Raw genomic sequence first — 108,293 nt, forward strand, 5'->3', positions numbered from 1 at the left:
GCAGACACGCGCGGGAACCGCATCGAGAGCAGTGGCGCGCAGATATGCGCGGGGACCGCATCGCAGCAGTCTCGCAGACGCATCGTACATTGCGAGCAGAGGGTGTGCAGACGCACACCAAGATGCGCAGGAATGCGTCGCACATCGCGAGCTGAGGGCGTGCAGAGGCACACCAAGACGCCCAGGTAAGCGTCGCGCATCGCGAGCTGAGCGCGTGCAGAGGCACACCAAGACGCGCAGGAAAGCGTCGCGCATCGCGAGCTGAGGGCGTGCAGAGGCACACCAAGACGCCCCGGTAAGCGTCGCGCATCGCGAGCTGAGCGCATGCAGAGGCACACCAAGACGCTCAGGTAAGCGTCGCGCATCGCGAGCTGAGGGCGTGCAGAGGCACACCAAGACGCTCAGGTAAGCGTCGCGCATCGCGAGCGAACGGCGTACAGAGGTACACCAAGACGCCCAGGTAAGCGTTGCACATCGCCAGCAGAGGTGCACAGAGACGCGCGGGGACGCGTCACTTGTCGTGGGAGCAGAAGCACCTCATAGCGGCACGGCGGCGGCATGAATGTCCTGCAACAGCACCAAGAAAGCACCAGCACGAGCGCTTGAGACACCCTTAGCGCTCGAGTCCCATATCATGGCTTTCAAATGACCTATCTCGCTAACCGCGACCACGTGTCGTGTCCGGTCGACGTGATTTGTTTTGTTATTTACTTCCAGCATCACCCATATCTAACACTGTATTGTATATAGGCAATAAATCATTTAAGAAAAGAGAAATGATGAAACTGGTGTTTTATTTGCTTTCACAAAAATAACAAAATTATAAGGTACAAGGATCTGGCCTGATGGGCTTAGATAGGTATCCCACTTCTGAAATTAGGTTTCAGAAGTGAAATATCAAAAGAAAACTATACAACACTATTGTTACAAATACAATCTTATTTATTAAAAATCAAAATAACTATAAACTGAAGTTTAAATAACTAGAAACCTATATAAAACACCAACAACATTCGAAAACACATATAGGTATTTACTCAGTGTTAATTATAGCAGCTCTTTTAACCAATTCACAATATTTATTAATTAAAACATTTAAATTACTTTATAACTTGCTAATAATTATCTATTAACAACCTAGTAACAAATCACATCGACTACAACACGTGTAACCTCAAGTATATGAGGGCCAAATATGTCTTCCCGCTTAAATTAGTAACTTAATAACAAAATGAAAAGAGCGGGAGCGGAAGACATTGACAGTGACATTGACACATTGCAGTACTATATTTGACAGTTGACATTTGTAGCACAGAAGTCTCCCAACTATATCTATTCGAAGGAAGTAAAAGAAAATATCGAGGAAGTTGATGTTTTGTTTCAATTATTACCGTTCATTTAGTTATGATTTTAACATTATATTTTATTCTAAAAAAAATAAATGAAAAAACATAAATTAAGATAATTGATAATTTTATTTTTGTTCTCTCTCTATTTGACTTTCGAACTAATTTTGCTTAACTTTGACAATTATGAACTGTCAAATGTTAAAAGTTGTGTAAAACGGGATTTAGTCATTGTTTGTGTATTTTTACAATTTTATAATTGGGCGTATCTTTTAGTGAATCGATTTTCATAATTTTTTCTGCTAAAATGTCTACACCACCTCGGGAAACCATACAAAAACAGATTCAGCAAGATTGGGCAAACAGAGAATACATCGAAGTTATTACAGGAAGCATTAAAAAAATAACAGATTTCCTCAATTCTTTCGGTAAGCGACCAACTTGTAGTGAAAGTTTAGTTTCTAATCATGCATATTACGTTTTTTCATAAGTGATGTCTAATGCATAAATTGCTGTCAATGATATTTTCGTAGTTATAAATATCAAAGTGATTTGATGAATCCTATAAACAACTTATCAAATGATTATATTACTAAATAAACCATATTTGAGGCTAGTCGTGGCGTGTGACTGTATGTGTAAACGCTACAGATTGTGGATTCGATTCCTACTCGAGAAAATTAAATATTTTGATTTCTTTGCTCTGGTGTCGAGGTAAAGTGCGGCGATGAGTTCCGCCCCTCAATTCTCAATTCTTCCAGAATTCAATGGAAACTGAGGAAGTATTTTAAGGAGAATAGATTGTCTTAACACTAAGTTCCCAAGTTTTCTCTGCCTACCCTGCTAAATGCCATATACAGTATGAAGCTCAAAAAAGTGTAGCTTCTATTCAAGAACAATAACCAACTATGAACTAGTTATGTATTTTGTACTATTCTTTATATCTTTTTAGGTAGTCATTTGTTAAATTATATTGATTGTTTCAGATATGTCATGCAGATCTCGACTTGCTACTCTAAACGAAAAGTTAACATCATTAGAAAGAAAAATTGACTATCTGGAGGCTTGTGTATGGTTTTTTTTTATAATACCAATTTAAACAGTCAATAATAAAACTTATATAAATCTTATATAAATCTTATACATTAGTAAAGCACATGAAAATGTGATTAAAAATTAAGCTCCACTATATTATAATACTGAAATTTCTTTTTAAAAATATTTGAAAAACCTTCTGTAAAATTTTAACTGATAGCAATGGTTATAAAGTGCTTCATTATATTTCCAGGTCACCAAAGGCGAAACATTAACATAATAAATGAAAATCAACAAACATTCACAACAAATCTTCAAGAAGCATTTAGACTTTCAATTTCAAGTAGAATTTTATCAATACATTTATTAATATAGTGTCATTACTATAAACATACTCTAGATAACTATTGTTTATATTTATTGCATATTTAACATATTCTATATAAATATTACATTTTTTTTGATACAGTATGATAGTTTGTGGGATACAGTATGAATGTAAAAAAATATAATGACTGGATGTAAATCTCATTCAAGGGATGTGCTTAGTAATTATTATTTCTTAATATCTTACATAAATAATATCTTACTACTAATAAAATTCTACTATCCATTTTCAATGTCACAATATAATATAACTTAGGGAAGGCAAATATTTAGAAACTCTTGGAAACCATTCAAGCGCTCTAGGTAAATTAAGCAATACATGTTTATATAAGATGATTAAGAAAAAGTGTGAGTTTGAGACCTGCTATGTACTTTTTTTGTTTCTGAATATTCTTCTTTGTTTTAGTGTGTGAATAAAATTAAAATAAAACATACTATCAATCCACCTTTCCTTAGATTTTAAGAACTTAATGTGTTTAAGTTTTTCTATAATTTTATTTACCTTTTAAATACATTTTACGTATTTAAGATTAAAACTTGCTTTTATTTAAATACTCTTTCCTTTTATCTTAATGTGTTTTAGACAAATTGCAATTTGTTCTAATACTGTTAAAAATTATATACTTATTATGAAGCTAAAGAGTTTGATTGAATTCTTCACTCACATGTGAACACATAGCCAGTACCAACGTTGCCAGACATCCCAAAATTTAAATGTCATCAACTGGACATAGTTCTGCTTTTCATAGATTATTCCATGTTCTTTTAGAAATATTTTTTAATATGTTCCTAACAAGTTCAGACGTAAAAATTCAATTTTTCCCCGAGACCAAAATCTAGCAACACTGTTAGCCACAAATGCAATCATGAGTCAACTTCATAATAATTTAATAGTTTTATTATTATTTTTTCCACTGCTGTATTCAACTCTCCCTGACCTTCGTTTCTGCTCCCAGCGCCGTGTCGTGTAAACGCACTCTGCTCAAAGGTCGATTATAAAATGGAAGAATAATCAAACATAAGATGACATTAAATACATTTGAAAAAAAAACATATATTTTCTGATTAATAGGTACAACTTCAACATAGTAGAAGCAGAGATTTAATGTTATTTGTAATTACAAATTTGAAAAATCAAATGGATTCAAACATAACAGCTATTCCTTGACCTCCTCCACAGCTCGACGCAGCGATTGCTCGTTTAGCATTTCCAAGACTAAAAAAAAGTCAATCAACGACTATATATTTTATAAACAATTGAAAAAGCCAAAAAATAAATAGAGGACGTCGTGGCGCATGGGTGTGACTTTAACGCGACGATCCCCACATATGGGAATTAATTATTATTTATTAATATGTTCATTTTGCCGCTCTGGCATCGAGGTAAAAAGCCCAACGTTGATTTCCACCACTCAACACGCTTGGAAAGTGGGGAACGAAGTTTATCTTAACGCTTGGTTCCCTCTGCCTATCCTGCTGTGTGCGGGGTAGCGTGAAGCTGAACAATAATGATGTGGGGGAAAAAGACAATTGAGAGAGTTTTTAAGTAATAAAAAAGAGAAACAATAGGTTTCTCTGAATAAATAAAAAAAACATCTTACTTAATCTCATGTACAACATGTACGGCCATCCTCGCGCCAGTAGCTGCTACAGGATTTCCCAGTGCTAGAGCACCGCCATGAGTGTTTACTTTACTCTCATCTATCCTTAATTCCTTTATTATAGCTAAAGCTTGAGTTGCGAAAGTTTCGTTTATCTGTAATTATCACTTACTAATAATTGAAATTAACTAAAACTATAATAGTTATTTTTTCCACTCATTTAGGGTATTTATAAATCGCTCTCAAGTTTAAGATCGATCTCAAGATCCATCTTAGACTTGAAAACGGTTTATAAATACGGATCTTAGAGTTCATCATGTTCATCGAATGACGGTATCCACTACTACGCTTTGTATAATCAAGACAAAGACGATTTTATATAAGCTATAAACAATCATTCATAAATGAGATTTGACAAACTTTTTTAAGTTCAAAGTTTTCCTGTATTTTATAAAATATAGAGGATTTATTTTAACATTATTTCTTTATTTATTTTCTTACAAATGTCAAGAGTAACAGAAAGAACGACGTAAGTATCTTATAATAATAAGTAAGGATTTTCGATAGGGATACATGGCTAGTTCTACAAAAGTCAAGTCAAGTTTCATATACTAGATATTATTTAAATACAAAATATAAGCTTACCTCAAAAACATCAACATCATTAATATTGATTTCTAATCGATCTAAAAGTTTTCTAATCGCCGGCACAGCAGCTACGCCTGTCTCTAAAGGATCGACCCCCACACACGCCCAACCTGCAATCCTCGCTAGAGGTTGTAGATTATTATTTTTTATAATTTCTTCACTAGCTATTACTATAGCAGCTGCACCGTCTGCTGGAGCCTAAAATATATTGATCTTAGTAAGCTTATTTTTCTATTATATAAATAGTTGGTGAATGTAATTTTAATATTTAAGCTTTGATAGTGTATCTTTCAGGTACTTAACCTGTTGGGTACTAGTACCGTAGTACCGTTTGTTTTCTTAACAATTTATAAATTTTCTTATTCTATATAGTCTCATTTGTGAGACTGTCTCCACTAACCACCTCCTCGTCCCCATATAATGGCAGACACGTTACGTCATTTTGCACATTTTACGTTTAGTAAAGGTCTGGGTTTTTACATTAATATATTTCTAATTTATCAATTGAATTTTAAAAATGCACAGCACTAGTAGAATCATTTTGAATTTGGTGTCGATAGGGAGAAGAGCTCGTACAGGTGAGATCCCCTTAATTCTACCCTTGTTTCGTAAGTCCTAGGCACTGTTCTAAGTTCCTCACCCTACAACGTGGTGGGTACCCTCAAGGCCATGGAATACTAAATAGTTTTTTTCTTTTATCTATATTAAAGAAGTACCTATGAACTTACAGCTGAATTAAGAGAAGTCACTATACGTCCATCAGAGAGGAGGACTGGCTCTGTATTAAATCTGTCTATATTCGGTACTTCTTCCAATTCGTCATTCTCTACTATAACTTCTTTCTTACCTAATGTTACTGCTAAATTTGTTACTTCACTTTTTAATAGTTTTTGTTCTTGCGCTGAAATGTTACAATTGCTTTAGAATAAGTGCATGTTTTATCTACTGGGATGTTGGTCTCTTGTCTTATATTTCGGATTTTTATTTAATAATATAATTAATCAATTAGGATTTTTATTTAGATTTGATTGATTAGATTATTTTTGACTTATAAACCATGTGTAGGTATATATTTTTGTCATAAGATAATATGGCCTGGCCTCATTTGTTAAAAGAATATAGATATACTTACTAGGTATACTTAGTAATATAAATCGGAAAAGTTTGTTTGGTTGAACGCGCTAATACCACAAACTGCTACTTCGAATTGAATTTCTTTTTGTATTAGATTTTCGAGGAAGGTAGAATGTACCAATAACGTAACAAATATTATATAAAAGAGAGAGATAGAGTGTTTTCGAGAGCATTATGCATAACTGTTAATTATTTTGGTTGGGTCAAGCAAGCGAAGCCGCCTGTCAAAATAATTATATTTTTTTAGATACATATCAAGAGATTAATTTATGTTGCTGTAATATAAGCAAGCCAAATGCTAATGGTGACATAATGTAACTCTAATTTCTAATTTAATATTAGAAATTCTATATTACAAGAAGATAAATATTTACCCGCTTTTCTTTTTAAATGGCTTTTGTAAGCAAACGCATCAGACATATCTCTGTTTATTTTGTATCTGTCGCCAATGTCTTCGGCCATTTTTTGTACAGTCAGTCCTGTATAACTGTCGGGATAGTGATGTTTTATATGATCTTCGAATTGATAAGGTTTTCCAAGAATAGTACCAAATCTTACATTTCTCACCAAAAATGGTAGTGATGACATGACTTCAGTTCCTCCAGTAAGACATGCTTGAGCTGAACCAGCTATTATTTCCTAATAATAAAAATATTATAAATAGTTATAAGATATTTTTCAAAGTCAAGTCAAGACAAGCTTCAACGTAAGTTCAGTAAAAATTATTTTAATCTACCTACCTTTTTCTAGACTATGCGTATCTTTATCATAGCTATTATTTATTTGATAAACTACTAAAAATTTTTTACTTTACCATGCCCCCTGTAATTACAGCTTGAAGGCCAGATCCACACGCCTTATTTACTCCTAATGCAGATTTTTCTATGGGAACCCCGGAATAAGTACCACAGTACCTTGGTGTTTTACCTCCATCGCATTGACTAAGCTGAAATATATAAAAAAAGTAATTCAGCTAAGCATATCGCGGCATATTCAATATATTTGATGACATGATTATTAGAAATTATCTAAATGAAATTAAAACTCACTTTCCAAACAAAAAAATAGTTGGCCATATGTGTATACTTCGGGAGTCTCCTTCGCGTGACTGATGATTCGGTGAGCATAAAAACGGTAGCTCAAAAGGCGTCACAATTTGTACGCGTACACAATGTTTACATAGTTTTGAGATAAGTACCTATGGGGGGAACTTGTTTATATTTATCACATCAATTACCACAAATGACTTACAAAATTAATATTTCCAACGATTGTAGCATCTATTAATGAACTGTCGAAATTGGCTGTTTTCAATGCATCCTTTGCCGCAGCCGCAAACGCGTAAGATGCTGGCAAATCTCTGAGAGAACCACCATATTTGCAAAATGGCGTCCTTTTCGCGCCAACCACGAAAATACCTAATAATAATAATAAAATAAATATTTTTTTTTATATTTTTAAATGTATCTTTTTTATAATAATTTATATTTAAAAATGTAAAATTGATTAACTAATTTAATAAAAGTATATTCTATAAAATACAATATTTCTTCAAATATTTACAAGTAAGTTAGGATACTTATTTTAATTAAAAAAATAACACAATATATAAAATAAATATTTGAACCACTTAAACATGAAAATAACAATATGTATTACAAACAAAAAACAAAACAATCAATTAATATTACATAATTACATTAATAAAAGAAAGGAAAATAAGATAACTTATCAAATATTACCTCTAGAAACGAGTGCCATGACGATACCCAGCGGACTGATAATTTGATAACTCGCTAAGAATTAAGATTGCAAATAACCTAAAAGAGATACATACGGCTATTGTTTTTTTTGTTATTTTAAATGTTGAACAAAACAATTTTTATCATATACTATCTTTATTTTATGGTTTTAGATTTTTTAAAGGGAAATGGAAGTTGGTATGTATATTCATATACGCATATAATATTTTTATATAATGAAAGTATATAGTATCTATTTATATTATAATGACTGATTTGCTTCTTATAATAGTAATTTTAATAACATATTATCGCAATTGACGTCATCATGCTGTGATTGAGTGTTGATTTAGTGACAATGGTCGTGGGTTCAGTACGTGAAGTAATTTGCACTATATTACAAAGTTTAAGAGTTTGTTTGTCTGAACTTGCTTATCTCAGAAGCTACTACGGCTTAAGTTGAGAAAATCTTTCTATGTTGGATAGTTTATTTATAGAAAAATTCGATAAAAGAATATTTTCGATTACCACACGGACGAAGCCGTAGGTCAAAGCTGTCGTGTATAATTTGATTATATCAAATAAGAAATCGAACTTCAATATCTTACAAATAGAAATAGGTAAATAAAAACACATTATTTATAACAAAAATACTTATTTAAATATAAAATTCATTACAAAAAATTAAGAAAAATATATACATATTTTATTGATAATAAATAATACATAAAGAAAATCAGACTTTTTCAATGAGTATTGCAATGCCTTGTCCTCCTCCGATACAAGCTGAACCAATGCCTCGTTTAAGGTTACGTCGTCTGAAATGAAAGTAATTTATTATAATTATTATTATTTATAAGATATAGTAATATCTTCGACCTCATCTGGGTAGGAAAATAAATTAATATGTATTTTTTGTTAATGAATCGGTTAAAATAAAACAACTTGTAAGGGAAGTTTAATAAAATAATAAAATAAATAATACAGCAAAAAAATAAATAAATAAAATACAGCAATAAAAAAGTTTTATTTGTTTATTTTTTATAGTTATATATTATTTTAAGCATTATTGTAAGTGCTATAGTAAAAAAATGACATTCTTGTCCTTCACAGAGTGTTATTTTTTTATTACAATGAACAAAGCTATTGGGGGAAAAGTCTAATATAATTATACTAAATCCTATTTCATATTTTTAAGCTATAGTATCGATACATTCTTTATTATAATAAATATTTCTTAATATCTTCGACCTTATCTCCGTTGGGAAGCACTATCGCAGGAAATTTTACTTCATACCAAATTAGATAAAAATGATTCAAGTCAACATAATTTATGTAATTCTTTTCAAATCGATAAAAATGAAACGTAATTTTCATTCGTATTTTCATCATAAGTAGCTAAGCCAATTTTTATTGTTATTGTAGTTAAATCTATGTTTCTTTACAGAATTGAAACAAAAAAGCTTGAATTGAACAAGATCACATTTCTTTGTTGTATATTACTTCACAATCTTCTCTTGCATATAGCTAGACAGACTAAACTTAGTGTCAAGACACTTCTTTCTTCCTTTAACCTACCTCAATTCATGGGTGAGATGCGCCATAATCCTAGCTCCAGATGCTCCAAGTGGATGTCCTACCGCTACAGCTCCCCCATTCACGTTTAATTTACTCTGGTCAAGGTCCAAAGCTTTTACACAAGATAGTGTTTGAGCTGCAAAGGCTTCGTTGATCTAGAGACAAAAAAATGGACATAAGAAACAAAATAAATAAGTATTTAAATCTAAACTTTAATGAAGTTTGAGCTTACCTCAACCAAATCTATATCATTAAGCGACATGTTAGCAGCGCTAAGTAGGCCCTGTATAGCTGGGACAGGTCCAATTCCCATGATCCTGGGCTCCACCCCCACGAATGACCAACCTAGCAATCTGGCTAAAGGTTGTAAGTTGTTCTGTTTTAGTCCTTCTTCACTTGCTAGTATTAGGGCACCTGCTCCGTCGTTCACACCCTATGTAAGGTAAAGGTCGAATTATTTCTTTATTTTAAAATATTGTAGTTCAGTTAGCCGATTTGGGATATAAATAAAAAAAATCGAAAATTTTAACAAGCAAAACTAAACATATCCTTTTATCAGACAAAAATTGATTCACATGAGGACAATATTCGTCAGTGAAACTTAATGATATATTTCTGAAAATATTTTATTAGTATATATTAATAAGAGTAAGTAGTTTTTAAAGTTATCAATCAGTAATAGGACAAATGGCCATATCGTATGTGTGTTTAAAATGTTTTAATAAAATTATAGTGGAACAAAAAAAATAAAGTCTTACCGAAGAGTTCCCAGCGGTAACTACTCCGCCCTTTCTAAAAAGTACTGGCAATTTATGTAGCGCTTCAAGTGTAGTTTCTGGGCGAGGATGTTCATCTTTGTCCATGATAATATCCTTTTTCTTTATTTTAATAGAAACTGGTGTTAATTCCGCTTTGAAGACACCACTGTCATGAGCTGAGCAAGAGAAAAATATGAAGATATACTTACTATAAACAAAAATTACACACAAATGGCGTCAATTCTCGTCTGGGAAAACGTAGTAAGATTTTTAAATATTGAAATTTTTATTTCAATCATTTTCAATTAAGTTCCTTGCTTCATATAGAGCTTAATAAAGAGCCCTATCACTATTTCTGCCTACATTAGAATGCCCATAAAGATACTTTAGGTAGTTTTAGATGAATTTCATACCAGCTTTCCACTTCTGCTGAGAATTATACGCAAATTCATCGACTTCCCCTCTTTTCAAGTTATATTGGTCAGCTAAATTCTCCGCCGTTTGTGGCATTGTGAAGTTACAGTACGTGTCCAAAGAACTCTTCAATAATAAATCTTCAAACTCCGTAGTAACTCCCAAAGGAACACCAAATCGTACGTTTCGTACTACAAAAGGTACAGCAGACATATTTTCTGTACCACCTGCTAAGGATATTTGGGCACCACCCGTCAGAATATCCTGGAAAATGTTCATATTGTTTTCTTTACGCATTTGCTTCATTAATTTATTTCATTAAAATAAAAAAAAGGTCTAGAATAGTCAGGGGAGGACCTAATAATATCAAAAACAACTATGAATATTTTAACTTTAATTTTATCTTATTCGATTTTTGTATGTATTGATATTTATTAATGAAAAATATTACAAATGCATTTTGCAGTTAAAAATAGCGAAAAAAAATGAAGTTTTGATACACAATGTTATACTATGTTTGTTATTTAAAGATTTTATGAAACTATTGTGAAGAAATTATATGGGATTAGGTATAATTAAGAACGATCGCGTGCGGTTAAATACTTAAGTCTTAATTAATACAAATAGAAACGTTTTGTTATGTTTTTATTGAAACTTATTGATAACTGTATATTCTCATATTTTTTTAACGTTTTAATTAATTTTCTTCAAATATAAAGTAAATAATAATCTTACTTGAGCACTATTAATGACAGCTTGGAAACCAGATCCACACAGTCTATTAACCCCAAGAGCTGGTTTCTCATGAGGAATACCTGACTTCAAGGCCGCATGTCGAGGAGATAAGCCTCCATCAGAACTTGCACTTAGCTAAAAATATAAAGAGTAGTTTATTATATTTTATTTCTTTATATCTTATTAATTAATTATGCAAGCTGTAGTAGTAATTGGCAGGCCATATTGTCAGGAGGACCGACAACCAATGGGGAAGAAAGGTCCTCGAATGGCGATAGGGGAGGCCTATGTGCAGCAGTGTACTTTATTATTATATCAGATTTTTTATTTTTATGTATTTGTCGCACTATGGATAGGATCTTGATCACAACCAATTTTACCGGACTTGTTAAAGTGATAGGTACGCTTTTTATTTTTTATTTATTTGTATTATTTACAGCTTACATAACAAGACAATAAGACAGTACAAGACTTTCTAAATACATTTGTATATTCTAATACGCCTTTTTCTCACCTATACAGTAAAAACTGCCTTTTTAAAGTGTTCACTTCTCTCTCTCTCTTTCTAGTAAAATAGTAGTGTTTGATCGACAAAACTAATTTATCATTGCACACAGCAGATACAAGGTCCGTGCTGTGACACATACGATAATTATTTTCTTCTTTTGATATTTTTATGGGTGAAAGGTGAGATTGTAATGCAGCGGTTGTAGTACTATTCCCATTCAGAGGAAATAATTATTTATTAATATTTTCGCTCTTGCACCAAGGCCCAGTGTTCAGTTCCGCAACCCAACACGAAATGCTTGATAAAAAGAATGTTAAGACACTCTATTGACTTTCCTCCGAATTTTTTGAGGCTTTTCGTTGGCAATTGATTGTCTCAACACTATAAGGTTATGGGTTCCCTCTGCCTGTGCCTCTGCCTACCCTGCTAGGTATACGCGTGAGATACAGCGTAAGGATATTTTTCGTTTATAATACCTACAGTATTGACGATTCCTACGTTGACGGTGTCTATCGCACTTGGAGCGACATTACCAGATTTCAAAGCATCTTTCGCGGTTACGGCCAACAGGTCGGCCGGATGGATGTCTTTCAACATTCCACCCATTTTGCCGAATGGCGTTCTTTTTGCTGCCACTATGTATATTCCTAGAAAAAATGTGTAATTGTGAGGCCATTGGTGGTAAATGCAACGGGTTGTGGGTTCGATACCTACGCGGCGAGATGAAATATTTTTATTTCCTGGCTCTGGGAACGCGGCAAAGAGCTTCATTGAATTCCGCTTCAAGAATTCGGCGGAAAGTGGGGAACGGACATGTCTTAATGATAATAAGTGTCATAAGGTTCCCAGGTTCCGCTCCCAATCTTGCTGAGGCTGAAGCAGAGAAGTGGCGGAAATCGATATCGTGCTTACCAAATATTAATTATTTCATTTCGTCGCATGGGAATCGAACCCACAATCTGTTGCCTTTATAATGGCACGACTGACCTCAAAAGTCGACTGGTGTATACAGTACGAATTTAAATTTATATTCTTAGTGATTTATATTATAACTAGCGGCCCTCTTGCGGCTTCGCCGGATTTTACTACTGGATTATTCATATAATGTATATTTGCAAAGCACTTAAGATAATATGAAAATTAATTAAACCCTAATGCAACCCGCATTTTCGTAGTTTCAATAAGGATTTTCCAATTGTTTTACACAGCAAGGATTTTTTAGTAGGTACCGTAATTTTAAATCTGTGCTACTAATCTTTTCAAGTACTTATTAAAATATATTTAAATGACTATTTTTAGATAGTTAAATGACTATTTTTAAATGCATCGGCCGGGAATTGAACCCGGGCTGCCCGCGTGGCAGGCGAGCATTCTACCACTGAACCACCGATGCGTGTAAGGCAGGCGGGCGCGGCGGACTCGCTTGTATAAGCATAACGTCGCGAGGCGCGTTTCGCAGCAAGGATTTTTTGATATTGTAACAACTTCTAAAGTACTTATTAAAATGAAAAACAGTGAACGACAGTTTTGATCTACATTAAATGGCCAACTTAACTAATATACTTATTTATATGCTGAGAGTAAGGGATAAGTGAAACTTGACTCGATACAGTTGATCTGTGAACGGCGTGATGTGTCAATAATTAAATGCGTTTTTCTCTAAAACTATTCGCAATTTCGAAATAGTTTAAAAAGCAAATTTTATCTTCGTTTAACGTAGAAATTTAATAAAGTATTTTAAAGGATAAGGATTAATACCATTATGGAAAAATATCCCTCACAATAAAAAATATATTGTAATTACAATTTTAAACAGAAATATGATCACTACACGTTATTCTTAAAAGATATGAATATGCCATCGCTGACTTTTTTGTAGATCTCATTAAGAGGAACAATACTCCAGTACATTATTTTCATGTAGTACTAACCATTAAAGCAGCGCATGCGCGAAAGTGTCTCAACGGGTAGGACTTTATACACATTTATCGTATTTATGTTAATTTACATAAGAATGTACAAATAATAAACTATATATAAACCTTCTACGAAAAACACTCGACTTAATGGTGAAGACTGCATCAAAATCCGTTGGGTGGTTTAGAAGAAGAAGAGTTAGAAACAACAGACAGACACGAAAAGCGACTTTGTTTTATAAGATATAGGATAGGATAGGATAGGATAAATAAAGTTTATTTACATATGTTGTTTTTATAAATCCAGTTTACAAGGTAAATATAAAATAATAAATTATTCGATAAATTAAAATAAAAAACAATAAAGAGGACGCAACATACAGTCGTAATCATAATCCTTCATTTGGACGTTGACCTCTCATTGAAATACATAAACATACAACATACATATACAATTGTTTACCAATATGAAAATATATAATATATTAATTTTTATATATAAAATTAAATAAAATACTTCGAAACAAGTAATATTATAGAAATGACGGTTCATTCTTTAAGGTTATATTTGCAAATAAGTATAAAATATAAAGTTAAATATTAATGGAATTTCAAAATAATGTTTCTTCGAATATTGATTTAAAAAAACAACTTATTAAGCAAGATAATAAAAAATATAAAACCTTTTTTAACTGCTACAGCCATTTTTCTTATAAAATCACTTAACACAACAAAACAAACTGAACGACCGCTCTCAACACCGGTCTGTTTATGTATGTAAGTAGATACTTGTTCTTGTGCAAACTGCAGAGATATAATAAAATTTCTTTATATCAACGCGGAATTCTATTATACTGCTTGTATAAGAAGTGAATTTAGAAAAATATTTAAAATTTTTAAATATCGCATCCCTATATAGAAGCACTGTCTTTAATACAGTGTTATAAAAAAATATAACGTAGTCAGTTATGAGTTTTTTTTATTATTATATTTAAAAAATCGAAATGAGAGGGTTGGCGAGCGAAGCGAACAAGACATACTCTCCTAATCGCTAGACTTTAATTTTATAGTTTGAAATTATTTATATGACGTAATGACATCAATAGGTATTATAAAAATATTTTATTTTTAAATTGAGTAATAAACTCAAGTCAGTATTTTAAACGTTAATGAATTTACCCATTAAAGTTAATGTAGGTAATTTCATATATTCTTTTATCTTTGTCCAAATTAAAATTATTATTAGTATGTAGTAAGTACTTATTTTAAATTGTAAATTATCCGAAAAATTAAAAACATTGTATCGTACCTACCGGTCATTATCATTGTAATCTTTATAATATAATAGATATATAAAGATAATTCATTGTTTTTCTGTTTTTGTTCACAATAAAAGTTTATGTAAATTCCCAAAATAGCCACGTCTAGAAGGAAATACTACAGTGCCCAGTTGAACGTAACTTTTTTAAGCTTCACTTTCTATTCCTAGAGGAATAGCCAGAAAAGATAGAGCGCCAAAAGCTACGGCCTCTACAATCTGCATACCTCTCTCACCTCGTCCACTATCGCCAATCCACACATGCATGACCTCCTAGTGGCGGGGGGTCCTCGAGAGCTAAATTAAGTTTTCTGAGCTAACACTAAGAGCGCGATGGTCAATCTCTACTCAGGGGAATAACAGTACTCAAGAAGTTCTTTACTGTTTCTTCTAGTTTCTCTACTTTATCATAATGGCGTGTCCTATCACTAGGTTAGGTGTTTTTGATGTTAAATATGAAATGTACTTACAATTTTATTGTAAGAAATAAAATCGAATGGAAATTTATACTACGTGTTATTAGATGTTATGTAATAAATAATAAATGAAACACAATATCTTTGAAAAAAAAACGGTTTATTAAAAAATATAATTTTATATTGTATAATATCAAAATACATAATACTCTACAAAGTCTTTTGATTGAATATTTCTTCCAACATTCTATAATGCAAACTACGTTTGTAAAAATCTTTCTTTAATAGGAGTATAATTTAATTAATAATACGTTAATATTCTTAAAAATAAAATATCTTTTAACAATAGTGACCCATTTTATCAGTAAAATTAATAAAAAAAAAATCTATGAACATTTTTCATTGTGAAAAAATACAATGTATGAAATGTTTATACAAAAAAAGAATTTAAAGCACTTACTTACTTACTTTCTTTAGAAAAAATATATGTGTAACAATTTTAAATATTACTTTTTAATCTCTAATATGTAACAAGAACTTTAAATATTTAATATAAAATAGCAGTAATATTGTAAAAACAAGGCAGTAAGATGACAAAGACAAAATGGCCTATCCCACATTTTTAAAAAATACAAAAAAAAAACACTTTTTAAACGACTTCGAAAAGGATATAAACTAGATATGTTGTTTTTTCTTACTATTAATCAATATCATATTTCATTTACATAAATATAAAATATTATAGAGATATAAAATTAATAATTTTAAAGTGATTTAATTTAGTATTTTTGTTTATTTATTTAATTTAAAGAGCTTCAACCATTAATGCGATGCCTTGTCCTCCTCCGATACACGCTGAACCAATTGCACGTTTGAGGCCGCGACGTCTATAAATGTAATATAAATAAATAAACACGGATAGAAAAGCTCGGCGTTAAGATATGTTATTAAATACGTTATGTTCTTTACCCAAATACAATAAAAAGATTTAAAAAATATTGATATTCATAGACCAGTAGGAATATGAATACATACGGTGGTTGTGGATTTTACTATATAAATATATTTTAATAGACAAATAGTAGCTTAGATAGTACAAAAAAAATCATTACGATAAAGTATAAATTTAACAGAAGAATGGTAAACGCAGCGGTCGTGGGTTCGATGTTTACTCCCTAAAAATGATTATACTTAAATTATTTGCATTTGCCAAAATTTTGAGGTGCATGGGGAATGGTGTGTCTTTAACTAGGTTTCCTCTAGCAACCCAGCTATAGGGAAAAAATAAATTTGCTTTTTTTACATAAAACTATAAACAGCTAAGCTATAATTATATAACTATCTTAACTAGGTATCGTAAGTACTAATAACTTTAAGCTCAAACTCCATTCACATATAAATAAATAGTGAAGAATGTAACATATATTGATAACACATACAGTATAAATGAAAAATATTAGAAAAACAACACAAAAACGACAACATTACCTCAATTCATGGACCAAATGGGCTGTAATTCTAGATCCAGACGCAGCGAGGGGATGTCCTAGGGCCGTAGCTCCACCGTTTACGTTCAATTTCTCCATATCTAGCTTCAAAGCTTTCGCACAGGATAACGTTTGTGCGACGAACGCTTCGTTTATCTGTTGAATTGAAGGGAATTGAACCTGTGACCCTTTTTGTTTTGATACAATGAAATGGTGTGTGTTTCACCTTTATAGAAATTGTGTCAATATTTAATAGAAAGGGGAGAACTTAAGGTACCAAAATTTTTATTTATGTTTAATTTGGCTTCCTTTATCTGAGGAATTAGTTGGAAATGAATCTGTGACTCTGTGTGAATCTGTGTGTAAAAGGATCTAAAAGTCAAAATATTAAAAAAAACATATCATTATTTTTAGTTTCGATTAACAAAATAAATGCGGCGTTAAGTTACGCTTAGTTTACGGATTGTGACTTCAAAGAGTGTGAACAAACAATAAAAACGATTCTTATATTAAATTAATATTTAATTTCTCCATATTTTTTTTATACTAGTTGGAACGCTGCGTTTATCTGTGAGATTTGTGGGAATTGAACTTGTGATCTTTTCGACGTAGATCATAACATATTTTCTTTGAAACGACAAAATACGGGTATATGGTTTGTCACCTAAAAGTGGGCAGAATAAGGAAAATTACAAAATGAGGTAGAAAAAGTTATGTGTTATGAATATAATTCACACCTTAAATTATATGTTCGCGTTGAGTTCTGCCATTGAATACAGATTCGAGATTACTCATTACATAAAACAATGTAAACAAAGTACAAATGTTAGTGTTTTCAATATTGTAATATGCATATTAGTAATGATTAAATGTTATTTAGAGTTTATCTCACGGGAAGCAAACCTAGGACTTCCGGTAAATAAGCTGAGATAATTTCATTACATTGTAACATATTATCATAACATATTATATCGTCGCTTTGGTGGTAAAGAGAGGTAACCCACATTAAATAAATTTTGTGATTTTCTCTTCGCTTCCCATTTCTTCCCTCTGGTATCGAGGCAAAGCGCGGTTTTGAGTTCCGCCACTCAACACACAACGCCTCCAGGAATCAGCGGAATGTGGGGAATGGAGTGTCTTAACACACTAGGTTTTCTCTGTTTACCCTGCTGTGTGCGGGATACAGTGTGAAGCTGATTTAATTAAATTTTTGAACTGTACAGGCCAAGCATTTACTGTAACTTTAAATTATAAACAAAAAAATATATAAAAATCTACCTCAATCAAATCTATATCGTTGAGGGTCATCTTGGTTACTTTGAGTAAATTCTCAATAGCGGGCACGGGACCAATGCCCATAATGCTGGGGTCAACCCCTACGTAGGACCAACCCACTAGCCTGGCTAGGGGTTTGAGATTCTTCGCAACTTCTTCATTTGCTAGTACTAAAGCACCAGCACCGTCGCTTATTCCCTAGATTTATATATAAATATATAGACAAATAGTGGTTAAACAATAAAACAATCTGATATTATATATTATTATGAAACTAGCACTCGGGGCACGCACGCTTGTGCGACTGTAAATTTGAGGATACGATTCCCACTCGAGGGAATGAAATATTTAATATTTTCATTTCCTTGCTGTGGTAACTACGCAAAGCGCGGCTCTTTGGAACAAATTGTCGGTTTCCCTTTCAGAAAACTTAAAACTTTAGCATAATCGCAGTCGATATGGACTTAGAACGATTCCATTAGTCTTATGTGATGTTTCTTCTCTTTTTGATTGGTTTTTTCCTATATCTTTATTATTAAAAACCCCTAAATAATAAGACTCTCTTAAGAATTACATATATGCCTACAAATATTTAGGTCTAAACCTAATTATTTAATAACATTGATAATAAGTTACATATAAAAAGAAAATAAATTGAAAAAAATTGAAAAAAGCTAACTAGATAATAATGACTTGAAATAATAATAAAAAACTAAAAGTTTACCGAAGCCGATCCAGCAGTGACTAAACCTTCCTTCTTAAATACAGGAGGCAACTTCTTCAAACTTTCAATAGTAGTTTGAGGACGAGGGTGTTCGTCTACTTCAATTTTAAGCTCCTTTTTCTTTACTAATAGGGTCACCGGTTCGATTTCCGCTTTAAACACACCTGCGTCGTTTGCTACGGGACAAAGAAAGTATAAGATTCACTATTATACTGTATAAGAGGAATATAAAAGCCAAGGCGCTTTATAAAATACCGAAACAGGGTCAACTGTCATCGTAAATCAATTAATTTCTACCAAAATCAAATATTGGTCCCTTCATAGGAGTAGGATGTGTCCTATTTCAATAAAAGTAAGTTTGAAAAATAATATCGAATTAAGAGCCCAATTTCTCCGCAATCATTCCTATAGGTAGCCACAGTAGGAATTCGAGAGATCCGGCTATAAGGTATCATCTAAAGAACTACCCAAAATTAAGACAAAAATTCCAAAACCCTACCTGTTTTCCATTTCTGCTGAGATTTCAAAGCAAAATTGTCCACTTCTTCCCTTGTAATACCAAATTGAGATCCCAATTTCTCTGCCGTCATGCCCATAGGGAGGCCACAGTAGGAATCAGTGAGTCCTGCCCATAAAGTATCCTCAAAGGCATAAGAACTACCCAAAGTTGCACCAAATCGAACCCCACGTACCGCGAAGGGCGCTTGCGACATGTTCTCTACTCCGCCAGCAAGGGAAATTTTAGCTGAGCCTGATAGAATGTCCTAAGGAATGATAATTTTTATATAATTTATTGAAAGCATTTTTATAGTAACTTGATAAAACTAACATAAAGTGGAAAAATAAGAAAGTGATTGAAATGATTGAATATCTTTCTTATATATTTAGCCTCACACAGTATCCTCCACATAGCAGAATTAGCAAAACAAACTTGGGGACCTAATGTTAAGACACTTTCATACTTTTAAATTATTGATTGCTCCATTGTTTTGCTCTCACATCAGAGCAGGGAAATGAAAATATTAAATATTTAATTATTTATTTAAATTTATGTTTCCATTTCTTTGCTCTGGTGTTGAGAGTAAGTTATTGGGAAAAAGATATTAATTAATAAAATAAATATTTATAATATAACTACCATTAAACTAAAAGGTTAACAGTTTCTACTATACATATTTATAGTGTTTATGTAGTATCACTATTATAAATAAAATCAAATCAAATCAGATTCACGCTGTATCGCACACTCAGCAGGGTAGGCAGAGGGAACCTTGTATTAAGACACTCCGTTCCCCACTTTCCTTCGAATTCAGGAAACATTGCCTGTTGAGTGGAGGATCTCAATGCCGCTCTTTGTCTCGTCACCAGAGCGAAGAAATGAAAACATAAATGTAAATAAATATTTCATTTCCTTGAGTTGAGATCGAACCAACAACTGTTGTGTTATAGTCACATCCTCGTGCCGCTGCGCCACAACAGCGTCTACATCTCCACTATTATAATAATTATGTTTTCATAATTTGTGTGCATATAAAAATTATAAATTATCCAGTACTGCATAATTTTAATAATTAAATAAATATTATCCTGTCTGAGTATCTTCATTACATTTAATGAATTTTTATGACCACCAACTGAAACTGACGTCAGTATAATTCTTAATTATACTGTATTATAATATTACGTAACTTATTTATGTAAATAGAGAGATTTACATTATGTTATTGCAAATTTTCTTTAATATCTATATATTTATCTTTCTTATAAAGCTAGATGAGGGCTGCGGGTTCCTGCTAAAACTAATGATCAAATTATGGTGACTATCAATATTTTCTATATAAGAAGATAAAAATTTAAATACTTCAGTTTATATATTAAATAATTCAGAATAGCTAAAAATATTTCTTATTCTGTCTAAGCTATATTAAGATTCTTATAAGGTTTTATATTCTGTATATATATATTTGAACCTTACTAATATAAATAAATATCTAACCTGAGCACTATTAACAACAGATTGGAATCCAGAACCACATAATCTGTTGACTCCCAGGACTGGTTTGTCTTGAGGAATACCAGCTTTTAGCGCAGCATGTCGAGGAGTGTATATACCGTCTGTTTGACTTGCCTGTTTGATATAGAAATATGTAGTATTGTTATTATTGTTTTTAATGTGTTATCTATATATATAAAACGACTTGTCCTCACTGACTGAGGTAAGATGCACGCACAGCCTTAACCGCTGATGGTAGAAATGTTAAATTTGGACAAAAGTTTACTTCGTAATCTGGACATCCACTAAGAAGGGATTTTGAAAAATTTTAACCCTAAAGGGGTGAAATAGGGGTTTAAAGTTTGTATGGAAAAAAAATTAAATTGGCACCGATTTTTATAAAATTTGAAATTTAGATTCTTAAACATATATAATTAAACACATGTTTCATGGTTTTCTAGAATTCACCACCTAAGGGTGCAAATAAGGGGTTGAAAGTTTGTATGGAAAAATCTTTAAATCGCCACCGATTTTTATAAAATTTAAAATTTAGACTTAAAAATATTTCATTGAACACATGTTTCATGGGTTATTAGAATTCACTCTTAAATAGGCAAGCGAACCTGCGCGCGTCCGCTAGTTATTTAATATTTTTTTAAAGCAAACGCAACTTACCGACATAACCTGTCCGACTACAACAGAGTCAACCTGCTCCGGAGCTACCCCAGCTTCCTTAAGAGCAGCTGAGACGGCAATTGTTTGTAACTCTGTAGCTGAAGTGTTACGGAACACACCTCCGAATGTACCGAACGGTGTACGTTTCGCACCCACGATGAAAATACCTAAATATTGTGAGAAATTAGTATTTTGTTGTTGTTTAAGGTGTTTTAAATGTGGAAATTAAAATTATTGAAACAATGATTTACCCTATATGTTCGTATCGAATCGGAACGGAATCCATTGCCGTTGTCTGTCCAATTCCAATCAGACATTGTTACACTAATATTAACTCAATATTCTATTTTAAATATATGGTTGATGTTTTTCAAAGATTATCAGTGTATTACAAAGTCCAGTTTTGCAAAATCTCTATATCAAGGTACACTTTTAAAACATTCAATCATTAGATAAACTAGTAGATATCTCGGTATAAATTATAAAATAATAATCGTTTGCCATGAGTTAAGATATCAGCATATAAATAATCTGAACTGAGTAGAAATTAGACCCCAAAACTATTATGATTACTATAAGTATTTAATATTAACACGCTTCATTTACATCTTTCTAAGTGTACTTATACTATAATTTATAGTAACTACATAATTATAAAATATAAATAATTAAAGTTATTATAAAACAAAAACGTCAAAGTCAATGGCCTTAAGCAATCTTGACCTTGACTTTTGTACCTTCTTTTTAAAAGAAAATATAATATATGTTTCGTTTCCGAATTTTATTCATTTTTATGTAAAAATAATAATAATAGTTATGTTTAAAATATATGCTCAACTTTTAATAAATACATTTTAATTTAAAACTTTTAAAAATTAATTAATTCTTAATAATATTACATAAATAAGAAACAATTATTATTTAAAAAAATACAAATTACAATCTTTATAAGAAAACTGGAATTTGACCCCAATATAAAATAATCAACATTGAATCACGCAATTGATTTTAATTAAAATATATACAATAAAATAAAGAATAACAAACCTTTAACAGCTACCGACATGATTATTAAATATAATTAATAATTATACTATATAAAAATTAAATTTAAAAAAGTAAATAAAGTTTAGGTAACGTCAACACTCTGTATAGACTAAAGTTGCCGAATGCTGATAACTGAATGAAATTGGTTTGGTCAGTGTTATATGAGAACAGATTAAGCGACATTCAAATGAAGTTGAAAAAAAAATTTCAAATATTTTAAAGCTAAAATTGTCAGTTTGTGCTCAATTTTATGTTGTGTATTATATTTATAATTCAAAATAAGATGTGTATATACACTACATTTATTAAGAATTAATTACGGCGTAATACTTTTTATAAAACCATTTTTTGCTTAATATATTATTATGATATTATTATCGTTTGAATCGTTAACACGATTTGTTTCTGGTGAAATTAGGTTCAATATAAGAATAAAACCAAATATTTTAAAGAAAAGCATTAATTTAAACAAAAAATATACCACTTTTACAAAGTGATCTTGTATGTCTTTGATCCGATGATCTTGTCTTATTGTGAAATAAAAATTAATTTAATTTGTTTTTTAAGTAAAATACTTAACTAATAAAACCATTTAGGGTTGTCTCGTTATGCTTCATAAATCCACACTTTTAATTAACTTAAAAATAAATGTTAAATATTTTTGGTGACGTAATCGTAATATCAACTTTATTAAAAAACACATTTATTGATTTCTTAGATACGATTTAGATTAACTATGGACATTAATTATTTTTGTGCCAACTCGAATTACGGAATTACTTAAGGCCGTCTTAATGTAAGAGCACAAGTGTGTGAATTTAAATGCTACCAAATTAGATTCCCACTCGGGGCAATGAAATATTTAATATTGTCATCTGTTATCGTTCTGATAACGAAGCAAGCGCGGCGTTGAGTTCCGCCACTCAACACGCAATACATCGAGAAATCGGTGGAAAGTGGCGAACGGAAGTGTCTTAATGGGTATAGTGTCTTAAACCTCAGTTCCTTGATTCGCCTTTTCTACTTTGCTGTGTGGGAAGAAAACATTGTGAAAGTAAAAAAAAATATGACGAATTTTGTCGTCGTTCTGCCCGCTTTGTTTATTTTGTTACAGTAAATTGGGTTTATAATGCCTGAAGTCGATTTGCGTTCCAAACTTTTTTTCAATTTTGTCGCTTAATTCGTTCTTTCATAAAGCAGTCTAATTAATTTGATCTACAACTTCAATTAGACTGAGTGAAGTTGGAGCGATAGAATGAATGGTAAAATATTAAAAAGAGCGTGATAAGAAAGGATAAATGTAGTTGCAATTTTTTTTTAATTTATTCTTTAATGTTTTATGTCAACGCTATTAAATATATTAATATTATTATGTTAACCATAATGGTTATTTGTAAATATTTAAAAAATATTTTGCTATAATAAAAAATATTGTTTTTTGTTCTGTAATCTGTAGTCATGATTTGTATATCTGTGCATCTGTCATTGACAAAAATTTGGTGATTCTGACTTCAGAATTTCGGTGATAAAAACTAATAAAATGCTTATGCAATGACCGATGGTCGCCCTGTTGGTGGTCAATTGAAGAAGTTTGTGTTCCGCGGGAAATCTACAAACAACGGCGATAATAGAGGTGAATACTTAGAGATCGTTATACCAGAGCTACTGTCGGCGGGGTATTCGTTCTACACGTGGCCCTCCGCTCCGCTCTTAGCTTGGTATTTGTGGACACAGAGAAGGAATTTACATGGTCTCCGCGTGCTGGAGTTAGGTTGTGGTACAGGTCTACCAGGTATATTGGCGGCCAAGTGCGGCGCGCGAGTCACATTAACTGATAGTGTCGCACTTCCACGGTCTTTAAGACATTTGTCAGCGTGTTGTGAGGCTAACAGCCTGGTCCCAGGTCGAGACGTTCAAGTACTAGGACTCGCTTGGGGATTATTCTTAGCCGACGTACATAATTTACGTCCTGTAGATCTATTACTTGCGTCCGACTGCTTTTACGAACCCTCTCAGTTTGAAGAAGTAATTTCCACTGTAGCTTATTTTTTGGACGGTACTGACGCACGATTTTTGTGTGCTTACCAGGAGCGGAGCGCGGACTGGTCCATTGAAGCTCTTCTGAAGAAGTGGGGGTTGAAAGGTGCTCTTCTGGACCTGGACTCGCTGAGTGAGAGCTCGGGTGTGGACTACAGGGCCCTCATAGGCGAGAGATCTTTGCATTTACTTGAAATAATATCTGTATAGGGTATGGCCAGCGCAGCTAGAGCAGCACGCCTCTATGTTGGCAACTTGGCATGGACAGTCGGCCATCGTCAGCTTAGAGAATATTTCGCACAATTTGGTCCAGTTCAAAGTGCTAGAGTAATTTTTGATAGATCAACTGGCCTTAGTAAAGGCTATGGTTTTGTAGAATTTGCCAGTCCTTCTGGTGCCGCTGATGCGACTAACAAGCAGTTACACACCCTCGAGGGATTAAATTTGAATGTTCAAATACAAAACAATTAAATTATCTTGTAGTTTGTAGTTTTTATAATGGCAGAGGCATTACCAGAGAATACAAGTTCAGATTTTTCTGATGATGAGCTAAGTCCATTGGAAGAGGCTTTCAACAAAGCATCTGATCATGTCAGAAAGATTACTTCAAAGTTAGACAATAATCAGCTCTTAGAATTATATGGACTATACAAACAGAGTACTGAAGGTCAGTGCGGTACACCAAAACCTAGCTGGTTTGATGGAAAAGGCAGGAAGAAATGGGAAGCATGGACAGTACTCGAAAACATGCCAAGCGATGAAGCTAAACAAAAATATGTCGATCTAGTACAAAAATATGACCCTGAATGTTCACTTGTAACAGAAATTGGTACAAAAGAAGCTTGGGTAACAGTTTCATCACTCCGTTTTTCACCTGAACCAGAACTGAGCCACAACAACTTATCATTGCTAGATGCAGCAAGAGAAAACCTAGGAGATTTAGTGACAGAACTTCTATCTAAGAATCCCGATGTAAAAAATGAAAAGGATGAAGATGGCTTAACGGCTTTACATTGGGCTGCTGATCGAGATGCAATATCTGCATTATCCGCTTTAATAAAAGGTGGATGTGATATAAATACAGTTGATAGTTGTGAACAAACAGCATTACATTATGCAGCTAGTTGTGGCCATGTTGAATCAACACAAATTCTGATAGATGCTGGAGCATTATTCCTTAAGGATAATGAAGGCTGTACTCCATTAGACTTAGCAACTGAAGTGGAAGTGAGAAAAATACTTGAAAATGCTACAAAATAGGTGTATGACAATGCCATTTAAATTAATTAGTATTGATATACTGTATGTAGTTAGTTATTGGGAATAAATATTTCAGTTAATATATCTGTTTTTATATTGCATAGTTATTAAAAATGCATAAAATTCTAAATCAAAAGAGATAAATGTAAATATTCCATTGTTATATATTCAAAACCATAAATGCATTAAGTCAAGGTTACCCTAACTATAAGTATAATGTCAACAGTAAAGGTAAATATATTTAGAATAACAAAATTAAACAAATATTTGTATTACCACTAGTCTATTTACAACAGCTGTCACACTTTTACGTACAAAATCTTTGAACTCTTTCAATGTCTTCTAGTCTTAAATATATAAATTTTTATTTTTGTTATATATAAAATTGTAAAAATAGGATATTTTAACAGTAAGGTACAAAATGAGTGCAAAAATACTTTAAAATTTTAGGTAAACTGCAGTGTTTAAATATTGCAAATCTATATAATCTATTACTTTATTGTAATAAAAAGAAAGTATTAAAATTAAGTTGTTGTGCTCAAGCAATTTTTTTAAAATTCACATTATGTATTACCATAAGGCGAGTTATGGGTAGGGGCACAAGAATGTGACTGAATGAACTGTAACTGGGAGTTAGTACAATCAAGTCATGGAAGCACCCTAATAGGAATGGAGTGCCTTGACACTATGTACCCAGGTTCCCTCTGCCTACCCTGCTATGTGCAGAATACAGTGAGAAGTTAAAATATTATGTATTACAATATTTGATGATCACATTCTTCCTATTCTCTAGGCAAATCTATTCAATCTATTTGAATTAAATATGATAACAAAAGCAATCTTTAAATAGTTCTTTAATCAAACTGATAAATAAATTAAGATTTTACTGTTAAGTCCACAAAAAATTCAAAACATATTTTAACTTAGTGTTCATAGTTCTTATTTTAACTGCGGTCTTATAAAATCTAGTAATAAAAAGTCAGGATAAAAGGACCCACGCCTTTGGATAGCAGTCCAAGCAGTTTGTTCAATTAAGTTTTAAAAACTTACATACATACATAGCTTCACGCGCCAAACGCTACGGTCTCTATATACCTCCAGTATCTTTGATACTGTGTTTTCGAAGGTCAACCAAGGTCTTCCCCTACCTCTTACCGATCACTTTTCCATCATAGATCTTTTTTGCCATTCTTTCATCACTCATTCTGTCGACGTGCCCAAACCAGCTGAACACGTTCTTCTTCATGCTCACCGTGACGTCCTCGATAGTACCTGCCATTCTGTGTATCTCTTCATTGCGGATTCAATCAGCTAAGCTGACTCCGCATATCCTACGAAGAGATCGCATCTCCACGGCATTCATCTTTCTTTCATTCTTCTTCTGTAATACCCACGACAAAAGAAACGTCAGTATTTTTAAAACTTTAAAATGGGAAATAAAATTAACAAATTGTTTAATACTACAAAAAATAACTTTTCGCTATTTTTAGGCATCTTTAGTCTCCTTATGTGTTTCTCCAGAGTCCAGTTGCTTGAGTAGTCTAAATAAAGCCGCCGCTTCCCTAATTCTGCTGAATTCGACACAAAACGCTTCTACTTCTATAAATAGTTCCTACAAAAGAAATATATAAAATTATATTATAATATGAAAAGAAATATTTTGATTTTATCCAAATATTTGAAGATTCTATGGTCTAATTTAAAGTGGATAGTGAATATTTTAAATACAATTTTTACTCCCAGTAGGAATCAAAAATATAATAAAAGATATTTATCCTCGCCGTCGTGGCGCAGAGGCACTAGGATGTGAATGTAATGTGACGGTTCGAGGAAACGAAATATTTACTTGAAATTATATTTCCGTTTTTCGCTCTGGTAGGAGGCAAAAGCGCGGCGTTGAGCTCCGCCACTTAAATGAAAATTAAAAAAATAATAATTCACTCACCTTAACATTAATAATCTTATTTCGTATCAGTGACTGCAGGAACACACAGACGAGGCGGACAAGTCTGTTCTGCATGTACCTGTCGTGGATGGTCTCGCAGGTGGTGATGCAGTTGCTGATGTAGAGGTGCACGAACTCCACAGGGAGGTCCACTGATGTTGTTAGTCTGGATGGGGGAGAGTAAACAGTACACAAGTTAGAAACACTAGTGTTAGTTTACTGGCGTGCGAGTACACAAGTACGAGTGTCGCTACTCTGCGTGTGTTATACTAATTATACTATATATTTGTGATATATAGTATAATTAAATTACCCTATACTTTTTAAACAAAATTAAATTCGTATAATACAAACTAAGACAAATTTACGCAGTGTTGCCAATGCCATGTTATACTTGTTATATTAATGTGATTTCATCTAAATCCTTTCAGCAGTCTTTGCATGAAGGTAGAACAAACATCCACCGTAATAAAGTATATGGCAGATTGTAGGTTCGATGCCCACACAAGAAATTAAATATTGTATGTACCTCAAGAATTCGGCAAAAAACAAAAGTGTCTCAATGAGAATAAAGTGTCTTCACACTAGGTTCCCAAGTTACCTCTGCCCACATTGCTATGTGCAGGATACAGCGTGAATTTGCAAAAAAACTTATCTACAAGAAATTCTTACCTATTTACAACTTCCATTGAATGCAGAGACATCTCCATATTAACTAGAACTGAGAAATAGTCAGTGATGTGTTGCGAGTGTATCAGTTTTAATAACACGGATATCGCTACCATAGGGTTGTTCTCCACAAGATCTGGTAGCTGAACATAGAAAAAAAGTTACTATATAATTTTGAAATTATATGGTTAGTAGGTTTGTGACTGTAAAAAGTAAGTATTGTTGTTTTCCTTTAAATTTTATTTCCATTTAAAGAAATAGACTTTTGTCGAAGCAGGGAAATGAAAATATTCCCAATCCCTCGATTGGATTCGAACTCACAACTATTGTGTTTACAACCAAATGTATTACAACACATTACATACCAAATTAGTATTGATGTTTTACATACCAAAGTATTACTGGTTTTTTTCTATTTCTATTAAAACCTACTTAAATTATTATAATTCATCATACTTGATATGGCGTAATTCCAATTTCATATACAATATTCGGTTCTTGATCCAATAAGGCTAGTAACTTTTGTTGGTGAGGCACACTTAATGCTGATTTCAGTGCTAGTTGAGTCAGTTTTTGTGCTTCGGCTGTTATGTTAGTTATTTTCTCTTCTTTCTTCTCTTCTGGCTTCTCTTTTTTCTCTTCTTGTAACACCTATTCAGGTATAAAAAATAATATTATATAAAAAATAACATTATTAACATTAGTATAAAATTGAGGGTTAAAATATATGCTAAAATATCATTAATAAATTAGCAAAATCTTTTTATGGCATAGTAATTACAAAAATGTATTATTAAATTATTCATCAATCAATTTCAAAAATGAGGAGGTTAAGAATTTCATTGTCAGTTTCATTACTGTTACTTATGAATTTTTAAAATTAGTCACATTGACACTGACTCTTCACTTAAAAAAATTGAAATTGAAAATTTTCAAATTTTAAAAATGTTAAGTTTTCATATAGAAGATGTATTTTTTTGTTTAAGTTTATGCATATAAGGTTATTGGAGTCACCGTTAAAAGCCAGCAGCATAAACCACATTTGCTAAAAGTAAAGAACTGATTGCAAATTCATCTTAAAAAAAAATAGTTTATGCATTTATATAATAGAAGTTATTTTATCAACAAAATTATTTTGTGTGAATTATAGCAAATCAAACCATATCCAATTTTAATCTAGAGGGATTATGTTTAAACATCACTTAAATGGTTTATACATCAATATTTTTTTAAATATTAACTAGGAATAATAATAGCCATACACTTACAACTTTAGGTTTAGTCTCCTTCTGTACAACTTTCTTTTCAATTTTCTCTGCAGGTTTTAAGCCAAGGAGGCCATCAAAGTCGGTGTCATACATAGGCACGTATGTACCACGATTAACTAAGTTTTTCCATACACCCTGCATAAATAAAGTTGTTATATACATAATAGAAGACAAAAATTTAATTTAAAAACTCACATGAAATTTTCAAATGTGTGAGATTTAAATCTCATGTAAGATTTACTAAAAAAAATATTTGTTTAAGTAGTCGGCCTTAAATTTTTATTCAGAATAATACATTATTATGTAATAATACATTTTTTTACAAGAAAGAACCTAGTGTTAAGACACTCCATTCACCACTTTGCAAGACTTTTCATGTAGTTTGACCCAACTCTACTTCATACTTTATCTTAACAAAATGAGAAAATTAATATAATTTATTTTTCCCAGTATGGATAAGACACTGTCTCACTATTTTAAGAAACCCAATTTCAAAGAAAATCAAAGATTAATCATTAAAAATAAATATTACTATAATACAAACTACTTATTAAACAATACCTCATCTGCAAACGATATTTCATTAGTATCCAATAAGAAAGTGGGTGGTGGTATAGGTCCAGACGGTCTCAGCGTGCAATGTAAGGGCATATATTCATTGGACATAAGGGCTTCTATTAGTTCCTTCATTGCTATACGATTTGGGGGGCTTCTGCAAAATATATAGAAATATTGGATTATTAATAATATAATGTATATTAAGGCCGTCATGTCTGTAAGCAGAAAACGGTAGGTTCATATCCCAGTCAGGAGAATTAATTATTCAATTTCAATAACAAAAACAAGACACGGTTTTGAAGCCTTTAGTATTCCACCACTAAATATGCAATGAAAAAGGTGAAAAATGGAATACCTTAACTCTAAGTTTCTTCTGTCTACACTACTATGTGAGAAAATATAGCTTAGTAGGCAGGTCAAGAGGAGTGGGTTCAGGTCCTGCTATATTCAAATATTATAAATTTTCTAAAATATGATTTCACACATATAAATTTCTTACTCTTGGCAGGCAGTGGGAACCTAATGGTATGATACTCTTTTCTTCACTTTCTGCCCCAGTTTCAAGACATAGCATGCTATGTGGCGGTAGTCACTACTGTGCTCTGTTGTGAACAGGTAAATAAAAATAATTCATTTCCTATATAAAAATGCTGTGACACTGCATCTTACCCATCACTAAGTGGCACTAAAGCGGGTGCTGTGGCTTTTGCAACAGAACTGATGTCAGTAGATCTCTCCGCAGTCAATGCTTGGAGGGATGAGTAATCAAACTCCAAGTCCTTAGCTAATACTTCTGTTAGGATCACTTGTTTTGCTGATTTTTTTAGTACCTAGAATGATTTTGTAACATAATATCAATTCAGTATTTTTAAATAGATGTCTATAGGTAATAGGTCTTTAAAAATGGCATTGAGGTTGCTAAAATATTTCATTTTTCAAGTTAATTGTTCCAAACACAGACACTTTCAAAGTGCTAAAATATGTACATATGACAACAGTTCTGGTTTTGATTTCCAATTGGGGGAAAGAAATATTTAATATTTTCATTTCTTCTCTCTGGTAATGAGACAAAGCAGTGTTACCAGAGCAAGAATTTTTTTTTTTAATATTTTATTCCCCTGAAGTTTCAGAGCCACTACCATCGCGTCACACACTTGTGCCCCTGTTCTGCAACATCCAACTACAAATCTGTAGCTGTGTCGCTATTAATACACAAGTACTAAATAAATAAATACTTACATCTCTTATGTTAACTGAAATGAATCCATGTAAATGTCCAATGAATATCCTTTCCTGTGGAGTTAATGGTAGTAACCCTGGTTTTCCTTCTAACAAATGTAGGAAAAGGGAACTAAATGGATTATCTGTTTTATAAATGTCAAAAATTAGAGCTATTGCAACAACTCTCTGTCCAGGCAGTGATAAATCACCACCAGTTATAAGGGAAGATAGGAGAAGGCATACTGAAAAAACATATAATAGTAAGTATTAATACAAATAGTTATTATAAGTGTATATATTAAAATATTACATCAAAAAATATACTAACAATTAAAGTGATCTGATTTAGGAAACCTCTTTTGCACTTGGGCACATATCGACTCCAAACTTTGTGAATCTATTGTTTGCTCAGAAAATAAGCTGAAAAATAATAAAACAAGCTCAATAAATGAGAAATGAACACTTAAAAGTAAATATAGGTTACATGTGAGAATTTATATGTAACTTACTCTAATATATATTTGCTATTTTCGTTAATTAATTGTTGTGACATATTGGATGTAATTGTTTTTTAAGCCTAGTATCCATAAATTTCGCTGATTATTTGGTTAACGAAAACATACAAACAATGCAAAACGTCACAATAACTTCAGATTATAACGTTTGACAGTGACATATTAATTTTATATAAAACGTAGAGGTACGTTTGGTAATTATAAAAGCCTAAAAATTCTGTTTAAAAATACGGTAAGCTATTTTCCTAGTATTTTTTTCTACCAATATAACAATTTCATCTTATTTTGTTTTATTGTAATATTATGTTACTAAAGTTTGAAATTATAAGTTAAAAAAATTGAATAAAGCTATGTAGTGGTATATAGGTAGTAATCAAATAGAAATTTATAATAAAACTAGCGGACGCGCGCAGCTCCGCTTGCGTAATTAGGAGTGAATTCTAATAAACCACGAAACATGTGTTCAATGAAATATTTTTAAGAGTCTAAATTTCAAATTTTATAAAAATCGGTGGTGATTTAAAGATTTTTCCATACAAACTTTCAACACCTTATTTGCACCCTTAGGGGGTGAATTCCAGAAAAGCATGAAACACATGTTCAATTAAATATTTTTAAGAGTCTAAATTAAAAATGTTATAATAATCGGTGGCGTTTTAAAGATTTTTCCATATAAATTTTCAACCCCTTGTTTGCACCCTTAGGGGAAGAATTCTAGAAAACCATGAAACATGTGTTCAATTAAATACTTTTAAGAGTCTGAATTTCAAATTTTATAAAAATTGGTGCCGATTTAAAAAAAAATCTATACAAACTTTCAACCCCTTATTTGCCCCATTAGGGGGAGAATTATATAAAACGATGAAATACGTGTTCAATTAAATACTTTTAAAAATCTAAATTTCAAATTTTATAAAAATCGATGCCGGTTTAATTTTTTTTCCATACTTTGAACCCTTATTTCACCCCTTTAGGGTAAAAATGTTTTCATAATCCCTTCTTAGTGGATGTCCAGATTACGAAAGTAAACTTTTGTCCAAATTTTACATCTCTACGCACAGCGGTTGCGGCTGTGCGTGCGTCTTACCTCAGTCAGTGAGGACAAGTTCTTTTATATATATATAGATAGATAGATAGATGAGAGACCTAAGATGTAATGAATATAATATGTTTGGAATATTCATACATAGCATAAGATTTGCGTTGCTGCCAACTGCGTAAAATTGATTGTATTGACACCGCTATATTAGAAAAGTATCTTTTAAGTATATATTTACGAAAAATTTAACCTTTACTAATTGCTTATTAAACAGTGTAGTCATATCAGCGTCAGGTGATATAGAGTTTAACATAAGATATCTACTCTCGTGTTATTTTAACAAATAAGATTTATTTTAATTTAAATATTCTTTTTATTATTTAAGTATCGAGCAGTTTTTTGTATTCATGTACCTACAAATAAATATAAGCAATAAAACTTTCGAACTGTGTTATGATGGCGTTAAGAAAATTAGCGCTAATATTTAATTGCTGCTTTATTTCATTTGCATTTTGAAAAATTTATGTAGCGTTGCATTTATAATTGTTAATTCAATCTAACATTTCTTTTTAGATCATATAATTACATAAAAATACAACTGTCGGTCTAAAGTTTGTATGTGAGTCTAGTCTCTAGTACCTTTTAGTTACTAAATGATGACAAGTAAAAATGTTTTGGTTCATCATCATGACAACTCTGAAAATTTTTTAAAATTATCTTGTTGATACTTATAATAAAGAAAGATACTAAAAAAAATACTAAAAAGGCAAACAAATTCGTAAATGGGAATATATATCTGATTATATTAATATTAATCATACTTGCCGGAAAATAGTAACTATTATAAAGAATAGCATGAGAGAATTCAAAATTTTATGATTAAAAGACGTTGATGATTGAAGATGATCAATTTTTTTCTTGAAGTTATTCTACTCATCATTTCTTTCATGAAAGTTCTGCCCATCCCCCATTATATAGAATAGTTATAAATGCGCTTCCATTTTAATTGGTGATGAAAAAACACTCTGTATACACGGTATACAGCGTGAAACTAATAAAAACCCCCGACATACATATACTGATGTATACACCGACATACACTGTAAGTATATGTTAGACTTACTGCGCCCTGTGAGTGAGTCAATACCAATAAGTAACTGATTGATTATTATTGCGTATGCGCATAGCATTGACAGTTACGACCTTCGCCTAACGCACTCGAAGCGCACACGGAAGCGCTACTATACGAGGATAAATTTTTAATTTTATGGAAATTACTCCAATACACTAACAATTTGTATATTTCAGTTTATATAACATTCTCTTATGATATGATTCGTTAATTGCGTTTATACCTGAGCTATAAAAAAAAAGTTCATTTTATACCAACGTTTAGAAAAAATGAGGACAAAAGATAAATTATGTAAATAAGGATACTATTTTGCTATATTTTCGTACATAAGTATATAACCAAAAGTGTGCCACCCGTTACTTAGCAATGGGTATTATAAAGAATGTTTCAATGACTGATACCGTTATCTAAGAAAATTATAACGAAACAAAGCATATAAGCTTTCATGACTTCAAAACCCAGTTATCAAAGCAATGCTAATTGCAAGCGGTCGCGTCTTTATCACAGCTCATTTCTTATTCTGATAAGATTACGGCGGTCATATGTCTGCGAGTAAGCGCCATCTTTAATGCGATTCTTAAAAGAATTTTGTAAATATTTTTGATTCGGCCGTAGTTCTTTCCTTTTTTCAAACGAAAGTTATGGTGTTGTGGTGTTTGTGTGCTGTGTTCATGAGAAATGAGAGATATCCGTTCAGTTGCAGTCATGCATAATCCGAGGACATTTGATTTTTCGTCCAGTATTATAGAGCCTCATCGGAGTCGGTCTTCTTCTTGGACTTGGAGAAGAACTAATAACCTTCCACGCCCAGAGCCTAGATTCTCTTTGCAATATCAAGTAAGAACTTTCAGTTTAACAATATTTTATAGCATATTTATTTGGTTTATTGTAATTTAATGTAGGTATCAGCAACGAAGATACGCATTGGGTTCATATTTCATATACCTACCTATAGATAGACTACTATCTCCTATACGTGAATTATAATTAGTAAGGGAGATAAAATAAGTAAAGTTCATTATCGTTTGGTGAAGATTTTTTAACATTTTTACATAATTAAATAAGTGTTAGATAAGGAATATTGCCACAATATCAATTGTAACGTCTTATCATGTTGAAATTGCTTGTGTTAAATTATTCTGTTCCGCATTAACAAGAATTTGTTGTGGTAGGTAGGTAATATCTTTCACAAAAGGGCGTCATGGCATAGCGTCTGTTTTGTAAATTCGATTCCTTCTCAAGAATTATTTTTATTTCTTCGCTCTGGTAAAATGACAAAGTGCGGTGTTTATTCCACTGTTCTACTGCGTGAAGATAAAAATAAAAATCTCATATAATATAGTTCAGAGAATGTATTGTTATATTATTTTCTTGTAAGCACATTATTTAATTCAATATAATTCTTGTTATATAAAAATACCTTTTTAAGGTTCCGTACCTAGAAAATAAAAAAACGGAACCCTTATAGAATCACTTTGTTTTGCGTCCGTCTGTCAAGACCCTTTTTTCAGGAGCGTGGTGAGGTACCAAGCTGAAATTCATGATAAATGTGAAAAACAGAACTTCTGAGCCAACGCAATCAAAAGATATATGTAGCTGTTTGTGGCAAAATTCGCAAAGGAATCAAAACTTAGGGGATACTTCCTGTCAACTCAGAATCTTGAAATTTGTACGAAGCAACGTCTTAGAGCATACATAAAGGAAAAATTGCGTAAAGAAAAAATTAAAAGTATTTAATAGACAAAAATAATTGCCAACCTATAATTGTAGTTCATTTCATACAATATGAATGCATTCGTCCACAACCTTAAGTTTGTTAACTTTCTTGTATTATCCGTTGAATCTAGAAATTAGTATGGAACCCTCGGTATGCAAGTTCGACTCGTATTTGACCGGTTTTTTTTATTTAGCTCGCGATCTATCCGACTCATAGCAATATAAGCAGAGGGAACCTGAGAACCTAATATTAAGACACTTCGTTCCCATAAAGACACTTTTGTTCACTACTTTCCGCCGAATTATGAAGCCATTACGTTATGCGTGTTGCTCGTTACAATTTTTGGTTCTTTAGCATATATGAATACTAACTTCTAAGAACACATCACAGCTCTAAGCGGCACCAAAAACTTTTTAACTAAACTTTATTTAAATATGAAATCAATATATTTTTTTCCCCGCATCTGAACGCTAATTTAACTTTTTTTAGTTTAATTTTTATTCTTATATTTTTGTATATACACCTATCACGAAAAAAATATTCAAAAATTTACAAATTAATAAAATATGTTATATTCAATTGTTATCTAAGTTTGCTATGATTATTAATAATAAACTAAAAATAGTTTTTTCACCTATATTTACTTTTCTTCGTAAAAAGGAGTGTAATGCGTAAAATTGGTGTGACAATATGACAAAGTCTGTCAACCGCTGTCACTCGACTGTCATAGAAGGTGCAGACGATATTTTTCCATGATATTTTAGTTTTTTGTTTGTATTTTTCCTTAACCGTAGTAGTGGTTCTATGTAGTAGTGTTTATTTTAATAGTTTAGCACATATTTAAAGTTTTCTAATGACTCTAAACCCGAGAAAGGTCCCTAAGGAGGTGTTAATGAAAATTGTATAGCAAACGTGTCATTGTTTTAACTTATTTCAACCGATGAGCTTAGAAAAGAAACGCCAATTGTTTTGCATTCCCTTTAAAAATTAGTACATTTTCACATGGGTGATGGCTTGGCAGTCGGATACACGCGTAAGTTGAACCCTTATACTACTTAAAATAGTTAAGAAAACTTAAGTTTTTAACAACGTACTTGTATTGCACATGTCCTTGTCATTGATTTAATATTTAAATGAAGTTTACTTGAGCAGCCAGACGCCGCAATGAACGCCTTCGTTCTATTTGGATGTCAATATATTATAATTGTTTGTATATGTTATTGTTCAGACTGTGTTCACGCCTAGACTAAGCCTGTTAATAGGATTTGGAATGTTTTTCGTGTATTTATATCAGCGCTTATATTCCTTGGTTGCATGTTATGTTCTATTAAAAATGCAATATTATATTAATGTATGAGGGAATAACCAGGCTGGATGGCTTTTTAATCACAAAGGATAAAGTAAAGTGTCAATAGTATTTGCTTTTATTTACAAACCTAAGTAGAGTGTTAACATACAAGTATGTTGTTGTATAAAATGTTTATATACAAAAATTAAGCTAAATATATAGGCCATTTATTTTGATTTACTTGAGGCCTTGAATTAGTCTTGTTTATATGTTTATATTATAATCTTTAAAGACAGCTTTTTAAGTTTAGTCCAAACATCTGATCCCAGAGACTACTTTATAATTTATTTTCTGATATGACTATTTTCTTTGAATGATTACAAGAAATTTTAAAATATTTAGAATTTTTACTGTGTCACCTTTCTAAATATATTTTAAGTGTTATTCAATAAATTAAAACTGGTTTCATCTGGTTCATAAGTATTCTAATAAGATCATCTAGGTGTTGCCACAGACTAAATTAGTATCTTTTAAAAGATATTTATAATATTCATATAAACAATTATATACTAATTTAAAAAAAAGAATTAATTATTATATGCTATTAGTCTTTTTTTTACTTTTGGCTAATTTCTACATAATCATTTGAAAAGTGAATTTTATTTTCTTGAATATATAGGAACTATTCACTACATTTAATGCATGATTCATCAGAAAGTAGAAGGTAACTGTTAATTTTAATTGATGAATCATTATTAGATAACATGTCTTAGTGTCTACACTTTTTATTAACAGAAATGGTTTCTTATATATATATACTTGTATAATATTATATGTAATGTTATTAATATTTTTAATTAAAAAAAAAAAATAAAAAAAATTTTAATGTACCAAGACCAACCAACCACACCTCTTTGATTACTGTTTAAGCACTAGTTCAAGTATTAAATATTTGAAAAACAAAAAAATATTTTATAAGGCCATTGTGGCTCAGTGGATAGCATCTTATAGTAATTATGGTGGACATGGGCTTTATCCTTAATCGAGGGAATAAATTATTTTCACTATGTTGATCTTGTGAGACAGAAATTGATGTTAAGTTCTGCTGCTCAACACAAATGATTTAAAATCGTGGTGAATAGTAAATAACGGAGTATTGAGCTACTAGGTTTTTTTGGATGTGCTGGTATATGTGGGATACAGCTTGAAGCGGAAACAATAATTTTTAAATAATGATGATATATTATTACAATAGATATATTTCCATACATTAAATATATTTTCTTTTGTTTTTTTTTCTGCAATTTTGTAAGTCTGAAATATAAATAGATCACTTAAGTCTCATTGTCTTGTCATTAGTATAGACTTTGTAACATATTAGAATATTATTTTTAAATAGCCTTTATTAGCTTAACTCGACTTGGTTTGAGGTATCTTTGTATTCAATTGTGTAGAAATTTCTTTTGCCTTTTTACTTTTGATTTGACTGTGAGTAGAGTGTTTTTGTTATAAGATTTGATAGATCATCTTTAAAATAAAAGTGATGTTAGTAAAAAAAGACTGTTATTTCAGATTTTACTAAAAACTGAACTAATTTCTATATTATTTTATTAATTCTATAGTGAGCAAATTCTCATCAATTGTACATTTTTGAAATATTTTATTTTATTTTTAGTAGTGTGATATGATTATACTAGATTTGAAAGATGTTAAGCTATAAAGTACATATTCTCTGTTAATTATTCTCATCTCTTATATTTTTTCTTTTTATCATTGAAATACGAAAATTATAATATTGAATACATTTAAAAATTGTACATAATAATGTTATTTTTAAATTATGTGCTATTCCAATGGATATGGAACAGCAAACAAATATTTGCCTCATGTTAAAATTCACACATACTTATAAAGAATGCATAAATGTACAATACAAAGTTATTGATTATACATTTTTCAACATACGCACCATCATAATAAGTAATTTATAAAAATAATTGTATATATTTCTAATATCCTATTCTTCTTTATGAACCAGTCTTAACTCTGAGATTGCTCTCAAGATCGATCTGAAAGTCGAAAGCCTTTTGAGGCCGTAGTAGCACAGATGCACAAGCGTGCGAGTGTAAACACGACGGTTGTAGATTAGATTCCCATTCGGGGAATGAAATATTTATATATCAAGAACAGAAAAGTATTAGAACTGATATATTATTATTTGTTACTAATATTTGTGACGTCTTAGAGACATATTATAATAATAGTTAAAATGTACTTTGACAAATTGAACCAAAGAAATCAAGTTCACACTCACAGTACGGTGCGTGTGCTACTGCAAAACAATGATTTAATTAATTCAATTCAATAATCATTTCACTGATGAAATGATTGAAATGGTGAAATGATATTGAAATGATTTAAAGAGATATATGATATGATATGAATGATAGAAAGAGACTGATGTAAGATAAATGCTCTGGGTTTGTTGCATTGAATTTGAATGTATTACCATCGCTTTCATTAGTATTATATAATAATATATATTGATATTTTAAATTAAAATACGTATTATTATTCTTAGTTTCTATATCAGTGAACGACAAGGGATCAACTGTTTCCACATCATTGCTAATCGTATTAAACTCGTCAAATTTGCTAGATCGTCTTGAACGAACAATAAACTTTTGTATCCAAGCATATTTTACCTATAGCAATCTGGGCAAAAAGAATCCAGTGTTAACACACTCCGACGTTTTCTTTACGCTCAATTTAAGAAACAGAGAGTATTATTTTGATCTTTAAACTATATCCGTCATATAGTAGAGGGGGCTTAATTAACCTTTTGTTAAGAAACTCCGTGTCCCAGCCCCCACTCAATTTTCGAGATATTGCGTATTGGGTGACGAAGCTCAGGCGCTTTTAGTAATTCGACGGGAATTAAAACCTCAATCAACGTTAAAAGTCTAGTTAGACTTGTGCTATGAGGGCATCAAATTATTATATATAGTTATTGTAACAAAATTTAATGTAATATAAGTGAGAAAAGTTGTTTTTTGTTTCAGACTGATGAAAACAGCTTCCTTCTTCGCTTGAAGATAGTCGGGGCTTATTCGTTGGCTAAGAAAGATATCTTCGGTGCTAGGTGAGTCAATGTAGCAATAATTGCGATATTATATTTATATTTGCATTAGACTCAAGTTATTTAAATCTTAAGCAATCAGATAAGGTGTGAAAGTTCTTGTATATACATTGTTACGAAAGTCTATGAAAATATAGAATATGAAAATATAGTCATAATACCTATACCTAATACTAATAATAACGGAACGTTAAGACTTCTATAGCGAGGACTCTAGGACATTAGCGTGTAACTCATGAGGGAATATCCAACTATCTTGGCGCCACCTTTTGAATTATAAATTACGTTTATTAATAATTATGGTTGATTACTGTTTGAAAAATTACTTAAAAAAAGATATGGCCCCTTATATCGCAAAAAGTAAAAAAAAAATTTTAAGTTAAACGGTTTTATATTGCAGATAAATGTACTAAAAGCTAAAAAATAATTTCATAGAAATTATGATTACTAAAATTTAATCGTGGGGCACGTCCAATATCTACAATTGAAAGACATAGCGTGAGACTTCACCCACCTAGTGGTAAGTAGCAAGTGTCCCCACGATTTTATTTTAGTAATCATAATTTCCATGAAATTATTTTTTAGCTTTTAGTACATTTATCTGCAATATAAAACCGTTTAACTTAAAATTTTTTTTTTACTTTTTTATTTTTAAGTTTTTAGTTTTTATTTCTCATGCTATTCAATTCGTTGAAATGAGGCTCGATGTCTCATTATTGCAAGGTTAATGGAGAATGTTACGAACGACCCCCCCAGAGGTCCAATAGAGGGACAAGGCTATGTACAACAAGATGTGCCTGAATCTTGAGGGGAAAACGCTAACGACATATCATTTTTATCCACCTAGTGCCATACAGTTCTCGGCGCGCTTTTACCTTTTACCTTGGGTGGTACCCCTAGCGACGTATCATTTTTAGGCACCCTATAGCCACACAGTCCTCGACAGGATACCAGATCTTGACTTAGGTGGGAGATTCATATTGTAATTGTGTATAGTATACTGTATTATACTTACCAAGCCCTTTATTTTAATACCCATATTGATGGGATTGAAAACGACATTATCCGCCATTTTGTAGTAGTGGCCATCTTTGATTTTGATTTTGTAAAGTGCACTGAATTCTACTTGACAAGCCCTTTCATTTGATACCCATATTGATGGGATCGAAAAAACTAACTTGTCCGCCATCTTGTAGCGGCGGCCATCTTGGATTTTGATTTTGTATAGTCCACTGAATCCTGCTTGACAAGCCCTTTCATTTGATACCCGTATTGATAGGATTGAAAAAACTAACTTGTCCGCCATCTTATAGTGGCGGCCATCTTGGATTTTGATTTTGTATAGTCCACTGAATTCTACTTGACAAGCCCTTTCATTTGATATCCATATTGATGGGATTGAAAAAAACTAAGTTGTCCGCCATCTTGTAGCGGCGGCCATCTTGGATTCACAATAATATTGAATATGGATAATTGTATTGTCACCAGAATCAAAGGCGTATACCAAATTTCAGATCAATCGGTTAACAGGAAGAGGGTTAAATTTCAATTACTAAATTTGACCCAAACAAACAAACAAACGGGGTGAGCTAAATAAAACCGTTTAAAAACCGCGTATTTCGACACTATAAAGTGGATTAAATTTCTAGAGTTATGAATTTTGGCATTTTGGCAGCAACTTTGGTATTAAAGCCGCTAGATTAAGTGAGTATCAGATGAAAAGGCACTAGCTAAGCTAAGATGGTTTTCAGCAAAAGAGCTTCTTTGGGTGAGCTCGACTCGCGCTTTTCCAGTTTTTTTCTCCGCGAAGAGAATCTAGTTGAACTACTATTATTGTTTACTAATCTGAATTGCTTTTGTGTTCTGTATCGTCGTTTTCTAGCGTTAAGACACTCTGTTTATATTGAGAAACCTCCGTTCTTCATTTTCCACTGGATTTTGTAGCCATTGCCATTGAGCATAACCCGCAAATAGGTATAGCTCCCCCCACATTTCCGTATTCGTACGCCAATGGAATTCAAATTGGTTAAACCATGTTTGAAATTATTGCGTACAAGCGCACAGAAGAACAGACAAATTTTAAATCATTTTGGTAGTTTTATGACTGCCCCTAATAATTAATATGTAGATATGTAGATATGCTAGTTTTCTCATGTATCGTTCGTGTACAGACATCGATCAGCCACATTTTTATTATATTTATATAGATTTGTAAACTTATTTCTTATCATGAAAAGTCTGAACTAAAATGAACTCACTACCATCGCGTGATGATAACGTCGCCATCGTTAATGTTATTAAACATAATATTGCATGTCAACCGGTGAAATGTTATTAGCCATAAGTAAAAGTTATTTTCGAGTAAATTTGAAAGCCTATTTTGTTTTAATGAGTACGTTAACCTTTTAATTGTAGTTGGAGAACTTATTTACCATTTATCAATACTTATATAAATATAATTTGATAACGTTATGACAAATAATGAAATCGATATATTTTCAATTTCCAGCGATCCATATGTCCGCGTGGAGTTGCAACAGGTGGATGGCGACGTCACAGTTGAAACGTTGCTCACGAAAACTAAGAAAAAGGTACTTTTATTACTTTTTTACTCTATGATTATATTTTTTTTATAGATGACTTTTGGTGTTCTTATACATTTCTTTAATTCCGTTTCGTCTTTCGTTATCTGTTTGTCATAAAGTGATGTTACTTGAACTATATAAGTTTATTATTGGTCATTATTGATAATAACAGAGGCCAGTCGTGGCGAAGGAGTACAAGTGTGCGACTGTAAACGCGACAGGTCGTGTTTTCGATTCCCGCTCGAGAAAATGATATATTTATATTTTCGGTTCCTCGCTCTAGGAATGAGGCAAAGCGCGATGTTGAGATCTGCCACGAAATCTGAATCTGAAAAACGATCTGACTCGAAAATTTGTCGTGTCTTAACATTAAGTTCCTTCTGCCTATCACGCCATTTATGCGGGATACAGCGTGATTAATTGTATTCGTTTCCCCAACACTCAACAGGCAATGTCTCGGAGAACAATTTTGGAAGCAGATTTATATAAAGTTTGTAGTTATTGTAATTAATAGTAACATAATTATGTTGATCTTTTCATTTTCTTAATATATAATTATATATTCCTTTTTCAGACCTTAAATCCAGTATGGAATCAGGAGTTTGTATTCAGGGTAAGATTTTTTAACTATTATTTTATTAATTGTGGCGTAATGCGGATGGGGTAAGAGCGACGCTTGATTTTCCTCACTTAACACGCAATGTCTCAAATTCCTGCAAAAAGTGGTGGGCGGACAATACTTATACGTATTTTGCTTATTCTGCAATATATGGGATAAAGCGTAAAAAATATATAATTTTAATAAATATTGGTTGACTAGTTTTTACAAGGTTTTTGTTTACATAGTTGTTTTATAGTAGTGGAATGATAACAGTGTATTAGTCATTTTTAATACTTCATGACTGACAGTTATAAAAATCACAAATCTTTTTTGTATGATTTTGTATAGTGTGTTTGGCTATGTTCTATTTTCATATATATTTTTGAAGCTTTACGCTGTGTCCTGCCTATAGTAGGGTAGAGAGAGACTCTCCAGTCCCATTAAAACACTTCCGAATTCTGGATGCATTACCCGTTGAGTGGCGGAATTTAGCTCCGCGCTTTGTCTCGTTTAAATTGTATCTATATTATATACAATAGCTTAAAGCAAAGACAAGCTTTGATTAGAACCTAATACCTAAATTAAAATATCTCATATTTTTTTTTTCAGGTAAAACCCCAAGAACAAAAGCTCCTAATACAAGTGTTCGATGAGAATCGCTTAACCCGAGACGATTTCCTAGGAATGGTGGAGATACCACTCGCGTCCACTCCGTACGAGAGTGCGGCGTCACCTCGGCCCCCCATTAATAAATATCCCCTGCGACCGCGCAGGTCCGTGTAAGTGGTTAAATTTTGCATGTTTTTTGGTTTTTTTTTTTGGGTTTTTTTTTGGCATTTTTTTGGTTTTTGTCTTTAGATAGTTTTGAGGGTATGATAGGGTAGAGATGGCTGGTGCGGAAATGTGTAATGAGTAAAAATTGGTTATTAAATTGTCATTATGGTTGAGGTCAGTCTTGGCGCAGGAGCACAAGCATGCGCCTTTAAACGCAACGGTTTGCATTCGGGGGTATGAAATATTTAATATTTTCATCTCCTTGAGCTAGTAACGAGGCAAAGCGTGGCGTTAACTTTCGCCAATCAACACGAAGTGCCTCAAGAATTCGGCGGAAAGTGGGAAATGGAAGTGTCTTAATGGGGAATGTACCCAGGTACCCTCTGCCTACCCTGCTATGTGCAGAATACAACGACAAGTTAAAAAAAATGGTAGATACAAAACATAGCCATACAAAAACATAACAGGCTAACATAATATTGACTAGGTCACTTAATTAGTTTGGCCAAGGCCATTTTGTCTGTGTAAATATTAGGTCTTGTTTTACCATTACAATTATATTAGATGCATGACATTTGAGGATTTATTTACAACAACAAAAATCTTTAGTATTTATATCCATACTTAAGATTATTAAAATATAAAAAAAAATGTTGTCATAAAACCTTTTATTACGACTAATTACTATTTTTTTTATATATTTGTAGAAATGGTATAAAAGTAATTTATATTTAAATAATAGTAAAAAATAAGCGAAAATTATAATAGTTAAAATAAAGGCAAATATTATGGATAGCACATAGCAGCTTCACAGTGTATTTCACATGTAACGGGTAAGCAGATAGACAAGTCGTGACCGCTGTGAACTTGGCTAGTTCGCAGATTAGATTTTAGGGTTTTTCTTACTTTTAATGACTATTTTCTCGATATAATAATGCACAAAAGTTCATACAATTTAACATTAGAGCGGCCACAACTCGTCGACGGTCCTGTACGTTCAAAGTTAGTTTACATTTTTAAAATCAACATCTACTTAGATATATTTTGAGGGTAGCGTTAATTTTAAGATTTTTTAACGACTTTTGGTACTAATTGTGATATTTTCTAGTAACAACAAACAAGTAATGAATGTGTAAGTAATTTATGTTGTAGATTGATGTTATATAAATGTTTTATAATGTTGTTTTTTTAGGTGCATGAATTTTGTTATTGATGTTTTTCTTTAAATGCCTTCAAACATATTTATAGTAAAATGATTGTTTTTAAACAATTAACACATTTTTAGCTTCAAGCTGCATCAGCATGGCAGGGTAGGCAGATGAATCCCGGAGACCTGGTGTTTAGACAGTCCGTTCCCATTAAGATACTTCTGTTCCCCATTCTGGAGGCATTGCGTGTTAAGTGGCAGAAATCAACGCCACGCTTTGTCTCGTTACGAGAGCGAGGAAATGAAAATAATATCTTTAAGTAAATGGAAAAAGAGAATCTTTAAATAAATTAAAAATTAAAAGTTTTTTCTAAATTTCTCGAAATCGAATTTTATGTATGTAGAATGTACACTGTGGTTGTTGTCACTTTTACCTACAAGTATTATTGTAGCGTTTCGTTTGTAGCTTAATCATATATATTTTTTTCATGATACATTTTTTTTTACTTTTTTTATGTTAAGGTGTTTTTTTCTGCTTAGTGTGCAATAGGTATCCTTAAAATAATATGTCTTTGCCTTCAGTTGAAGCAGCTTCAGTTTTAAATGTTGGTTAATGTTATAAATTTTCACAAAACATAAAAGAGTCATTAATTTTCAAATACCATTCCTGAGATATAGAAACAATTTCAATTAGCAATACTTAAAATAAATGATTAATTTATTACTTCATGATTTATCTTTCTTTCAGGGTCCAGACAAAGTTCTCCTCCATTCGTCTATGATCTGGAGACATTGCTTAATCTATCCTGTGACTGACTATAAAACTGTTATAATAAAAAGCCACAGAGTGATTTTACACTATGTTTCCCACTCGTTGTTAACTTAAACAACAGTGATCCACCATCTTTTATCAATGATAATTTATAACATACCTACTAAAATACTCTCAGACCCGTTTTAAATGATAGGATAACATCATTTTAATTAACTTTACAATTGTTTTAAAATAAGCTAATTAAAAAAAAATTGAAATGCCTTAAGGTTCCCTACAACTTATAAATCTAGTTTTAACGATTAAAAATCTATCTTCAGTGCCAGGTCCCGGGTACGTGGCTACATAGAAGTGTATCACGCGCTGGTCGGCAGAGTTGGTGACCCTGGAACCGAGGAGCCAATCCAGTCACCTGACGATTGGGAGATGGTGGAACCTGCACCGCAAGTGGGGAATGTTCAGCCTGTGAGTGTTATTGTTAATCTACTTATACCGAGTATCTACTCAAACACATTACAATTTTCAGTTTCAAAGTTTCCAGGCATAAATGCCAGTTTTCGGGCATTGCATTTTGAGTAGCGCAACATTCATGGTACTGCATCGCAGTATTCCTTGCATTGATAAGTTTTTTTAGCGTCACGCTGTAGCAGAGGGAACCTAGTACTAACACACTCTGTTCCCCAATTAATTTCATTGCATGTTGTGTAGCGCATCTCAACGTCGCGCTTTGTACCAGTGCGAGGAAATGAGATGATTAAATTTTCTCGACCCGGACTCGAACCCATCCTGAATGGAAACAGTTGTGGGTCTCTATTGGTTATTATGGAGAAATGTAAGAAAAGCTCGCACATAACAGGATAGCCAGAGGGAACCTGGGAACCTAGTGTTAAAAAAGTGATTTTAATGTTATAAACTATGTATTATAGTGTTTTGTTGTATATTCAATATTTTTATTATATGGCATGCCTTTTTTGTAACAGGCAACATCTAGCGTGGATGATGATTCTGTAAGATAATAAGATATCTTATTTTTGTAGTTTTGGCTTGTTTTTATTAAATATAAATATTTTCGGTTAATATCGCTTTGGTTTATTAATTAGTCTTTCTGTTTACTGAATATTTATTTATAAGCTATATATGTTATGTTTTTTTTACATACAATTTTTAACCCTCAAAGTAAACACAGGGGTGTTATTAGTTTGACGTGTCACGTGGCAGCTTCTTTGTGGGACTTTTTTTATTTATCAATTATTAATAAATATATTTCGTTTAAAAGGGTTTTCAACTTATGTTCTTAAAGAAGCACTTTTGAATACTGCAATTAAGTCGTTTAAAAATAAGATTATAATTTTATTTATTTTATTCATACGTTACATTGTATATTAGACACGCAGTGCCAGTGTGGATGGACAGACCGTAAGATCGTACTTTATTTTAAAAGGCTTTAAATTAACCGCTAGTACAGTATCTCAATGCAATATAATAATCAAAATAGCAATTTTCATTGAGTAATAACACAGTGTTGCCATAAATTGCTTCATTCATCTTTCTTCATTCTATATGATAATCAGTTCACTTTGTGTAATAATGAATCACTCTGGTTCTTGAATCTACAATTACAGTCTCTGAGGACATTACGACGGCCACACATAACCATTGTAGTTTCAATCGATTGATGTCTTAGTTTCATTATTTTAATGTATTTTAAAGTTATGTAAAGTTGCTACAAAATTCATACTATGAAATACTATTTAAGAAATATTTTTATAATTTTTCTTTATTTAATTTTTAGTCTGCCATGACTAGCATGGATGAGGAACAAGTAAGATTTGTTTTGTTGTGTGTGATATTTATGTGTGCGCTATTTACACAGTAGTATCATTTATATCAACAGTGCTTAGACAATAAAAAAAATGTATTTGACTTTTTTAAGAATTTGCTATGCTTTTTATCTGTCTTTCATGAATTCAGTTTCTTATTATTTTATAATTATGCGTTCAATCGATATTAACAAGATTTGTAATGAAAGTGGATTTTTTATAAAATTATTAAAAAATATTATTAAATATATTAATTAATAGTATTGTTTTTATTTATTTTTTTATTATAATACTTTATTACACCATAATTGATATTAATTAACTTAAAACAGGAAAAAATAAAAAATAAAATGACATGATTTGCATGTTAAAGAATCAAAATAATTGTAAAAATTCGAATGAATACAGAGGTGTCATCAATCACGTCCTCTCCGACAATAAGAATAAATGTTATAAGAAATACTAATATATAGATTTCATCAATATTTTTATTCGTTACTGTAAATTATTCTGTATAATATATATTTAATATACTGTATATTATTATGTAGTTAAGCTATCTCTAATATCTATTTTTCTTTATTTTCTTTTAAATTCTTTACATTACATTTCTATTCTTTACATTACTTTCGTAAATAAGAAACTGTTTTTTTTTATTTTTTCAATTCAATTATTCACACATGCTTGTAAAGTAGTTGAGTAAAGCATAGTTTTGAATGGCACCAGGTGACGGTTCCGTCTCACGATGGCGAGGATTGGCTCGTGGTGGATGAAATGGACTGCAGAGTAGGTTTTTTTGTTCATTTTGCTTGCTTTTTTCGTATATTTATTTATTTTTACATAACAATACAAACAAACATATAAATACTATGTGGTGATTTTTCACTGTGCAGAGTTTATTTTAAATAAATCTCGCGTCCTTTCTGAGGTATAGGTACTTTTCAATAGAAGAAGAAGTAATCATGAAGTTTCCTTAAATCTAAAGAGAAACCACAATTAGCATAATAATCTAATGTGAGATCTGTCTAACCGAATGCAAATTTAGGCTATAAAACAGCAAAGACAAATTTTTTTTTTTTTTTTTTAAATACGGAATATACGGCGTTTTATAAATATTGATGTATCGAACGGCGGCGGATGTGGTTTATGGCGGATTACAGAGGACTCAGGACTCAGTCTACCTTTGACGACGGAATACTTGCAAAGTGTTTAAGACGTCAATTTTTTTTAATAAGAAAACTATTTTTTAGATAGATTTAGATAGAGGCTAATCGCACATGAGCACAAACGGGCGAAGCTTGTAAGTTCAATTTCCACTCGAGCAAATGCAATATTCAACATTTCCATTTTAGATTATTTGTAGAGGCAAAGCGAGGCGTTGAGTCCCGCCACTCAATACGACATGCCTCCAGAATTTGGCGGAAAGTGGGCGGCGGAGTGTCTTACCACTGGGCTCCTTTTGGCTACCCTGCTACATGCGCGATACTACAGCATGAAGCTTAAAAATATGCTCGATTAATCTAGTTAAAAAAATGTTGAAATGTGTAAAAATCTTTGTGTATGTTATATAATTATGCAATATTTATTTTATATGCTTAGGTATATGTATTATATATGCCATATAAAAATATAAAATAACAAAAACTTTTGGTAAAAGAGCTATTATACTAATATTAATTTTATCTGCAAACTTTATTTCTGGCAACAAAATATTTTTTTTTTATAATAAATATTAACGGATTTAATATAATTATTAAATAAATAAAAAATAAAAAAATATATATATATTAAAGTAAAAACAGAATGTAACATCCATTGAGGCCAGGGGTGGCCCAGAGGCACAAACGCGACAGGTTGATGATGGCGAAGCTTGTGAGTTCGATTCCCACTCGAGGAAATAAAATATTTAATATTTTAATTTCTTCGCTCTGGTGTGGAGGCAAAGCGCGGCGTTGAGTTCTGCCATTCAACAAGCAATGCCTTCAGAATACGGCGGAAATTGGGGAGCGGAGTATGCGGTCTGCCTTTCCCTTCTACATTAGGTATACAGAGTTAAGTTGGAAACAAACAAACTAACATTATAAAATAATAAACCTGATTTCTAGACAAAAGTTAGTATTATTTCGGTCTATATTTTAAATATTGTTTCAGGCCATCGGCGGCGATGTCCTGCCGGCGGGATGGGAGGAGAGACAGGACGCAAACGGAAGGACATATTACGTGAACCACATAGAGAGGTCCACGCAATGGGAGAGGCCCACGTTCACGTAAGTTATAAGTTCTTATAAAGTAACGTGGCCGTCGTGGCGTAAAGCGACGGTCGGTGGGTTCGATCCCAATCGAGGCAATGGGTTATTTAATATTGTTATTTCCATGCTCTGGTCATGTGGCAATGCACGGCGTTGAGTTACGCCACTCAACTTGAATTGTTTATTTCCTAAAACAATTATGTAACGACTATGATGCTAATTAGATTTTCTCTTACCTAAATAGAATGTGAAACTCTAGGAAATATATATTTAATATTTTCATTTCATCATTCTGGTAACGAGGTAAATAGCACTTTACACGTCTTCAGAACTAAATGGAAAGAGAGGAACGGAAGTGTCTTAATGGGAATGGACTGTTTTAGAACTAGGTTTCTAGGTTCCCTTTGCATATCTACTCTGTGTTTTTGTCCTTTCTGTGTGTTCATGTGTGGAATACAGCACGAAGCTAAAAAAATATTTCCTTTCCACAGTCGCAACATGAGTATAGAGTCTCAAGCGGAACGCATGGAAACGGCGGCCACGGAGTTCCACCGTAGATTCCACATTTCTGCTGACGAGGAACACGCTAGTCCTTCTACTCAACATCAGGTAAGTTTTTAAAGCTTAGAAACTGTAAAATTTAGGGATTTTTAGGGATTTTTTTGAAATTGGTTTAATTGGGGTAGATTTTTTTATTGTAATGTCAATGTGTATTGGGAATAAAATTAGTTTTTTTATTAAGTATATTAATAATTTATATTTATTAGTAAATAATAGATACATATTTCTCTAATATTATTAAATAACAATTATATAATTATGTAGCTTGGTTAGGAAAAGTTGATGATTTAATTACGTACTCCTATATAAAGTATTGTATATTTAAATTACATTAATACTTATAGGTTTTAAATACTAAAACAAAATATATGCATGTATTAAAGTAAATGTCATTCGGAAGCTTTTAAAAGCTTTGCAGGCGTCTAACTAAATAGACTTTATATATTGCATGAATAAAACGCATGTGTTATTTAGCGATTATTTATAATAAGTTGATTTATTATCTGTACGCTTAGAATTATTTGCATATATATAATCTACTATTGTTGTTATACTCTTTGCTTATTTTTTAGTTATTTTTATAGAGCCTTTAGGGGATTTTTATTTAATTGATATTAAAATGTCAAATTTAAATCGAATATTATTAGGGTTTTTAATAGGTATTGCATGAAACATGTCAAAATTAGACAAAAAAGTTTTATCAGAAATGGACTAAATTTATTCTACAGAAAAATTAAACAAAATTAATTACAATTTTATAAATATTACCATAATGTATTGAATTCAAAAATCAAGCGGAGTAAAGAGTGTTTTGACACTAGGTTCTCTCTGCCTATCCTGTTATGCAGGATAAAGCTTGAAGCTTGTGTTTAAGATATTTCCGCTTATATTACAGATTACTAATATTGCTCGGGCAGTTTATTAGAAAGATATGGCGATATACTACAATGGCTGACCAATATGGCTATGCTATTTTTGAATATATTATACGTAGCGTGTATTTAGTTAGGTTTAACGAATATATTTTTTATTTCAATGAATCCTAAGACAATCTAATAAATTCAAAAATTTTACAAAATTTTTTTAGTAAGTTTATTAAAAACAAAAACATGTATGTTCCTATTATCTTGTTTATATTTTTAATGCATAAAGAAAATATTAGTAGGAGTTATCGAACAGTGGTATATATAGAAAATGAAATTAATTGATTTTGGTAGCATATATAGATATGTTAAAGTATATGTTACATTTATTTAAAATATCTCTTATAATGATAGTTTTTTTTAATAAATATGATAATAATATCAAAATTGTATTCTGAAAATTGTTATCTTGGATGCTTATGAAAATTTATATACTATATCATACGTTGATAACATTTTTACTTTATTATCCATTAGAAAACTGCAGCATGGGCTTTTTGCAGGACATGGGACTACTAACTAAAATTAATTACAAAAATGAGTAATAATAAGTGCATTTTCACTATAAATGTACTTAAATAATAAAAAAATAAGAAAGTGGTTATTGTCTATAGTAATAATAGTGTAATAGTAGTGAAGATGCATTTTTTATAAATCTCACAATCATATCGATTAAAAATCGTGATCCATATTCAGTACCGTTTTATATATATCCGTTTAAAGTATATTTCATGAATGGTTATAATTATTCTGTAAACCTCATGTTCTAGATCACACTAATTTCAATAATGAATTGCGAAATATTGCAGAGTTTTTAAAATTGGAGTTTATTGAGATATATATATATTTTGGCAATAATTCGCAGTTTGTCCATTTTTTCTACAATAACCGGGGTACTCAGAATACATCGTGTTGTCCTCACTGGTCATAGACAGTTCGGCACATTTTTTTTAAATAGGGGGGTGAGGTTGTATAATGAATGTTATATTTTTAATCTATTGTCATATAGCCAATATTCTTTATTAATATTTTTTTGAGTGCAGAATTAAGAATTATTGAAATGACAATCTTTATAAATTTAGAGACTATAGCTATAGTGTTGCATTAATTTATTCAATATCTATTTTCACCTGGTTAACTGTTATAATTAATTCCTAATTCATTAAGACTATAAGGGATATTTAAAGTAATTTCGTATACTGAAATTGCTTTTAATTTAACACAGTTAGCTAGTGTCAATTCGCAATATCTAACAGGAGGATGCGAGTGATAGGCGACCCGAAAACTCGACTGAAAACACGCCTTATTCCACACCCATCCTTTCACCGGAGCTCAGAGAGCAAGCTCATACAGAAACTACGACAAATACAAGCAACGACTGTGATACTAATGTAAGGGTTAATCAAAATGGTGAGGACGATGTCGTATGTGGCAACGAAAGTAAAGCCTCGGCGACGGAAGTAGACAATAATGAAACTGAAACTGCTGAAAATGCTCAAGCTACTAATAGTCAATCTAGTCAAGATACTATTGAACAGGACGTCCCAGAAAACGATGAATTACAAACAGGGATAGCCTCAATGACTCTCCAAGATATCAATGACATGGATGATAATAATGATAACGAGTCCACTAATGGTATTATAGATGATGACGCGAGAACAGAAATAGAGGAAATAGAGTTCGGTAGAGAACGAACGTTGACTGACGAGACTGGTGATGGATCTGGTGAATCGTTGACCTTTGATGAGAACCACTTTAGCACGCCCATTGGTGGGGTCACTCCTGAAAGAAGGGCCTCCACGTCAAGAAGACGGAGGGCCACTACGAGCTCAATGGAAGACTCAGAGGTAAGCAGCGAGCGGGATTGAGGGCGTGACGTGTAATGTATAAAAATGATGTGTTCGTCCTTTCCAGTTTTAATTTTTTTTAAATTAAGGCCTATCTATAAATTATGTCAAAGGAATTTTATGATTATGATTTTTTGACCTCTCTCCCGTCCTAGTATAGGATAGTTAAATTTGCGAGACTCCTTTCCCAGTGTTGTATCATATATTTTTTAATTTAAATTAATCGAGCAGTTTCAAAGTTAAATTACATTCCTTGGCATACGATGTCTCATTTCTTCGATCCTCTCCCTTCCCTTGAGGTGATTCATGGATGGCCCTAAAACAAAAAAAGTTTATGCACTGCGTGTCATTGCCCATAAACTCGCTTGTAACGATTGTGCTTTGGGCGATTGTCTATGCGTGATGGACATATAGATATTGAAGGCAACTTGCTAAATTGTCTTATACAATTTTTGTAATGAATTTTATCTGTCTATATGTCCATGAGGATATGTGAAGGACAACAGACTGTGGCGTTGATACCCGTGCTCCACGCTTTAGACTAACACTAAGCTAACACTACTAAAGCTCAAGCGTCTCCACGATATTTTATCTGAGTCTTGTGCTTTACGCATTTCATTATGAACTATTTGTCGAATTTACCCGATTATTCGTGTATTCTTTGTTCCGATTGCTAGGCATTCAGATTTAGGGCTTAGGGCAACAGAGTTATAAAAAAACTGTTTATATTATCTATATCTAATCAAAATTTAATAGAGAAGTAAAATACTTTATTCTTTTCTTTTCATGCTGATTACTTTGATTTCATATTTCTGGCCTTGCTTAGATATTTTATGTAACTTCTTTATAAAAATTTCACATAGTATATTTTTGTCACCCATTTTTCATCTTAGGTCCGTCAGTTTTTACATTTTCTATTTTATTAGTAAGTTTTCTGTGACATTTGCAACGTATACGCTTTAAGGTTTTAGCTTTGATGTAGTGAATTAAAAAAGTGCGCTAAATTTTTAATCTATTGCGGCTTATTGATTCTGTAGTTTCTTTTTATTTTGTTTTGTCTTGCATGCAGTAGTTTTTGTAGTTTCTTCCGTAAATTTTGGGTGTTTTTTTTTGTAAATAAAAATATGGTGGCAGTTTCTTTAGAGAGATACAGATTATTTGGAGTAGCCCTCTAAAGTAAAGAACATATTTTTAATATATGCTAGTGTCATTTCATGTATAATTACAGAGGATCACTATAATTTATTTATAATATTTGGTCACATTTTAGTTTAAACAATAGTAGTATTTATCAATAAATGGGTTTATTTTTCATATTACATTGTAAATACAACCTTATGTAAGTGTAATAAGGTAATTTTTCCACGGCGTGTTTTAGGATGAAACAGATGGTTCCACTGAGAGTACAAGGAGCTCGAGCTCGAGCAGTAGCCAGAGTCAAAATTTACCTAATAGTGATGGTTTGTATGTTTTTGTGATGCTTATAAGTTTGGTTTAGGTTTTTATTGTATTTCGAAACACAAATATATATAAAAAATGCCGAAAGTATTAAGGAGTTTTATTTTACCAGATTATTTCTTCCAAAAAAGATCATATTTTTGAAAATGTAGAAGTGAATTACATATCGTTAGATACTCTCGGCTCAGTCAGCAAAATTCGGAAATTACATGAAGATAAACAAAATCGTATTGTAAAAAATCTAATCTTTTTTTGCTTTTAAGTTCCACATTTTCCACTGAATCCTGCAAACATTGCAGGGTGAGTGGCAGAACTCAACGTCGTAATTTAAATTAATTATTTTATAGGCTTACCCCCTGGCTGGAGCATGCAACGCGCTCCAAACGGACGGGTATTCTTCATAGATCACAACCAGAAAACTACGACGTGGATTGATCCTAGGACAGGTAATGTGTTTATCTTTATACAATAAAATTGAAATGAAAACGGCTATTTTGCATCTATACTTTTTATGTTGTTTTGTATATTTTTTTTTTGCAAAAAATTTTTTAATAAAAAATATATTTATTTATTGATTGATTTTGCGAATATCATTTTATACTTTATGTTAAATATTACTTATAAATAAAAGAAGATTGAATATCGATATATTTCTAATTAGCGTTCATTGAGTTACATTCACTTGTTAAATGGGTTCAGAGTGTCTTGCTGATATCTTGAATCTGTAATCAAAGTTTTTAAAATAAATAATTCAAAATAAATCATCTTCATGTTGCATGTCTCACACAGCAGGGTAGGGAACCTATTGTTAAGACACTTCGTTCCTCACTTTCAGCCGAGTTCTTCCTCCGCGTTTTTCCTCGACACTAGAGCGAAGAAATGAAAATACAAATGTAATTAAATATTTCATATCCTCGAGTGGGGATCGAACCAACAATTAGTCGATTTGATTGATGGCTTTTATTGGTTTCTTCCTCAGGGTATCTAAGTTTTTGTAATATTATTTTAGGCTGTGCATCCAGCTTGCCAAGTGCAGCGGCACCCAATGCTGGTGCTGAGGCGGATGAGCTGGGACCATTGCCGGAAGGTTGGGAAGAAAGGCTACACACAGATGGACGGATCTTCTTTATTGATCATAGTGAGTGTGTAAAACTACATACTGCATGCATGCAACTACAGGCAGTAACTTTAGTGAAAGTTTTTAATAAAGCTTTTAGTAAAGTTATTCGTTTGACGTTGAAATTATTTAATTTTGACTTGTCTAAAAACAAACAGACACACGTACAACCCAATGGGAGGACCCGCGTTTGTCGAACCCTCAAATAGCTGGTCCTGCCGTGCCATATTCAAGAGATTATAAACGCAAATATGAATATTTGAAGAGTCAACTGCGTAAACCTGTAAGTATTTGGTCAATTTGTGTTTTATTTTATTTACACCACTGTTGATGTGTTATGGCTGTGTTAGCTTTACCAAAGCAGGCAAAAGGAATTATGGCAGAAACACTACTCCCAAATTTTCGATACAGTACAATACTCACAACTGTCGTCTTTACAGTGAAACGATGGCCTTTAAAATTTTAGCTTCTTTTAATGTATATTTATTATTTATATTTCTTTATTAAGGCCATTCGTGGCGCAAGGACACAAAATGTGAATGTAAAATCGACTGGTTGTGGATTCTATCTCCATTCGAGGAAATTATTTAAATGGCGAATAAACGTAACGGAAACGGAAACGGTGAATATTTATTTAAATTTATGTTTTTATTTCTTCACTCTGGTGTAGAGGCAAAGCGCGGCGTTGTGTTCTGGCACTCAACACGCAATGCCGTCAAATTTCGGCGGGAGGCCACCCTACTGTGTGCTGGATTCAGCGTGAAGCTGGACTGAATTATTGCTTATATATGTATATATATCTTTTCTTTTCAGTGCAACGTCCCCAATAAATTTGAGATCAAAGTGCGTAGAAATTCCATATTAGAGGATTCTTATCGCATCATAAGTTCTGTTAGTAGATTGGATTTACTCAAAACTAAATTGTGGGTTGAGTTCGAGTCCGAAGTTGGTCTTGGTGAGTAAATGTTACTTAATGATTTTTTTTTAGTTCTGTATATTTTTATATTTAGCGGTCAAATAAATGTATTCTTTTTTTTGGCTTAGATGATATGTTTGCTTGTCATCTATTTTTACACAGTACAGACAATATTAACATTTTAATTAGCAAAAAAAATGATAGAGGTCTATAAAAATTTTAAGAAAAAGAAAAGAAAACAATTGACCTTCGACTTTGATTAACACTATTTTTATAGCTTTTTAAATTGGCCGGATTATAAACAATTATAATTAGTATTGTCTACAATAAATTAAATATAAAAAAATATCACAAAATTCATCAAAACCATTTTTTTTGTCGAGTTGATAAAAAATTGGAAACAATAATTTAGTAAAAAGAATAAATTAACCGAATGAGTTAATTAACAAATTTATCCATATATTTGTTAGATTTATACTTTACCTTGAGCACATATTGCTACATGTTTTAATATTTTTAGATAACATGTAAAAATTTGAACGTAGCAATATTCAAGAGGGTAAAAATAAATGTTACATAATTAATATATAATTTATTAACAATTTTAACAGATTACGGTGGCTTAGCAAGGGAATGGTTTTTCCTACTATCAAAGGAAATGTTCAACCCGTACTACGGTCTATTCGAATATTCAGCCATGGACAATTACACGCTACAAATTAATCCAAATAGCGGTGTCTGTAATGAGGAACATCTAAATTACTTCAAGTTCATAGGCAGAGTCGCCGGCATGGCCGTGTATCATGGGAAATTGCTTGATGGTAAGTCTGTGTTTTTTTTTTCATATTTTCTCTCTCTCTCTCTCTCTGTTCCACGCTATATCTCGTATGTAGCAGGATAGGTTGAGGAGTTTAGTGTTAACATGTTTTGCTTCCCCGCTTTTTGGCGAGTTCCGAGTTCTGAGTAGGCTCGTTACCAGAGCGAGGTAATGAAAATATTTAATATTTTATTTCCTCTAGTAGGAATCGAACCCACAACCTGTCGGGTTTACAATCACGCTTGTGTCGCTGCGCCACGACTGGACTCCAAAATTTTTTTTATCATAGATATGTTTTTTTCGGTGCCTTGTTTTTATTATTCAGATAATGTGAATGAGAAGAATTACTCTAATTCTATATAAAAAAGTTAGGTGTAAGGAATCTATGTTCCCTCTTCTTCCTTTCCATACCTTGTTAATTTTTCCTTATGTTACCATTTTTTATAGAACCCATTTCTTCTCTCTGGTGTCAAGGCAAAGGGCGGCGTTCCGCTACTCTATACGCAATGCCTCCAGAATTCAGCGGAAAGTGGGAAACGGAGTGTCTTAATACTAGGTTCCTTCTGCCTACCCTGCTGTGTGCGGGATACAGCGTGAAGCTGATTTAATTTATTTTTTTATTTATTTTTAGCATTCTTCATCCGTCCATTCTACAAGATGATGCTCGGCAAGCCCATTGAGCTACAAGACATGGAATCAGTAGATTTGGAATATTATAACTCACTTATGTGGATTAAGGTAGAAAATTGTATTATTTTTTAATGGTTTTGCCGGTTCGAATCAGTTTTTCGATCGACAGTTTGTTTAGTGTTCCGTAGCCGAATAAAATATAATAAATAAATGGAATCCTTGTATTTTAGCCATGTCTGTCTCTCTGTTCGTAACCTCCACTTTATTTCATGATTAATATAGAATATTTATTCCACCAAAGATCTTTACTGTTGAAACTTAAGACACCAACGTTTTTTATTGAAATTATACTTTTGGGGGCATTTGTTTTTTTTTATTTTGTTATTTTCTTTATCTTGCCAATTAAATAAATGTGGATTTAAAATCACTAGTGAAGGCTGTCCATAAATTACGCGAAGCGTGTCGAACGAAATGTGTCATTGTTTGAGAAGAGATCCTCCCTTTCTCAATTACAAAATATGTGACGTCATTGGGCGTCTTACTAACAAGACCAGCCGCGACAAGGGGTGGAAAAATTGCGAAATTTCTATTACGTAATTTATGGATAGTCCCTTATTTTTTATTTTTTGTTATATTTTACACAAATTTTAATATATTTTCTATTTCCAGGAAAACGATCCATCAGAACTGTATCTAACATTCTCAGTTGATGAGGAACAATTCGGTAAAACAATTCAAAGGGACTTAAAGACGGGTGGCGCTAATATAGCTGTGGATAATGAAAACAAGGATGAATATATTAAGTGCGTTTTTATGTTTTTTTTTTCACGCTGTATCCCGCATATAGCGGGGTAGAAGAAACATAGTGTTAAGAGATTTCGTTCCCCACGCAATACCTAATTTTTGAAACACTGTGTTGATTGACGGAACTGAACGCCCAGATTTGTTTTGTTAGCAGAAAAAGAATTTATATTTTCATTTCTTCGCTCTTGTGTCGAGGCAAAGTGCTGCGTTGAATTCAGCCACTCATCACGCAATGCCTCCAGAATTCGGCGGAAACTGTGCTACAGCGAAACAGAACAGGATACAGCGTGAAGGATTGGCTGTTTTTTCGATCAACACTCCGGAAAAAATAGTGTCATTTTCCCACTTTGGTAAGATTGGTTGGGGGGTTGAGTTCCACTGAGACATACCTTAGTATTAAGACATTCCATTATAAGTTGCCGGAATACAGTGTCAACAATCATTAAATATAACCAATATGCATAGAACCCAGCACCATCATGTGTATAATGAAAAACTGTTTCACTAAAACAGTATGTTTTACTTATTTTAGGATTTTTTTCTACTTTTGATTATATTCTTCTCGAGTGAACAATGCGCAAAAGTTCATAAACCGAAACTTTAAAGCGGTTACGATTCAACGGCTTATATTAAGACATTTAAATTTCATTTTCAGATTAGTAATACAATGGCGTTTTGTAAGTCGTGTTCAAGAACAAATGTACGCGTTCCTAGAAGGTCTAGGGGGTCTCATACCTTTGCCACTTCTCAAGATATTTGATGAGAATGAACTGGAACTGCTTCTCTGTGGCATCCAGCACATAGACGTGAGAGACTGGCGCGCGAACACGCTGTATAAGGGAGACTATCACGCGAATCATTTGGTTGTACAGTGGTTTTGGAGGGTAAGTTTAAATGTGTTAGTGTTTTTCTCATACACAAGTGCGGGGAAACATAGTTTTAAAATAGATGAATATTATTATTTTTTTAACTTCATGCTGTATACCGTACACACCAGAGTGTATGTAGAAGTAACCTAGTGTTAAAATATTCCGTACCCCATTCTTCTCCGAATTTTGGAGGCACAAGCGTAACGGTTGTGAGTTGGATTGCTACTCGGGGGAAGGAAATATTTTTATTTCTTCGGTAACAAAGACATGCTATGTCTCGATAACGACGGCAGTACGAGGGTACTGCCGACGGAGCGAAGTATTTTGTTACTGTGTTCCCTCTGTGTATATGTTATATGTGGTATTCAGTGTAAAGTTAAAAATTCAATTTAAAAAATAAAATAAGTTAAAACATATATTATATTATTCTTTTTATTTGCCTTTGTCCAAAGGTTTAAAGATTTCTGGTCCTTTTGGAAAATTTACACCATAACCAATAATACTTTTTAAAATTAATTTACAAACTTTCTTTTTGACAGGTAGTACTATCGTTCTCCAACGAAATGCGTTCCCGTTTACTTCAATTCGTTACAGGAACTTCACGTGTACCCATGAATGGGTTCAAGGAGTTGTACGGGTCCAACGGACCCCAGTTATTCACTATAGAGAAATGGGGTTCGCCCGATAATTATCCGCGTGCCCATACTTGGTGAGTTATATAGTTTAAATTTAATACAGTATCTGTATGTAATTAAAGTAGAGAATGGAGTGTCTCCACACTAGATTCCCTCTGCCTACCCTGCTGTGCGCTGGATACAGCGTGAAGCTGATTTTAGTTTTTAATTTGTTACTGTATCCCGAAATTATCAGAGTAGATAGAGGCAACCTAGTGTTAAAACACCTCGTAACGCACAGTTTTTTAAAAATTGCGTGTGAAGCATGGCGGAACTAACTCGTCGCGCTTTGACTTACTATCAAAGGACGAAAAAAAATACGTTACCCGAGTAGAAATCGAAGCCAAAACCTTCGTCTTTATAGCCAAGCTTTGTCTCACTGCGCCACGACTGCCTTAACACAAGTATTTTTCTAATTGTCTTAAATAAATCATGTTTTTTCAACAGTTTCAACCGCATTGATCTACCGCCATACGAAAGTTATCAACAATTGAGAGAGAAACTCGTGAAAGCCATAGAAGGGTCCCAGGGCTTTGCAGGTGTCGATTAAACATTTAAAAAAATATTAAAAACACATACTAAATGCCTTATTATATTATATATATGTATGTAAAGTCGTTGTCATTTCACGATGTTGATGAAAATTGTATATTGTTCTAGAAATTTCCATTTTGTAGTATTATTTTTTAACACTTTGTAGAGAGGCTAGATATAAACCACTTTATTCTCTGCTTTCTGCCTATTTAGATATGTTGAGTTGTGGAACTCAACGCCGCTGTTTATTTGTATAATAAACATGAGTATTTTGAATTGGAACCCTATCCATCGCTTTCAATATAGATGATTATATAATAAAATTGATAAATTTATATAAATATCTTTCCAAATTAAATACGTTATATTTCATTAAATAATACATACGCTTAATGATAACACTTACGATAAAATTATTAATTACAACAATCAATTCAAAATGCCTTATAATTTATATTATTATAATGAAAAAAAAAGCTTCATTTTAATACTTAATTATCATTTTCACAACTTATTTACTTTTTAAAAATATGTATAATACATGGAAAAAAAAAGATAAATGTTTTTTTTTAAATTGAAACGTTCCTTCAAAAGCAAACATCGATTATTATAATTAAATAACTTTATTAATAGAGAAAACAATTTACAGTGCCATTAGACAAAAAAAAATACGTTAATCAACCTACAAATTACATAATATAATATGATATATTACAAAAACTTTTTTATTTACATGAGAAAGACTTGGATGTTAAGAGTTCTTTTTTTTATTTAAATTTAGTACAGTGTAAAAATAGTAAAAAATAATTTTGTTTTTCAAAATACTTATTAATTATTATATATAAAAGTTATATGTAATGAGATAGACTAAATAAAATTATTGAAAATTATGATAAACTTAAAAAATTATTTAAAAAATCATCCAATTAATTCTCTTGTATAATCAACACTTACTTTACGGGGTTAAATAAGCAATAAACTAAAAAAAAACTTTAAATAAAATAGATAAATACAGTGTGCTATATAAATGATATATAGACTAATAATAAAAAAAAAATTCTTAGAAAACATATAACAAATTTAATACCGTCAATTTATTTGACACCGTCAAAATTTTTATATGTTTCCTATTAATATTTTATTTATCTCTAGTGTCGAACATTACAATAAAAATATAAATATACATATACTGTATTTAATACTTAATTGTATTATTGAAAAGGTTTTAATTACAGTATTGTATAGTTATGGGAATGGAGTGTTTTAACACTAGGTTCCCTCTGCCTACCTTGCTTTGTGAAACAGCGTAAAGCTGAAGCTGTATAATTATAAAATTGTATTACTATAGAGGTGTTTGACTTCTTTTTATATTAATATGTGTTAGAAAAATATGGTATAATAATATTTGTGATTAGAATATGTCATTTCGTGTCATGTTTATTAAATTGCACTGTTTCTTCATTTTGCTTATTTACTTTCATTAGAAAAATATTATTGTTTGTCTTTAGAAACGCTTCTTTTTTATAATATTTCGGCAAACGATCTCTATGGTTAAATACTTATTTAGAAAACATATAAAAATTTGAACCGGCGCCTTTTTAATACCGTTCAAATATATGGTAATCAAGTTTTCTGAATAAGTATTTTTCTTTTGTAAGTGTGGTTTTTTCTTTTACTTTTGTTCCATATATTAAATTACTATATTTTTTCTTTCTCAGTTTATAAAATGATTTTTTTTAAATCCTGATTATTAAGAAGTCAAATGCCCAATCAATTCTAACATGTCAATACGTGAGTGATAATTAAGTAGCCTTTACACAATATAAAGACAATTGAAAATAATATACGGTTTAAAGTTTTGTTTAGGAGTTTGTGACGTCACAGCTTTGTATTTTATTCCAATATTTTTATAAATGGTACAAATTAGGAAAATTTCTACTTTTTGTATGGAAAATTGTCTCATTTTATATTTTCAAGCGTGCCTTGAAGTACTTAAGCTGTTTCTTTTTTTTATATATAATGAGTGACTAATATCTCTCCTTCTTTAATTAATTTCTTTGCTTTTTCAATCTTCTCCTTTTTTTTATATAATATTTATTAAAATAAATCGACTTAATTCAACAAAAAATGATGTCAGATAATAAAGGAAACTTAATTATAATTATATAATTTGGAGGATGAATGCTGTACTTTTTTATTTATAACAATAATATATAAAAAGTGGAAATTTTCTCAATTTATTAATTTGATTTGAGATTATAATGATTTGGAGTTTTTGTGTTTTTGACCTTTTATTTCTAGACAAAAAACCATTCCGGTGGAATATTTTATTATCTGTGTTATGGTTCCCTGTATTCTTTTATATATTCAACATTTAAAAAATATCTGCAATATACATAAATGTTTTGATTTGTTATAATAATCTTTTTTATATATTATTATTTATATTAATTTCGTTTATACAATAGTAACGATAAAAGTTAATCAAGTATTCTTATTTGTTACTACTACTGTATATAGTCTAGGGTATGGTGTATAAAAATCACTATGTATAGGAAAAAAAATCACTAACAATTTCATCCATTAAATGGAATGATTTATTAAAAAAAAACAAGCTCTTATGTATTTATTCCATTATTACAACTGTATTTCAATTTTTAAGTTACTATTAAAAAAAACAATGGTTTACTTAAATCGTGTAGTTAGGTTATTATTTTTTTTAAAAGCCTAGTTTTAATTTAGTTTTTATAATAATTATTAATTAAATATACTATTTATCATTATTTTTAATTCGTTCTATTATTTCGACTTTGCTGTCCATATCGATCGATTTTTCGAAAAATCATTTTTTTTAAATACATATATAACGGCGCTTTATATTTACTATTATAGTTTTCGAAAGCATTATATACTTAACTAATAATATTATTATTTTAGATGTTACTGCAAGAGATGTCTAGATTATTTTCTTATTATAGTTGTTTTCCATTAATTTAATTTTTTTAACGAATGAACAACGATCTACGCGTCTTTTGTCCCAATGGTGGATATAATATAAAATTAAAATTATAATTTTTGTAATAGTTTTAATATTTTAAGCGCTTAAAAGATTTAAACGTATTGTTTTATGTAATAGAAAAACATTTTAAAATCATTAAGTGTAAATGATTGATGATCATTTTGTTTGTTCCATCGCAGTTTGCTCTTGGACTATAATGGTGAAAAGTGACTTGAACAAAGTATAATATATTTTATTTCCTGTATTAATATTATAAAAAAATTACGAAATTACGTTTTTTTGTTTTGAGTTTATTAAGATATATTTAATTATGCATTTTTTTGTTTCACGCTGTATCCCGTATATGATAGGGTAGACAAAAGGAACCCACGGTGAAGACGTTCTCCGGGCACCGCCCGAGAAATTTCCCAGACATTGCTGTATGAATGGCGAATTAAACGCCGCGCTTCGCTTATTACCAAATAATCAATTCCTTGAGGGGGAATCAAACCCATATCCGTTACGTTTACGACGGCCCCAAAATCTAAAGTGCAAGTTTACTTTGCTACGTACATACATTAATCATAAAAATAAGGTAGTAAATTACTTCTTTTTTGTGAGTGTCATGTTAAAATATGTTTTAATGTGGAAACATGTGCAATATTATCATATTTTAAAATATATTTTATTATAATAATTGTATGACGCAAAAGATGTATTCTTTTACGTCATGCAATGAGATAAATAACTGAAACGAGCAATTTAAAAATATTAAATAATTTGAAACGATTTTTTTTGTAACATATTTCATTCAACATTTAGGGATCCCTTAGACTGGTGGTTTTATAAGAACATTCTTATAAAGAGTTTATATTTATTTGAAACTCTTTAATTGGACCAATAAACGCGATGAAAAACTTTGAAATTCCAAGGACGATTAATCAGTTTACAAGCAAAAAGGCGGTGTTAAGTTCTGCTACTCATCACCCAATGCCCCGAAAACGGTCCTGAAAACCTGTTCCCTTTGCCAGGTTCCCTTTGCCTACCCTCCTTTATGTGATACAGCGTGAAGCTGGAAAAAAAACCGTTTAAAGAGTTTTCATTTAACATGTGTAAAAATCGCAAAATCAAAATCAAGATCCTTTAAAAATACGTTTAGATCTTTTAAGTAAACAGATGTATAATATTGATTTGGAATTTAGATTCGATGTTGTCTAAACGACTATTTTTATTACAAATGTACTGGAGCATTGTAAATAATTTATTTAATGAGGTATAATGCAATAAACAATCATTATATCGTTTGTTTTATTTTATTTATTTATTTTTCTATTTTCACCCTAAGAAAAAAGGTAAAGAATTTAGTAGAAGTGGTTAGTTGCTTGGAATTTCGTAAAAAGATCTATTTCATAAAAAATGGAATCAAACTTTTAATTTGATTTATTTTTTTGATAAAAACAAAGTCTTTTGACTATATATATTTTAAATATTTTTTCGCAGTATCCCGCATATGGCGGGGTACACAGAGGGCATTTAGACAGAAAAAAAGACAAGACAGAGAGTTATTAGTTTCGATAGTAAAGCGAATAAATGAGAACCCTCAAACATCGTGGTCACAGACCCAAGCTTGTGCCCCTGTTCCGTGTCCTCCTCCAAGAACTACTCTTAATTAAGTGTGCTGCAAAATCGACTAGTGGGTTCGATCCCCACTCGAAAAAATGAAACATTTACTTTTCATATTTTTGCTCTGGTTCGAGGCAAATTGTGGCTTCGAGTTCCGCCACTAAACACGCAATTCGGCGGAAATTGGTGAACGGAGTGTTTTAACACTAAGTTCTCTATGCCTACTCATTTTTAACTTGAACTCATATGTAACACTGACGTAAAAAGATTGGCATAATTTAGTCTCGATTACAAGGTTAAAGGTAAAATCTTATATTATATGAAAGTTGTGTCGAAATTGTTAATTAATAAAAAACCCACGTTTAAAAGTGGTAAAGGCCAATAATGGTGCACAGGCATTATTAATATTTTATACATTTCTTTTTTTAAATCTTTTTTTTTATTTTTTACCATTTTGCTTTTAATCCTTATACTGTTATTAAGTTGACATTGTTATAACAATATTGTATTAAATAAAAAAAAAATGTTTTTAACTTTTATAGGTATTCTTTTTTAAATATGAGCTTTGTGTGAAAACTTTACATATTTTTTATATATATTATTTTTATTTTCATGCAATTATGTTTATCTTTGTTTTTTTTTTTTTTACATTACTTTATTTTTTCATAAAATAATATAAGTGACAAATCTATGAGTTACATGTTAAGTTAGCTTTTAACTTTTCTATACTCAGTTACGAACGAAATATAAAATACACTGTATATTATGTTGGCTTCCTATTAAATAAACTAATAAATGACAGGCTTGTTATTCAACGTAGTCGTATTTTCTGGAATAACACATATTATTTGGGGAAGTATAACAAATATTCTTTTTTGTTTTATAACTTCAATAAGTACAAGCTAAAAAAATAAAATATAATAAAACTAGCGACCCCCTTGCGGCTTCGCCCGCTTTTACTGCTGGATTATTCATATAATGTATGTTTGCAAAGCACTTAAGATAATGTGAAAATTAATTAAACCCTAATGCAACCCGCATTTTCGTAGTTTCAATAAGGATTTTCCAATTGTTTTACACAGCAAGGATTTTTTAGTAGGTACCGTAATTTTAAATCTGTGCTACTAATCTTTTCAAGTACTTATTAAAATATATTTAAATGACTATTTTTTAACGGAATAAATTATAAACAAAAACCTACCTACTAATAACTACTACAAAAAATATGAAACCAATATGCTATAGAGGCAGGCGGGTTTTTTTTTTCTATGTGGTTAATGCTGAAGAGGGTATTCTGTCCCTGATGAAAAGCAAGCACGACGTGGCTGTCTGTGAGGAAAATTAAATAGAATACATCGGCCGTGAATCGAACGCCGGCCGCCCGCGTGGCAGGAGAGCATTCTACTACTGAACCACCGATGCGTGTAAGGCAGGCGGGCGCGGCGGACGCATGGCGAGTGGCGAGCCGTTTCGCTGCAAGGATTTTTTGATATTGTAACAACTTCTAAAGTACTTATTAAAATGAAAAACAGCAAAACACAGTTTTGATCTACATTAAATGACCAACTAATACACTTATTTATATGCTGAGAGTAAGGGATAAGTGAAACTTGAGTAACATACAGCTGATGTGTCAACGGCGTGATGTGTCAACAATTAAATGCGTTTTTCTCTAAAACTATTCGCAATTTCGAAATATTGTAAAAAGCAAATTTTATCTTCGTTTAACGTAGAAAATTAATAAAGTATTTTAAAGAATAAGGATTAATACCATTATGGAAAAATATCCCTTACAATAAAAAATATATTGAAATTACAATTTTTAGACAGAAATATGATCAATACACGTTGATCTTAAAAGATACGAATATGCCCTCGCGGACTTTTTTGTAGATCTTATTAAGAGGAACAATACTCCAGTACATTATTTTCATGTAGTACTTACCATTAAAGCAGCGCATGCGCGGAAGTGTCTCAACGGGTAGGTCTGTATACACATTTATCGTATTTATGTTAATTTACATAGGAATGTACAAATAATAAACTATATATAAACCTTCCCTGAGAAATACTCGACCTAATGGTGAAAACCGCTTCAAAATCCGTTGGGTGGCTTAGAAGAAGAAGAGTTAGAAAGTTCAGACAGACACGAAAAGCGACTTTGTTTTATAAGATATAGGATAGGATAGGATAGGATAGGATACGACAAGTTGAGTTGAATAAAGTGACGGTATTTCATCTACCAAGTCTATCTAAGAAGAGGCCGTCGCGTTGTGGCGCAGCGGTACAAGGGTGTGACTGTAACGCGAAGGTTGTGGGTTCGATCCCCACTCGAGAAAGCGTAATATTCAGTTACGTTTATATTTTCATTTCTTCGCTCTGGTGTCTCCAGAATTCGGCAGAAACTTCGGAGTGTCTTAACACTAGGTGCCTTCTGCCTACCCTGTTGTGTGGGTTACCGCGTGAAGCTAAAGTAATATAAAGTAAGAAAGAAGCGGGCGAAACCGCGCGGGGCCCACTAGTTATATATATTTAAACAAAATTAACGCAGAAGTAATTAACAATATAATGATCGAGATTAACTAACCTAAGCGTAATGCATCCTTATAAAATTTCACGGGGCAAAGTTGATTTTTGTAACTAATAAATAATTCATAGAAGTACTACAAAGTAAGCTATTTAATTTTCGCAAAGAAACAGTAAGGCCAGTCGTAGCACAGGGCCCAAGCGTGCGACTGTAGACTCGACTGGTTGTGAGTTCGATTTTCATTTGAGAATATAAAATATTGAATATTTTCATTTCCTCGTTCTGGTAACGGGACAACCAGTTGAACCCACGACTGACCTTGACTCTCTCTTACACTAATCATTTAATAAATGATTTTAATTTGTAAACTAAACTGCGGAACTCAACTCCGTACACTTAAAATTAAAAAAAAAAAAAAATCTAGTATATATTGAACCAGCAACTAGTTCTCATACACTATATGTTGGTAACTAATATTATAAAACTGAAGAGATTTTTGGTGAAACGCGATAATCTCAGGAACTACACTGGAATTAAAAAATATATTTTTCTACTATAAAATTGTCTATGGCTTATACAGAATTCATAGAATTTTCCAATCAAGTGAAGGTTAGTCCTACTAATATTATAAATTTGAAAGTTAATGAGGATAGATGTTCGTTCCACTTTCACGCAAAAACTAAAACTTTACAGTAATATAGCTCGTACATCAAAATAGCATATAAGCTAAAATTTATATAAAGATTTTGTATAATCTGGCTATAATGTAACATAAGTATAAGCGGGCAAAGCCGCGTTTCTATCGCGAGTATTTCTATATATTTTTTTCAACTATATCAACAGGTTCTTATGGTAATGAAATCATCTAGCAATTAATTTAGTTAACCAATATACAATATTTTGGTGGTCTAACGAAATGTTTTAATGTTTGAAGGACGAGACCCAGAACTTAAGCAACACTTTTGTAATACCAAAAGTCCAGTCGACTACGACTTGCGGGTCTGTTGATACATTTCTTAAATTTAAAATTTAAATTTTAAATAATATATTAATTTAAATTTAAAATATATATATTTATTATTTTTATTTGTTATAGTTTAAATTTATGTTTATTCTATTTTCAATTTGTTGTACTAAACGTTATAAAAATATATTTTTATTAAATAAAAATAATAATATAATAATTATTTATTAATAAAGTGTTTTATTAAATAAAAATGAAGTGTGAGACTGTTTGTTTGTTGTTGGTACTATTCACCGGTTGTACGTGTGGGAGTTTTTTGGAAAATGGTAAATATATTTATAATTTTATATTCATAATTTACGAGGCCAATGGTAGCGCAGGGGCACAAGCGGGCGATTGTAACCGCGACAAATAGTGGGTTCGATTTTCACTCTTAAGTAATGAGAAAAGGAAATATTTGATATTTTCATTTCCTTGCGCTGGCTTTTCTGGTAAACCAAACGCGGCGTTGAGTATCGCCAATCTAGTACAACTAGTGGTAGTGGGTTCTCTCTGTCAACTATGAGAAAAAGAGTATCCATATATAATTTTAAACCGTAAAATTTGTATAAAATTTCTATTGAGCCTGATTTTATTAACTTTCACTTTTATATGATAAATTAATATAATTATGTTTGTTAAAACGCTAATAAAATAGGAAATTTAAATATAGGTAATAAATAAGGTCGTAGAGCGTTGCTTCCCCATTTGGGGCAACGCAGCACTTTGCCTTACTTCTACCCGCCCTGGTAAGAGTAAGGCAAAGAAGTACGTTGGGTTTCGTCATTCAAATTTCTTGAATTTGGGCCGAAAGTGGATAACAGAGTGACAGGGATAAAGCTGGACAAAAACATTTTCTTCTGTATGTTCTACAATTTATGGAAAACTGTATATGGAATTGTCAGTATTTACTCGTATGTGTATTGTGCGTTGATTTTCGCGACTCAACATGGAATCCAGAATTCAACGGAGAATGGAGAGTGTCATAATAAAAAAGTCTTTATAAAATTAAGTAAATTTATAATATTTATAAAATTAGTATAAATTTTCTTGAATTAAACTATAATCCAATCCTGGTAAAATATTACTAGAGACATATTAAACAAACACATAAAATGTGAGGTATGTAGGTAATGTCAGTTCACAATGTCTTACGATCGACGTAAGTAAGAATTTAAAGTATTACACAATACTTAAAACTCGAGGCGGTTAAGAAATAAAAATATTCGGCTTAAAGTTTAAGTGTGCAACAATGATCAAACAGGCAGAACCAGATCGGTAGTGTTATAACATTTTTAGTGATCCGTACTTTTGTTCACTTCTAACAAAGATACGAGTATATGTTTTTTTTTTATTTTGAAGAATGCAAAAAATATATTAAAAAAAATCGAGGGTTTTTGATCTCTTTTTGTGTGATTACGCTTTTGTCTTTTCATTTATTTGTCACCGTGGTCACAGCAAAATTTATTTCGAAGGCTATTATTTAGAAAAAATTTAATATAGATAGTTCTTACTTAAATAAATATTACAGAAAAATCAGTAAAAGATGCCAAACTATGTACGGAACCCTAATCATGCGAGTTTTCCTCGCACTTGTAAATTTTTTAGCTCAGTAAAGTAGGCTATGGGGATCTATTACAATACTTGGAAATTTAGAGATTTGCAATTTGTAACTAAAGCTAAATGGAAAAGACATAATCATGTTATAAAATATATAAATCACGTTTTTGGCAGAATGTGAAGAGAAATCTTTTTCCCGCAAAGTCACAACAACCTCTGTTCTATTCACCTAATCAACATATTAACTATGCAATACGTGACGATTTATCTAAATAGTTCAAGATTATATAAGAAACAAAATGAAATACCAAACTTGGTATATTAAACACTTGTTTATAAGTTATTGTGTATTTTACGATACGTTTTATGAGAGTGTTGAAGTACTTCGTACATGGCAGATGTACAAATATTACATACTATGTCAATTTATAATATCTACGTTTTATACTCGAAAGAAGCTTGTAAGAAAATTTAAGAAAAAACGTTTTAATTGAAATATAGGTTCACGCTATATCCTGCACATAGCCAGGTAGGCAGTGACAACCTGGGAACCTAGTGTTAAGACTCCGTTCCCCTTAAGACACTTGTGAAGACTAAAATTTAAGGACTTGTTAAACTAAACAACATTCTCATTCAGTATTTGATTTAATTTTAAAAAAAACGTAAATAGAAAAGTCATATTATTTATATCACTTTCGTTAAATACATAAATTATAACAGGATTGTCCTCATACATTGTTGTCCCAATTTGGCCTAGAGGTGGAGCATTGTCCGTCCGTAACATAATATATTAATATATTGAATCTATTATTATTTTTTATAGATGAGTGGGTTTAGTCAAACTACGGCCTTAGTTTCATCATTATTTTAAAATAATTCCCGAGATCTTTATTGATGATGGAGTTAGATGAAAATGTTTGACCGAGCGACACACATTAAGATGTGATAATTAATAAATTACTATAAGAAAATCGATTGAAGCAGTTGTTGGTAACTACTAGTATAATTAAGAGAGTACTTTTAAAAAAAAAATCAGGTAATTTCAATACTACCCGTTAAAAATTGTAAATTCCTTTAGTCTTACCCTTTGCTTACTCTGATAAATCCAGGATATAGTGTGACGCTACATAAATTACTAGTGAGTGTTTTAGCAATAGGTTCCCAGGTTCCCTTTGCACATCCTGTTATGTGCAGAATACAGCTTAAAGCTAAAAAATATTTCTATTTTACCTAGAACAATAAATTACAAAGTAGGACATACTGAGTTTTAACCCGTTTTATTGTTTGACGACCTTACGCGTTGAACTCTTTTGTATGAATCAATTAAGTCGACACGTACATATTATGTTATTACTAAGATAACATTCTTAGAAAATTATAATTATTTTAAACGGTGAATTTGCATATTCTAAATTCTATTTAGCTTTTTTATTATCGTTCTAGATAGACCAATATATTTTTGTAGAGAAAATTAACTTACATTTTTCGAATTCTTTCAATTCAAATTTCGTTCCCCACTTGCTGCAGAACTCAACGCTGTGCTATGTTCACTTATCAAAGTGAGGAAATAAAAATAATTCATTCTTCCGAATCGGCATCGAACCCACGAACGTTGCGTTCGTTTACAGACGCTGCCACAACGGCCAATACATAATATACATACATAATACATAATAATATTCAAATTTTTGAAATTTAAAGACGTCTTTAAATATTTGATCTGACTGGCTTGTTCGTTTAATTCTAAGTAAACATCGAGCTAATTATGGAGTGGATAATTATGTATGAGTTCTCCAAGTACTACTAAGGTTTATAATATTTATTTAAGAGATATAATTTCAATAAACGGAATGTAACGCCGCATTTATTAAAAAATACATATAAACATCTGCTGTTTCTAGCCTCGCGCGGTATACCGCATAAAACGTGGTAGGCAGAAGGAACGTGGAAGCCTAGTGTTAAGACACTCCGTTTTCATTAAGGTACTACCGTTCCCTACTTTCCGTTGAATTCTCGGGGCATCACGTGTTAAGTGGCGTAACTCAACATCCACAAAACTATGCAATAAAAAGTATAAATATAGTTACGGCCGTAGAGCTGCATAATTGCGAATACTGTAAGCGTGATGGTCGCGAGTTCGGTCTTGTAAAGAGGTGCAACATCACATATATGACTCAAACACTGTCATGGACGGAATCGACGACGAATTTTTTTCGGCAAAATGTCGTTTTGATAGTAGGACAAAGGGGAGAGGGGCGAGAAAGGGCATATCCAGCATAAATTTATATCTCAGAAGTTTTACAAAAAAAATATATAAATATGTAGTAGACAACGCACGGCGTTAAGTTTCGCGTCTCAACGCGCTATGTTTCGAAAACAAAATGCCTTAATAGTAAGTTCCATTTGAATATACTCCAACTACACTACAATCTTATCTTAATCTAAAGATTACCTCAGATAAAACAATTATAAAAAGAATATATATAAAAATAATAATAAAGTTTTATGTTAATGTATTACAATTTGCATGACTGTAATACATAAATATAAAACTGTAAATTATACCTTAACTAATTAATATGTTTAAATAAAGTAAATATTTAATTCAAGGATAAGATTGTAATAGAACTGCCCAATTATATTGTTTATATAATGTTTTAATTAAAATGTGAAGTTTATTTACTTTTATATGACGGCAATAAGAAAAAAAAGTATAAAATATAATGTCCAGATAAGAAAATGATTGTTAGTCAAATCAAGAAACCGAAATATTGTAAAAACATTCCCACGAAGGCGTTTTTCACAGCTGTAGGAAGTTTCCTAAGTGTTTAAATTATTTTCTTTTTTTAAGTGCAGCGTTGAGCTCCGCTATTTATTACGCAATGTCTCGAAACATTGGGAAGAATATAGGAGTGCCTTAAGGTTCCCAAAGCCTTCCCGAATGTCTACATGATAATGCGTGAATCTGCTGTATGAAAGTTCCACCATCAAAAAGTAAGCACACTACAAATCCTCGTTTATAGCTTTACGCTGTATCCCGCACATAGCTGAGCACGTAAAGGGAACCTGGGAACTTAGTGTTAAGATAGTCCGTTTATTCCCCCGAGTGTGAATTGAACCCACAACTGTTAAGTTTATGGTAAATTCGACTGTGCTTATATGGTTATAATAGGTACTTATATAAGAATATAAGTAAATAAATGGTCAAGTAGGTAAATTATATATACATAGGTAAACGAATGGCCGACGAGATAATAAATATTGTTTGCTATCATTTCGATTATCATACTAGTTTTTTTAACATTGACATAGTTGTGATGTAATTTCTTACACAATATTCTAATGAAATTTATATCTAATAGCAAAAAGAGTTTTACTTATTAAAGTAATTTACTAATTTCTGGGATTCTTATTCGGGGAAATGAATTGTTTTATATTTTTCTTTCACATAACTGAATTTTATAATATTTATATATTTTCGTGTAATTTTCATAAAAAAATGGGTTCAAAGTTAATTTTAAACTTGGTTGCTAGAGGGCTTGGATGGTGTCCAAAAAGCAAGGGGTTTAAATTTCTACATTCAAATTTTAAATGAATTTGTAAGATCGTGTGTTGAGTGCCAGATCAAACTATTATTCATATTTCTTTATTGTATACATTCTTTTAGCTTTACAATGTATCCGTACGTAGTATATACAGGGAAATAAGAAACCTAGTGTTAAGACACTCCGTTTTCCTTTAAGTCACTTCACCAAAGAAATAATAATTATAAATATTTCAATCCTCCGAGTGGATATCGAACCCACAAACGCCGCGTTTATGGAACACCAGAGCCCCGGCGCTACGACGTCCTCTTACCGTAAATTATTAACAATATTCATTTTTTTTATTTGCTTGTCATCAGAAACAGTATCATTTGTTGATCTACCACCACTCTACCACTTAGACGAGTGGTCACAGTGTCAGCGGCCAAATGACGTGTATTGTCTTGTCGACGCAGTGCTGGTGTCGCCAGCACCATCACCACTATTGGACTTTCTAAAGGTATGTCATATTATTTATTATATATTGGAGGCCAATGTGGCGCAGTGCAATAAGCGCGGTGATTGTGGGTTCGATTCACACTCGTGGATGTGGAAATAATTTTGATTTCCTTGCTGTGATTAACATGCAGAGCGCGGTGTTAAATTCTGCCACTCAGCTCGTATGGTTCGTTCATCTCAACTGTGCCTATAACTACCGAAAATTAATTAATAAGTCTCTAAATATAAAAACAATTTATTTAACTTAAAATCCATTTCTGAAGTGTGAGGTATTTGAACTTACTGGGTTAAGGTCGACCGCATGTCGAGTGGTTTTTGATAGCGTTGTTCATTTACGTTTTTATTGCGGCCGCGTTTTAAATTTATTATTCAAGATTGAGGAAAAAATAAATATATATTTTTTTATTTTATTATGCTTTTATCAAAATGTTTTTTTTTTAAATTATTATTTTCTACATTACAGACTCATGGTCTGTACTTTTGGTTACTGTGTTTCTTTAAAGTTGTCAAATTGATATATTGATAAAATAATCTAAAACTAGATATTACAGATTGTTTTATTATGGAGCCCCAACTTTGATAGCCCCTGATGAGATAAACAGGCATTTTCAAGTGTAAAAATAGAAAGGAAACAAAATAAAATTAAAAACTTTTATAATAAACAGAGCGACGCAACGTTTACTTTTTAAATAGTTGTAAATTTTATTACTGATTACAAAGTACGACGGTTATGGGTTCGATTATCACTCGAGGAGGACCTCTTTTCATTTCTTTGCTAATGCAAATTCAAAAGTGCGGGGTAAAAAATAAAATAAACTGAGTTTACTAAACACAAAATGTTTTGAAATTAGACAGTGCGTTAGGAGCGGAAGGTTTGTTCTAATCTACTTGAAATAATAATAAAAAATACTTACATTTTTTACCTTACTCGCATATAGAACCTAGGAACTTCATGCTAGGAAAATCCGAAAGTGACGACACTGCCCCTCTATGTTGCTAATATATATCTAATTTATGTATGTTCATGAGCTTAATATTAAAAGTATTGTTATTAAAACGTAATACGGTATGAAATATGTATTTGTCATATAAAGCAGTGTAGGGATAAACAACTAGTCTAGTGGGTATAATTTTTTTTTTTGCTTAACCTATCTTCTAGGGCATAGCAATTTATGCTGAGGAAAACTGTAAACCTAGTGTTTAGACATTCCATTTTCCATTAAGACTCTCGGTTTCTTACATTCCGCCGAATTCTAGAGGCAATGTGTACTGAGTGGCGGAAATGAACGCCGCGCTTTATCTCGTTTTCAGAGCGAGAAAATGAAAATTCTAAAATATTTCAATCCTCCCAATGGAAATCGAACCCATAACCGTCGCATTTACAGTTACACGCTAGCACCACTAGGCCACGACTGCCTCAGTAGATCTACTTATAATTAAAATTCCAAGACTTACTTTACAAGTAATTTCCGGGTTACGAATCTAATTAATTATTATATCATCTAAACATATAGAGACGACTTCTTTGTTTAAATATGATAAATTACCATATATTTTTATTATAACTTCTTGACGTAAGTTAGAGTTGAAGATGCTTAACTGTACGTGATTAATTATATAAGAATTTTAGAGGCTGTCAAGGTCCTGCAGTGTCTCCCTGCAAGCGCTACGGTTGCGAGTTCAATTCCCACTTGAAGGAATACTTACATTTACTCGCACTGGCAGCAAGACAATGCGTGGCGTTGAACTCTGTTACCCAACACATAATGTCGATGAAACTTGAGTAGAAAGTGTAGAGTGCCTTAGTTATAATGCAACTAAGGCTATAAATAAAAAAAAAATACTAACGACTAGTTATAACTAACGGCGCGGCGAATTCCTAATTTGACATAACTCCATCTCATGCACTGGTGGCAACGTCACGTGTTCATATCTTTATATAATTTAGTAGGCAGAGAGAACCTGGGAACCTGGTGTTAAGGCACTCTCTGCCCATTAAGACACTTCCGTTCCCCGGTTTCCGCCGAGTTCTGGAGGCATTGCGTGTTAAGTGGCAGGACAAAGAATAAAATATTATATTATTTAGTTTTCTCGAATGGAAATCGAACCTACGACTTGTTACGTTTGATGTTTTTATTCATAAATAATAATAATCGTAAGTTTTTTTCCCGCTCTAATTTTGGGGTAACTCGCACAAATGCAAAGTTTACCTCATGTCTCACATATAAATTGTGATACTAAGACGTTTTAATTTATTTAATTAATATTATATGATTAATTATATCTTTATATTTTAATTAGTTTCTGAAAATATCTTTGATCAGCCTTTGTAGTCTTTGTCATTTTATTAAATACACGAGTAAACAAATTTCAATGCCACAAAAATCTAATAAAAAACTATTACACACGTATTTTTATATCCATAACTAAATGTAAATTATAAAATAATAATGATAGAGATGTGTTATCTTAACCTGTAACAGTAGCATACATAAAACTTGCTGAAATAACTTGAATAAATGTTGATATTTGTTATACATGTAAGAGCATCAGAAGGGGCCTCGTAGCGGTCCTGGCTGTCACTATACATTTGTGGGCGTTGTAGCAACACAGATGTTTAAAAAAAGGCAATCTTATATTCTCCAATTGTTAGTTTTGTACTTAAATGATTTTTCAATTAGAACCAGTTCCTGAGATTAGCGCATTCAACCAAACATACTGTTTATATTTATAAATTTAGTATAGATTAATTATTGTAAAGATTTGAATCTCTTTTCAGGTGTATTCATTGCAAAAGCAGAAGCATTACAATCGAACGTTGGTCCATCGAGGAGTGTGTATGACGCGGTGCGGAGCTCAAGGGCCTGATACATACCATGATGCAGCAGAGAAGTGTATTAATAATAACTTGGTGGAATATGGGCTAGAAGTGGGTATAGGTTTATTAAAATACATAATAATATATTTTATTATATGACTATTAAAATAAATGATAATAATAAAAAAGCCTAACTCTATACAACAACTACATACCAAAATATATTTGAAGAATGGAAAAAAATAAGAATTAATCTTCCAGAAATATTTTAATATAAGCTCGTTGAGTTCCACCATTCAACAAATGCTCGAAAAATTCGGCGGAGAGTGGGGAACTGAGTGTCTTAACTCTAAGTTTATTTTTTTAGGCTAACGTCCTATCAGTCCGTTTCTGCAGCTCACCGGAAGGAGAAAAACCAAGTGGTTCAGCGAAAATCTTCGTAATAGTTTATATGAGTTTGTTTGCGCTTACTATCGTGGCCACTGTGTTGCACGTAGTGGGGCCGCGCTGTGGAGGATTGCAAGGTATATATAATTACTAGCGGCCCGCTCGCGGTTGCACCCGCGTGAACTATAATATGATATTATTAATTTCTGTCTCCATGACTATGTCCTAGTGACGTATATGCAAAATTTGAGACTCCTAGCATTTGTAGTAACGAAGTTTCATACAAACTTTTGACTCCAAAAACAACCCCTTAGAAGTCGAATATTGCAAATTCCCGTCTTAGCAAGCACCTACGTCTTATAAATAACTCCTATGCAAAATTTGAGATTCCTAGCACATGTAGTTTCTGAGATTTCGTGATGAGTGAGTGACCTTTTGATTTTATATATATAGATAATTATTTATTATAGATAATATGACACTAATATTGTTAATACTATTGTTATATTTTTAATTTGTGGTGGTAAATGTGGAATTCTATTTTATTCCGTTCCTGTAGGAACTTCAGAGAATTCTTGCTCAGTGGTCGCCTATACTCCTCCGAAAAACCTACATGCCAAATTTCAACTTATCTATACTTATCCATCCATCCAGTATTTTTTTGGTTGAATATATAATGTGCAGGGGTGGATTTTGTCACCTTGGTTCCCTATCCATGTACCACCGTTGATCTGTCGATTTAGTTACACCTGTATATACGCGGTAGTGAGAAGTGATTAAAAAAATAATATATTTCTATATTTTACAGATAATAAATATATACTTTCGTTTTCGTTAAAAAAAAACTGGCAATTGCTGTCACATATAAGATCACATTCAAAGGGGGACCGCTTAAGTGATCTTGGTTGCTTCGAGGGCATTAGGTAAGGCGTATACTTTACTAGTCGTTCATATCCTGTTTATAAAGAAATAGTAGTAATGAATTGATTATTTTTATGTTATTTTTTTAAGAGTATCGAATAATATTTTTTATTTACTTGACTATATTTTTAAATATCTTTTCCAGATTCTTAGGTACTATATGCGTAGTAATGACACATGTGACCATTGTTTATGTTGATTCATATATCGACAATCCCGAGTTCATAGAGCACGTAAGTTTTTTGCAGTTTTTTCGTAAATTGTGATAATAATAATATATAAATTTTTATTGTCATGCATTTCCACACTGTGGGGCGGAACACCTGATATTATAGGATCTAATTAGATAAAAAACAACATTGTTTTGTATTTAATTAGACTGGGGAATAAATTACTAGGGGTGCTCGGTCTAATCGAGTACTGTTCTCATCTCTGAGCTGGTGCTCCCCAGTATCAGCTTGACCCATTTGATCGCATACTACGTACTTAGTGCCGTTCGAAACATTGAGGACCCAATGATGAAAGGCTTGACACTTTGACTTTGCGTAGAGACCTCTCCTCGCTGTGCGTTCTCTCCTGGATCAACAGAATATATACATATATATTGTCATAGCTGTCTGTTATATGAAAAGAAAAAATACATCCATTCCGTTTTAATATAAAATTAATTAATTTAATTAATATAAAAAATAACACATTTGTATATTATTTTCAGATGTTTGACACAATCAGTGGTAAAGCTGGTTTCAACACTCCGCTGTGGATGCAAGTGTTCTTCTCCATCACCGGTTTCCTCACCACCTACTTTACCTTGATATACGCTGAGAAGACATCATTCACTTTTGGAAAATGCTTGCTCGGTATCATTAATCGATTTATTAGGTAATGGTTTTTCTTCTTTATGAGTCTAAATTATTCAGGACTTTAACTTTTTTGTGTTGTAAGCTAAAATCTATTTGAATGAGAATTATTTGGAGTTTGAAGTAGCTTAGATTATAAAGTACGAGTAATCATTTATTTAAATGAAACATCTGTTGATTATTTCAGGATAACCCCAGTAGCAGTATTCGCTCTATGGTTCACAATGACCTGGTACCCTCGTCTCGGCTCCGGTCCTTTATGGATGCTGTTAATACAACGCGAAGCTGAGGACTGCACATATAGATGGTATCATCACGTAGCTTACATACATAATTATTTGCCGCTCGGTAAATTTTGTATGGGTCATACATGGTAAGTAGCTTCGGTACTATGAAAGATTTGATAACTGCTCCTCTAGCCCCCATATGCAAGATTTTTTTCTTCATGTTAAATTCCCACTAGACGGAAATTCATTTTCTTCTTATCCTGCTAAAGGTGGGATACAGCGTGAATTAAATAAGTTATTTTGTATGTCAACTTTATATAATACAAAAAGCAAGCAAGAGATTCATTAAAAGTAGAGTGTAGTTTTAAATGAATGATTCAGACATTGTCACGGTTATCGACTTCCTTCCAAATTAATTGTATATATATTAGCAGTAATCTATATAATATTACCTTGGCAATTGAGTGGTGGAACTCAACACCGTGCTTTGCCACGACACCAGAGCGAAGTAATGAAAATATATTATACATTTAAGTAAATAATGAAACTAAAAAATATTTCATTTCTTCGAGTACATCCTTTCGCGTTTATAGCCGCACGCAAGTGCGCCTATACACTATACTGACTATAATTAATATATATTACATTTCATATAAATAAATACATATTTCAGGTATTTGGCTGTCGATATGCAACTCCACGTCCTCGGCTTGTTACTTCTGATTATTTTCATAAAATGGAGACGCACTGTGAAACCAGTTCTAGCTGTTATACTTTTTGGATCTGTCATATCGACGGGCTTGGTTACTTATATGTTAGACCTAATGCCTATAATTACTGCACAGTCACCTGAGTACGTATTTGTCCCTGTGTTATTTGGAAAATAAAATAAGAATTATGAATCCATTGTGGTGCTGCGTTTGTCTTTTGATTTGATGATTGTGAGTTCAATTCCCACTCAGAAAGAAAACTATTTGCATTCTCCCGCTATAGTAGACAAAACGCAGCTTACCGCTATTCACACGAGCAGTATTTCGTTTGTATTTGTAGTTTTACTATTTGTTACCAATACAACTATTTTCTATTTCCTTGTTATATCCTGTATAATTAAAGGATAGAACAGAGAAATGGAAAATACAAAGATGTATCCTTATCCTTATTTTTATGAAATAACATAATTATTATAAAAAAATAATACATTTTTTCAGAATTGTTAGCAACAACTTTATAAACTCCTCAGTAATAAAACATCTCTATCTTCCCCTTTGGATGAATCTATCGGGGTACTTTATGGGGCTTGCGTCCGCCTTCATTTATTATAATAATCAAACTAAAGGAATAAAACTTAGCGAAGTAAAGGTAATTTATAATATAATCATAATATTAGGCATAATGACTTTCAATCTTAGTTTAGCATTATTTTAGTATAAAGGCATGATTTCAGGTGTTTAACTTTTTTCCAGAGGTGATTATAGTTCATAAAATTATTATTTTATGAAGCCAGTCTTAGGTTGGTTCGTGGTTATATTTTAGGTTCGGTTCTATTATAGGATATTCGATATTTTCATTTTCTTTGCTCTGGTAAAGACGCAAAGTGCGGTGGAGTTTCGCCACCCACCACGAAATGCCTCTGGATTGGTCGGAAAAAGAAGAACGGAAGTGTCTTAATGGTAACAGCATTCTGTTATCATATCTTCTTAGTATTAACTATTAAAAATAGGAATAACCGCTTCTAAAAAATCTTTGAATGACAAAACTTTGCTACTCTACTATTCTCAGTAAACCACGCATACTGCGACATATAAAGCTCACACAAAACGTTTTTATGAACCAAAATTACTGAAGCAATTTCGATGAAGGTTGCAACGGCCCCTAAGTAAGAATTTAGATAAAAAAACTGCCCACTTTTATATAGTTCCCGAGACGTTTTGGACAAACGTACATATTATGGAATATAAACAGGCTTACGAACTGTAGCATAAGTGCTCTAAACCCCAAATAATCATACTCTTATCTTATCATTATGAAATTCTAACAATAACATAAACGTGAATGTTAATCTCATAACTTCCTTTTTTTGAAATCGGTTATAAAGTATTTTTTTTTCAGTGGTTCAACGTTCTATTTCACTTGTCTCTCATTATCGGTGGAATAGTGACGCTCTCTGGTGTATTCTTCCTCGCTGAGACGAAACCGCCTCAGATTTTGACCATTCTGTACACTTCTTTGGACAGATTCCTAGTTGCATTGTCTTTCAATATCTTTTTACTGGGATGTGTTAGTAATTGTAAATGTAAGTATATATTTTTTATTTTAGTATTATAACAATTTTTTAAATGAAAAATCGGTTTTTTCCGTTTCTGTAGTAAATTTGAGGAATATTTTGTGTTTTCTTCTTTTTCAGCAATTTTAAAAGACGCGTTGTTATGGCGAGGATTCCACATGCTAGGACGTCTCTCATACTCGGTGTTTATAGTACATTTCATACTAATGCGTTTGACGGTCGCTAGCAATACTCACATTGGACACGTGTCTGTTTATTCCATGGTAAGAACTAAATTTTGGTTGGCTTTAGTAAATATTATTAATTTACAGAATTATTTCAATTATTTTAAAACAATTTGGCCAAAATAGTGCCTATAATTGTGTTCTATCTTTTTTTACAGATATCCATTCTGATTCTTGGTATAGTAATATCATATTTAATAGCAATACCAATATACCTGATCATAGAAATGCCAGCAGTACAATTATGGAAGGCTATAATAGGTAACGATAGGAAAAATAAGGAAAACGAAGAACCTATAAAGTTACATGCGAACAGACCGACAGATATACCAGCGTGAAAAAATATTATAAAGCTTGAATTATAATATATTTTTTAAATATAAGTTAGGGAATTACTAAAAGATTTGTGTTTTTCTTTATGCATTTCACGTGTCTTGGCCAATGTGATAAAATCAAACTCAAGTCTAATACATATAAACTTTTATTTCCTTTCCAAGTCAAACTTATATGGCTGATACATTTTTTTAGGTTTACGCTGTATTCTGCACATAGCAAGGTAGACAGAGGAAACCTGGTAACCTATTGTTAAGACATTTTCGTGCCCCACTTCCCGCCGTATTCTGGAGGCATAGCGTGTTGAGTGGCAGAACTCAACACCACTCTTTTGCCTCGTTACCAAAGCGAGGATGAATGAATGAAAATATAAAATATTTAATTCCCCTGAGTGGGAATCGAATCCACAATCCGTCGCGCTTACAATCGCACGCTTGTGGCCCAGTGCCGCCACTGGCCTCTTAATAAAAATTACAATCTTTTGAATATTTAAAGGGTTAAGCTTCTGTATGAAAGTGTATGATTATCTTGAAATTGTAAATAGAGCTTTGAATGTAAGGCATTTTTATAGTATAGCAGGGCTTATTTTTAATTTACACGGAAAGTATTTTCAACTACTTAATTAATTTAAAGTTTTTTTTTGAAAATGTTTACGTTCTAGAAAAAATATTGTAAAATAAGTATTTTTAAATGATTACTTGAATATGGTGTTTTTTTAAATAAAAATATGAAATGAATAAATAGTTTTGTATTATTTATTTTAATTTAGTGCACATATATGAGACCGCAGTGGCGCAGTGGTAACCTCTGACTGTAAATGTGACAGTTTCGAGTTCGATTTATTTTTATTTACTCGCACTGGGGGACGGAGCTACTGTATAAAAAGAAACAAATAAAATGAAAACATGATATATTTGAAAAAAAAACATTTTTTAACCTTATTAATACATATACAATTATAACAGTTTATTCATCTAATCTTCTTTCTTTTCGACTTCCATCTTGTCGGTTTCTTTCTTGTCGCTTTCCATTTTTTCTTTCGTGCCTTGCATAAGTATCTTAATGAGCTCATTTGATGGAGCTTCTACAAAGAAGTATAATACTACTGCTAGCACTTGAGACAAAAACAGCACTTTCACGAAAGAATAAAACTGAAATAAGACAAATTATTATAAGTACTTTAAAATCATTCGTTACATAATGGATTCAGTGGCGCATAGTGGCGCTAGGATTAATATTTTTCATAATATAAAAAAACGGAAACCTATTTTTTGCCTTAAGGAATCTTTAGTTATAGATTACGTGATTAGCTCGTTTCTGCAAGAGAGGCTGCATTACTCCAAAGTAAAATGCCATGGAACATAATGCGATACGTTTCAATGTCAGTTAAATTTTTTAACCGCGAAACTTGTTGAGCTAAGTTTATTCGCCGTTCGTATATCATTTATATATATTAAAAATAAAAAAGGACCAAGAATAGACCCCTGTGGGACACCCAAGTATATTAATGACATTTCTTATAGGTTCTTATAGGTTCCCTTCCTAAATAAGGTAGAAATAATAACACTGATTTCCTAAGAGAGGAAAACCTTACCGCGTCCGATATAACAACTCTCGTTAATTCTGATTTCGACGCCAACATGTAGTGTAGAATGTTGTCGTGTATCAAGTACATACAGTACGAGAGCTTGCTCGGCACCACCCATCCTTGCCACTCCCATATAACGTGAGTGTTACCTGAAAGTTGCATTGAAATTTTAGAATTAATTATATGAAGCCATTGCGTGTTGAGTGGCAGAAATTAACGCCGTGCTTTATGGTTTCGTATAATACTTAGAATTTATATAATACTTAGGTTTCGGTGGAAAGCGGGTAACGAAATGTCTTAACATTAGATTCCCAGTTTCTATTAGCCTACCCCTAGTAACACGCATCGTTTCAAATGTCTTAACACTAGTTTTTCTCTGCCTTACCTGCTATATTTGGGAATATAAAAATGTGGAGATGTGAAGTGATGTATATTCCGCCAATGGGGATCAAACGAATTAGTTATGGATTCGAACTGACACACAACCCACGGCAAATTACTGGAGTTAGAGAGTATGAAGTAACATTTTTTACTTCTCAAAGTACACGCAAAACAAAGTCACTAGTTAATGACTAGCTAATGATAAAAATATATAAATTTTCATACCATGAAACTTTAAAGTTAATCCCAAAATCCAAGCACTTGATAGAATGCCAATAGCAAATCTATGTAGGCCAGCATACATGAGACGCCAGGACAGAGGCACCGTCTCAACGTCGTCGTATGTACCGCTGGAGATGTAGTACAGTAGACCTGCCAAAGGCACGAGGAGCCAGCTCAGGACTTTACCGAGCTGGGGAAACAATAATATAAATATTTATCGGTATGATTTCTTTGAGGTTTCTTTTTACCCTTCTCTTTTATACTTTATTAAAATACTTAGACTGTAGTTAAGACACCCTATAATGACATGTTGACTTGTGGAACTTATTACTCTGCGTTTCTTCTTCTTATAAAAATTTAAATAATTCATTGCTACGAGTGGAAATCGAAGCCACGATCATTGTTTATATGTATAGTTAAATAGCGTGTTTGTTTAGAGCGTGTTTATCGTAATTACAGAACAATGGTCCAATCTAAACGAGGGCATTGTAGTTCAGTGGAACACTGTCACCGTAATGGTTGTTGATTCAATCCTCAATTGGTCCCAGGCAAGATCCAGCTTCTACCGCGGAACAGAAATGAGAAATGTTTAGGCGAAACGGACTCCTATTAAATAAATGACATTTACATTTCCATTTATAAAGATTGTTGTATTTTGTAATTACTTTGCTCCACTCCTCCACTCCACTTAAAATAAAAAGAGTTCATTTGAACTCTTTCTGCTCGGTGCTTTCCGTCTGAATATAAAAAAAATATTGGTGAAAATACAAGTATGCGAGTTCGATGTAGTCCTTAATGGGCCATTCCGTTCGCGGTAGAACATGCGTTATTTCGAAAATAGAGAAAAATATAAGGAACATCGGTCCTAACGCTTCTCACTTCCTACTTTGAGAATAAACGAGTAAAAATTTAAGAACATATTCTTTTTCATCCACCCATCCATCTTATTAAGTATGAAAAAATGATACTTACTGTAAAATTGGGGCAATCAATTTTCTTTTGCTTTAAGTAATATATTAAGTATCCATTTGCCATTCCCATGAAGAAACAAGTGAAATTGTTGTAGAAGAATACGTGGTACTTGCGGAATGTTTCATCGTACAAAGTTCTAAATAATCTGTAAAAATAGTTAAAACAGGACTATTAAAAGATTATTCAGATATCGAATAATCGTTGTTTTTGGGGGTTAATGTTGTCCGCGTCCGTAGGCGAAGTCCAATATGGGCTTCATGACTCTAGATACCCTACACGTGACCCCTGGGCAGTGCCAAATGGACAACACTCTTTCCGGTGGTAGGCTTCGGCCGCGGCTGGTTACCACCCTACAAGCTAAATCGTGCCGCCAAGCGGTATCCCCGCGTTCCGGTACGCAGCTAGTAGTAGCCTACTTGGAGGTTGGGTCTGTGCAGTTGCATCTTGACAGTTAGCGGTTTGGAGCAGCTGATTGTTGCGGCACCGGGAGTCTGGCTCTGGAGGCTAGCGGGATCCGAAGCACGGTGCACCGCTGGCCGACCGTAGGCAGTTGGGGGCCCAAGTAGCGGGAAAGCCACCAAAGGCTGCCCCGCCACCTGACGAAAAATCCCGGGATGTTCCACCTTGCCGGTTGGCGACCGGATGGGAGGACCAGGTGAGCATCCCCGGGGGGGTTCGGGCGTCCCCGCGGTCTCCAGGCCAGCCTCTTCTGTGTGTGGTCGCAATCAGTTTGCTCCTCTGGCTAAATGAGTCAAGATGCCTCGCACAACTGCCTTCCTCCTGCCTATTCACTTCTTCCCTCTTTCTCAATTATAAAATATATATAGATGAAGCACAAAAACAGAAAAAAGTTTAAACAGCGGTTGCACGTCCTCCCAATGAAAGTGCACCTCACCAATATTCGAGGCTTGCACTCAAATATCAACGCCGTCCACTACCACCTTGAGACCGAAAGACCGCATCTTCTGTTCTTAACTGAGACTCAGATCAAATGTCCAGCTGACGCGTCGTACCTCAACTACCCTGGCTACTCCTTAGAATATAGGTTCGAACCACGAGCAGGGGTCTGCGTGTACGTTCGCGATGACATCTGCATCAAGCGTCTCAAAAACCTTGAGATACCAGGTTTATCTGTACTTTGGGTACTGGTCGATACTGGAGCTACGCAAAATGTGTATGCTGGTGTCTACCGCTCGCACAGTGGAGATCCGGAGACAACCAGGCTCTTTGATCACCTCAGCGAAGCTGCTGATGAGGCTCAGCAGAAGTACCCAACTGCACAGTTATTCGTTCTGGGGGACTTCAATGCACACCACAAAGAGTGGCTGTTCCCATACCAGACGACTGACCACGCTGGACGAGAGGCGCGCAAATTTTCATTATCGCTAAATCTCTCCCAGCTGGTCAACTGTGCGACGAGGGTCCCCGATGTAGAGTCTCACACAGCTAATTGCTTAGACCTTCTGCTGACTACGGACCCAGACCGATGCTCTGTGGCAGTTACGGCCCCTTTGGGCACCTCTGACCACTGTCTGGTGAAGTTTGTATCCGTGTACTCACCACCCGATCAGGGCCCTTGTGGTATAAGACGGGTGTGGCGATACAAGTCAGCAGACTGGGATGAGATTCGCCACTTCTTTTCGGCTTATCCTTGGAGATCTTGTTTTTCTTCAGGAGAATCGTCGAGCTGCGCAGAAGCCATAACGGAAGTCATACGGCAGGGTATGGAATATTTTATACCATACTCTGATATTCCTTCTGGCAGTAAAGCTCGCCCATGGTTTGACGCTGACTGTAACCGTGCAGAAGCGCGGAAACAAGAGGCGTATAATGCCTGGGCTGATGCTCGCACGCGCAAAGCTCCGAATACTCGAGAACTGAAGAAAAACTTCAACAGGGCCTCCAAGATAGGTAAAAAGGAATTACGCAGAGCTCGTTTTGAGCACGTTCGTAAAATAGGCGCAAAGCTTGCCTCGTACCCAGCGGGTAGTAAAGCATTTTGGTCGCTCGCGAAGGCAGTCGAGGCAAACTTCTGTCGTTCCTCTTTGCCGCCCTTGCAGAGGCCTGATGGTGCGCTTGCTCACACTGCGGTAGAGAAGGCCAACTTGTTCGCTTCTCTTTTTGCGGAAAATTCGCGTCTAGATGACGCAGGTAAATCACCACCATCTTTGCCGTACGCCGACTGCTCTATGGCAGCTGTCCGCATTCGCCAAAAAGAGATACGCGTGGCCCTGCAAAATCTAGACGTGAATAAGGCGAGCGGCCCAGACGGCATTCCTGCAATTGTGCTGCGTAACTGTGCGCCTGAACTGTCTCCGGTTCTGACACGCCTGTTTCGACTTTCACTAGAGACTGGAGTAGTGCCCAAATCGTGGAAGCTTGCAAATGTACAACCTGTGCCCAAAAAAGGCAGTCGGGCAGACCCTGCCAACTACAGGCCGATATCGGTCACCTCTATACTCTGCAAGACTATGGAACGTGTACTGAATAAAAGGCTTGTGGCATATCTGGAGGAAAATGATCTCGTAAGCGATAGCCAGTACGGATTTCGTAAAGGGCGATCGACGGGAGATCTGCTTGTGTATGCCACGCACATATGGAGCGAGGCTATCGAGAAATATGGTGAGGCCCTTGCCGTGTCTCTCGATATCTCCAAAGCCTTTGACAGGGTCTGGCATGCAAGCCTTATAAGTAAACTTCCCGCATACGGACTACCGGCCGACCTTTGCAAATGGATATCAGACTTCTTGAGTGAGCGATCGATACAAGTGGTCCTAGATGGCCGCGTATCTGATCAACAGGCTATAAATGCCGGAGTTCCTCAAGGATCCGTTCTGTCTGCAACCCTATTCCTGCTGCACATCAACGATATGTTAACACCCGGTATCGTTGGGTACGCTGATGACAGCACGGTTGTTGAAAGATATCTATCCAATGCAAAGGCCAGTCGGATCGTAATCCAGTCTTGTCGAGAGTCTATGATCGATCGACTGAACCTGGCACTCCAACGCGTCTCCGAATGGGGCGATGCCAATCTAGTCATGTTTAACGCTACCAAAACTCAGGCGTGTTTATTTTCCGCAAAACGGGGCCCCTTCGATCTTGCTCCGACTTTCCGAGATGTACCCGTGCCGATAGCTGACCATCTCGAGCTTCTTGGCTTGAACCTTACGTCAGATTTGAACTTTGGACGTTACATCGAGTCTTTGGCCACAACTGCAGCTAAAAAACTAGGTGTCCTATCAAAGGTTAGGCAGTATTTCACTCCGGGACAGCTTCTTCAACTCTATAAAGCTCAAGTCCGATCGAGTATGGAGTACTGCTGCCACCTTTGGGACGGATCTGCTAAATATCAGCTGGCGACCCTAGACTCCATTGAAAATCGCGCCAAGAAGCTCATTGGCAATTCAGCGATTGTCGAGGCAAAGCTTCAAAGCCTTGAGCATCGCCGAAAAGTAGCTTGCCTGACGATTTTCTACAGGATCCATTTCGGAGAGTGTGCAGCAGCGCTACATGACTTAATACCCTCTTCTCCTTTCTATCTGCGGGACAGTAGACGTAGGCAGGGATTTCACCCATACGTAGTCGATATACCATCTTTTCGTACGCAGCGCTTCGCCTCCACCTACCTAATGCGAACGGCTAAGGAGTGGAACTCCCTGCCTGCTGAACTGTTCCCCGTCAAGTATAACCTGGCCCTCTTTAAGGAACGAGTGAATAGGTACTACCTAGGCAAGCATGCTCCACCTTCGTCCGCATCGTCACTTACCACCAGGTGAGATAGCGGACAAATGCTTGCCTATCACCAATAAAAAAAAAAAAAAAAAAAAAAAGAACATACTTTTATTAAATTAGTTAATCAATTTTACATTTTTAAATATAAATTATTATAAAAAAGATACATTTAAAAATATAAAAAAAAACCACTCTTCCGAGGGCGGGACAAGGGTCCAAGCCATCGGTGGCTAGGGCTCCAGAGAGAGGAACCTCCGCACTATACGCGCCGTCTCAAGTAATACTGCCTTCTGTATCCGGTTCTTGATCCAACAGCTAAGCGATAGCCTCTTAAGGTGTTGGTCGAGGCTTTTCGCTATTAAACCGTTAACCGAAACCACTATCGGCACAATGATAGTCGCATTGACATCCCACATGGCGGTAATCTCATGGGCTAGGTCCAAATATTTAGATTGTTTTTCTTTTTCGGCCTTCACGAGATTGTCATCATGTGGGATAGTAACGTCAACAATCACTGCGCGGCGCGCCACTCGTTCTACTAGTACTATATCAGGTCTATTGGCAACAATATACCTGTACCCAGTAGAGCAAAGCATAGCTATTTTCAAGAACAGACATGGGATTGTACCTGTAGTAAGGCACCTCCAATTCTACAAGGCCATATTGAAGAGCAAGTTGCTGGTGTATTATCTTGGCTACTTGATTGTGTCTATGCAAATACTCACCATTAGCAAGATGAGAACAACCAGAGACAATATGTCTGAGGGACTCCCCAGGTCGATGACACGCCCGGCAGATGTCGAGAGTGCCATCTTTCATAATATGTCTCTGATAGTTCCGTGTCTTGATAACTTCGTCCATAATTGCACAGACAAAACCTTCAGTTTCTCCGAAAAGATCCCCGAACTGTAACCAAGATAATGATGAAGCAGTATCCACGTCCTGGCCCACTAGGGCTCTATGGAACCATGCAGCTCCTTGCTCTTCCATACAGCCATGCGATCAGAAGTAGTAAGTACTACAGGCCGATGCCAGTTCTCTTTGCCCAAGGAAAGAGGAGTAAGGCCTTTGTCAACTGTTACCACATCCTTGTGCATATCCACGTCAATCTTGAGAAAATATTCTCTAAGACTGCATACCTCGTGGTTATGGAGGTTCTTGACATTCAAAAAGCCACGACCTCCACACTTACGCGGGATATACAGTCTCATTACAGACGAACGCGGATGGTGCATTCGGTATGTCGTCAACAATTTACGTATTTGGCGATCTACGGAGTCTAACTCAGTCTGCGTCCATCTTACAATGCTAAAAGTATAGGCTAAAAGCGGCATAATCCAACCGTTGAAAGCACGCACCTTGTTGCCACCAGATAAAAGGCTGCCAAGCACTTTTTTCAGGCGACTAAAGAAACGCTCCTTCACCAATTGCTTTATGCTCCGCTCATCAATACCCAATGCTTCAGACATTCCAAGATATTTATAAGTCTCACCTTCACCAAGAGTTCTGAAGGAAACAGAATCTGAAATGCAAATATTATCAGATCTTATCACACTCCCCCGCACTACATGCATGCTCGCACATTTATCGACGCCAAATTCCATTCTTATATCACTACTAAAAGTTTGAGTTACCTTTAGTAGCCGCACAAGATCAGAACGTTTTGACGCAAATAATTGCAGATCATCCATGTACAGCAAGTGAGATATGACCTTACCCCCCCGGCGAAGACGAAAGCCTAAACCTGAATCCTCTAACAAAGTGCTAAGAGGATTCAGAGCTAGGCAAAACCATAAAGGACTCAGACTGTCACCCTGAAATATACCCCTCTTTATCCTTATCGGTTCAGACGTTGCAGGAATATCACACTCCCCTAGATGACGAAGGACAGTGACCCATTGTCCCATACAAGCCTTCAAAAATGATCTCAAAGTAATATCAATTTCAGATATCGAACATTATTCTTAAGAACTATCGTCTGGCAAGAGACACTGCTATTTGTAAAATATAAAAAACAATCAGTTTTAAGCTGTATCCTATATATAGTAGAGTAGGCAGATAGGACCCAGAAGGACTTATAGCGGTTGAGGATGTGATACCACTATTTAATATGATCTTATTTATTTTACACTAAATGAGTAAAATTAAAAATCCAAATTTTGTGGAGAAATTGTCCAAATTTATTTAACTCACAGATACGTGAAGAGAAAATAATCACAGAAGGAAATAAAGAAATTTAAATAAATACCAATAGAAAATACAAGCTAAACTAGCACGTAATAGCAAGAAGTTAAGGTTGAGAATTGAATGCAAGCTAAGAGAGCAATGGATACACAAGTGAATGTCGCAAGCGATTCTAGCCGACTCTTTAAACGTGGCGATGCTAGCTAGCAGCCTACGACACGCATAGCAAAAAAACTCGGAACAGGTTTGAATTGTTCCAATGCGCTGCGTGCGGATGATTTTAGTAAATGTAATAATATTAATTTAGAATAAGTAATGTTCCCTACAGTACTCCCCCCCAGAGACCTGGTTAAGGGCGATAGTAGTCTGGAAACTTGACTCTTCTTCCGCTTCTTGTCCGCCTCTCAAGTGTCTGCTCCACGTCAGATTGAGAGATAGCTTTTGGTGCTGTTATTATCCTCTTTGATGCAGGAACGGCCTCTCGCGTAACATATGCGGGCTTGATCCTGTCCACACTAACGTTATTAGGCTTACCACATATGTCTATTTTGAAATATTTAGGAGTCCTCTTGAGAACCTTGTATGGGCCTGCATAAGGTGGTTCCAGTGGTTTGCGGACGTGGTCCTGCCGTAAAAAAACATGTGTTGTCTCTGCAAGGTCAGCTGGCATATAAAAAGGACCTGTCCTATGCCATGACGTGGGCTTCGGTGAGAGTCGTGCCATACCAGCACGAAGACGAGTGACCAGATTTGTGATATCTGCTGTCTTGTAATCTTCCGAGGGTGCAAGAAATTGCCCTGGAAGTCGAAGCACATCTGCGATGGCCACACCCCCTGCATCCTCCATGTTGGAAGAAATGGCCAAGCAGATCCAACTCCTGACCAAGCAGGTATCGGAACTCTCGACCCAGGTACGTCACAACTCGGTCTCATCAAAATTTAAAGAGCGTTCCCGGAGCCATTCCAGACATCGCAGGAAGTCGACTACCCGGCAAAAGTGTTGGTACCATTTTAAATTTGGTTCAAATGCTAAAAAATGTGTGCAGCCATGTAATTACGGAGAGTCGGAAAACTCTCTGGGCAGCCGGAAGTAGCGGCCAACGTCTGCCCTTTACCTACAGGCCGTCTTTTCATTACCGACCGTATTTCAAAAATGCTTTTCCTCATTGATACTGGCTCGGATCTCTGCGTTTTTCCACGGTTGGCTACCAAGGCGCCCTGTACCAAGACAAAGTATGAACTCATGGCGGCAAACGGTACAGTCATTCATACTTACGGTCCTACATTGTTACACTTAGACCTAGGACTAAAGCGTACTTTCACCTGGAAATTTACCATCGCTGATGTTTCAAAGCCCATTATCGGCGTAGATTTTTTGATATTTTACAATCTTCTTGTAGATTGCAGATGTCAGCGACTCGTCGATGGAAATACTACTCTGTCAGTACAAGCAATAAAAGAAAATATCTCCGATGACCTTGCGTCAGTCAAAGCCATTTCGGGAGAATCAAAATACCATCAGCTGCTTCATGAGTTTCCAGAGGTAACGAGACCATCAGGTACGTCTTCCTTACCTAAGCATAATACCGTGCATTACATCAAAACCATTCCCGGACCACCGGTTACCAGTAGACCTCGTCGTTTAGACCCAGTTAGACTGAAAGCAGCCAAAAAAGAATTTGACGATATGCTGTCACAGGGAACTGCCCGCTCCTCTAACAGTTCGTGGTCGTCCGCTCTGCACTTAGTTAAGAAGAAGGACGACGGATGGAGACCATGTGGTGATTACAGAGCACTCAATGCTCGCACAGTACCTGACAGGTATCCGATACGCCATATCCAAGATTTTTCCTACCAACTCTCTGGTTGTTCAGTATTTTCAACTATCGATCTAGTCAAGGCGTACAATCAAATACCAGTACACGTCAATGATATCCACAAAACAGCCATTACAACTCCTTTTGGACTTTTCGAGTTCCCGTACATGACCTTCGAACTGCGCAATGCAGCGCAAACCTTTCAGAGGTTCATGGACGAAGTGCTACGTGATTTTGATGACTTTTGTTTTGGTTACTTAGACGACATTTTGGTATTTTCCAGTTCTGAAGAACAACATCAGCGCCACATCAGACTGGGGGGGAGTACTGTAGGGAACATTACTTATTCTAAATTAATATTATTACATTTACTAAAATCATCCGCACGCAGCGCATTGGAAAAATTCAAACCTGTTCCGAGTTTTTTTGCTATGCGTGTCGTAGGCTGCTAGCTAGCATCGCCACGTTTAAAGAGTCGGCTAGAATCGCTTGCGACATTCACTTGTGTATCCATTGCTCTCTTAGCTTGCATTCAATTCTCAACCTTAACTTCTTGCTATTACGTGCTAGTTTAGCTTGTATTTTCTATTGGTATTTATTTAAATTTCTTTATTTCCTTCTGTGATTATTTTCTCTTCACGTATCTGTGAGTTAAATAAATTTGGACAATTTCTCCACAAAATTTGGATTTTTAATTTTACTCATTTAGTGTAAAATAAATAAGATCATATTAAATAGTGGTATCACATCCTCAACCGCTATATTAGATCACGTCGGGGTCACCAATATAGCGGTTGAGGATGTGATACCACTATTTAATATGATCTTATTTATTTTACACTAAATGAGTAAAATTAAAAATCCAAATTTTGTGGAGAAATTGTCCAAATTTATTTAACTCACAGATACGTGAAGAGAAAATAATCACAGAAGGAAATAAAGAAATTTAAATAAATACCAATAGAAAATACAAGCTAAACTAGCACGTAATAGCAAGAAGTTAAGGTTGAGAATTGAATGCAAGCTAAGAGAGCAATGGATACACAAGTGAATGTCGCAAGCGATTCTAGCCGACTCTTTAAACGTGGCGATGCTAGCTAGCAGCCTACGACACGCATAGCAAAAAAACTCGGAACAGGTTTGAATTGTTCCAATGCGCTGCGTGCGGATGATTTTAGTAAATGTAATAATATTAATTTAGAATAAGTAATGTTCCCTACAGACTCTCTATTCCGTACTTTTTGTAAATTTTTTGAAATATTTGGATACAATTATCACATTTCCCCGAGGATCATATTTACAGTCATACGCTGACTCACTCCGCCGCCAAGACGGCCTCTGACGTGGTTGGGACGATCTACGGGAGATATAACTTGAAGTAAAATAATGGTAGAAGTATATACAAGTATTTTACTCACTCAGGCTTGGCCATGGCAAGTCCGTCCAAGTCCATCGACCACACGTGTAGTATGGGACTAATTATGCCAATCAGTATAATCAAACCTAAGGTAGCTGCTTTAAAAGTATAGCTTTTGTTACGAATGAACAAATAGATGATGATGCCGAGGATAAATAATTGCATGTCTGTAGCTATGTGCCTAAAAACAACAAAATACATTCTTTAAAAGTTAAAAAAAAATAGTTAAAATGTGTAAAATTCGAGTTGATTAAATTGTTTTTATTAAGAAACTTCCGTTCCCCATTTTCCGCTGAATTCTTGAGGCATTACGTGTTAAATGGCGAAACTTAACGACACGTTTTACTACGTTACCATACCGAGGAAATGAAATCATAAAATGTATTGTTCATTTCCTCAAGTCGGAATCGAACCCACAATCGTTGCGCATACAGGTACATGTTTTGGCACGACTGCCTTCTTAACTTATCAAATGAAATAAGAATAATAACTAAAATTAAAAAAAGAAAAAGAGCACGCACCCAAAATCTGAAGATATTGTTTGTTTAAAACAAATAAGAAAAACAAACTTACCAAGTTTCCAGAGAGCAAAAAACGTCTCGCATCATGAAATTATTGAAAAAGAATATATGGGCCCAATAGTACTGTCTGCATTGTGCTGAGACTTGATCTACTGCATGGATGTTCCACAGCGGCCCGGAGCCTATGTGCCGGAACAGAGTGCACATAACTCCTATGACGACTGCCAATGGTGGGGTCAGCCTGAAATATAAAATGCTTACAATTTTTTTATACTGGCAGGATAGGCAGAGCGAGAACCCAGTGTCAAGACTTAAGATTGAATTCGGTTCGGTTCGGTTCTTTATTTATGGCGCTTCGAGCGTGCCAGTTGAGCACTATTCACTTCGCCAATGTCACGTTGTATGGAAAACACACAAAGGAGATTGTACGGTAAAAAAGAGATTATATTACACAATAGAAGAATGCATGTCAAAAAGAGTCCAGTTAAAGTGTTGCCTTCACCTATAAAATAAAAAATCATAAAATAAATATATACATGAACATGAGTTAGTAGTAAATAATATTTTACAAATATATTAACTTATAGTTTAATATTATTATATCTAATATATTTACATAAAAATTTACATAGAGGACTAAACACAAACATTAACAAACATTGAACACTAAGAGGACGGGGAACTTTATAAGGAAGAACTTCATATAAGGGATGAATTAATTTAGGACAGGAAAAAAGTATGTGGGAAGGTGAACCGTCGTCCAGCCCACATTCACACAGTTGGCTATATGTATTTCATTTCCTCGAGTAGGAATCGAAATCACAATTTGTGTGTTAATAAAAATATGATTTTAGACTCTGGCAACATTAAGAATATATGAGAGAGTAGTTGTTATTTGTTGGAAAAAGTTAAGAAATATAGTGTTTTTTTACAGCAGGTAGTTTTCAATATTAGCTACACAAACATTAAATATATAAATAATTTATATTAAACTATCTCACCTCCACCATCTCGCGAACACAATTTTAGGTATATGATTCCAGGCAAGCTTCATTTTCTCTTCTTTTATTTGTATCACATAAGTCATGAGGAAACCGGAGATGAAGAAGAAGTACTGGACAATACTACCGTAACAATACAAGCTTCGAAGCCAACCTATTTCGAATGTCTGAAAATCATAGGAAATATATGTATTTCTTGTAGATTTACGCATCTATTGCTCAAAGCAAGGTAGCAGAGAAATTGGTGTTAAGACACTCCTTTCTCCACTTCAGCAGCAGCATTTGGACGATTGGACATTCTGTGCGTTCTGCACAGTCTTATTTAGCCTAATTTTCAAAACATGCTACTCAAAGTTCACTTAAAGGGCATATTTAAAAAAAAATCCATATGAACCTACCAGAATTGAATAGTGTTAGAAAAGGTACCACAATTTTTTTCGCTGTATTTTGCAGACAATAAAACATTTCGTTCCCCACGTTCCGTTTGGAGACATTACATATTGAGTGACGGAATTCAACGTCACGCTTTGTCTTGTTACAAGATCGAGGAAATGAAAATTACACATTCCCCCGAGTAGAAGTTGAATCCATCGAAGCCATTGCGTTTAAGAGCCGTAATATTAAATACATAACTTTAATCGTATTACATAAAAATATATAGTTCTATACCTTTTCCAATTCGTGAGGATCTTCTATATATGTTCCCCACAGGAACATACAGTGGCCGTATACAACCAGACTCTCTACGACGACGCTGGAAAGTAAATTATTTTGCTGTAAAAAAAATATGAAAAGTAGCACGTAACAAGAATTGAAACATTTATTTAAATTTAGGCCAGTCGTAGCGAGTTTTTTTTTAATTCACGAATTTTTCATTTCCTCGATTGGGAATTAAACCCACAACTTCTCAGGTCAAGTCGCACGCTTGTGCCCCTGCGCCACCACTGGCCCATTTCCCATTTTAATTTAAAATAACATTAAATATATATATATTACCGAATACCGTGAATTCCTTTCAATTCTGTTAATCTCTCGTCACCTTTGTCCACTTGTACTAATTTTTCGTAATTTCGAAATAATGAAAATGATAGCCAGAATTTTTGACCTGCAATTTAATTAAGTAATAATTAAGTCACAACGAACTAATATTATAATGTGATGATAATAATTTTTAACTCACTTTAAAAAAAGAGCCTAGGCAAAAATTGCATCAATTTTGTAAATTTAACTTAAAAATATAATTAAGAAAACAAAAATATAGATAGATATATGTATAAGTATCAATAATTTGGGTTTTGTTTTTTTAAACAATTTTGCTTTTTGCACTTTGTGCTCTTTGTGCATATTTATTGAAAAGTAAGTATTTTTCTTTTATAAATAAAATATTTACTCACTTTTTTGAAGCTTTTCATTACTTTCATTTTTTTTTCTTTGACATAAGTCATAATAGCTTCCCACAATCACTTTTACAACTAAGCCTAATAGTAAAAGAATCATTAAATAATCTGAAATATCAAATGATCTTCCTACTTGCTCTTGTTTTTCACAAAGCACTAATGATAGTTGTGAATTTAAACCATATTGTTGCTTAATTTTTTGGTCGAAGCATCCCTCAAGGATCCCTTCTGGGTTCTCGTTTACATCTAAGCCAGAATTGTGCAAATACTCCCGACATGTTGTCTGTAGGCACACCCCTCTTTCCAATATCGAATAATTGAAGTGTTTGCGAATGTGCTTCGAGTATTCCTGAAAAGATCATTTGTTAAATTTATATATATGGACCGTTTATTTTGAAAGTGGTGTAAGTCCATTTTTGAGAAAAATGAGCTATCACGTAATTCATGCTTAATTTAATGTAATTTTTTTATATATAACTAGTCCGTGTTTAATTTCTCAAAAAAAACCCATGTTTTGAACAACTTAAAATCGGTCGGTAAATGAAATTGCATAATCATCGACATACTAACCTTTAATTTTCTCGAAACAAAAGAAAATGGACTTACACCACTCTCAAAATAAACGGTCCATATGACGGCGCGCCGCTATGTATTAGTTTTAATTATAATTTCGTAATTATAACATTTCGATTTTAATTGATTTATGTAATGGATTATATTAGAAGAATATTTAAAATGGAGCGGGTAACCCCGAATAGGGTAGTAGGTGTAGCCACGAATAATAGCGGATGTCATTGGTTGACAGCTATGGCGTGAGATGTTCGCCAACTAACCTATTGGCTCCTAATCTATTGTAATCTTGTTAATCTTGTGACATTTATTGTAAAACTGTTATGTAAACGAGTAATAAGACATTGTAGAATATAAGTGCGACTTTTATTTAAACATCTCTGTTGCTACAACTCCCACAAATGAATAGTGAGAGCCAAGACCGCTATGAGGTCCCTTCTGATGCTTCTACATATATATATATATATATAGGTGCAAATTACAGAAATAAAATTGTAGTGTCTGTCTGTAATTACAAAATACCAAAAAACCATATTTTTTAGAAAGAATACAAAAATAAAATGATTTATTAATATATTTGTTTACAACATTAAATTTATGTAAATTGAACACTAAATGCAAGTTGTTATTGTGTACGTAATTTATGCTGACCTTCGAATTCAATAGCGTCAGAATATTCACATAATTATATTAAGATTAAATCTGAATTAAAATATTTTTTAATTAAACTATATGTTTTTCCAATTTTTAAGCTTAATATAAAAAAAGAACTGGGATGCTCTCCAGACTCCAATTCCAACTCAGTCGGAGGAATGAACTGTTTTCATTTTCTCGTTCTGGCAAATGGCTAGTCTGAAAACTAGGTTCCCAGGTTCCCTCTGCCTGCTATGTGTGGGATACAGCGCGAAGCTAAAAAATATTGGTTTTACTTACCCGTATAAGAGTATAATTTTCATTTTCGGGTCCTCCATTGAGCTCGAACCTACCAACACAGTATGTGTGGGAATTCTTTAAGCAAGTATCATATTCGTCGAGTCCAAAAAGCTGAGGTAATCGTGCATGCTCTGTGTCTATATATTAATTAAAATGAAATATTAATTAAATTTTTTTCTTGCATGTAATATTCGTGAGATCTTTCATTGTTTTGGGCCAAATTTGTATGGTAATTTAAATATTTTCATTTTGTCCCATTTTTTTTAATTTACTTTTGACATTGAGAAAAAGTATGTAACATGCTACTTACACTGTTATACTAACATTTAAAAAATGCTTAAATCTCGTTAGTTACAATTTTTAGAATTATATAAAATTATATTTATTTTGGACCTTGACTTATTTAATAAATAAGTTTTATAAATTTGTAGATAAAAATATCTTTAGATTCTAATATTATATAGCTGAAGAGAAATATTGGTCCCAATTGAAAAGAACCTTCCTTGTTTAACAGTCCACTTATCTAGGAAGTCTTTTTTTAATTACTATAAAGTTAATTATTGCTTATATTCAATATTTTCATTTCTTCGCTCTGGTAACGGGGCGTCTTTACACTAGGTTCCCAGGTATATCCGGGATATAGCGTGAAGCTAATCGCTTCAATATAACCCACTGTGCAAACGCGTAAAAAATATGAAGTAAGGGTGCTTATATATACTTGTCATATTGGTCGAATCAGATAATATTTCAGTATTATGAGCTATTTAAGTTTCCAAGCAAGATCGTAAATATTATTTGTTTACAAATTTTTCGTAAAGGGAAGTAGATTATCGTTATGGAACTTGTGGAACAATCCAAGTCTCATCAAAATCGGTTCATTAGTTTTTAAGAAATGGATACTCACACATTTAAATTAAAAGTTGTTATATTTAAAAAAATGTTATAAAGCTAAAGGGTTTCCTCTCAAGTTTTATTATTTTCAAAAAATAGTTATTTATCTATTTTAGAGTACTAACTAGAACCAGGAAACATTGATTTTTTTCAGCTTCTACGCTGTATCTTGCACATAGCAGACGATACTTGGGAACGTAATGTCAAGACACTTTGCTCCCATTAAGCCTTTTCCGTTTCTCGATTTCCCAAGAATTTTGGAGGCATTGCCCGTTAAGTGGAGAAATACAATGCCGCGCTTTGCCTCGTTTCCAGAGCGAGTAAATGAATATATTGAATATTCCCTAGAGTGGGCATCGAACCTACAACCTGTCGCGTTTACATTCACATTTGTGCCCCTGCGCCAGGACTGCCCTTGCATCGATTTCATTTACAAAATAATTTCGTTTAATATGTATTGTTCTTAGACTAAGCACGGCGTTATATTCCGCCACTAAACACGCAATGCTTCGAGGATAAGAGAGAAAGCGCGGAATAGTTTTAAAACGATGTTAGTATTGTTTTTACATTTATTTAATTTTTTTATACTGGCAAACTTAGAATATACAATGCAGAATTTTATTATAGACACGTGTCCAGAAATAGGTTGCTTGCAAACTGTATGCAATGCAAGAGCGTATGCAGTTTTTATGAATGTTAAAATCCATATTTTTGTTGAAATTTGTAAAAAAAGACACAATTCTTAATGTACTTACCATTTAATTGAAAAATAATCCCAAAACCATTATGTAGCACATTGAAGAACACTAACAAATATACAAGTAACATCTCTGCCTCTACGGTCACCTGCTTGCGCTGAACCTCTTTACGAGGAACGTAACCTTTATATAGACGTAACGACCGATTGTTAAAATTTCATAATTAAAAAAAATAATATTTAAATTTTATTTCCCAAGCACATGGTTTTTTTTTATGATTTTAACAACGATGGACGATGGTGAAAAAATTATACATAAGTAATTATTTTGGACGTGACATTTTGATTATATAAAAGCAGTTAAGCAGTTTCACGTTTTCCCGCACAGTAGTTTCACGGCGGGCAGCGGGACTCTAGTGTTAAAACACTCCCGCCCAATATTCGAGACATTATTCGTAGAGTGGCGGAACTCAACAGTGCGCTTTCTCTATTAAAACGGGGAAATTAAAAAACTATAAATATAAACATGAAAACATTGTATTTAAAACGCGCGGAGCGCGTGGCCAAGTTTTTTTACGAACAGAACTGGCGAGCAGCACCGTGTGTTATTTTACACGAACCATTTGAAGCCACTTTTTACCTATTCGTAACTCAAAAACTATTCCACTTAAACCTGTCATATTTGGCTCAAATATTTAGACCCCCTACCTGTATACGTGCATTAAATTTCATAAACACAGCTCAAACAGTTATTTAGATAATGACGTCCAAAAATCGTAAATTTTTAGGGGGGTGACTGACCTATAGACCTTAATGTTAACCAAGTTCCAGATGACCTGGAATGGTGAAATTTAGCATCCGATTAAGTAATTGGGTGTATGTAAAGGAAAAAATCCGAAACTAGTATTTTTTTAACATTTTCTTATAATTTTTCAATAAATAGATTCAATTAGGCACATTTACTTATAGTGTAGCGCCTGGCATAATATAAGAGCAATGCATTATTTATATATTGTTGCTTTTATTTATGTCACACGTTAGTAAATATTTTATTTGTTTTGTAGACTAACTTCACTATTACTTATGTAAGCCATCTACAACAACATGATGATTTCAAGTATATTTTAAGATAAGATATGTCTCCATTTGTAGCTGAAAATGACTCTAATTTATGTCCTGAGAAAGCCTGTCATCATGTGGACTTCAAGGGCTTCACGTAAAAATATAAAAATATAATAAATGGATTAACATCCTTCATTATTATTTATTCCTAGCGGACGCGCGCAGCTTCGCTTGCGTATTTAGGGGTGAATTCTAATAACCCATGAAACATGTGTTCAGTGAAATATTTTTAAGAGTCTAAACTTAAAAAGTTTATTAAAATCGGTGGCGGTTTAAAGATTTTTCCATACAAACTTTCAACCCCTTATTTGCACCCTTAGCGGGAGAATTCTAGAAAACTATGAAACACGTATTCAATTAAATACTTTTAAAAATCTAAATTTCAAATTTTATAAAAATCGGTGCCGATTTAAAAAAAAATCCATACAAACTTTCAACCCCTATTTCACCCCTTTAGAGTAAAAATTTTTCAAAATCCCTTCTTAGTGGATGTCCAGATTATGAAGGTAAACGTCTGTCCAAACTTTACGTTTCTACCATCAGCGGTTACGGCTGTGAGTGCGTCTTACCTCAGTCAGCGAGGACAAGTCCTTTTATATATGTAAATAATAAATGGATTAACATCCTTCATTATTATTTATTATAATTTAAACATATGTTTTAGTACTTATTATATTAAGAGTATTTGCATAGTCGATTAACGTATTTGATATTAAATTATTATTACAATATTTAAGTACTAAGTCCTATATAAGATCCTATAAGGGTTCTGTTTTATTGCTTTCGAGGTACAGAACCCTAAGACAGAAAAAAAATACACTAAAAAATAAATATAAAATATATATATATATATATATATATATATATATATATATATTGATAGAAATATATATAAAATTTAATAATAATATACGATAGTATATTATCTGTAAGGACAGTCGTGGCACCGGGGCACAAAGTGTGTCTGTAAAACGGACTGGTTGTGAGTTCGATTCCCACTCGAGGAATTGAAATATTTATTTAAAATTATATTTCCACCAAGGCAAAGCGCGGCGTAGAGTTCCGCCACTCAACACGCAATGCCTCCAGAATTCGATGGAAAGTGGAGTTACTGAGTGTCTTAACACTAGATTCTCTCTGTCTACTCTGCTGTGTGCGGGATACAGCGTGAAGCTGGTTTGATTTTTAATTTGATATATGCAGCCTACCAGCTATCTTAACAGAAGTAATTATAAAGTAATTATTAACAGTAAAAATTTAAGTAATTATTAAATTAAATATATAATTTTAGCCTTTATTTTTAGCATCAACATTTTTTTTTTTACAAATCTTTAAATACTATGTGTACTATATGTATTATTTATTTATTATGTTTATTTTACTGTATAGTAATGTATATTTATCGTATATGTATGTGTTATTTATTTAGTGTATATTAATTATATATATTTATTTATTTATATTGTTATTGTTATTAAGTTCCTTATATTATAATTTAATGCACCACCCACCACCTTCTTTTTTTATACAATTCCAACAACCAAAGGTTGCCTGGAAGAGATCGCTTCAAGCGATAAGGCCGCCTTATTGTACATGTTTTTGTTCATTTTTGTATATAAATTGTGTAAAATTTTGTTGTTTTTGTGCAATAAAGAATATTGTATTGTATTGTATTGTAATTGTTAATAAAAAAAATAAGAGAAAAAAAGAGAAAATTAAAAATTACTTAAACAAAATAATAAAAAGTAAATAAATCCACTTTACGGTGTATCCCCACACATAGCGGGGTAGACAGAAGGAACCTAGTGTTAAGACACTCAGTTCCCCTCTTTCCATCGAACTCTGGAGGCATTGCGTGTTGAGTTATTCCAACAAAATAATAAAATTAGAAAAAAATAATAATTATTATTTCAGATTTCTAAACGCAGCATACATTAATTACTTTCTAATCTGACAACTGTCATTTAATCAACAAAATAAAAACTATAGTCGAGATTCATAGATAAAAATAATAAATTTTCATATATAGGGGAATTGTGCTCAAGATGGCATACTATGATAAGATGACACACTACCAATATTGATGAAACTATTAGCGCTAAGTGCGATCTTGTGACGTTTTAGAGAGTGTCTGTAGATGCAGCTAGTGCTTAAATTCAGTATGGCTGAATACAGATGGGCAAATACAGTGAATGCAGATGGGCAAATAATTCATGTTTTCGTTTTTTTCAATTGCAACAAATTTTTCTTTCGCTTTTGCTTGATGGTGAAAAGATATGTAAGATAAAGATTTTCTATTTGAACTTATTATAAATGTAAAATAGGATTATTATATGACACAACTAACGCTAAAAGCGCATCCTAACCTATAAACTTTTGTCACAACGGTTAAAATTAAATTCATATATCTATTGGGTAAGATGACATACAAAACGTGAGTATAAGATGGCTTACTATCTTACCCTTATAAATAGAATCGATATATTTTTTTTGCTTTACGTACAAAATGCCTGGCAATTACAAACGAATATATATTGGTCACAAGAAGACATGGATAAGGCTGCTAGAGCAAAGGCATTCAATAGCCGCAGGTGACGAAGTTTATTTCCCTTTTGAAAAAGGAAGTGACTGATAACGGAATCCAACCTCATAAAATTTGTAACATGTATGAATCTGGCGTTAATACTGTTTAAAAGCCCCTCAGCAAAGAAGAAACTATTTATTTGTGAACTATGCTCGACATATAATGATGGCGTTTTTATGCCACATACTAAGTGGCATACTAAAAAAAAAAAAAGTATGTCATTTTACCCTGTAGATATGTCGTCTTACACTGGTCGACCTAAGTGCGATTTTTGTTTGTTTTTATGATGTTTGAAAGATGATTGTTCTGAAACTAAAATAATTTCGTTGATTATGAAATATATAATAATACGCAATATGCTGTTCTCAGATGACTTTATTTATTTGAAATATTTGTCTTCAAACAAAATGTATGTCATCTTAAGCACAATTCCCCTAATTAAATATCGTCTTAAGAGTAATAAAACATAATATTATTGACCATAATAAAAAAGTAAATACCTAATTATATTAGATATATTTTATTGTACGAAGGCGCTCATATTTTAATGGTTTTTTTGGCCTGGGTTTCATGATTTTACTGGTTTTAGGAACACTTGTGAAAACGGCAGAGAACGAAGTCGACCTTGGGATCATATCAATTCAGATTGGTACCGTCAGCACTTAATAAACTTATTGTTTATATTTTTTCCAAGACATGTTGAACAATGAGTCGTTCAATAGAATTGCTTGTGGTTGAAACAAGAACTTACACCGAATTGTTCCAATGCCTCCCGATGGGAGCTGTCTCTTCCATGCTATTGCATATTCTTTGTTTGAGCGTATTGATATACAACAAATTAATAAATTGCGCGAGACTATAGTAGAGTACGTATGGCGTAACTGGAATGATTTAAGTATCTACACTAGCGCTCGAAACGGGAATCCTTACTCTTCTAAAGAAGACATGCTTTGCTTAACTACGTACGGAGCTACTTCCGAAATAAAGGCTGCAGTAGATTTGTACAATATTAAGATAGAAATGTATTATCACAATGGTGTCCTACTTGGTTTATTTGGCGAAGAGAAATGTCCTATAAAGCGCTTACTCTAAACTATGTTTTAAAAAGAGCAACTCTTGAGTTTCTTGCCGTAGTAGCTTCCTATAGGAAAAGTACTAGTAATCTTCCTACTTATAATTTCTGAACAAAAAGTAATGATATCCCATCAAAAACATAAATGTAAAATGAAAGCCAAGTTTTGTAATAAAACGTATCCTTTCAGCGATAAAAGAAGTGAGATGTAAATGTATGCCAAGTTCAATGGTCAGTCCTGAAATTTATTTTTAACAATATAAAATATTTTATAACAACTGAAAATGCCCATTCTTCTTACAACTTGGAGACTTTATTTATGTGTAATATCTGACTTGGCTAGTTTTCAAATTAATTTACATCGATATAAATGAATGTATTCAAATTCTATTCTACTCAGATTCTACTGTAAATTCTTATGAAAACTAGCCAAGTCAGATATTACACATAAATAGTCTCCAAGTTGTAAGAAGAATGGGCATTTTCAGTTGTTATAAAATATTTTATATTGTTAAAAATAAATTTCAGGACTGACCATTGAACTTGGCATACATTTACATCTCACTTCTTTTATCGCTGAAAGCATATGTTTTATTACTGAACTTGGCTTTCATTTTACATTTATGTTTTTGACAGGATATTTATTATTTCCTAAAAGTATTATAAAATAAGCACGTTGTAGTGCAAGCGTACTAGCGTAGCGGCACGGTGTGAGATCGATTCCACTCGAGGGAATGGAATATTTAATATATTAATTTTCTCGCTCTGGAGTGAAGGTACCGTGTTAGGTTCTGCCACTTAACCCTCAATACCTCGAGTACTCGGCAAAAAGTGGGGAGTGGGGGGCCTTAACACTAGCTTTCCTATGCCTATCGTGTTGTGTGCGGGATACAGCGTGAAGCTAACTAAAAGTAAATAATTTATTTATGCATCATTGTAAACTTATCGTAACACTGTTAGCTGGATATTAATGACAATATACAAACAAAGGTCACAAGAAAAGTGAACTAATAAATAATTAATAGCGCTTATAATAGGTTATTAGAGTTATAAAATATATCATATTAGCGGCCCGCTCGCGGCTTCGCCCGTTTATGTTATGTAAATGTAACATATACACTATATTTCGACAAACTTGGTTTGCGTGCGTAAGCACTCGTTTTGTATGAAATGAACTACAAATATAACTTATTACAAGTAATGTAATATTTCTTTTATATATACATTTTTACTTTTCGGCTTTGCTCTTTTTTTAGTGTAAGTTCTCACTGCGTGCCAAATTTCATAACTGTCCCTATACACCGGAAACACACTTTTCAAGCAAAATATCGTAAGTAGTCCAAAGTGATTAATATTTCTCAGTCAAGCAATTGTAATCGGAAGTCCTAGATTATTGTCAAAAATAGATTTATCACAAATGTCCACTATAGATAGCTATTCCATTTAGGGATTCAGTTAAGAACTTGGGTGTAATTATGGATAAGCATTTTGTCCTGGGGACCCCAAATAGGTGAAGTAAGCAGAAAGATTTATGCTTCTTCTGCATCTCTGCGTAGGCTGCGCAATTTCCTACCAGTACCTACCAAAATAGCGCTGGCAAACTCACTCCTATTACCAATTCTAGATTATGCTGATATTTGTTAAACTGACATTAAAGAGGAGCAACTTAATAAACTTGAGCGACTTCAAAACTTTTGCATTAGGTTCATATTTGGTATTCATAAATATGATCATATTTCTGAATTTCGTGATAAA

General features: G+C 33.1%; 10 protein-coding genes across 25 annotated transcripts; 5 read left to right on the forward strand and 5 right to left on the reverse strand.

Annotated features, from left to right (window-relative positions):
* The first annotated feature begins 1,528 nt into the window (after positions 1-1,528).
* HSPC300 (hematopoietic stem/progenitor cell protein 300) lies at positions 1,529-3,402 on the forward strand. Its single transcript, XM_085197686.1, has 3 exons — positions 1,529-1,774; positions 2,333-2,415; positions 2,635-3,402. Exons 1-3 carry the CDS (start codon positions 1,654-1,656, stop codon positions 2,659-2,661), a joined length of 231 nt encoding a protein of 76 aa, XP_085053812.1. The 5' UTR covers positions 1,529-1,653; the 3' UTR covers positions 2,662-3,402.
* A 390-nt stretch (positions 3,403-3,792) lies between these two features.
* On the reverse strand, positions 3,793-8,154 carry LOC146532301 (3-ketoacyl-CoA thiolase, mitochondrial-like). Of its 2 annotated transcripts, XM_085197680.1 has the most exons (8): positions 7,894-8,154; positions 7,403-7,569; positions 6,966-7,097; positions 6,526-6,790; positions 5,746-5,918; positions 5,015-5,215; positions 4,370-4,524; positions 3,793-3,984 (listed from the first exon to the last, which is right to left on the reverse strand). In XM_085197680.1, the coding sequence occupies exons 1-8, from the start codon at positions 7,910-7,912 to the stop codon at positions 3,903-3,905; spliced, it is 1,194 nt and encodes a 397-aa protein (XP_085053806.1). In that variant the 5' UTR covers positions 7,913-8,154; the 3' UTR covers positions 3,793-3,902. The 2 variants fall into 2 exon arrangements, with proteins under 2 accessions (XP_085053806.1, XP_085053807.1); XM_085197681.1 differs by lacking the exons at positions 7,403-7,569; positions 7,894-8,154 and adding an exon at positions 7,201-7,375.
* A 377-nt stretch (positions 8,155-8,531) lies between these two features.
* LOC146532302 (3-ketoacyl-CoA thiolase, mitochondrial-like) lies at positions 8,532-14,642 on the reverse strand. The gene is made up of 8 exons (XM_085197679.1): positions 14,486-14,642; positions 12,367-12,533; positions 11,379-11,513; positions 10,643-10,907; positions 10,230-10,405; positions 9,704-9,904; positions 9,472-9,626; positions 8,532-8,711 (listed from the first exon to the last, which is right to left on the reverse strand). Exons 1-8 carry the CDS (start codon positions 14,505-14,507, stop codon positions 8,630-8,632), a joined length of 1,203 nt encoding a protein of 400 aa, XP_085053805.1. The 5' UTR covers positions 14,508-14,642; the 3' UTR covers positions 8,532-8,629.
* Positions 14,643-16,240: 1,598 nt separating this feature from the next.
* Positions 16,241-22,894, reverse strand: LOC146532303 (3-ketoacyl-CoA thiolase, mitochondrial-like). Its single transcript, XM_085197682.1, has 8 exons — positions 22,738-22,894; positions 21,691-21,857; positions 21,019-21,150; positions 19,522-19,786; positions 19,023-19,198; positions 18,302-18,496; positions 17,025-17,179; positions 16,241-16,423 (listed from the first exon to the last, which is right to left on the reverse strand). Exons 1-8 carry the CDS (start codon positions 22,754-22,756, stop codon positions 16,342-16,344), a joined length of 1,191 nt encoding a protein of 396 aa, XP_085053808.1. The 5' UTR covers positions 22,757-22,894; the 3' UTR covers positions 16,241-16,341.
* A 1,394-nt stretch (positions 22,895-24,288) lies between these two features.
* On the forward strand, positions 24,289-24,984 carry LOC146532304 (histone-arginine methyltransferase METTL23). Its single transcript, XM_085197684.1, has one exon. The coding sequence runs from the start codon at positions 24,289-24,291 to the stop codon at positions 24,982-24,984; it is 696 nt and encodes a 231-aa protein (XP_085053810.1).
* A 147-nt stretch (positions 24,985-25,131) lies between these two features.
* On the forward strand, positions 25,132-26,116 carry LOC146532305 (acyl-CoA-binding domain-containing protein 6-like). Its single transcript, XM_085197683.1, has one exon. The coding sequence runs from the start codon at positions 25,273-25,275 to the stop codon at positions 26,032-26,034; it is 762 nt and encodes a 253-aa protein (XP_085053809.1). The 5' UTR covers positions 25,132-25,272; the 3' UTR covers positions 26,035-26,116.
* Positions 26,117-26,300: 184 nt separating this feature from the next.
* Positions 26,301-32,366, reverse strand: Not11 (CCR4-NOT transcription complex subunit 11). Its single transcript, XM_085197678.1, has 10 exons — positions 32,205-32,366; positions 32,024-32,115; positions 31,714-31,937; positions 31,144-31,304; positions 30,478-30,628; positions 29,917-30,051; positions 29,105-29,299; positions 28,652-28,791; positions 27,980-28,145; positions 26,301-27,646 (listed from the first exon to the last, which is right to left on the reverse strand). The coding sequence occupies exons 1-10, from the start codon at positions 32,246-32,248 to the stop codon at positions 27,521-27,523; spliced, it is 1,434 nt and encodes a 477-aa protein (XP_085053804.1). The 5' UTR covers positions 32,249-32,366; the 3' UTR covers positions 26,301-27,520.
* A 2,542-nt stretch (positions 32,367-34,908) lies between these two features.
* Nedd4 (E3 ubiquitin-protein ligase Nedd4) lies at positions 34,909-65,928 on the forward strand. 15 transcript variants are annotated; one of them, XM_085197608.1, is made up of 23 exons: positions 34,909-35,218; positions 40,449-40,528; positions 43,035-43,116; positions 43,685-43,723; positions 44,321-44,490; positions 46,725-46,869; positions 47,385-47,411; positions 47,791-47,820; positions 48,197-48,226; positions 50,376-50,491; positions 50,965-51,082; positions 53,214-53,807; positions 55,186-55,267; positions 55,613-55,711; positions 56,275-56,403; positions 56,541-56,665; positions 57,196-57,337; positions 57,910-58,119; positions 58,747-58,853; positions 59,415-59,548; positions 60,205-60,433; positions 60,958-61,127; positions 61,540-65,928. In XM_085197608.1, the coding sequence occupies exons 1-23, from the start codon at positions 35,060-35,062 to the stop codon at positions 61,640-61,642; spliced, it is 3,120 nt and encodes a 1,039-aa protein (XP_085053734.1). In that variant the 5' UTR covers positions 34,909-35,059; the 3' UTR covers positions 61,643-65,928. The 15 variants fall into 15 exon arrangements, with proteins under 15 accessions (XP_085053734.1, XP_085053736.1, XP_085053750.1 ...); XM_085197610.1 differs by having other exon boundaries at positions 44,321-44,484; XM_085197616.1 differs by lacking the exon at positions 34,909-35,218 and adding an exon at positions 36,863-37,131.
* Positions 65,929-69,886: 3,958 nt separating this feature from the next.
* LOC146532308 (nose resistant to fluoxetine protein 6-like) lies at positions 69,887-84,157 on the forward strand. The gene is made up of 13 exons (XM_085197625.1): positions 69,887-70,064; positions 75,242-75,381; positions 78,160-78,309; positions 78,566-78,722; positions 79,394-79,508; positions 79,652-79,739; positions 80,222-80,388; positions 80,554-80,739; positions 81,267-81,446; positions 81,802-81,952; positions 82,703-82,886; positions 82,998-83,140; positions 83,260-84,157. Exons 1-13 carry the CDS (start codon positions 69,992-69,994, stop codon positions 83,437-83,439), a joined length of 1,914 nt encoding a protein of 637 aa, XP_085053751.1. The 5' UTR covers positions 69,887-69,991; the 3' UTR covers positions 83,440-84,157.
* A 220-nt stretch (positions 84,158-84,377) lies between these two features.
* On the reverse strand, positions 84,378-100,897 carry LOC146532309 (nose resistant to fluoxetine protein 6-like). Its single transcript, XM_085197777.1, has 12 exons — positions 100,891-100,897; positions 100,173-100,309; positions 98,667-99,018; positions 98,269-98,377; positions 97,942-98,026; positions 97,273-97,439; positions 96,324-96,512; positions 95,752-95,931; positions 86,598-86,742; positions 85,629-85,815; positions 85,029-85,171; positions 84,378-84,585 (listed from the first exon to the last, which is right to left on the reverse strand). The coding sequence occupies exons 1-12, from the start codon at positions 100,895-100,897 to the stop codon at positions 84,409-84,411; spliced, it is 1,878 nt and encodes a 625-aa protein (XP_085053903.1). The 3' UTR covers positions 84,378-84,408.
* Positions 100,898-108,293: the final 7,396 nt, after the last annotated feature.

This window comes from Heliconius melpomene, chromosome 14, assembly GCF_056956725.1.
Source record: "Heliconius melpomene rosina isolate 202511_hmr_F chromosome 14, ASM5695672v1, whole genome shotgun sequence".
Lineage (NCBI taxonomy): Eukaryota > Metazoa > Arthropoda > Insecta > Lepidoptera > Nymphalidae > Heliconius > Heliconius melpomene.

Excerpts from the sequence above, each read along its gene's own strand:
- HSPC300 (XM_085197686.1), top strand. The coding sequence starts at position 1,654 with ATGTCTACACCACCTCGGGAAACCATACAAAAACAGATTCAGCAAGAT. Across the intron at positions 1,775-2,332 it reads AGATTTCCTCAATTCTTTCG|ATATGTCATGCAGATCTCGA; the intron begins GTAAGCGACCAA and ends TGATTGTTTCAG. Across the intron at positions 2,416-2,634 it reads TTGACTATCTGGAGGCTTGT|GTCACCAAAGGCGAAACATT; the intron begins GTATGGTTTTTT and ends TTATATTTCCAG.
- LOC146532301 (XM_085197680.1), bottom strand. Across the intron at positions 6,791-6,965 it reads CTGTAATTACAGGGGGCATG|GAAATAATAGCTGGTTCAGC; the intron begins GTAAAGTAAAAA and ends TTTTATTATTAG. Across the intron at positions 3,985-4,369 it reads CATGTTGTACATGAGATTAA|TCTTGGAAATGCTAAACGAG; the intron begins GTAAGATGTTTT and ends ACTTTTTTTTAG.
- LOC146532302 (XM_085197679.1), bottom strand. The coding sequence starts at position 14,507 with ATGGCTGTAGCAGTTAAAAAAG. Across the intron at positions 9,627-9,703 it reads ATGATATAGATTTGGTTGAG|ATCAACGAAGCCTTTGCAGC; the intron begins GTAAGCTCAAAC and ends TTTTGTCTCTAG. Across the intron at positions 8,712-9,471 it reads CATCTCACCCATGAATTGAG|ACGACGTAACCTTAAACGAG; the intron begins GTAGGTTAAAGG and ends CTTTCATTTCAG.
- LOC146532303 (XM_085197682.1), bottom strand. Across the intron at positions 17,180-18,301 it reads ACGATATAGATTTGATTGAG|ATAAACGAAGCGTTCGTCGC; the intron begins GTAGATTTTTAT and ends TCAATTCAACAG. Across the intron at positions 16,424-17,024 it reads CATTTGGTCCATGAATTGAG|ACGTCGCGGCCTCAAACGTG; the intron begins GTAATGTTGTCG and ends TTACATTTATAG.
- LOC146532304 (XM_085197684.1), top strand. The coding sequence starts at position 24,289 with ATGACCGATGGTCGCCCTGTTGGTGGTCAATTGAAGAAGTTTGTGTTC.
- LOC146532305 (XM_085197683.1), top strand. The coding sequence starts at position 25,273 with ATGGCAGAGGCATTACCAGAGAATACAAGTTCAGATTTTTCTGATGAT.
- Not11 (XM_085197678.1), bottom strand. The coding sequence starts at position 32,248 with ATGTCACAACAATTAATTAACGAAAATAGCAAATATATATTAGA. Across the intron at positions 31,938-32,023 it reads TAAATCAGATCACTTTAATT|TATGCCTTCTCCTATCTTCC; the intron begins GTTAGTATATTT and ends ATGTTTTTTCAG. Across the intron at positions 27,647-27,979 it reads ATAAGATTATTAATGTTAAG|GAACTATTTATAGAAGTAGA; the intron begins GTGAGTGAATTA and ends TTTCTTTTGTAG.
- Nedd4 (XM_085197608.1), top strand. The coding sequence starts at position 35,060 with ATGAGAGATATCCGTTCAGTTGCAGTCATGCATAATCCGAGGACATTT. Across the intron at positions 51,083-53,213 it reads GTCCTTCTACTCAACATCAG|GAGGATGCGAGTGATAGGCG; the intron begins GTAAGTTTTTAA and ends AATATCTAACAG. Across the intron at positions 59,549-60,204 it reads AACAAGGATGAATATATTAA|ATTAGTAATACAATGGCGTT; the intron begins GTGCGTTTTTAT and ends TTTCATTTTCAG.
- LOC146532308 (XM_085197625.1), top strand. The coding sequence starts at position 69,992 with ATGAAGTGTGAGACTGTTTGTTTGTTGTTGGTACTATTCACCGGTTGT. Across the intron at positions 80,740-81,266 it reads TTTTGTATGGGTCATACATG|GTATTTGGCTGTCGATATGC; the intron begins GTAAGTAGCTTC and ends TACATATTTCAG. Across the intron at positions 83,141-83,259 it reads ACGTGTCTGTTTATTCCATG|ATATCCATTCTGATTCTTGG; the intron begins GTAAGAACTAAA and ends CTTTTTTTACAG.
- LOC146532309 (XM_085197777.1), bottom strand. Across the intron at positions 97,440-97,941 it reads ATCCTCACGAATTGGAAAAG|ACATTCGAAATAGGTTGGCT; the intron begins GTATAGAACTAT and ends TATGATTTTCAG. Across the intron at positions 96,513-97,272 it reads GTGTTCGCGAGATGGTGGAG|GCTGACCCCACCATTGGCAG; the intron begins GTGAGATAGTTT and ends TTTATATTTCAG.